Source organism: Ochotona princeps, chromosome 11 (genome assembly GCF_030435755.1).
Source record: "Ochotona princeps isolate mOchPri1 chromosome 11, mOchPri1.hap1, whole genome shotgun sequence".
In the NCBI taxonomy this organism is placed as follows: Eukaryota; Metazoa; Chordata; class Mammalia; order Lagomorpha; family Ochotonidae; genus Ochotona; species Ochotona princeps.
The window spans coordinates 5,216,034-5,328,442 of record NC_080842.1 but is presented as its reverse complement, the minus strand read 5'-3'; the positions used below and the strand labels follow the sequence as shown (position 1 = coordinate 5,328,442).

Here is a 112,409-nt window from a genome sequence, read left to right as displayed (position 1 = left end):
AAATTAAACAAGGAAAACAAAAACCTAGAAATGAAATCTTGAAAAAACACAAATGGGAGAGTAGTTCCATCTCTGTCAGCATGAACATAACGCAGAGTAACCTGACTATGGGCATGGTGGGGTGGTCCATTTCAGTCCTTCCTTCTGTAACATTTTCTGCTGTGACAGCACGTCGTGCAAGTGCCGTGCGTCAGGGAATAACTCACACTACATCTACCGCTGGAATGATGCTTCAGTCATTTCCCCCTGAGGAGACACAACCAGAGAGGGCCCTTGACTGTCTGCAGACTTTACACCTTCCTTAAGTGTCTACTCTGACAATGACGGGCTACTACGCTTGCAATGGGGGAATCGCAACTGAACTTGAGCTGTGGTTATGCAACAAGGTGGAGGAATCCACCATGGTGGGAGGGTTTGGGGAGGGGTGGCGAGAACCCAAGTACCTATGAAACTGTGTCACATAATACAATGTAATTAATGAATTAAAAATAATAAATAATAATAATAATAAAAAGAGTGTCTCAAGGGGTTATCAGATTACGTTTCTCTGTCTTCCCAAAAAACTGTTCAAATAACTTTACATCATTACTAGTCCAAAAAATCGTATATCATTTTGATAGATGACATAACAAATAAAGTGATACACTTTGTCAATGTGAATAAAGTGCTTACATTAATAAATAGGATATTTCATTGGGTCTTTTCACTGGATCTTTTTTTTTCCATGACAGAAATCTTTGCAATATTTCCTCAGCATCTCCATTTGTTGAAATTTTATTTTTGTCTGACCAGAGTCCCAGAGAGGACAGCATAATGGTTATTTTAAACTGAGAAAACATCTGGAATGCAGATAAGTGATACGCACATTTTGGTTGCCATAAACATAAACTAATATCCCCATAGCTGAGTGTTATACATTTAGTTCATTATTATTTGGAAATGAAGTAGCACTCAGAATTACATTTTAATACAAATTTAAATGCAATTTATGCAATCATTTCATTACATAAAACCATTTTAAACATTAATATGAAACATAAATACTTACAGAATTAACAAGAGCAAACATAAAAACAACTTTTTCAGCTGCCAGTTCTGCTTCAGATCCCATGAAATCATACTGGAAGACAAATATTTGTTTCTTACTCATTAGGTAACATGAATAACACACTTGAAATGGCCTTAAGTATATGGTAAAATATTGGCAAGACCAAAAATAGAATTAAAATTTAAAAAATGATTGTTTGACTTCAGGCATAATTCTAAGTTAATGGTTCTCTTTAAAATATTTAATATATAATACAATATAATGTATAATATATTCAATATTTAATATATTTAAGATTGTACATGTCAATATATGTATACATTTATAACTATATGCTTTAAAATAATAGTGGATAAAACAGAAATATTTATATTCATATAATGTAACCATAAAATTGATATTTAACTCATAAACTGTATTACACTGAGATGTAATGATCATTTTCTTCATTACAAATAAATATAAATAACTTAAGGCTTAATGCTCAAAGATTCTAAGAGGGCATAGTCCATAAAAATATGTACCAGGACTCAAGCCTTTGTGGCTATACCTTTCATCCTATTTTGTCTACTACAATATGCATAATTTGTCTCTGCCCTAATAAAGCCAAATGACTTTATATCCTCAAAAAATGAATATTGTAAGCAGAGAACATTAAGATTCATACTAGTGAAAACTTTCACAAGTGCATCCTCATTGTAGGATGCAAAAATCACGATGTTTTCTGTGTGATATGACCTCTCATCTTCTCTGCATACACACTTCTCAGTTTCCTAAACACCTTAAAAATTGGCAACATGATCTTCAACAGTATCCAGCAGAATGCACAGAGCTCCACTCTGATAGATGAAAAGGCCACTCTTCTGTTTGTAATTCTTCCTAATAGACTATGTTACGCCTGAGATGACTGAAGGTGATCTTGTGTAAGTCCAAGCATAGAAAAGGATGACAGTAAAAACTGATTACAAAGTCACAAAATGTCAACAGAGCAAATCCTAATTAAATTGCAAAGCAAGTTTAAAATCTGCGATATACACAACTCTGTGGGCAGAATCTGTGTGTGTGTGTGTGCGCACATGCCTGTGTGTGTGCCTTTGTTTCTCCTTTGCAAATATGCAGTTTTAAAAAGAAGAAAGGATAAATTTGTATCTTCTGTCATCAGGATAGCCCAACACTCTTTTATATCACTGTTTTATTGATTGATTTAAGCAGCAATCACTTCAGTAAAAATAATCTTGAAAGCAAAATAATGGACATGATTATCATAACAGGTACATAAAATACAGCTTATCAGAAAAATAACAAAAATCCCAACTTATTCCAACCTTACAATAGAGCAATCAAATGTAATAACAGAGTGACGCCAGAGCGTTGCACCAACAGGAAATTAATAAGGTGCTACTGACAGCCATGTGATCCACATAATTTACACAGCTGTTGCTTCTCCAATTCTTGGAGCTCCTGGAGCCATAAGCAGTAGAAAGGCTAAGCAGACAACAGTTTGTCCACAACATAGGGTCACAGGGGGAAAAGAGAGGAGATATAGTTGGTACTAGCTGTATAGGCTACAGCAAGACCCCGAGATGGAAATCCACTGGGGGGAGTGGCACTGGTGCCACAGATGGAGACTTGGGCACTGGATAGGTCCAGGAAAGTCGATCTGCACACCTGTGATGTCACAGCTTACAGACAGCATCAGTCCGAGGAGACGATTCTGTGCATTTGGATTATAAATCCAAGGGCAAAAGAAGAGGCACAAACACCATGAATCCACAACAATGGATTAAATCACTCTCAAAATTAGCTAATGGCAACATTGAGCAACTGCCAGATAAAGATTTTAAGAAAAGTTATAGAGCTTTTTAAAAGCAGCAAGAAGATACTGGACTTCAAGGTGCTTAAGGAACACATTAGGGTATAAAATCACTGAAACAAAATCAAACTGAAATATTAGAAATGAGCACTGTTTTATGAGTGAGTCAGAAGAAAAAATTTTAGAGCTAGAAAAAAATACATGTGAAAATGCTCAGTCAGAAATTTGTAAGAGCAACTGAGAAAAGATAAGAAAACCATCCAAGAATGAAGGGACCATCAAAAAGGCCCAACATGTGATACAGGAGTTCCTGAAAAAAAAAATGCTTTGAAAGATATATTCAATGAAATTATGAACAAGAATTTCCCAGACATGGAAAAAGAGGGGAGAATTCAAATACAGGATGGACAGAAAGCCCCAAACACCCTCTACCAGAGCCCATCCTTACCATGGCACATTGTAAGCAAGCTCTTTTTAGTTGAACATAAAGAAAATAGTTAGGCACACACACAAGAGACATCAGATAACTTATATGGGAGCTCCATTTAGACTCCTGCCTGGCTTCTCAGAGGAAACCCTATAGGTAAGGAGAGAATGAAGTGATGTATTCCAGATCCTCAAAGGAAAAAACAAACAAAAAATCCTACTCATCATTTACAATTTAATAATGCACATTAAATAATTAAATCTGAAATTCACACCTAGGGACACAAGTCTGAAATGAAGATGTATTAGAATAAATGAAAATTGTTGGGAATTTTGTGCAAGTGCAAAACATGTAACATGTGTTTCTTTTATTTAATTTCTTTAACAATTTCTTTTTGTAAAAAAATAATTATTTTTGTGCTGTATGACACTTGGCACATAAAATATCACAAATCACTGCTATTTGATTAGAGTTAAGTGGGATAAAATTTGAAAATTAGTTCTTACTTTTTGATCGCTCCTTTTCTCTACTAGTCTGTCTTCCCAAGAAAAATAAATGTCTTTAGAAGAAAAGAATAAAGCTGTTCTATTATTCCTATCACTTATCTGAAGAAATTACTTTCCAAAATTGTGTTCACTTAATTGATAATTGAATAAGTCTCATTAATTTGATAAAACTGGAAATTCAAATTCATTTTAGTTGATTCAGTTGGAATAAGACTTTCACATCGGTGTGTAAATGCAAGAGTGACTGATTAGTCCAGTGGGCAGAAAGGAGAATAGGGTATAGACTATGCAGGAGATCAAAGAACGCTAGCAGAAAAGTATTCCTTAGCCCAGGAACACAGTGTTTAATACTTTGATAAATAGAACTGTACTTAATCATAGTCCCAATGATTATTCACAATTTTGAAATACAGGACTTCCACTGAGAAGTGACTCTACAAAATTATCTTATAACGGAAAATGCTTAATATTTTCCAGCTTAGTATCTGATGCAGTGGTAGATGTTAAGATGGACCTAGATTAGACAGATTAGTGGGAAAGCAGGGACTGTAGCTAGGTACTGTGGGTGAGATTTTAGTGTTGTAGAACCCTCCTTTTCAATGTTATATGATTTCTAGAAATCTGTGCTCTTCTGCAAAACAAAATGTGAGTACTGATACTTTGTTCCATGTAAGGGTCAAGGACAACACTTCCTGAAGAAATAATATGCTAAGACATCTATTTTGAGAAGGATAATATGAGAATACTGATGATAACTTCTTTCTCCTAATTTCCCACACATTAAACACAATGTAAGTTCTAACAAAGCATAGTAATGTACCATACCATGGCTTTATCCATAAAAATGCGTATTTTCAGAGTTCTATTCCGTAGCACAATGTCTGGCATTTTCTGTGAAATACAGCACACACATTGAAGAAAACATTTTAAAATCTGTACCTTGCATTCATCTTGTGTGATGTCAGAGTAGACAGAGATCCACACATCCAGCCTCACACTGCCTCAGACACACTACACTGATCAATGATGCTGATACCCAAAACGGAGAAGGAAGTGCATGGACACCAGAGGGCGCACAAGCAGCCGAGAGTCCAAATAACATTGTTAAAATAGGAAGGATTTCACGTTCTGTTTTTAATCTTTGGCAACTTTAAAAGCTAGTGAAATTTAACAAGTTGGTGATTGTTTTTTCCTTTTAACATTTTGTTTTCCTGGTAGGACACCCTCTTGGCATCCTTCAGGCTAACCAAGTTTCTAGTAAGCTCTCCCCAGCTTCACTCACATACAATGTGTTTTAAAATGTATTGTTCAGAACCCTTGCCTTTATTACTGCTGAATTATGTTCTTGTTGGAACTTTTGATTAATAAACCTTTTTCATTAATTTTTTTATTGTAGTGTAACGTTTTAACAAATGCTCTATCAAAATTTTAAAAATGAACACAAAATTTCTCCCAAATGCGGACTATGTTTTCTCATTTGAAAAGATTTGCTGCATAAGCAGCATAGTGGCCTGTTGTGGGCAGGTGCCTCCTGCAGCACAGGCAGCACATGTAGGCACTGCCTGGCGGCCTCTTGCCACCCTTGCACTGCAGCTCTATGCTGGCGTGACTGGGAGGGCAGTGCAGGTTGGACCATATCGTTGGATCCTGGCAGCAACATGAGAGACCCAAAAGAAAGTCCTGGCTTTTGGTGTCAGCTCAGCTCAGACCTCCCCATTATGGCCATTTTTCAGGTCGAACCAGTAGATCAAAATCTTTTCTCTCTCTATCTCCCTCTGCATTATGGCTTTCAAATAAGAGAAGCTTTATATAACAGCCTTGTATATTAAAATGACATTTGTTTTCTTGATATCTTGATAGGCAAAGAGAGAGAGAAAGAGAGACAGAGAGAGTGAGACAGAGAGAGAGACTGGCTGGTTGATTTTGTTGAGTTTCCATCCAGTGGCCTATTCACCAAATGGGAACAACAAGCCAGGCTTGCCCCAGGCTGAGGACAGGAGCAAGACACCTCCTTCTGAGTGGCATGACCCCTTTACTTGGGCCATTTTCTGCTGCCTTCCCTGCTGCCTGAGCAGGGAGCTGGATCAGGAGTGGAGCAGCTAGCTCAAACCAGCACTCCCTAATGGATGCCAGCATTGCCAGCAGAGGCTTAATGTGCTGTGCCACAACGCCAGTACCATTCATTGTTTCAATGCTTTCACATTTTTAAGTGAAAGAAAAGACTGCTCCTCAACACTATAGACAAGAAGAAATAATCATATCTTAAAACTATCAATTTCATGCATATACATTTCTTTTTTTTAATATTAGTAAAATAAGCACGCCCCCAATCATATTTTCCTGACTTGTGGTAAACAATACGCTTTTACTTTGGATATTAACTTTTTTTTTAAAGATTTATTTTATTTTTATTACAAAGTCAGATATTCTGAGAGGAGGAGAGATAGAGAGGAAGTGGAGCTGCCGGGATTAGAACCAGCAGCCATATGGGATCAAGGCGAGGACCTTAGCCACTAGGCCACGCTGCCGAGCTCAGATATTAACTTTTTCAGATTCATTTTAAATTATTCTTTCCACATATACACATAGATAGTCATATGATGTATGATAGATGTACCCATGAAGCCACTGTCATGATTAAGATTCACAGCGGTTCCATAACTGGTTGTTAGAGCTCAGTAGCCCTCAAGGCTCAGGACAACTGGAACTATTTTCACCAGTGATTAAAATAATATGACCTAGAAATTTCACACAGATACATTTATACAGTACCTCTCTCTTTCATTGCTAACTTCTTTTCATTAGTCATTCACTGAAGCTATTAGAATTATTTGTAGTTTGTCATAAATATTGTTATCATTTAAATACAGGTCACACTTTATGTAAATAATTAATCTGTGAGTGGATATTAGATTTTTTAAAGTATTGTAGCAATTGTAAATGAACTTTGAATATTAATATGCACATCTTTGTGCAGTTATCTAAGTTTTTATATTTGTTGGGAAATATTACAAATAGGATACATAAGTTGTATGGTAATTATGAGTCTGTAAAGTAGTATGAAAAACCCTAATCACCTTCTAAGTGTACTGACCAATATGAATCCTCATTCACAGTTAATATGCATTGTTACTTTTCAATATCCTTGTCCCTATTTGATATTATACACTCCAATTTTATCACTTCTTGCTGGCCTGCATTCTCTCATTTAGTACTTTGAAAGTCCTTGCATAAATGTTGACATATATCTTTACGTGTGTGTGTATGTGTGTGTGCAAACATGCAAACAACCACAAATTTCATTTATTTAACAGGCAAAACGGTATATATATAGACAGAGGTAGAGGTAGACAATCTCTTAGATCTTAATATGCTTTGTTCCCCAAATGCAAGCCCAACACTGGGCTTGTCTAGATTGATGTTAGGTTCCAGGAAACCAGAAACATCACCTGGGACTTTCACAAACTTGGCATGGACTAAAGTGCCTCAACCATCACCTGCTACTTTCCACAGTACACAGTACACACAGTGAGCAGCTGAGGCAGAAGCAATTCCCAGGTTCTCTGGTATGGGCTGCAAGGTGTCCCAAGCTCCAGAGTAACTCAATGTGCCATGTTCAATACTCACCTCTCACTGAGGGTTCATTTGCATTTCTTTGCCGATTACTTATGTGGGTCACCAGCATTTCAGCAAACCTTTGTTCATTAACTTGGGTATTACTGTGATTCCTAAAACAATTTTTTCAATTGGACAACTATCTTTTTTTGCAATTCTTTTTTATTATTGTTTTATGATACGGTTCCATAGGCTTTAGGATTTCCCATTTTCTTTCCCCAAGTCCCCTTCCCTCTATTGATTTCCCCTCTATTGATTTTCCCATGGGTGCTCCTTCATGAACAGCCATAAATTCATCATGTGGCTATTAAAGTGTTTCCCGACATTGTAGGCATGGACAATGTCAGAGAGTCCAGCATCCTACGTCAGGAGATTTTCAACTGTTTCACTGGGAGTCCATCTTTGGTCTGGATGCAGAGAGACATACTGCACTATGTCGGCACATCTGGACATGTCAGTCTCCATTACACTTCTATCATACATCTCCCTTAAATACAGAACCAGAACGCAGTCTACAATAGGAAGAAAAACCAAAACTTTTCATCAATGTGAAGCTAAAGGTTGCTAAAGAATTACCAATGTGTTGCTAAAGTGATGAAAAGGAAAATAAAAAACTTTATTGTAGAAACTGACGCTCATTCATGACCCAACTGGCACTGAAGAAATGACAATTAAAAACAAGAACATAATTATCCATGAGATGTAGCAAAACCGATGTTGGAAGGGACATTTACAATCTCGGGTACTAACAAACAATCAAAAAGTTTCATATATGATCAATTAATGAATCACAGGACTTATTGAAAGGAATAAAAATGCCTAGAGAGTGCAAAAAGGTAAAATTCACAGCAAAAATAATTAGATTGCACACCAAAAAACTACATATTGAAGTAAGAAGGAGCCATTCCCTAAGAAGATGAGCAAAACAACCCCTAGCCATATTGGCAATGAGCATCACAAGGGGACGAACATGTAAAATTAGAGACAGAAGAGCATTGGTTCCAACTCTTGGCTCTTCACATGGGTCATGACACTGTTGGCATGGGCAACAGTAAGGATTGTAATGTTTTTGCTGTCTAGATATGTTTAGAAGCTTCATTGGGTGTCTACCTTCATTCCTCAGCAGATATACCTTCTGTTTATTTTCTTTGATTCATGGTAGTCTGGTATCCATTACATCCTTCATTTGTGGAGTTGCACGTGGTTGTTAATTCTCACTTTTTTGTTGTTTTGCGTTTTTGATGGAAGTTGTCTTACATGACTAACATTTGGTCATGTAAGGGACTGGCTCATTTTACTTAGTATAACAGTCTCCAGTTGGGCCCATTTGTATGCACATGATAGAATCTCATTCCTAGCTGAGTGTTCTTCCACAGACTAGAGGTACCCAAGTTTCTTTATCCAGTCCTCTTTCAGTGGACATCTAAGTTGTTTTGAAGTTGATTGTGCTGCAGTAAAATATAGGGGTGAAAGTTGATTTCTCATGTATCAGATCCTTTGGATATATTTCCAAGAGTGGGATTGCTGGATCATATGGTAGGTGAATTTTCAGTTGTTTGAGTATTCTCCATACCAACTTCCATAGTGACTACACTAGCCTGCAGTCCCACCAGCAGTGGAGTAGGGTTCCTTTTCCCTTACATATTCACCAGTAGGTGTTGGTGGTAGTTTTCTGTATGTGAGCCATTTTCACCAGTTAAATGGATCCTCAGTGTTGTTTTTATTGTATTTCTCTTATTGCTAGGGAGCCTGAGCATCTTTCATATGTCTGTTAGTCATTTGGATTTGTTCCTTTGAAAAGTTACTGCACATTTCCTTCACCCATTTCTTGACTGGTTTGTTTTGTTGTTATGGTTATTTTGAAATTCTTTGTATACTCTGGATATTAGCCCCCTGTCTGTTGTATAGCATATTATGATTTTTTCCCACTCTGTTGATTGTGTTTTAACTTTGTTGATTGTTTCCTTTGCTGTGCTGAAGCATCTTAGTTTGATGTAGTCACATATGTTTATTTTGGTATTCACTGCCTTTGCATTTGATGTTAGTAAGAAGTCCTTGCATGAACCTTTATCTTGTAGAGTATTTCCTAGGTTTTCTTCCACGTTTGGTGGTTTCTGGGTGAAACTTTATATCCTTTATCCATTTATTTGATGTTTGTGTATGTTGAGAGGTGGGGATCTTGTTTCTTGCTTCTGCAGGCTGCTATCAAATTATCCCAACAGCATTTGTTGAACAGATCTTTCTTCCGTGGGTTGTTTTCTGTTCTCTTGTCCAAAATTAGATGGATGTGCATGTGTGGGTTCCCTTCTGATGTTTCTGTTCTGTTCTATTGGTCTTCTCCTCTGTTTCTGTGCCAGTTCCAGGCTGTCTTGGTTACTAAAATATGACCTAAGGTCTGGGATTGTGATTCCTCCAGCTAAGTTCTTATTCTTCAGAATAGTTCTGGCTATTCGTGATCTCTTGTGTTTACAGATGAACTTTTGCAGTGTTTTCTAGCTCAATGAAGAATGTTCTTGGTATTTTGATTGGAAACGTGTTGAATTCACATATTGCTTTTGGTAATCCAGGTACATGGAATTTTTCTACACTTTCTATAGTCTTCTTCTTAGTTAGGTTTACTCCCAGGTATTTCCACATCTTTTCTGTTATTTTGATAGGTACCAAACTAATTAGTTCTTTTTCAGCCTTGAAGTTTTTTGCATACACTAGAGCTGTTGATTTGTGTTCATTTATTTTGTACCCTACCATTTTATCAAACTCGCACACAAGTTCTAGCACTCTCTTTATTGAGTATTTCGGTTCTTGTATGTATACAATCATGTCATCTGCAAACAGAGATAGCTTGACTTCCTCTTTGCAAATTTGAATTTAATTTATTTTTCTTGTCGAATAGCTCTTGCGAGTATTTCCAGTACTGCATTAAATGGCAGTGGCAATAGTGGACATCCTTGTATAGTTCCAGATCTTAGTGGGAAAGTTTCCAAACTTTACCCATGTAATAAGATATTGGCATTGGGTTTTGCATAAATTGCTTTGGCTAATTGTGGAATGTTCCTTTTATGCTTATCTTGCTCAGAGATTTTAGCATAAAGTGGTGTTTGATTTTATCAAATGCTTTCTGTGGATCTATTGAGACAATCATAGAACCAATGCTTTGATTCATTAATTTTCTGCATTGTTCTCTCGCTCTCTATTTGGCTTATTTCTTATTTTCATCATTTTTTCCTGTTGTCCTTGGGGTTAATTTGGTTGTTGTTTTGCTCCTTCAGGTGTATACTTAGGTCATTTATTTACGTGGTGCCTTTCTTGTTTCCTAATGTAGGCACCGACTGCAATAAAGTTACCTCTTAACACTGCCTGGGAGTGTCTCACAGGTTTTGGTATGTTGTGTTTGAGTTTCCATCGGTTTTAACAATTTTTTAAAATTTCTTCTCTAACCCATTGTTTGTTCCTTAGCACTTTGTTCATCTTCCAAGTGTCCACAAATTCAAATTTCCTTGGGTGTTTTGACTTATTGATCTCTAATTTCACTCTCTTGGTAGTCTAATTTCACTGCTTGATATGATTTCAATTTTTTAAACTTGGCATTAAGTCCATTGCTGAGTTTTGTCTCTTCAGTATGTCTATTGAGGTCAATGAGGCATTGAGGTACCCCCTATTATTGTATTGACATCCATCTCTTCTTTTAGGTTCATTAGTAATTGTTTCATGTATCTAGATGCTCTGTTATTTGGCATGTTTATTATTGTTATTTCTTCTTGGTGGATGGTTTCCATTATAATGTCTTTTGATTAATAAGTTCATGCCATTTGTGTTCAGAGTAATGTGGAGAGGTTGTGAATGTGAATTGGTCCTGGTGTGTGTGTGTGTGTGTGTGTGTGTGTGTGTTGAGATCTCTGTTTAACTTTGGTTTATTTTGTGGGTTAATGGAAAGATCTTCCACTTTGCCATCATTGATTATAATTACCTTCCTTTCTCATTTCCACATGTTTCTGAGCAGCGTTTCTAGAACTGGCTTAGCATTGACATTTTCTTCTCACTTCTGTTTGCTGTGGAAATATTTTATTTCATTGTCAAACACAAATGAGAGTCTTGCTTGATATTTTATCCTGGGTTGCCATTTTTTCTGTTTTAGGATTCGTAAAACTCATTCTGTTCTTACCTGAAGGGTCTCTTCTGAAAAATCAGTGGCTCTGATTAGTTTTCCCCTACATGTTGTCTGATCCTTTTTTTCATGCTTTCTTCATGTTGAGTTGAGGGGAACTTGACAACGATATGTCTTGGTGAGAGTCTTTTTGGGTCAAATCTGCTTAGTGTTCTTTGCTTTCCTGTATTTGGTTTCCCCTTATGCTCACAGTGTTTCGGAAGTTCTCTTTTACAATTTCATTGAGCACTTCCTGCAATCCTACCTCTCTTTCCACACCTTCTGGAGTTCCTATAAACCTGACATTTGACTTTTTTTTTTTTTTGATGGTGTCATTCATTTGTTGGATCAATTTCTTCGTTCAGATTCTCTTCAATATGTCTAATTAATTGTGTTCTTGAATTGGTTAGCTTACAAGTCTGATAGTTTCTTCTGTAGCATCCATTCTGCTGTTGAATCCTTCTGTTGTGTACTTTAGCTCAAGTAGTTCAGTTTGGACTTGTTTTACAGATTTTATCTCTGTGGTGATACATTCTTTATATGCGTTGAATTCTTGGCATCTTTTCTCATTGTCTCTGAAGCGTTTTATGATGGGGTTTTTTGTTTGCTTGTATTTCCTGTCTGTTAGATCCTCAATGTGTCAACACTACAGCTCTAAGATTGGTGTGATCAATCTAAGATTGATGTGATCCTTTGTTCATTTTTAAAGAAATTACTAGCTTCCTCATTTATGTTAATTCCTGTTTTTCTGTTTTCTTTCCTTGTGGCCTTTTGGATATGTGGGCTTTCTTGTTCCTTCATATTGGCCTTCAGTCTCTGGTTTTGACTTTTCTGGGGCAGCTCTTGCAGTTCATAGAGACTACTCAGGCATAGGAACACTCGCTGTGTACCTGCTCGGGGAGGGTTCCTCTCTGACCTGCCTTTTTCAGATGGCAGATTGGGCATGCAGATCAGAACTGATTGGGTAAGTGCCCACAGCTGTGGCTTTTGCTACCTGCTTTGTGAGCCACAGATTTCTGTGACTGGGGAACCCCATTCTCCTGCTATTTATGTCTGGGTCCAGACTCTGCCCCCAGGGATCCTGTGTCTCAGGTGGTTCTGGTATCTCTCTAGGGGTTCAGGACACAAACCCTTCAGGCTTGGGCAGATTCAGTTCTCATTTTGCATGCTCCTGTCTCAAATTCTCCACTCCCCAGCTGCTCCCTCCCCAAGGGCATGCCCTCCTTGACCAAGGGAGCGCCTGATTTGGTGTCTGTTGGTTATTCCTCAGGTTTGCCTTCCTTCACCAGTTGTTTGTCCTATGAGTTTCTCTACCTCCCACTGTCTCCTTGGGCAGGCTGCTGCTGGGGATTTCCCTATACTGGTTCAAAACTCACCAGACTTTTGTCTGTGGCCTGGAGTGCCCTCTGTGTTCACCATCCTGGGCTCCCTGCTGCAATTCGGAATGTTTTCAGCAGCTCTTCCTTGCCTGTGTAGCACCCACCTCCCTCAGGTGGACTCCAGCGAGCCTTGGTTACCTCAAGCAGTTATTTTGCTCCTCCAGCTCTCTGCTCCACTGTATCCTGTCCCAAAGTTTTTTGCTCTCTTAGCTACACCTGGCTTCCACGATTGGCCATCTTGTCGAACCTTCAACAACTTTCAAGTATTAATTTACTTATATTTTGCATTAGCAGCATAAATTGCTTGATTCCACATGGATAACAAATTCTGCTTACATTTCTGTTGAACAGGAAAACATTCATTATGCCTTGATATCCTCAGCAGCCTTGTGAAAAGGTAACTGACCAGTAACCGATGATTCAACTTCTGATGTCTCTTTTCTGTTCTGTTCTTCTATATTCCTATGCTTATAAAAAAGCAGGAATGTGCAACCATGACAGAAGTCACCAAACCAGGCCTCTTTTGTTGTAAAAAAAAAAGATTTCATTAGACACAAGAACACACATTTGCTTTCCTTTTGTCTACATGGCTTTCATGCTGTTAAAGTGGAATGCAAAAGTGGAATGGAACATATACCAACCACTCTAAAGATTTATCCTTTGCTTTTGTTGTTTCTTTTTTTTAAGAAAATGACAGGTATCCACCAGAGCAGTTGCGAAGCTAACCAAGACATTCACATCCAGTATCCAAGTACCTGGAGTCAATCTCTGTCTTGGTTCTCACTTCCAGTACACCCCAGGAAGCAGCAATTGGTGGTGCTAATGGATCCTTACACTCACATTGAAAAAATACATTGAATTTCTGGCGCTGGGTTTAACCTGATCTAGACCCAAAGTGTATAGGCTTTTAGGGGGGTTAAACAAGAAATTAGAGGGCTGTCTGTTACTCTGTCTCTTTGCCATACAAAATAATAACATCAAAAGAAACGATGAAGTATTCCTTCTTACTCTGTTGGCTTTTGGAGGTTGTGTTTGTTAGTTACATAGATTTTTTTTTCATTCTCTTAGGATCTTTCTATTTAGCAACTTAAGTTTGTTCCTGGAAAAAATAATTTCTACTAGTTTTAATGTCTGCAAATCAAATTTTAAAAACATGGTCATATTCACAAGGAGTTTTCTTTTGCTTCCTGTGGTATTACTAATCCCTCTTATTGATCATGATAGCTTTGCATGAGATTCTTTAGAGTTTGCTATGTGCAGAGGTAAGTAATCTAAACATGAAGATGGTTCTTTCCTCCCTAGGATAATGCGTGTCTATAATAATAACAGCAATGATGAAAACTAAAATAACAGCAATAATAATAATAAGACAATTTTTCTGGTTGCACTGTTAAATGGAGAAGAAGAAGGCATGCATCCTTCATGGGTGTCCCTTTTATTTTAAAGATTTATTTATTTTAGTTGAAACTGTTAGACAGAGACAGGAGAGAGGAAAAGAGAAAGAGAGATAATCTTCAACCAGCTGATTCACTTTCCAAAGGACCGAAATCTTCAGAGTTAGGCCAGTCTGAAACTAGGAGCCTACAATTTTTTCCAGGTCTCTCAAGTGGGCACAGGAGTTGAAGATCTTGGACCATGATTCGTTGTTTTTCCAAGGTCATTAACAGGGAGTTGAATTGAAGCATAACAACCAGACTAGAAAATCGCTTGTGTGGGATTTTGTCACTTCAGGCAGAAGACTTATCTGTTATGCCACTGCACCACTAGTTTCCATAAATATAGATCTTTTCTCAAAAATGACATAAACAAAGACATTGTAAAAAACTCACTCACCTCTGATTTGTCCAGAACCTTGTAGAAATTGCTTGCATATTGTGTCAAATGTTGATTTTGTTGTAAAGGCAAATAATCAGTTTTACTAGTATTTGCTTGAAATATGATATGTTCATTATCAGATGAAGTTGCCAATGGTTCAATTATGTAAGTGACATTCTCAAACATCAATATTCCTCTAAATATCAAAAGACAGGAAAGAAATACGACTTTAATAAGGATTTATTTTTTCCTATGACACAGATTTATATGTATGGGGGAATCATCCTCCCTCTTTCTGTTCCCCCCTTCTAGTATTCATACTTGTTATGCGTGTGTGTGTGTGTGTGTGTGTGTATTAGTTGTCGAATATCAGAAAGAACATGTGCTATTAATCATTTTGGGACTGACTTGTTTCACTAAGCATAATGGTGTCCGACTGGATTCTTTTTGTTGCAAACGATAAGAATTCATTCTTTCTTATGACTGAGTAGTTTTCCATGGAGCAAATACAGTATTTTTAATGCATTCATCTGTTGATAGGCATCTGGGTTATCTTGATAAAATATTCTGAACTGTGCTGCTATAAACAGAGGTTGCAGTTACCTCTCTTATGTGCAGATTTTAATTTGTTTGCCTGTATTCATGAGAGTGGGATGTCTGGATCATATGGTAGATTTATTTCTAGTTGTCTGAAAAATGTTCATACTTACTTCTACAACAGTTGCACTAGTTTGCATTACTGCCAACGATGGGTTAGGATATTTCCCCTACATTTTTGCCATCAATTATTATTTGTTTTCTGCATGCCATCTTCATTGAAGTTGGGTGGAACTTTATTTGTATTTCCTAGTGAACCTGAGAATTCCTTAGCCCATTTCCTCACTAGGGTATTTGTTCTGTGGTTGAGTTTCTGGATCTCTTGGTAAATCCTGGGTACTAGTCCTGTATTTGTTGCACAGATTGAGAATGTTATGTCCAGCATGCCCAACTGGAGTGACACCCTGGGCCTCAAACTAGAGTACTGACCTGAGTACCCATCAAGTAGCACACATTGGCAGACTCTCACTAAAGGATTAATTAAATGGTTAAAGTTACAATGACACAGCCCAAAGATAAAATTTGTTGGAGGAGAAGGTGACTAATTCATATTGCAATGTCCAAAGCTAAAAGAAGATGTAGAAGCAGCAAAAATAAAACTACATGTTGCCCTCCTAAAGCAGCATAAAATTATTCCAGTCTTAAACTGGATGATAAAGACAACAAGGAACTATGAAATAAAGGACTAAAAATTAATGTATTATAACAATATTCTGAAACAATGAGTAGCAAATACAGAAATTAAGAAATGCCTTGTAAGAAATGAAGGAGGGCCTAGAGCGATAGCATCGTGCTTAAGGCCCTCACCTTGCACGCCCAGGGACCCATATGGGCACCGGTTCTAATCCCAGCAGCCCTTGTTCCCATCCTGCTCCCTGCTTGTGTCATAGGACGGCCCAAAGCCTTGGAAGCCTGCACCCATGTGGGAGACCCAGAAGAAGCTGCTGGCTCCTTGCTGCAGATTGGCTCAGCTCCGGCCATTGTGGCTGCTTGGGGGGTGGTGGTGAATGATTGGACAGAAGATATTCCTCTCTGTCTCTGCTCCTCTCTGTATATCTGACTTTGCAATAAAAGTAAATAAATTTTTAAAAAAAAGAAATGAAGGAATCTTTCTAAAACCAGATATGAACACTGCTATGAAATCACAGTGAATGATCAGAAATGAAGAATTCAGCAGCACAAACTGAAAAAAATGCAATAAAAATCCTTAAAACAGGTTGAAAGAAGCTTTTAGAAGTCTCTATGGGCTAGAAGACACATTTTTATTGTATAAATTTTACTTTTGATGCTTTTTACATACTTGATCAGAGCGCAAAAGGTCAAGGGCGTTAGGAAGGTGGGTATTGCCATTGTTTTGACATTCTCTTTGTTCCTTCCTGTATCTGGGGGGAGAGGAAAGTTAAAGTGAGAAGTCACACCCAGTCTCCCAACCATCCCAGGGTCCCGATGTGGGACATGCTCAGAGGGTCCTGCTCAAGTGGTTTTCATAGTTCAGCAAGTCTGTATTGCTGCCAATGTTGCCACTCCAATCACAATGGAATCTCTTCAGACTTCATCAGCTGACATAGACACCTTAGAGTCTCCGTTTGTCCAGGTATTCACTCCCAACACTTGGCTGGGGTAGGTGTCCTCCATCCTCTGTTATCATACTAGGTGTCCTCTGCAGGCTCCAGTGTATGGCCACATCCTCCATGTGCATCTGGATATGCTGTCCACTGCTCCATCTAAGCCACTGAGGAGGCCGAGCTCTGACTCATGCATTCCATGGTTAGACAAAGGAGCCTGTAATTTCCTCCATGGCTGAAGTTCTGATTTTAGCAGTTCAGTTAGGGGGAGTCCCACAGAAACTTCATCTGAAGTGATCCCAGACCTGATTTTTTTGTGTGCATGCCAATACAGGATTTAGTACAGTTTGCCGCCCAAATGAGCCTATGCACACACTGTTAGTTGCAAGTGCTGGATCAGTTCTGTCTCCAGCCCTGCCAAAGACAAGTCTTGAGGAAAAATACAGTCTGAGGAAAAAAAAAAAAAAACAGAAAGAACTGAGTAAAAGCAAAAAAACTGTACAAGAATTATGTGATGTCATCAGGCAACCAAACATGATTCAAAGCAGGCAAAGAGAGAATGCATTGAAAGGTATATTCAATGAATTATCTGAAAATTATCCCAATGGAAAAATATAGGGGTATCCAATTGCAGTAGTTGCATAGAATCCCAAACAGACACGATTAGAAATTATCATCACTTGACACATCAGTCAGTCTTTCCACAGTTAAACATAAGGAAGGGCCTGGCACAGAAGCCTAGTGGCTAAAATCCTCGCCCTGCATGTGCGGGGATCCCATATGGACACTGGTTTATATTCACCTGCTACACTTCCCATCCAGCTCCCTGCTAGTAGTGTGGGAAAGCAGAAAGATGGCCCAAAGCCTTGGGACCCAACACCCATGTAGGAGACCGGAAGAAGCTCTGGCTTCAGATCGGCTCAGCTCTGGCAATTGTGACCTTTGGGGTGTGAATCAGTGGATGGAAGATCTTCCCCTCTGTTTCTTCTTCTCTCTGAAAATCCGCCTTTCCAATAAAATAAAATCTTTTTAAAAAGCATAATGAAAACACATGTAAAAGCATACATGAGAAACAACTGATGACCTATAGAAGAGTTTCTGCCATTTAACACAAACCCGACCTCTCATCAGAAACCCTGCAAGCTTGTAGAGAATGGAAAAGCATTTTCCAGACCCTAAAAACAAAATACCTTATACAGCAGATCTTTCATTTGTATAAGAGGATCAAACACATAATTTCAAAAGAAAACAGAAATTGAAAGAATTTGCTTCTATCTGACCAACCCTGCAAATGATATTTAAAGATATGCCACACATAAAATTTGAAAATGATACTCACCACAATCAAAGAACACAAGTAGAGAACATCCCACTAAAACCACAAAAACCCTAAAACAAACAATTAAAACACTTAGATTGATAGAACCAAGTTTCTTCTTTTCAATAATACCCATAAATACGCATGGATTTAACTTTCAAATCAAAATACTTAGACTGACAAACTGGATCAAAATCAAGACATCTATCTACTTCCTACAAAACGCACTACTCACCCACAACAATGCAAATGAACTGACAGTGAAAGTATAAAAAAGATGCCATGCCAACAGGAAGGAAAAAATAAGCTGATGTAACCATTCTAACATTAGAGAAAATGGATTTTATCATAAAAATCATTCAAAGAGATCCAGTAAGTTACTATATAATGATTAAAGGATGCCTTCAAAAAGATGAGCTGGCTATGGTAAGTGTATTGAGCCCAATGACAGGGCACTTGCTATGTTAAAGAAGTTTGAATAGATTTAAAGCAAAACACAGACTCCTTTTTTTATTTTACTTCTTTTTATTAATATCATTTTATGATACAGTTTCATAGGCCCAGGAATTTCACTTATCAAATCCCCAATTACACCTCCTCACTCAGTTCCCCCATATCATTACTTTGTATAGTTTTTCTTTTTTTTTTAGATTTATTTGTTTTTATTACAAAGTCAGATACACAGAGAAGGAGAGACAGAGAGGAAGATATTCCGTCTGATGATTCACTCCCCAAGTGAGCGCAACGGCTGGTGTTGTGCTGATCCGATGCCGGGAACCTGGAACCTCTTCCGGGTCTCCCACGTGGGTGCAGGGTCCCAAATCTTTGGGCCACCCTCAACTGCTTTCCCCAGGCCACAAGCAGAGAGCTGGATGGGAAGTGGAACTTCCAGGACTAGAACTGGCGCCCATATGGGATCCCGGGGTGTTCAAGGTGAGGACTTTAGCCACTAGGCCACGCCGCCGGGCCCAATTGTAGAGTTTTTCATACATAATCATATATTTGTCATTGCAGGCATGGACAATGACAGAGAGTCCAGCATCCTATTGTCCTGACATAGTAAACAGTTGCAATGGGAGCCCATCTTTGTCTGGAAGTAGAGATGCATACTACATTGTATCCTCACATCTGGATATGATAGCTTTCATTACATAGTTACAATACATCCACTTCAATGAAAAGCCACAATACAAAATCAACAACAGGAAGAAAAATAGAAATTTACAGTGCCATAAAGTTAAATTACATGCTACTAGATATGAGAGGCTCCATTAAAATGTTACTACACTTCCCTTAAATGAAAAGCCACAAAACAAAATCAACAACAGGAAGGAAAAAAAAAGAATTAACAGCACCATGAAGTTCAATAACATGGTAGTGAATGACTAATGTGTTGCTGAAGAAATGAAAGAGAAAATCAAGAACCTTCTTGAAGAAAATGTTGCTACTGTAGGATCTATGAGTCATTGAAGAATTTAATCAGAAGAAAGTGTTTCCAAGAGATAAAACTAACAAAAAAGATAAAAAAAATCCATGAAATAAAGTTTCCACTGGTCTTTGTTGGTAAAATGTGTCTCCTGCAGGCAACAAATAGATGGGTTTTGCTTTTTAATCCAGTCCACTAATCTATGACGCTTGATTGATGAGTTTAAGCTGTTTACACTCAGGGTTAATATGAATGGGTGGTAATTTGGTTTTGTCATTTTAGGAATGGGTTGTTCATTGATTTTGTCTTCTGTTGTTATTTTATTAGGATCTTCTTCGCATTTGCCTTTGGTTTTGGTGGGCATTATTCCTTTTCTCTGTCAAGAGAGCATCTTTATGTATCATTTGTAGGGCAGGTTTGGAAGAGGCATATTCTTATAACTTTTATTGACTGTGGAAGAATATTATTTCATTTTCAAAGACAAAGGAAAGCTTTGCTGGGTACGTTATCCTGGCCAGACAATTTTTTGATTGTAGAATCTGGAATATGTCACTCCATTCTCTTCCGGACTGTGGAGTTTCCTGTGAGAGGTCTCCTGTGAGTTTAATTGGCATTCCTTTAGATATCAATTGATATTTTTCGTGTGCACATTTAAGGATCTTTTGCTTATGTTTGACTGAAGAGAGCTTGATTATCATATGTCATGGTGAAGATCGCTTTTGGTCAAGCCTGTTGGGAGTTCTGTGCCCCTCCTGGATGATTTTTCCAATTTTTCTCTAGATTAGGGAAATTTTCCCTTATTATTTCATTAAATACAATTTTAAACCCAGCTTCTCTTTCTGCACCTTCTGGGACTCCCATAACTCTTATATTTGGCCTTTTAATATTGTCTTTCAATTCTTAAATATTTTTGTGGCCTGACCCAGCTCAGCTTGTAGCTTTTTGTTTGTTTCTCCCAGGTGACAGGAAGTATCTTCTAATTTTGAGATTCTTTCTTCTGCTTGCTTCATTCTATTTTGGAGACTCTCCACTGTACTTTTAGTTTGCTCCACTGCATTCTTCATTTTTGATATATCAACTTTCATTTGATTCATTTCTAGTGTGATATATTCCTCGAATTCCTTAAATGCCTGCTTTACGTGCTTCTTGTTCATAAGAAGTTTTATAATTGTTTTCAATTCTATATCCCCCATTTTTTTATGTCTTCCTCAGTTAACTCTGTGGTTGGCATAGGGTTTTGCTCCTTTACAGGGGAGTCTTCAGTAATATACATTGTTCCTTTGTCTCTTGCTCTTGTCATCATACTTCTGGATAACAGTCTTCTCCTTGGGGCAGGTTTCTAAGCTGTGTCACCCACAGGTCTACAGTTGATTTTACTTATTGCATTTGGCACACAGCACTTTGCTTGCAGTCACTTGTGCCACTCCTTCCAGTGAGTTCCAAGTCTGGGTTCTTATGTTAGATTTCTACCATGGTCTCCGTAGCCCCAACTCCTGGCTCACCACTCTCTACCTCCTGTGATACCATGCTGAGGCTGCACCATTGTCTGCACAACCTTTGTCCCACTTCGAGTTGGAGTAGGTCCCTGGATTAGGGAGACACCAGGTATTCTATATAGCCAGGTTGTTGTGGGTTCTGATCTTGGCAGAACCTTTTGGCCATTAGGTCTGAGAACCACATGGATCTACTTTGACATGTACAGGGCCATTGTTGGTATTATTTTCTTGTGTGACCAGTGCAATGCTTTGAGCTCAGTGTATGCGTAGCTCACTATTGTCCCTGCAGTTTTAAATTCTTTGCCACACCTTAAGAAATTGTGCCTAATATTCCACTACTACAGTTCTTGAACTGTTTGCGGTCAGGTCTGAGGGCTACTCAGAACTGTCTTGGGTAGAACCTGTAGGATGCTATATTGTTGCAGTTCACTGAGTCAGAAATGAGTTCACTTCCAGCTCAGTGCATTCTCAGTCTTGTCCCATATCCCTTGCTTGTTTAAGCAAAACAGTGCCCAATACAGCTCTACGGGCCGGATTGGGCTATAAAATCCATCCTGTTCCCACACAGCCTGTCTGGGATCTGCTGCTCTTTCTCTGATTCTGGTCAAATCAAACATACCAACAGGATGGGTAGTTCTTTGTCTGGGTTCACCTCCTGGGATCCCAGCGAAATTCCCTTCCCACCTAGTTGCTGGTGTAGTTATGAATGCCGCTAGCGTATCAGTCACTGCAACACCACACCGTTATGTCTGGTCCTTTCCTGTGTTTGTCAGTCCCCAGAGACCCATCCGGTATTGTTCTGTCCTCTTCTATTTCCTGGAATGTGCCCTCTGTGGTTCACACTGTGTAACGTTTCTCCATCTGTTGAATCATGTCCTTACCCTTTTCCACCATCTTCATTCTCAAAACATAGGCTTCTTTTTTTTTTTAAGATTTATTTTATTTTTATTACAAAGTCAGATATACTGAGAGGAGGAGAGACAGAGAGGAAGTGGAGCCGCCAGGATTAGAACCAGTGGCCATATGGGATCAAGGCGAGGACCTTAGCCACTAGGCCACGCTGCCGAGCCCAACAGAGACTTCTATGCAACAATAGTGAGGGGAACCTCAACACTTCACTATCATCAATGGACGTATCCATCAGACAGAAAGGCTAGAAAGAAACAACAGAGCTAACTTGTAGCACAAACTTCATAACTAGAGAGCATTTACAGGCTCAGGTTGCTCATTCTTTTCATCAGTGCATGAAACATTTTCTAGAATATATCACACAACAGACCATAAAACAGTCTCAGCAAATTCAAAAGCAGGCATTTCAGACTGCCAGGAAATGAAGCTGGCAACTGGCAAATCAAGAAACTCCAGAAGGTGAACTGAGTAGGGTTGGCTCAAGGACCCCCTGGTATACGCAAAATCTGGCATTGGGAGGGGTTCTGATGGAGGAGCCTGGGCAACTCCTCTGGCAGGACACAGTCCCTGCAGGTTAGTGCATGAAGCATGATAGGAAACAGCCCAGAATAGGCCATGGAAAGTTTACCACTGGCACACATTTGGCATGGGTCAGGGGCAGACCAGGCTGAATCAGTTCATGTCATCCACTGGCAAATCCGATCACCAGAACAGAGTGTGGGTTGAGCCGGGTTTGGTCACGACAAAACCAGTACACATTATGGAATGCCAGGGTGTGGTTGCCTGTACTGGATTTGACAGCAGCACCCAAACAGCACACGTGAGATCCAGGAAGGGAGGGGCAGAGCTGGCAAGGGGATTAAGGGGCTGGTCCCCTCACCAGACAGCTATTCCCACTGGAGAGCGTGGGCTGGGATGGGGACAGACCAGACTAAGCAAGGCTACAACACCTGTGCGCTGCATGTGGACTAGATCAGGGAAAAGCCAGGCTGGGCTGATTATTCCTGCTGGTGCAAGCATAAATTAGAGTGGGTGAAGGATGTTTGGGCTTAGCCGCAGCATCAGCTGGCAATGGGGACTAATTCTGTCAAGTCAAACCACAGAACCACCTAAAGAGTGCATAAACCGGGACTGAGAGAGACCTGGGAGGGAAAAAGTGGGTTTCCCCTTCTTGGGTCACTACTCCCGCGGCAGGGCATGAAAACTAGGATGGGGGCTGGGGTGGCTAGACAGAGAGGCACTCAACAACATCCGTGAGGGCTGGATGGTTGAATTGGTTAGATGGAACTAAGCTTTAATACCCACTGACAAGTACAAGAGCCCAATGGGATGGGGGACAGACTGGTCTACTGCTACACATACTGGCAAACCAGGATAGGGGGTGGGCCTGGAGGGGGTTATTGTGGGTTGCCCCGACTAGGCTGCAGCTCCCACTGGTTGATGTAAGGGCTGAGTATGTTCTGGACAGAACCAGACTGGACTGCAACACCCATTGGTTCCAGTGCAACTCGGGACTGAAAACAGAACCAACCCAGCAATTGCAACCACCAGCTGATCAGGGTGATGGACTGTGCCAGACCCTGTGCTTGCTAGAACATACAAGAATCTAGTCTGGGAATACCTCAAAGTTTCTTAGGAGATCTCCCCAATCGAACTGCTGGACTCAGAACTCTAACCAAGAAAAGACAGAGACAGAACAGGTCAATCATGCATCTCAGCTGTATGTTGTTGGCAGCGAAATATGGGGCGAACGGAGACTTTATGATGGACCATATCAATCAGTGGACGACCTCATTGAGCGAAACTGGCAGCGATTCATAACTGGAGAACTATTAAAACCACTTGAGTAAATATCTCAGAGCATGCCCCACATCCGGAACTTCAGGTGGGTGGGAAACTGGGTGGGGCTTCTCCGTCAATATTCCCCCTTACCTTGGATACATGATGGAAACAATATGGACATAATAGTATTACCCACTTCCCTATACCCCTTGAACCTTTTTTTTTAAATTTTAACCGTAATTAACTATGTAACCATTGTCAACAACAATACAATAAAAGAAATTAAAAAAAAAGATAAAAAAAATCTTGAATAGATTTCAATAATTAACAACTGTATCATGTATGTTTGTGTCCATGTATGTTTTCCTCCCAAATTAAGGAGTAAAACAGAAAATAAACATTCTAAAAAAAAAAAAAGAAACCCCAGAAAATTTGCAAGTACTGGGGACTCAGTATCACACTTTACAGCAAACAGTGGGTTATAGAGAAAGAGGGAAGTAAAAAAAAAAATCCTGGGAATGAATAAAGATGACAATGCAGCATATTAAAACTCATCCAATGAAACAAAACCAGAAATAGAGGAAAGTTCGTTGTAGTCTCTTGATATAAGACAGTAGAAAAGGCATAAAATAAGTGATTTATCAATGTATCAGAAGGATGTACGAAAACAACAGCAAACCAAACCCCAAATAAATGGAAATAAATAAATAATTAAAATAAAATAATACATAAAATTGAAAAAATAATATCTAGGATTAATGATCAAAGAGCAGGTTATTTTAAAAAATTAACAAAGCTTCTATGTCATTTGCCCAACGAACTGAAAAAAAAAAAAGAAGATGAAGATCCAAGCCAATACAGAGACAAAATGAAAATGAAACAACAGATACCTTGGATTTGCAAAGAAACATTAGGAAGTACTATCAATAACTACATGCCGATGCATTGGAAAATCTACAAGAAATCAAAACATTTCTGGGTACTTACAATTTGACAAAACCGAACCATGAGAAGATTAAAGATCTAAAGTGAACAATGAATAGTAAACAGAATAAAGATCCTCCCAACACAGAAAAGTCAAGAACTGGATGGCTTCACTGCTGAAGTCTACAAAACATTTTAAGAACAATCATCAATTCTTCACAAAGTATTCATAATGAAATGAGGGATGTGCGTAGGCTGATTTGGGTGACAGACTGTGCTGGGCCCTGTGCTGGCAAACACACACAAGAATCAGGACTGGGATGGCCTCAGATGAGGTTTCTCGGGCGATTCTCTACCAACTGAACTGCTGGACTCAGAACCCTAACCAAGGAGAGAAGTTCAGGTTCCATGGGCTGATTGTGAGGGTGGATGTGTCAGAGCTGGGCCTCCTCAGTGGCTCAGACGGAGCAGCGAAAGGCATATACAAATGCACAGGGAGAACTTGACACTACATCGGAGCCTCCAGAGGAACCTGGACCCATGGCAGAGGATGGAGGACAGAAGATCTGGGCAGTGAGAGACACTAAGGTGGACTATAGCAGCCTGCAGACTCAGGAGAGATTTCATCATGATTATAGTAATGGGTTCACCAGCAATTCAGGACTGTTGAACTATCAAAACCTCTGAAGAAATTCATGGTGTTGTAAATTTCTATTTTTCTTTCTGTTGTTGATTTTGTATTGTGGCTTTTCACTTAAGAGGCTATCATGTCCAGACGTGAGGATGCAGTGCAGTATGCGTCTCTACTTACAAATCAGAGATGGACTACTAACGAAACTATTAGCTGTATTTTGACAATGGGAAGCTGGACTCTGCCATTGTCCATGCCCGCAATGATGAACATGTGACTGTTTATGAAGAGCTATGCTATAGTAATAATATAGGGGAATTTGGTGGAGGCAAGAGATATAAATAAATTAATTCATTAATTTAAAAAAATGATATGAGTGGAGGCAGTCATCCCAGATTTCTTCTGTGAGGCCAACATCACCTACTTCTTAAGTCAGAAAAAGATAAAACAGAGAAATACACCTGTAGACCAATATCTCTGTGAGGAATATAGATGCAAAAATCCTCAATAAAATAGTAGTCAGTTGATTCCAATAGCACAGTGGAAAGCTCATTCACCAGAACAAGTGGGATTTAACTGTGCTATGCAGGGATGGTTCAACGTACACAAATCAGTAAACGTGGTAGACTACATTAGCAAGCTGCAGAATAAAAGCTATATGATTTTCATTAGATGCAGAGAAGACATTTAATAAATTTCAGCATTCTTTCATGTGAAAGATCTTAGAAAAATTAGGCATAGAAGACTCATTCTTCACCACAATCCAGACAAGATATGAAAAACCCAATGCCAGATTCGTATTGAATGGGGGAAACCTGAGGGAGGGCATTTACACTATGATCTGGAACTAGACAAGGTGGCTAACTCTTACCACTGCTATTCAAGATAGTACTGGAATAGCCAGAGATATTTGACAAAAAAAATCAAAGCAATAAATATTACACAGGAGAAAGTCAAATTATTTGTTTGCAGATGACATAATTGTCTCTAAATAGAGAGCCAAAAATTCTCAATTAAGAGAACATATGTGATTCCAACCCAGTTTTCAGGCATGCTTATCAGAGCCAGAAAAAAAATGATTCTAAAATTCATATGGAAACACAAGAGACTCTGAATAGCTAAAGCAATCTAAAACAACAGAAATAAAGCTGAAGTTAATGATTTTAAAATGTACTACAGGGCAGTGGTCACCAAAACAGCCTGAAACTGATACAAACTCAGACTTGAAGATCAATGGAACAGAACATAACTTCTAGAAATGATCCAAACATCTATGACTGACTGTTTTTCCCCAAGCAAACCGAAATCAGCCCACAGAGAAAGGATTGCTTCTTTAACAAATGGTGCTGGAAACATTGGTTATAGGTTTGCAGAAGAAATAAGAGCCCTGCTATTGGACTTACACATAAACCAATTCTAAATGGATCAATAATCTAAACCTATGATCTAACACCATTAAATTACTAAAGAAAAACATTGTGAATGAAGCATTCACTACTATTAGTGTAAACACAGTCTCCCCTCAGCTCTTTCAAAGTGGTTTACAACCAAGGTGATGCCAAAGTGGCTGTGCCCCCCTACCCACACTGCTACCAGTAATACATGACTGTGTGCCCTGGGATACAGCTATTCACTAATAAATGTGGAGACAGACCCACATCCACAAGATACTGAAGTGCAACTCATTTACACGAAGTTTCCCCAACCTTACAGAAGACACCTTGTCCCTGAACCAGGTATCTATGAGTTCACTGTTTTACTTTCTTGCTTTATACGCCGTTCTATTCCCATTTGGTGTCTGGTTCCTTATTTGTTCTCCAAAATAGACTCTAGTTCAGTGAGCATCACGGATCTATTTCTTGCCTGTCTTTTGATGGAACCCACAGGATGTTAAGTTGATGTTAACCTGTGGGATTGCATGCTACTGATGGAACTACCAAAATCTATCATCGTACCAGATTATGTGGAAGTCACATGGAGAGCCAGCTGTGTATTTGCCCAGATCACTGTTTGCAATGCTCATATGGGAACCCTGCTGTTGGACCCAGCCTCTGTCCCAGTGGATGGCATTTGATTTAGCTACTCTGTAGGGATACCCACTTCTGTGCCTACCCACAGGGGCTTTATTGCTCTGCTTAGGCTTGAGTTCAGTCACAAGATCAGCCAATCTTGTGATTCTATCACACGAACTGTGTGGCTTCCCTTTCCCACAGAGCTATCTTTCTGTCTCCCATTGAACTCCAGTCCCAGGCGGAAAATCCAGCTAGTGCTATGGCTCTTCGCTGTCTCTGCTGCTTTCCGATGTCCTTGCAATCATCTCCGCTGGCACTGTGTCCACATCTGTTACTCAGCATTGAGCCTCATCTGTCTCTGCCCTTCTAATCTTTTCCTTCCAGAATTGTCATCTCTTTACCATATCCAATCACCTTGGATTACCAAGAAATACAATTTTAATTAAAATAAATTTTCCACAGTGAAATAAAAACCAGCAGTATAAGACTATAAAATTCCACCAGTCATCTTTGCATTCCAATGCCCGATTTAACCATTCCAATTAAACCATTACATAATGCTTAAATTAACTTTCAAGCCAAATTTTATTTGCTCTGTCTCTCTTAGATTGTAGGCACAGAGTGTTTTGAATGTGAAAGTTCTTCATGCTAGAATTTTTTTTTCTTCCTAAGTACTGTGCCTGAAAGGCTGTATACAGACAATGAAAAGAGAAAGAATAAGGAACAAAGGAAAAGTGTTAATTTGGATCTATAATTCTTCACTGGGCCCTTCAGAAACACTCTGAAATGTTGAGGCTCACCCCCCTGTCTCTGGACAATTCTCCAGAACACGTGGTTACCTGAGTCCAGAGCAGATGTTTAGTGTCACTGATGATCTGGGAAACTCTTTACTATGCCCTTGGTAAAAGCAGTGATCCTAAAAAGAGACATGAGACACATTCATAAATACCTTACAAATTAAGTAGTTAGCTTTTCCCTTATTCCTTATTAGATGCCATCAAGCTTTCAAATTTGGCTATTATGATAACATTCTTCATCAGCATATTTGTTATTATACTACATTATCTTTATCTTACCCTCTCCTGCCTATGGATAATTGCAGTTATCCATCCACATATTTGTTGTTGAAATTTTATTTTTGGTGCACTATTTTCTTTTTGACATTCAACTTTCTCAGGATTTATTCCCTAAATGTATAATCCACATCTTGTTAATTTTCATGAAGAGGACTCTGCTTGTCAGCTCTCGATACCTATATACTAGTCACATAAGGTGTTGTGAGATACCAAGGAGAAGCAAAGTATGAAGCAAAACTCACAAACCACAGTGTTGCAGGTCTTGAGAAATTAGGACAACTAACATCAACACACCTAACTTAAACTTGGGACCTGGGGCTAGCACTGCAGAGTACAAGATTGCCTGCAATTCCAGTATCTGATATAAATGGGAAGTTATCCATGTGCTTGGGTCCCCACATGCACATGGAATACCCACAAGGAGCTCCTGGTCCTGGCCTCGGCCTGGTACTGCCATGGAAATAATTTGAGAGGAGTCATTGCAGAATCAAACTAAAAATTAATAGGGTGAAAGAACTAGTTAAAATTAGAAAAGGAATACACACATTTGAAGCAAAAAAAAGTCACAAAAATGAAAGGAATGAAGAGCTGGTGTTTGGAAAAAATAAACAGCTGATTCACCATTGGCGCAATGAAAACAAAGAGAGAAGATCTCTATCAATAAAATCAGAAATGAAAAAGCGAATATTACCTGAATAAAAAGAATCATTAGGAATTACTACAAACACTTATAGTCCAAAAATTGGAAAGTTTAGAAGTAATAGATAGATTTCTGCATTGCAAGTTATTGTAACTGAACATAAAGGCGGAAATTCTAAATAGACCAATGCCAAGATGAACAAAGCAATAATAAAGTGTGTCCCAACAAAACAAAGAAAAGCATAGGACCAGATGGCTACACTGCTAAGCTTTTACCAGCCTATTCAAGAAGAGCTAATTTCAATTCTTCTCAAGAGATTCAATACAAGTGCAAGGGAGGAATCCTCCTAATTTCTTTCAGGTCAGATTCATCTTAATTTTAAGCCTGAAAGGAAGATAAAACAAAGATAGTGATGATCATAGTATAATAGTCCTCGGCAAAATACTAGTCAACTGTGTCCAGCAGCACATCAGAAAAACATTCATCTGGATTGAGTGGGGCTTCACCCTGCTATGTAAGAACTGTTCAAAGTGTGCAAATCTAACAATATGATAGGTAATGTGATCGAGTTGAACACAAAACAAAAAATATGATTACCTCAGGATATACAGAGAAAGTGTTTGAAAAAAATGCAGGATCCTCTCACAATAAAAAAAAATCAGATATATTTTAGTTTTGTTGGAAAGTCAGATATACAGAGAGGAGGAGAGACAGAGAGGAAGCTCTTTCTTCCATTGGTCCACTTCCCAAACATTCGCAATAGCCGGAGCTGAGCCAATCTGAACCAGAAGCCAGGAGCCTCCTAAGGGTCTCGTACATGTGTGCAGGGTCCCCAGGTCTTGGGCCGTCCTCGACTGTTTTCCCAGGACACAAGCAGGGAGCTGGATAGGAAGCGGGGCCGCTGGGACATGAACTGGCACCTACATAAGATTCCGGAGCACGCAAGGGGAGGACGCTAGCTTCTAGGCTACTGCACTGGGCCCCCACAATAAAAATCTTAAGCAAACTGCTTATAGAAAAAATATCCCCAACATAAGCAGGGTAATTTATGACAACACTATTGTCACAAAAGGCTGGAGGCACATTCACTAAAATTGGAACAAAACAAAGGTGCTCACTTTCTGTTTTGCTATTTAACATAGTTTAGGATGACTTATTCAAGTCCATCAGGCAAGAAAAAGAAATCGAAGGGACACATGTGGTTTCAAAGGACACCGTTCTACATAGAGGAGACCCAAAAGACTCTGCAAAGAGATTTGAAGTCATTAAGAGTGTTCGGTAAAGTTGCAGGGCATAAAATCAACATATAAAAAATAATAGCATTTATATACATTAACATTTTTATGGCTGAGAAAGAAGTTATAAGACCAGTTCCAATCATAAAAGCTACAAAAATTCAAAGGTTTTTGGAATAAATTTAACCAAGACCTCTATAGAGAACATTGCAACACCTAAAAAAAAAAAAAAAAAAAAACTTAAAGAAGACACCAAATACTAAAAATTCTTCCACGATGATGGATGGAAAAATATCATCAAACTGTCCATACTATTTAAATGATGTACATATTCAGTGGGGTTCCAAGAAAAAATCCATTACATTATTTTCAGAACCACAATAAACAATGTTAAAATTCATTTGTAAACACAAGACACTCTGAAAAGCTAAAGTGATCTTAAATAGCAGTCTGGGGCATCACAATAGCAGGCTTGAAGACATAGCACGGAACAGTTACAATCAAAACATAGATTTATACACCACTGGAAGAGAACAGAAACTCCAGAAATTAATCCACACATCCTCCACCAATAGATACTCAACAAATCTGCTAGAATCGTTCCCTGGAGAAAAGACAATCTCTTTCAAAAAATGACGTAGGAAAATTGAATCTTCAGATCCAAGACCTCTGCCTTACATTCTACACAAAAATAAACTCAAAGGATATTAAGGATCTGAATCTTTTACATGATACCGTAGAAGCACAAGTGGAAAACAGGGGAACTGTGCAAGACACTGAAATAGGCAAAGGCTTCTAAGAAAAGACCCTATTAAAAAAAACTAAAAAAAAACAAACCGGCTAATAAAAGCAAAAATAGACAAAAGGGATTACATCAAGCTAACAGGTTTCTGCACTACAAAAGAAACATTCAATAAAATGAGAAGGCAACTGACTTAATGGGATAAAATATTTGCAAGTTATTCCACTGATAATGGATTAATATCTAGGATCTTTTAGGAACTTAAGGAACTCAACAATCTGGCAAATAATTTAGTTACGAAATTGGCAAAGGACATGAACATACATTTTTCTTATCCAAAAAATTATTTTTATTTTTTATTGGGAAGACAGATTTACAGAAAGAAGGAGATACACAGAGAAAGATCTTCCATCCACTAGTTCACTCCCCAAGTGGCCTCAACGGCTGGAGCTGAGCAATCCGAAGCCAGGAGTCACGAGCTTCTTCTAAATCTTTCCCATGGCTGATGGTCCCAAGGCTTTAGGCCATGCTCAGCTGCTTTCCCAGACTACAGGCAGGGAGCTGGAGGGAAGCAGAGCAGCTGGGACGTGAACTGGCATGCATATGCGACCCCGGTGCGTGCAAGGTGAGGATTTAACCACTAGGCTCCCAAACATACATTTTTCAAAGGATAAAATGAAAATGAACAAAAGGCATACAAAAAATGTTCAGCCATTAGGGAAATACATGTGAAAACCACATTGAGATTACAGCTGACTTCATCTTAGGCGAAGGATTGGCCTACTACGCCATGGCCCCATGCCAGATTTTCTTTACCCAGTCATCTTTTCATGAATTATTCAGTTGATTCCACATCCGATGACATGTGCATTTAATTGCAAAAAACATGGAGATACAAATAACTCATACACTAACATTTCTTTTTGATAATTGCAACAGTGGGGTTATTTGGCCATATGGTAGATCTATTTTCAGATCTCTCAGGAATCTCCATATTGACTTCCATAATGATAGATTATATCTCCATCAGCAGTTTAAAATTCTACCCCACCACCAGCTTGTCGGAATTTATTCTTCTCACCTTTCATAACAGCAAAGTTTTTTCAGAATTACCATTTAACATGACTTTGTGATCTCTTTGCCTAAAAATTCTGCCGACAAAAAAACTTGTCTTCTTCCCAGCCATGGTTCCTTAAGGCATAACTTGTCCATCAACTCAGTGGATTGTAAAACTTACCAGCTTTTTTGAAGAAAGTATATTCTGTGTCCCAAATTCGCTGTATGAATACATCATGAAATTAGGTGATAAAAATGACCTAGTTCAACCAGAAGAATAGTATATATGTTATATCATCAATTAAAAATAATTAAAATTAAATTATATTTCTGAGCACTTTATGAACTCATACAAAGAGAAAATGAACATATACTCTCATTTTCTAGATAATCTTTTATGATCAAATGGCAATTACAAGAGAGATAAAACGCAACAAGATATAACAAGAAGCTGGTATAGATTCTTTAATGGATTCAATGAGCTCAACCAGAAACAGTTGTGTCTATAAAATAATACTTATGGGTTCTAAATTTCAAAAACAGTTCTCAGGTTAAGATAGAAATAGATTACATGAGATAAAATGTTAGTTAACTTTTATTAGTTGGTCATGATGGGTTGATTACTCCACACACACATGATTTATTTCAGAGGTTGGAAAATATAATTTATGTCAGTGCAAAAAATTGGAAGTGTAAGCATTTTTTCATATATGTAATTCCACCAATTTTGGAAAACCAGTTTATATATTTGTTATGTAATTATTTACAATATTATACTCTGTTAAACAAAAAACAAACCTGTCAATGACTTAGTAGAACACTGAGAATTTGGTGCTATGTAGGAAACAAAGCCATTATCTGGGATGCTGACATTACATAATAAAAACAAATAATATTCCTGTTGCTTCACTTCTCTTTTGCTCTCCCATTCTCTCCCTCTCTTACTTTCTTCATCTCTCACTTTATCAGTGTAACTCCTTAAAATATGTCTTTTTGATTAAAATTGTGTTGAATCTTTCATTTCTTTGGACAATACGCACATTTTTTAATACTAATTATTCCATTCCATGAAAAAGGAAGATTTTTGGCATGTATCTTTCTTTCCTTGATGTTTTACAAATTTTATTGAAAATATCCTTCACATTCTTGGTTAAATTTATTCCAACATACTTATTCTTTTAAGCTTTATGGACCACACTGGTCTTACAACTTCTTTCTCAGCCATAATACTATGAATGTAAAAAACAAAGCTATGGATGTTGAATTTGTGCCCTGCAATTTTATAAAACTGAGTAGCTATTTCCAGTAGATTGTTGGAGTAATCTTAGGGCTCCCATATAGAGAGAATCATGTCATCTACAACAACCATAAATTATTTTCTCCTCCTAAAGATAAATCCCTATGATTTCTTTTACTTAGCTGACCTCTGACTAATTCTTTCAGAACTTTATGAACTAACAATAGAGAAAGTGGACATCATTCTTGGATTCCCGATCTTGGGAGCAATGATTCTCCATTCTTATTCATACGGTTAGCTATGATCTATTCATAATGTGAGCTATGATATTGTCACAAATGCCAGGGTGGTGCTGGGGGATGTTCCCTGAATACCCAGTATATTAAGGTGTTCTAACACAAAACGATGTTGCATTTTACAAAATGTTTCCTGCATTACTGAAGTTGTTCCATTGTTTTCTCTCTTCCTTTGTCAATGTGATGTATTATATCCCTGTATCCCTAGAAAATTTCACTTGTCTTCTAAGATGATATTTTAATGTGTTGTTGGATTAAAAAGGTAGTATTTTATTGAGAATTTTTGCGTATATATTAAACAGGGGAATTAGTCTATTATTCACTTCATGTTCTACATTTTTTAAAATTTATTCATTAATTACATTGTATTATGTGACACAGTTTCATAGGTACTGGGATTCCCCCTACCCTCCCCACACCCTCCCCCATGATGGATTCCTCCACCTTGTTGCATAACCACAGTTCAAGCTCAGTTGAGATTCCCTCTTTGCAAGCATATAACAAATATAGAGTCCAGCATCTTATAGTCCAATCAAGTTCAACGACTTCTTAACATTTTTTTAAAATTCTGCTTATCCTTCTCAAATTTAGAAAAAAATGCTTTTGCAATTCATATGGCATCATAAGGAGCTATGAATAGCTAAAATCATCTTAACAAAAGCAAAGTTGGATGCATCCCTATCTGATTTCAAAGTTACTGCAGTGCTATTATAACCAAAACAGCATGGTAATGATACAAAAATAGATGTGTACATTAATGGGCTCAAACACAAACCTAAAGTTAATCAAGCAATCACACACAGTTAATTGTGATAAATGAGCTAACATCTCTCTGGATAAAGGCAATCTCTGGAACAAATGGTAATGGGAAAACTGAATCTGCGCATGCAGTACTATGAAGCAAAACTCTTATCTAACACCCGGAACAAACAGCAATTTTCAATGCATCAATGAACTTAACTCAAGACTTCAAACCATCAAACTGCTAGAGGAAGACAGGGGAAAGGTTGCAGAACTTGGGCATAGGCAAAGAATTCACGGATAAAACATCAGAAAGAAAGGTACAACAATAGAATTGGATACATGAGATTGCATATACGCTTCTACACAACAAAGCAAACACTTCACAGTGAAGAGACAACTGGCCCAACGGTAAAATATTTGTAAATTGGGCGTATGATGAATAATTAAGTCCTAGGACATATAAGAGCTAAAAAAGTCATCTATAACAGAACAATCAGATAAGTAATGGACAAGGACATGAACGATTGTTGTACAAAGGCTGAAACATGAACAAGACAAACTACAGATTTATTTCAACAGGATCACTGGCAATGAGGGAAATGAAAATAAACCAATGCAGTTTCACTTAGTCCGAGTCAGAATACCCATCATCCAAAAATTCATAGCAAGTGCTGGCAGGTATGTGGGGGAAAGGGGATGACCCATTCAGCCATGGGAAACAGTGACATCCTGCCTTGTGCAACGAAGTGGATGTGATTTCAGACCATTAGCCTTATTGTAAGAAAACAGAGAATCACAGAATATCACATCTTTTCATGATCTGTGCTAGTTTGTATGTAGAATCTCAAAAGAACCAGAGCTCATAAGTGATGCTTGTTCTTGAAGTTGGATGACAAACACTTGAGTCAATGTACTGGCTGCCAACTTTTATTTTGTGCACTCTATTTTCAAGCATTAATCCTGTGATTATCAAGTAAATTCAAAGTAGGATATCAGAAAAATGTAAAAGGAAGAAGGATGAAGGGAGTGATGGAGGGACAGAAGTTTTCAGTATGTTCCTATAAATGAATCGAGAACCTATCTTCTAGGACCACACTGTAATACACAGTTTTTAGCCCTCGCTATACTCTTGCACAATGGTGCTCCATCTGTTTTGTATTTGTTGAAAACCATGCTTCTTGGCGAATTAAGCTTGTGAATGCACTAACGATTCAAATCATGCATTTGCAAAACCTGATGAAGAGGAAGAGAATTGAGGAACATTGGTATGACGGAAAGGAAGGGCACAGAAGTGTCTTTGAAAATACACCTGTGCAATATGTACCTTCAGTTCTGTAAGCTAACTTTTTAAAAAGATTTATCTATTTTTTATTACAAAGTCAGATATACAGAGAGGAGAAGAGACAGAGAGGAAGATCTTCCGTCCGATGATTCACTCCCCAAGTGACAACAGCGTGTGTTTGTCATTTGCACGGCCAGTTCTGGTGCACTGTATACATTTCTGCGTCACCAGTCGTTCTGAAGCATGTTTTGTGTAAAGATGGACTTAAGAAGACCAAGTTCCAGAAAACTGCACATGAGCTCAGTTGGTTTCCACACAGATGGGAGGTAGAAAGGAGAATAATCAGAAGATTAACAGTGAGGCGAGTTTTGCTTGTGTGTGCTGTTTAAACAAGGCTGATGACATCGTCACGGTGTGGCTCATTTTGTTGGCTCTGGAGTTTTTCTGGCCTGGTCTGCACAGTAATTTTGCATTTACACCTGCAACATGCACGCCAGTGCTGAGAGCCACAGAGCTGTGTCACATGTGCATGTTGAAGAGAGGGAACATTAAAAGTCTGCCTTCACCTTAAGCTGTCCCTCTATTTTAAGGATTTCTAGGAATTAATTCCAATCTATTAAACATTTCTTAATATTTCTACCCTTCATCTAACATACATCGCAAAGAACATAAGAAAAAATAAACACACTGTTAATTCTTGTATAAGATGGTGGCCATAACAGGTGGAGGAAACAAGACAGGAAAACGGATACTCACTGTTTTTCAAGAAGAAGGGTGTGGGATTTGTCCCCAATCTTGAGCTTGTAGGTGACCTGAGGCAGAGTGTCCACAGAGAGAAGGAAATGTTAGAAACTACACAAATATCTGAAAGGGCACGCACCCTTTCAAGGAGCCTGTCTTCTATCCTGTAGTTTTCAAGATGGATTCGTGTAAGCAAATTACTTCTGACATCTACGCCTGTGGCTTTTCCTTAACCTACTCCAGGTGGGTTAAGCTGCAGTCTGCAGAATGGGCATTCCTTATGGGTGCAGACTCAAGTCACAGCTGCACCACTCCCCATCCAGCTCCTTGCTAATGTACCCGAGAAAGCAGAGAAAAATGGGGCTCAAGTGCTTGGGCTCCTGTACTCTCATGGAAGACCCAGAAGAAGCTCTTGGCTCCTGGATTCAGCTTGCCACTGCCATTTTGCCATTATAGCCATTTTGCAAGTGAACTATGGATAGATGTTTCTTTCTCTGTAACTCTGACTTTCAAGCTAATAAATGTGTTTTCATGTTAAGAAAATTCATCACAATTAAATCTAAGTAAGATTAAGGATTCAAATCTCCTTCAAACCTAACAGCTGCTGTTCATAGCATTTCTTGTTGTGATGAGATTTGAAGTTAATGTGCAGATCGCCTAGAGAGCCATGCCTGGGAACACTTCAATTTCCTTCTTTTCTCTACAGTTCCAAGCATGAGCCTACTAAAAACCAAATAAGACAACAGATCCTCCTTGAGAAAACTGAGGACTTGCTTCCTCCCAGAGGCTAACTCCACTGCCTGTCCTCTGTTCACTGAGAACCATGTCATCTGAAGAGTGCCACATCACACCGACATGAAGTTCCAGGACAGGCTGTCTTTGTCAGAATGCTCATTAGAAGGAGCTTAGCTGTCACTGACAGATTTAACATGGGATTATCTTCATGATAAATAGGTTTATAAATAGCTAATAAGGACTCTTCATTTGCTGTCAATTTATGTTTATCTATTAATTGTGTTGTTTGTGTTAACTGTTGCATATTCTTAACACTCCATGAAAAGTTGATTTACCAAATGAAACACAGAAAATAACAGGAATTCAAAGGCCATAAATATAAACAAATCAGTCTAAATATTTATTTGGCAAATACCAAATGTTTGTATTTTAGCAATGCAATGTAGTATTATAATGCATATATACAAATCGTAATTATTAGATCAAGGTAATGGCCTGTCTCTCATCTTAAATAGTCAACCTTTTTCCCTTTTTGCAACATTCAAGTGTTTGTACAAGCCATTTTGAGATATGAAGGTAATTCTTATTATACCTAGTTTTCATTCTGTTCTAAAGAGCATCACAAATTTTTGCAGTCACCTAACTACCTTCTAGCTTTAATAGCGAATCTCTCTTTCATGGTTCTCATAAAAATATTTTATTGCTTATGATATGATCAGTTTTTAGACTCTTCCACTCTAAATGAAATGTCTGATGTTATGTGGACAACTTAATTAAATTTATGTGTTCTGGTCCCTGAGCGTGCAATGCATGCCTGGACTCTCTGCAAAAGGGCTGGTAATCTCCTCCATTGCGGGGAGACCCCTCAGTGGCAGCATGATGGACTTGTGAAAATTCATGAAAGACACCCCTTAGACTGGAGGGGAAAAGAGCAGGGAGGGGAAGCATCCTGCGGAGGGGGTATCTTCATCTAATATGGCAGTCACTGGCTTTATTTGTATGTTACAGTTATGTTTATGGAATTATGCCATGAAATAATCCAATATCCTTGTTGCTGGTTGTTGGTGTGTTGCTTCTGAGCTCTTCCTATCTTTTTTTTAAATGATTTCTCCTCTAGTTTTGGATTGGGATTGGATACTGCAATAGAAAGTTTTAAATGAAGCATACACATGTGTATGTGTGCACATCCTCACACACGGGCTTACACATACATTTTTGTTTGTTTTGTTTTGGCTTTGGCTACCCAACAATGGTAGTATCAGTGCCATCAGTTAGGATGAACACACCTAACTGCATAGGCTAGCTTCATAAATACAAGGTCTATCCTCTTTTAAAGGAAATAGACTAAAACACAATTAACGAGGGTGATAGGAAACGTGAAAAAAAAAACATGGAAAGCAGTGTAAAAAGTAATGAGACGAAAAGGTGTATGTAGATAATAGTTACTCAGTGGTTAGACACCAAACAAAAATTTGAAAAACCATCACAGGGAAAGAATGGGAAATCTAGAAAATAACACATTGCAACTCATTTTCTTAAAACGAGACACCTATCTGAGTGAGTGGACAAGAAAGCAGAGTATTTTACATCAGTGGAAGGAGTTTGCCATTGCCACTCATGCAACAGCCATAACATGACCCTGGCCTGCCACCTCCCATCATAAGAAGGATCAAACTGTAAATATGAAAACTAGAATTACAAAGTTCTAGATAGAAAATCTGTAAAACTATTTGTAAGTTCTAATATTATAACTATGTTCTTAAGATGAATCAATGAACTACATAGGGGATTAAATGCATGTCACCATGAAAATCTTTGTTCATTGACTCTCTGAAACAATCAAGACCTTTAACAGGTTAAACCCAGACTGAATCGATGGGTTCTAACTGGCCTATAAATAACAAAGTCACTCATTCTTACAATTTATCACAAATGCAAAAATGAAAGCGAAGTGGATTGTAATTAGCACACTGGGAGCAGCAAAAAGAACAAATGTTTATGAATGTCAAGTACTAACAGGCTATTTGCCAGCTGAGATCCTCACGGACTGCTAGCACGGAGGAATACTAGTATAAACACAGAGCAGCCTAATCAGATTTGTGTGAATATGAAGATGAATTCAATCTATAAAATAGTACTTTATGAGTAAAAGTGTGAAACTTCTGCAGTGACAAATTCATTTCTTTCTATCAGGATTGTTCATGGTAGTTATAGCAAGATACTAGACACAAATAAGTTTGTTATTAAGTTTTGGACTACTACTATCAAATGAAAATGTATAAACTACTTTTTACGTTAAGCACAATGGAGCACATCAAATATTATATCGAATGAAAAAGTCAAGACACAAAATATCCTGCTACAAGGTCACATTCCTGTGAAGTTCAGGACAGCAATATAATGAAATTGGTTATTACACGTCAGGAACAAACAGTTAAACACTCTGAGGGACTACTGTGAGTGTACACAAGAATTTAGACGCATAATAAATTGTCAAGATTGGCACAGCGGTGTGCAGCGTGTGGCATCGACAGTTTGGGAGCTAGGAATTTTGCAGAGTGGATCGTTTTCCTTAGCTCTTGCTGAGTGTGTGGCACTGGTGACTCACTTCAGCACTGAAGAATCTGTAGGAGAGCTTGCTTCGTACTACAAAATGACTCCAACATCATACAATGTTCATTCTGTGTAAATGATCGTAATGCCATATTGTTTAGGGAATACGTATAAGGAAAAAAATGAGAATGTAGGACTGGCTAAGTAAGGGGGGGGTTTTGTTTGTTTTTCTCAGTGGTTGAGTCACTTGGGGAATTTCAGCTTTTGTCGGAAAGGTTCAAATGTCTCTCTCAACTACACGTTTTAACTGCTTTGACTAAGAGCGACTGCAATATCAGTGTTCTTCTCAAATCTCTCTTTTGATGTTAGATCAACCCACATTTGGAAACAAAGTGTCATAGGAAGAACTGCTCATAACTATAGAAAATTAAGCGGAAATCAATAAGAAGTTAACAAAACTTTGGTCTCAGTAGTTAAACCAATGCTAAAAATACCAGTTAAAAGTGAATCATTTATGGTGATCCTACATCAACAGATGAGAAGACTGAAATAAGGTTGGTAAGGGCTTAACAGTACAGGCATCAATATTTGTTGATAATGATAGTAAAAGCAATGTAATCTTTCTAGACCAGAAAAATGAGATTACATCTCATTTTAGAGAACACATCTCTAAAGTACTTATTATTAAGTTTTGAAGAAGATTTATTTTTATCTGAAAGACAGATTTACAAAGAGAAGAAATACAGAGGAAAGATCTTCCAACTGCTGGTTCACTAAAAGGCCACAAAGGCTGGAGCTGAGCTGATCTAAAGCCAGAACCCAGTATCTTCTTCTGGGTCTCCCATGTGGGTGCAGGGTCTCAAGGCTCTGGGCCATCTTCTACTGCTTTCCCAGGCCACAAGCAGGGAGCTGGATGGGAAGTGGAGCAGCCGGGACATGAACTGGCACCCATATGGGATCCTGGTGCTTGCAAGGGCAAGATTAGCCAATTGAATAAAATGGTTTATTCACATCTGTCAGAGGAGCTTTATACAATTCCCTTCACATCAAAAGTTTGATAACACAATTTTTAAAAAAAGATTTATTTATGTTTATTGCAAAGCCAGATATAAACAGAGAGGAGCAGAGACAGAGAGAAATATCTTCTTTCCGATATTTCACTCCCCAAGTGACTGCACAGCCCGTGCTGCACCGATCCGAAGCCAGGAGCCAGGAGCTTCTTCCCTGTCTGCTACGCGGGTGCAGAGTCCCAAGGTTTTGGGTGGTCCTCACACCCTCGACTGCTTTCCCAGGCCACAAGCAGGGAGCTGGATGGGAAAAGGGGCTGCCAGGATTAGAACCGGCGCCCATAAGGGAGCCCGGCACGTTCAAGGTGAGGACTTTAGCCACTAGGCCATGGCACCGGGCCCAATAACACAATCTTTTTAAATCCACATAAGCTAAAAAGCCATTCCTACTAACATGATGATTGAAATGGATGTTAGCATGTCAAGATGTTATAATTTCACACTATCTTTAGAAACTAGATTTTCTTTTATTTACAACCTTCTGTACTAGTATGATTTAAAATGCACAGACTAACTTTTTAATTCATTAAAATCCAGTTATTTATTTAGAATAAAGTATACCTATATGGAACTATAAGGATGTTATTTTAATATTGTTAGTAAAACCATCATGCAACGCATTGGCATGACCTCAGCTATAAAAAATATGCATTTTACTGCCTGTTTTGTCAGCGACTTATCACATCGTCCCGCAGGAATTTCAGGCATTTTTGCCAGAGAAGGTCTCCCTAGGAAACTGTAGAATTTATCTGGACAATAAGATGCTGGATTCTATGCTTGGTATATGTTTGCAAGGAAGAAACCTCGATTGAATCTGAACTGTAATACTGCAACGAGGTGGAGGAATCCACCAAGTGGGGAGGGCACGGGGAGGGGTTGGGGAAATCCCAGAGCCTATGAATCTGTGTCACATAATGCAACATAATTAATAAAACAAACCAAAAGCATGCTTTTGAATTTTATATATTTTCTTGTATTTCTTGAGACACAGGAAACATTTGCTCTCATTCAACTCATTAGAAACAAAGATCAAAATACAGCAGGCAAAATTTTGAAAAGGGATATGTCTGAGTTAATCAGGGTCGTTTAGTCTGCTAGCAATAAATATACCCAACTGAAAGAGAAGAATTTAAAAACAAGTCTGTATTACTTGTGTTTCTGAAAATCGGCCTTGGTGAGTGCTTGCTCCAATCTTCTCCGGCACTATTACGTTTGGAAACAACATTTCATATCCTGCAGTAAAAGGAAACAAGTTAGCGATCTCCCAGGTTTTAGCAGCTCCCTGCTTCTCTCCTTGTCCTCAGACTTCTCCTCATTTCGTGAACTCTCCAAGCCTTGACACACACACACACACACACACACACACACACACACACACACACACACACACACACACACACACAGAGTGTCTCATTCCAGGAGGAGGCTACCTGAGGAAAGAAAGTGATCCTACCACTGTCCACAGCAGCTTTGGGGGCTTGTTCAGGCCTGGAGGGGGAAAGCGTGGGCTGTCTGGCTCCAACCTCACCCAGGCTGCCTTCTTTTGAGAGACCTAGGTGTGCACTGAGCCCCCAACCACAGGCTGAGCAAGAGCCCACCGGGCTCCGGAGCCCTGAAAGCCGGCTCTGACCAGCTTGCCCCACTCTTGAGAGCTGCTGGAGCTGGGAGGGCGTGGCCTGCATGATCAGGTGGTAGAGGCAAGCAGTGGGCGATTCTCAGCAGGTGTCTCCACTTACTTAGGGCCACAGATGTCAGTGGGCCCAGCCCTGAGAGGATCACCAAGAGATGTAACATTGTATTATTCTGGATGACCTGGCCACATTGCTGTCCGTTGAGCGTGGAACTTCACCAGCTCGTGACTACTGACTGCTGGACCAGCGGGAGGGGCTGGAACAGCAGGGAGGAGGCGATGGAACTGAAGAAGGACTCCGCTGTTGAGACCCATGGGACCCCAGCTCTGTGTATGCCTAAGGCCAGCAGCTTGGCTGCCATACCACAAGCCTGTCATTGAGACATTCCCCGGGAGCTACCGCTGTGGTGCGCATTCGTGTGAAATTGCAAATTGAGCTCGTGTGTTAAATTCAATCAGACGTCGTATGAATGGGCATGAAGCATTATTATTTGTCTCCTCTAGGTCACCTGTTCAGACAGTGCTTACTTCACATGGTTCTGGGATCGTGGAGGAAGACAGTAGTAAAGAAAAACAGAGTTTAAAAAAGGCACTAAGTTAAGCAGTGCTGATTACCTAACTTAATTATTTCTATTCTTGGGTTTCAATTTTTACATCTAGGTTAGAACACACACAAACACCATGAAAGCAAAATTCAGTATTCTGCTATAAAAAATATGATTTCTTAACTTCATCCAGATAGAAGGCCAAGTATAAATGTATGTCTGCATTTTATACTGTTTGTTATCTCAGATCAGGCGCATGAAATTACAGCTAGGAAATGACTGCATAATTCAAAGTCAATTTCTTTACTTGGCTTGTATAGTTTTGTTTCTTAAGAAATGTGTGCTAGTGAGACTCAGGGGGAAGTTTTCACAATTAATGTGGAGTTTCCAAAACAAAAGACTATTGCCTATTGTTATTGGCTAATGTTAAGCTGAGAAATTTCCATTTCATTATTTAATATTGATCCAACGACTTTGTGTAGTCTATTTTTAAAACAACGTTTTAAAAGAACAATGTAAAGAGAGAAGTTGCATATATTTTACAGGTACAGATCTTTCTCCCTCAATCTCCTACTTCCTTCCTTATTTGGGGGGTTTTACTTTTTGCAAAAACAATTTGAATACACTGTATAATCATACGCTTAATGTACCACTAACTATAATATTCAACAATAAAATGTAGAAAGACCACAGTTATACAGGAGTACATATCAGGGTTGAAAATAATAATGAAAACATCAATACCGTTTCATATTTATTATTAATATAGAGGAATAGCATGTATTACATAGGTACAATATTACAATGATAACCATTGTTCCTTATCTCACTCCATCCCTCCATACCCCAATATCCAGTCTTCATTTCTTTTCTGATGTTTAAACTTTTTACATAAACATACTGTTAATCCATTCTGCAAACACAGGCTTAATACATCCCTCTCCATCATATCCAACAAGTAATATGTAAGAAGAATACAGGTTCACAGATATATAAAGATGTAAAAACAGCAATTGAATCCAAACAGTTCTATTTTTCCTGTGCATTTTTTTACTCTATATTAAAGTACCACATATTCGAAAAACTGACATTTGTCTTCTTGGGTTTAGCTTAATTCACTAACAGGATTGCTTCTAGTTGCATCTATTCTGTTAGACAAGATTTCACTCATTGTGTGTGTGGCTGACTACTATTCGTATGCCCGTACATATCATACTTTCTATATCCAGTCATCAGCTGATGGATATCTAGGTTTATTCTAAACTTAGCAATCATGTGCACTGAGTTACAATTAATACAGCGTTATGGATAACTTTATTATATGCTGATTTCATTTTGTGTATTCCAAATGTGCGGAGCTCGACCACGTGATAGATCTGCTTTAAGACTTCTGAGGTGTCTCCATGCTGTCTTCCTGAATGGTTGTATTATTTTACCTTCCCCCATCAGTGCATTATAACATTTTTTGCCCCACATCCTTTCCAGCAATTATTACTTTTTAAATTTTTGGATGGTATGCATCCTTACTGGTCATCGGTGAAATCCCAGTTTGTTTTTAATTTCCATTTCCCTGATGGCTGGTGATTCCAACATTTTTTCAAGTGGCTGTTGGACATTTGTAGTTTCTCCTTTAAAAATATATCTGCTCATATGTGCTGACCATTTCTCTTTAAAAACATGTGTTTATGTACACCCATTTTTCACAAGCTTACCAGGCCATTAGGTTACAATGTCAACATATGACAAGTAAAAAATCATAATAAAAAAAGAACAAAAGCAAAAGCAAACTTCTGTTCCTCTGGTTTATAAACAAAGGCTATACACGATAGTCACATCCCACAGTGTTACTCTCACATCCACACATCACATTTTTGTATTTTGTGTATCAGTTATTACAAATTAGAGGAAAATATGATATTCATGTTTTGGGTGCTGGCTTGTTTAGCTAAGCGTAATGATTTCTATGACTTCACAACTCGATTTTGCAAGATTGTATGTACCCAGATATTCACCCTTTCCCTTCCAGATTTTCAGATTCAATTTCAGATTTCATATATAGCTATTAATGGTAATTTCTGATGATTCTTTGCATATCTGTGGTATCCATTGCAATGGAACCTATCCCTCTGCTTTTCTGATTAGTCGAGCTGAAGCATATCACTTATTTTTCTTTTCCCAAAAAATTTCTTCTTCATTTCACTGATCTTTTCTATCATTCTTGGGTTTCCATTTTGCATATTTCTTTAATTCTTCTTCAATTTCTTTCTTCCTATTTATTTTGGGTTTGACTTGTTCCTGTTTTTCGATGTCTTTGGGATGCCTTGTTAGATAGCTAGCACACTTGAGAGAAGTTTTGAGATTTTGGGGACTGGGTGATTTCATTAATTATAGTGGCTTTCAGCTGCATCTGTCTACTTCAAAAGTCAGGATTTCATTTCTGTTTAACAGCTGTTTATTATTGATTTTTCTTTGTTTTAAAAAGTTGTAGTTACAACACTATTTTATTGTAAAATCAACAAGAAGCATTGACTTTAAATTTACTGATATCAGAGAAATTAAATCCATTTGAATTATTTTTCTACCGCCAGTCATGAGACATCTTGTCATCTTGTAACATGAGTCTGTCCACCCATGGAGCAATTCCTCTCCATTCCTCTCTCCCCAGATGCCTGGAAACCACAATTCCTTCAGTTTCTGTGAATGTGATGCCCAAAATAAATTTATTCAATGTATGACTTTTTGAGACTGGCTAATTTCACTTAGCATGTTTCCAAAGAGTCTCCGTATCATATCCTTTATCCGAATCCCTTCTACGTAAGGCCAAATAGTTTCATGAAATACATTAGTGCATTTGTAAATCATTCATTAGCACTTTGTTTTATATAAAATCCAGTTGACTACAAACAAGGAAGCCTATCTACTTCCTGCCACATAGGTGGAGCTGTTGCCTCCAAACTTGCAACCTCCAATTGGATTTAATCTTTATCTGGTGAGCAAAAGACTGTCCCATCATTTTATAATTTCACTAAAGGAATTTTCAATGTCTAAAGCTGCTTTAAGAGATCCAGTAATTTTTTTTAAAAGATTTATTTATTTTTATTATAAAGTCATATATACAGAGAAGAGGAGAGACAGAGAGGAAGATCTTCCGTCCAATGATTCGCTCCCCAAGTGAGCCGCAACTGCCGGTGCTGTGCCAATCTGGAGCCAGGAGCCAGGAACTTCCAGGTCTCCCACACGGGTTCAGGGGCCCAAGGCTTTGGGCCGTCCTCGACTGCTTTCCCAGGGCACAAGCAGGGAGCTGGATGGGAAGTAGAGCTGCCAGGATTAGAACCGGCACCCATATGGGATTCCGGCACGTTCAAGGTGAGGACTTTAGCCGCTAGGCCATGGCACTGGGCCCAAGATCCGGCATTTGAGTTACAATTCTAGCATTTTGTTTCAGCCATGTCTATTTTTGTTTTGCTTTTCTTTGGTTCATGAGCTTAACTTCTGACATGAGTTTATGCCCCTCCAGCAGGTGTGGCAACAGCCTCTAAGCGCATTTGGGCAGCTATGGACATTCTCACAGATCAGACATGTTTACCTCTGGGTGGAGCGGCAATTCCAGGACGACAGTACTGTCCCTGGTAGTCAGCAAGTCCCAGATATGGTGGGTTTTAACAGATATATGGAGCATTATTACAAAGACATGAAGCATAGGCAATGCCCTCCATTTTTCTCCTTTTAATTTTTCTAATTATGTTTTATTGGAAAGGCAAGTCATATCTATTGAGAGAAGGAGAGACAGAGAGCCTCTTTCCACTGGTTTATTCCCCAAATGGCCACAATGGTTGGAACTTAGTTGACCCAAAATTAGTACATTAAAGTTTGAAAAAAAATTCTGTAAAATAAAAATTTAGAGTTCCAACATTATTTATTTTAAATCATTTTCATTTTCAAAGTGGAAAAAAAAATGAATGTTTCCATATGCCCATCGGGCATACAAGAAAATCACTGTATTTTGAATCCTGTGAGAAAAAAACACTGTTCACCATGCAGCAGTGATGGGCTTAGTGCACGGAGGCAATAAGCACACATGTGGCCTTCAACTGATGGTCAATATTCAAAGTTTATCTACATCATCAGACTTTTAAAGACGGAGGGTCACATAGGCATAAGGGTGAAAATCACGATGTAATTTACATAGAACAGCAAGAGGGGGCTGACTTGAGGCTGCAGGAGTTTTAGCGCCCCGCCTCCCTGGAAGCAGCTCTCTGTTTTATAATCTAGGTCTGAGAATTAGGGAATTCCTGTCCTGTGCATGTCCATATCAACGGCTCTATGGCTCTGCTCTTAACCAGTTGTCTTCGCACAATCTGTTGTATATCCCACAGTAGTTATATGCTTTTTCATCTTTATCAGCAACTCACAATGTACAAAGTTTCTGTCATAGGAATCCTAGTGGGTCTGAAGTGCTATCTCACTATAGTTTTGATTTATATTCCCTAATGACCAACTATCTTCTCAATTTACTTGTATCATTGTTTTGTGCATGTTTGTGTTGTACACATCATGTCTTCTTTGGAGGAAAATATCTTAAAGCGATTTGTCAACTTTTTTTAGCTAATATTCAATTTCTTTCTTTTTTCTTTTTCAGGTAGTCCATGTTTACCATGTCTTTATTTCCCCCTCCATTTTATTTTTAATTTTATGGTACAATTACGTAGCTCTGGAATTTGCCTTACCTCCTCCCCAAATTTCCTTCCTCCAACTTATTTTCTCATATTATTGCAATAGTATAATCCTTCATAAGCAGTCATAAGTCCATCATTTTTCTATTTGAATGTGTCCTGATATTGCCAATACAGAAAAATGACAGACAACCCAGCATTCTATTTTCAAGACACATCCAACAGTCTCATTGTAAATTCATCTTCGATTTTGAATCAGAGATGCATACTGCACCATATAACATCTGTATATGACAATCTCTATTATGTGGTTACTATACATTCCCTTAAATGAGAAGATAAAAACAAAATAAAATACAGGAGTGAAGTTAAAAATTTTACAGCACCATGGAGTAAAGTGACGTAACCAATATGTAGATGAAGAAATAAAAAAGAATACACAAAAGCTTCCTGGAGAAAACGATGCTGCTGTGTGATCTATGAGTCAGTGAAGAATTTAATAATAGAAAATAAATTATTTTGAGGAAATAAAAATAACAGCAAATATATCAAAACCCATAGGTTGTAGCAAAAACAGCATTGAAAGTGCTATTGATCTTATAATTTGCATTAAGTTCGCCTTATGTAAAAAAGAAAACATGTGTTCTTTGGGATTAGCTTATTTCACTGAGCATAATGGTCTCAGTTGGGACCATTTGGTAACAAATCATAGAATTTCATTCTTTTTAAAGGCAGAGTAGATATACAGCAGTTTCTTTAACCACTCCTCTTTGGATGGGCATTTGAGTTTTTCCATGTCTTTGCTTTTGTAGATTGTGCTGCTGCAAACATCGGATTGCAGATCCCCTTCTCATATGCAGTTTTCATTTCCTTTGGATATATTCCCAGGAACTGGATGGTTGGGTCCTCAGGCAGGTTTATTTGGAGTTCTCTAACCACTCTCCATACTGATTTCCATAGTGGTTGCACTAGCCTATACTTCCATCAAAAGTGAAGGAAAATATCTTTTCCTGCAGGGATTGTTACTTGAGTTCTGAATGTAGGCCAACCTCACTGGAGTTATGAGGAAATTCAGTGTGGTTTTGGCTAGGGAACCTGAGCATGTTTTCACATGTCTGTTAGCCATGTGAATTTGCTCTTTAAAAAAAAAAGTCTGTTCATGTCCTTTGACCATTTCTTCACAGGGTTTGTTTGTTTGTTTGTTTATTGTCACTGGGTTGCTGAAGCTTTTTGTGGTTCCTGGATATTAGTTATGTAATGTGCAACGATTTTCTCTCATTCAGTAGGTTACTTCTTCACTTTGTTGATCATTTCTTTGCCGTACAGAAGCTTCTCAGTTTGATGTACTTCCATTTGTTTCTTTTGGCTTTCACTGCCTGTGCTTTTGGTGTCTTTTCCAAGAAGTCTTTCCCCATTCAAACATCTTGGAGAGTGTTTCTTACATTTTCTTCTAACAGTTTGATGGTTTCTGGGTACATATTTAGCTCCCTGATCAATTTACACCTGATTCTTGTTTAAGGTGACAGGTGGCAGCTGAGAAGTCTGAGTCATGACACTGAGAAGTCAGAGCCATGACACTTGGCTACTGGTGAGAGCCACAGGTGGCTTGAACTCATGGAAGAAAGCAGAAGAGCAAATAAACGTTTACTGAGGGACACAGCATGAGAGATTACCTTACTTTATGGAAATTTGCTCTTCTGGTAATCAACCCAATCCTGTGAAACAAGGGCTATCTAATCATTTTTGAGGCCTTTTCCACCATGACTCAAACATCTCCCCAACAGGCATCACACCTGACACAGTTCCAGCTAGAGAACTTTTGGTACACACTCAAGCCATATCAAATAATTGAAAGGAAGGACTTTAGTTTTTGTACTTTTACTATGAAAGAAAGAAAAGATGGCTATTTTGAGACAACAGATAATTTATTTTACTTGATTTCATGAGGTATGTACTCATAAGAAAACATCGTTTTGGATTTCTTAGATGCAAGCAACACAATTAACATGCAATTTGTTTAATACTGAAGGATTACAGAGAAATGAAAGATAGATAGATAGATAGATAGATAGATAGATAGATAGATAGACAATGGAATCTTATTCAGCCTTTTGAAAAAGGAAATAACATCTCTCATTTGTGAAATATGTTAAGTGAAATAAGCCAGAAACGGAAAACAAATATGCTCTGAACTTACAGAATTCAGCTGCATAATGATCAGAAACTTTGAACAAATTATCAAGTACAAAATGGATAAGTTCAGGGAGTAATGTGAAGCATAGTCACTCAACTTTTCAAATATCCTCATCACATCCAGTACAATGCAGTGATGTGAGTTGATGGGTATATAAGTTAATTTGATCATTTAAGTCATTCCACGCTGAAGGATATTCAGAATATATGTGATTTTTTTTAAAAAAACTCAGTCTCAGCAATTTTAAAAAATGCCATTAATCTCATATGTACTACTTTTTATTTGCTCAGAAATACATTTGTCCTTCAACCATAAATTATATGTTGGGGTCTATGCCATGGCTACATGGGATTACCTCTACCTGCAAGAACCAAATTCATAAGGGTGCAAATTTGCTCCCGGCGGCTCCAATTTCTATCCAACTGCCCGTTGATGGTCGGTGAGAGCATCAGAGAATGGCACACAGTCTTAGGACCATGTAACCACAAGGGAGACCCAGGAGAAGCTCCTGATTCCAGGCTTTGGATTGGCTCAGCTCCAGTCCTTGCAGCCATTTGGAGTATGACCAAAGGATAGAATTCCAATAAAAAATTAGTTATCTCTGACAGCTAATTCACAAGTAGGAAATATGTACTTGTATTAGCGTGACACTTTGAAGTGCAATTTTGTGCACAGTTTTTGTTTATACATGAGAACAATAGTATATTTTTGCGTTTTTTGCTTATCTACATTTATGGTCATTGAAATCATAGCTATTTTCAACATGCCATGTGTTTATATCAATACTTCATGGACTGTGGAAAAAGAATAAATAAATGCATACCTACTGTGAAAAGAAACCTTATGAACAATTAGCAGGTGTATTTATCATGAAGATAATCCCATGTTAAATCTGTCAGTGACAGCTAAGCTCCTTCTAATGAGCATTCTGACAGACAGCCTGTCCTGGAACTTCGTGTCGGTGTGATGTGGCACTCTTCAGATGACATGGTTCTCAGTGAACAGAGGACAGGCAGTGGAGTGAGCCTCTGGGAGGAAGCAAGTCCTCAGTTTTCTCAAGGAGGATCTGTTGTCTTATTTGGTTTTCAGTAGGCTCATGCTTGGAACTGCAGAGAAAAGAAGGAAATTGAAGTGTTCCCAGGCATGGCTCTCTAGGCGATCTGCACATTAACTTCAAATTTCATCACAACAAGAAATGCTGTGAATAGCAGCTGTTAGGTTTGAAGGAGATTTGAGTCCTTAATCTTACTTAAATTTAACTGTGATGAATTTTCTTAACATGAAAACACATTTATTAGCTTGAAAGTCAGAGTTACAGAGAAAGAAACATCTATCCATAGTTCACTTGCAAAACGGCTATAATGACCAGGCAGTGGCAAGCTGAATCCAGGAGCCAAGAACTTCTTCTGGGTCTTCCATGAGAGTACAGGAGCCCAAGCATTTGAGCCCCATTTTTCTCTGCTTTCTCGGGTACATTAGCAAGGAGCTGGATGGGGAGTGGTGCAGCTGTGACTTGAGTCTGCACCCATAAGGAATGCCCATTCTGCAGACTGCAGCTTAACCCACCTGGAGTAGGTTAAGGAAAAGCCACAGGCGTAGATGCCAGAAGTAATTTGCTTACACGAATCCATCTTGAAAACTACAGGATAGAAGACAGGCTTCTTGAAAGGGTGCGTGCCCTTTCAGATATTTGTGTAGTTTCTAACATTTCCTTCTCTCTGTGGACACTCTGCCTCAGGTCACCTACAAGCTCAAGATTGGGGACAAATTCCACACCCTTCTTCTTGAAAAACAGTGAGTATCCGTTTTCCTGTCTTGTTTCCTCCACCTGTTATGGCCACCATCTTATACAAGAATTAACAGTGTGTTTATTATTTCATACATTCTTTGCGATGTATGTTAGATTGAAGCTGAAGTCTGTATCCTGAGGTTCTAAAATTTACACTATAGCCGATTTGATGAAGGGTAGAAATACTAGGAAATGTTTAATAGATTGGAATTAATTCCTAGAAATCCTTAAAATAGAGGGACAGCTTAAGGTGAAGGCAGACTTTTAATGTTCCCTCTCTTCAACATGCACATGTGACACAGCTCTGTGGCTCTCAGCACTGGCGTGCATGTTGCAGGTGTAAATGCAAAATTACTGTGCAGACCAGGCCAGAAAAACTCCAGAGCCAACAAAATGAGCCACACCGTGACGATGTCATCAGCCTTGTTTAAACAGCACACACAAGCAAAACTCGCCTCACTGTTAATCTTCTGATTATTCTCCTTTCTACCTCCCATCTGTGTGGAAACCAACTGAGCTCATGTGCAGTTTTCTGGAACTTGGTCTTCTCAAGTCCATCTTTACACAAAACATGCTTCAGAACGACTGGTGACGCAGAAATGTATACAGTGCACCAGAACTGGCCGTGCAAATGACAAACACACGCTGTTGTCTCTCAGGAGACAATCTTCCATGGCCTGTAGTGCAGATGACAGGGCCATTTTCAGAAACCATCACTGGCAGCTCGCAACACACAGACTGGCATATAGGTTCTTATTTGATATCAAGAAGTGGGTTTCATGTTCAAGAAGGAGTGGGACTAGCAGCTGAAGAGAGCCATTCAAGTGACATTTATTGAACTCCTAGTGTTTACAATCACTGAATAGCAGTTCACATGCTTTCAATGATTTAGTGGGTACAATGTCTGCTATTCGCATTTCACCGTGTAATAAGAATACTTTAACTGATTTTATTCCTGTCTGAGAAGAGAGTACACATTTGGACATTGAATCTGTGTACTTCAACTTCACCTTGTTTCTGCCTGAATGGCTTTCCTAAGTGCTGGCTAAGATTTGGGTTTTGGGTGTGAAGCATGTCCATTTTATATTCTTTTCCTAATGTCTTAGAATTAAGTATTTTCTCTATGGGAAACGTTTAAAAGTTTACTGGGAAAATAATGAGAATACTATAAATACTTTGTTTTCAAAATGAAGACATGGAAGCATTTTGCATGAACATTTAAATCGATGCAGATACACGTCAAACGTTAGTGAACCAGCACTGTCTTCGCGGCCATCCTCACTCACGTCGCACAGTGAATTGCACCAAAGAACGAGTTTAGAATTCTTGTGACTCTGCCATTTCCTTTTTCCTCCTACTTCAGGAAAAGCAAATTCTCTGATGAGGCTTTGAGACTCTTTTTAAGGTAGCATGACCCAGGAAGTCCTCAACTCTTATTTAGTATTTAATTCTGCTTTTAATTTCTTGAACAGTCATCTGTTTCCAGCATGATTTAAGAACTGCTCCAAAAAGCTAACTGCAGCCAATCTCTCTATTTTCACTAAGTTTATGAAACAACAATGTGTTTTCATGCTTTTATGTATATTTTCTCCTGTTAAAATTAGCTTACAGAACTGAATGTACATATTGCACAGGTACAGTTTCAAGAAGACACTTCACTCTCCTTCCTTTCCATGGAAGTAACACAGGGTAAAGACTTTTCCAGAGCTCCCAGGGGGTTCTTGCTATCAATTCCATCTTGCAGGAATTGCTCCAAGTGTGTTCTTGGTCAAGGACATGTCCTGTATTGAGGAGGTGCATCCTCTGTCCAATGCAAACTGAGGGCTGAGGCTCTTGTGTGTCCTTTGGGCAACCCACACTTGGTGCTCCATCTCCACCAAAGCTGGGCTTTTCTGGGTAGGCTTTCCTTACTGTAATGCTTCATCTCCCACCCCTCTTGTTGAGGTGGCTACACCTCTGCATACTTCACAGCATTGTACCTGGAGTCTGGCCAGGTCCCTCAGAGTCTCCATCAAAAAGGTGAGAAACTCCTGGGGCAGAGGTGGGAGGACCTCATTGCTACAGCCCATTTCTAAGAATGAGCCTTGGAAACATCCTAAGTGAAATAAGTCAGTAACCAAATATCTAAAAATAGAAGTAAAAATAAATAGGTCAGACACAGTCTGATTCCCCTTTATGTAAAGTTCCTACCCTAATTACATCACAGAGATAGAAGGAATAGAAAAGTTTGCAACATTAAATTAAACAACATGCTATTAAATGACTGATGTGTCACTGAATAAATGAAAAATAAAATTAAAAACCTTCTTGAAACAAATGATGCTACTGTGTAACCTATGTGTCCGTGAGATTAATAAAAAATTTTTTTTGAAGAAATGAAAATTAAAACAAAAATATCAAAAACCATGAGATGTAGCAAAAACAGTATTAAAATGGCTATTGTTCTTCCATTTTTCATGAAGGTTAACTTATATTAAGGAGAGAACATATATTAAGATTCACTTATTCTCTAGTTGGGACCACTTGCTTGCCAATGGTTATCTTTTTAATGGCTAAGTAATATTCCGTGGAGTAGCTGTACCGCTCTGCTTTGGATGAGCATCTCTATCGTTTCCATGTCTTTCTTAGAGTCAGAAACTTAATAGCACAACAAACAACCACGTGAAGAAATGGGAAAAGAAAATGAACAGACATTTTTCAAAAGAACAAATTCAAATGGTTAATAAGCATATGAAAAAATGCTTAGGCTTCCTAGCCATCAAAAAGACAAATGAAAACCACATTTGGGTCCACCTATATGCATTGAGATTGGCCTACATTCAGAACTCCACATCTGCTGGCCTGATTGTGGGAAGAAAACTACTCTCCTTCACTCTCAGTGGGAACGTAGGCTAGTGCAACTGTTGAGGAGGTCAGTATGGAGAGTGCTAAGAAAACTGAAAACTGATCTACCATATAAACCAGCTATCCCACTTCTGGGAACATTTCCACAGGAAATGAAATCTGCATATGAGAAAGTGTTCTGTGATCCTGTGTTTAGAGCAGTACAATCTACAGTAGCAAAAATTCTTATATTTTTATATTGACAAACCCATACAAAATAAAACATCTATATACATTTATATTTAGCTTTCTCCTTGGATTGATACAAGTAAAAAATAGCATTTTTGATAGTAGATGAATGTTTTTTGCTTGGTGATTTTGGTTTGCTAAACCTAGATACAAAAGCAGAAAGCCTAGATACAAAAGTAGAAATGATGAAACTGGATAACTGGAGCTGCTAACTTTCTGCGCTGTTTTCTTTCTTCCTTTCACTACTGTGATTCATCCATTGTCCTAGAAATGTCTGGAGTAAGGAAACAAGTGTCGTGTAAAGTTAGTGGGCTTTATGTCTTATGTGACTCTGGAATGCAATTAATGTAGATGATCGCACTTCGCAAAATCAAGCACCCGTGAGCTACAGCGAATTCCTGCATGTTTCCCCGATAGCAGAGAGTCGGGGTATGTGCTGCTTGGAGCTGCTGGCCTCAGGCAACCCCAGAGCTTCAGATCACCTGGGCACAGCAGTGGGACCCTCCTTTTTGCTCTGCTCTGCACCCCCACTCTTTCTGTTTTTGCTTTTTTTTTTTTTTTTAAAGATTTATTCATTTTATTACAAAGTCAGATATACAGAGAGGAGGAGAGACAGAGAGGAAGATCCTCCGTCCGATGATTCACTCCCCAAGTGAGCTGCAACGGGCGGGTGCACGCCGATCCGAAGCCGGGAACCAGGAACCCCCCCCCCCCCCCCCGGGCCTCCCACACGGGCGCAGGGTCCCAATGCATTGGGCCGTCCTCGACTGCCCCCCCAGGCCACAAGCAGGGAGCTGGATGGGAAGTGGAGCTGCCGGGATCAGAACCGGCGCCCACATGGGATCCCGGGGCGTTCAAGGCGAGGACCTCAGCCGCTAGGCCACGCTTTCTGTTAACAGACCTCGCGCGAGCCCAGAGACCAGCGGGCTGTGCAGGAGCTGATTCCATTCCTAACGGCCAGAGATGTGCTCTTGCCAGTCTGCCGCACAATGCTGAATCTCTTGTTCATCCTCGCAGGCCTGAGCCTTCTGACTTCCTTGGCCCAAAGTAAGTGGAGAAACTTGCAGGCAATGTTCCCTGCCTTCCTGCCTCCTGGCTCCTCAAGCGCAGGACAGATGTGGGAGTCTTGTCAGAGCTGGCTTTCAGGGCCTCAGAGCCGGGTGGGCTCTTGCTGAGTTTGGTGGTTGGAGGGCTGTGTTTGGTGATTGATTACGTAGAGGTCAGATGTCCCTCCCTTTCCTGACCCACACTAAAAAGTGAGCATTGTATGGGAGTAGGAAAGAGGAGGGAGCATGGTTGAGGTTGGAGCCAAACATCCCACACTCTCCCCCATTTAGGATTGAGATCAACAAGCCCCAAAATTTCTGCGGACAGTGGAAGAATCATTCTCTTTCTCTTTAGGGAGCCTTTGCCTGCAATCAGACAATCTGTGTGTGTGTGTGTGTGTGTGTGTGTGTGTGTGTGTGTGTAGAGGCTTGGGCTAGGGTGTTCACAGAATGAAAAATAATGAGAGGAAAAGCAAACAAAGAGGAAGCTGCTTCAGCCTGGGGGATGCTAACGGGCTTTCCTTTACTGCAGGTTCTGAAATGCCATTTCTACACCTAACAGTGCCAGAGAAGATTGGAGCAAACACCAACGGTGGTCATGTTTCAGAAAGACATGTAAATTTAAGTTTTTGTGGTATTTTAATTTTACTGAACTGTGCAGCAGTAATCAATTGTACAAATCCCTTATGAAATCTCGCTTAAACTTTAAGTTATGGTGCTATGCAGTTGGTCTTAGGAAGAGCAAAGTTTGATTCTTTTTCTTTCTCTGTAATTGCAAACACAATGTGACTGCTTTAAATGAACAGAGAAAAATATGCCCAAGTTTCTATAACACTAAGTACCATAAGTATCTCACAAGTCAGTGTTCTATAAAACATGTATATTTGCATATGCATTCTCAAATAAGTGAGCTCATGAACTCATGCTAAAACAAACCTTCAGTTGTAGTTTTAAAAGGCATTACGAAAGAGCATATGTTCATGTATCCATGTGTACTTTATAAATGGTAGTGCCCTGTTCAATCAGATTGAAGCAGGAAAGGTTGTAGATTGTCAAAGAAGGTAACATAGATATTGTGAATAAAGTAAATAAGCACTGTGTATTCTAAATGTGACAAATTGAAATTAAGTGAATATGTAGAGATACATATTTAGTGACCATGTACTAGTATTTACGGTTTTTTGTTTGATACAGCATCATATATGTTAAGAATATTTGACAGGTAGGTAGAGTTTCATGAGCCTTTTTCATCTACATATGTAGAATGAATGGCAAATTCATTAAAAAATGAATGGTCAGAAACTGAAAAAAATCTCTTGTATTTTATTTTCACTGACAAATTATAATGCTGCCTATCCTGTAAGATTTCATCTGCCTGGTTCAGTCTTCCCATCTATGCCAATGTGTCAACAGAAATGTCTTACTTCTTTCAGTTTAGTGTCATGATAATGTGATCATCTGAGATTTTTTTCCTGGTTACTTTCTTAATGTGTTTGACATTTCTTTTATAAGATGTAGCAGTTCTGATTAGAACACTAGGTTTCCTAGAAAGGAGAGGTCTAAATTCAACAACAGACAAAAGTCTAAGAGGACTGTTGTGATGTCAATGAAAAACAAGACATGAAAATGAGATTGATATTCTGTGTGATCTGTTTACAGCCCCACTTTCTGACACTGAACCAAAAATTCAGAGTATGTGTTTAAAATAAGCTGCTATACCAAAAAAATCGGTATCCGTGAAGATTAAAATACTAAGACAGCAACAAGTACATATTGTTGAATATCTATCTGTTGATTCAACTCGTCATGGATCCAAACTATTGATCAATAACACAGGGGCCAGTTTTGTAGAGGCTGGCTAATGCACCACTCAGGATGTTGACACAACAGGTACAAGTCCTGGTTACTCTGCTTCAGATCTAGGTCCCTGATAAGGCAGAATGTAGTGTCCCAGGTGCTTGGTCCCTGCTACCTGTGTACTGGGCCACAGTGCTATTCCAGGCTCCTGGCTCTGGTCTAAACCAAACTGACTGTGAACAGCTATTTTGGGAATAAATTAGTGGATGAAAGATGTATGACTCCCTCATTGTTATCAGCTTGATCTTACTAATGAATAAGCAAAAACATCATTTAAAAAGTAGTATAACTTTTTGAAGCTACGATTTAAAGTATAAATAATGTTCCTCAATACTCTGGTGAAAAAAATACAGCATTATTGTCAGTAAATGTCAGACATTACAGAAAGTAAGCCCAACCTTAGAAATTCTCAGGATCCTATTAAAATAGATGGAAATGTGTCAAAGGGAAAATGAAGTTAAGGATTCCACAGTAAGAACATCCAAGTTGATTAATAAATGCAAAACAAACATTTTTGCTGCAATATGTAAAGAGTAATGGAAAGGGAAGATGATATGTGAGATCACAACTTTAAATTTTAAGAAAATGCTTACTAATAACAAGGCTGACATGTAATGAGCTAAGCAATATTAATGCTCAACTCCGTAGTGAGAGAGTGAGAAATCAAAATGTCTATAGTTAAATATTGAGACTTTTATGGGAAAACTTACATAGTTCATCAGAAACCATCAGAAACTATAAGCCAATCCAGTGAACTTTCAGGGTATACATTCAATAACATTTTTCAGCTAGTTTGTCTTTATTTTTGTTTTGAGTGAAGAGGTAACGATGGTTTTTCATCTGCTGACTCTTTTCCCAAATGTCTGCAATGGGCACAGCTGAGCTGATCTGAAGCCAAGAGCCAGGAGCCTCCTCCTCTGGGTCTCCTAAACGGGTCAGGATTCCATAGACTTGGGCCATCCTCTGCTGGTTTCCCAGGTCATTGTAGGGAACTTGGATCAGAAGTGGAACAGCCAATACAATTGTTGCCAATATGGGCTCCTGGTACCACAGGATGGAGAATTAGCCTATTATGCCTCAGCACCAGCCCCCAGCAACATTTTTATACATGAATAGTTATCTCTGTGAAAAAAATTAAGAAAAAACCACATTTATATACTTACAAAACAAAAATATTTCGGGATGAATGTGATGGATGAATTGAACAATTTATATAATAAAAACTATAAAGCATGGATGAAAGAGCTAATCCAGGATCTTAATGGAACTGTATTTTTTACTTAGGGATTGCAAGAACTAATATCAGTAAGATTTCCATACAATATACAGCAATCCAAAGATTCAATGCATGCTCCACTAAATGTCAGTGCCAATTTACACATATTTAAGAGGAACTATCCTAAAATTCACATGAAATTATAAAAGACCAGGAAGAAAAAAAAACAATGTTTAGTATAAAGATGATAGTATAAGAGAAATCAAACTAGATGCATTTCACTGAGTTCAGCATTTTACCCAAGATGGTCATTAAATCAGCTTGTTAAGAACAAAATCTGACAAATAGTTCAGTGGATCAGAATAATGAGCCAAAGAATTGGCCCATATGTCTACAACCCACTGGTAGATCCCTACCTCTCAACATCTATGAAAAAGTCAAATCTGTATGAATCAGAGACAGGAACGCAAGATCTGTACCAATTAAAATTCTAGAAGAAAGCATCAGGTCACATTTCATGACATTGCTGTAAGTGAAGATTTCAACTATAAAATTCCAAAAGTTCAGAATTAGGCTACTTACATGAAAAACTATTAATATTCAGAGAAATTATTCAGAATAGATCAGTGATTCATTAAACTCAAGAAAGCAAAAAAATCATTCCAGCTAGGAAGTCCAGAAAGGATCTTCCCAACCATCAGAAAATGCAAGTCAAAAACACAACATTAGTGTCAAGATATATAAAGGAAGTGGAGAGAACAAAAACAACATACAAAAAATAAGTAGAGAGAGAATCACAAAAGATACTTCAAGACACTCTTGCGATAGTAATATTCAAAACAACTTGATAGTGGCCAAAAATAAGTACACAAGCAAATGGAACAGACTAGAAACTTGAGAAATCAATCCACTCATCAAATCTCTTACACATGTGATAACGTTGATCCCTGGGATAGAGAATAGTCTCTTCAACAAATGTTCTGGAAAAATTGGGTCACAACATGCAAAAGTCTGAAACACCTTACATAAAAATCAACATGTATCAAGCATATAATCTATGTCTTAATGCAACTAGTTACTAGAGGAAAACATCAGACAATCTGTGTTGGCACTGGAATAGGAAACATCTTCATGGAAAAGATCCCAGAAGTGCAGACTTTGAAAGCAGAAAGATAGTTATGGGAAACAAAATTCTGCTTTTCAAAGGAAATATTTAACAAGTGAAGATGCAGCTTACAGGATGGGAGAATATACTCATCAGTTAGGCAACTAATACATGTTTAATATCTAGGACTTACACAGGGGCCTATAAGCTCTGTAACAACACAACTAACAATCCAATAAAGAAATGGATAACAGAAATAAAGAGGAATTTACCAGTGGGTGAGCTGACAGACAATAGCCAACAGAGGCATGGAAATATGCTCAGGGTTAGTATCACAGAAAAGACAAATAAATGATGGAATGGTTATCATCACAATGTCAATAAATAATAAATACCGGTGTAGATGAGGAGAAGAGTTATCACAATCCATTGCTGCTGGGGACATAAACTAGCACAGTGGGAGACAGTATGAAGATGCCTCAGAAGTAAGATGATGGATCTACCACTTGAGCAATGCATTCCACTCCCAGGAATTTAAATCACATAAAAGAACTTTTCGCAATAGGTAAGTCATTAACTTTTGGAATTGACTCAGATTTTCATCATTGATTACTTGGATAAATAAAACACACATATACAATATGAAATTGACATAAAACAAGAATGAAATCTAGTTTACAGGAAATAGATGCAACTGGAAAGCATTATGCTTAGTGAAATAAGCCAGTGCCCAAAAGATAAACATGTCTTCCTTGCTTTGTTGTAACTAATAGAGTATAAAAAAAAATTAGTGGAGGTCCCAGCACAGTGGCCTAGCGGCTAAAGTCCTCAGCTTGAACGTGCTGGGATCCCATATGGGTGCCGGTTCTAATCCCAGCAGCTCCACTTCCCATCCAGCTCCCTGCTTGTGGCCTGGGAAAGCAGGAGAGGACGGCCCAAAGCTTTGGGACCCTGCACCCACGTGGGAGACCTGGAGGAAGTTCCTGGTTCGCGGCTTCGGATCAACACAACACCAGCCGTTGCGCTCACTTAGGGGATGAATCATTGGATGGAAGATTCTCCTCTCTGTTTCTCCTCTCTGTGTATCTGACTTTGCAATAAAAATAAATAAATCTTTAAAAAAATTAGTGCAATTGATGTTTGAGATTTGCTGTACTCTTGAGGAACAGAGTACTGCTTAATATTTGCTGAATTACTTAGCTAGTGGATGGTTAAGCCTATTATAAAATACACTATATGCCTGTCATTGTATAAACTAAGATAACAACCATTCAAAGTAAGGAAAAAGGAAGGTGAGAGTGTTGGTGGGAGGTAGTGCAATATAGAGATTTATTTACCTTTCAGAAATAATTCATAAGATAAAATACGTGAAGTAATGCTACAGGGAGGGAGATTGGAACATACAGATCCAAGGATATGTAGTTGAAGCAATATAGCATGGGCACAACAGGTGTGGGTCACGGCACGGAACCATCATGCAGTGAAGGCTGGGCATGTTCAGGGAGAATGCAGGCCCTCCTCTTTCCACTACCCTCCCATACTTCTACAACAGGTTCTGGCAAGGCTGGTCCTCTGCACAACTGTAAAGCAGAAAATTTTCAGGCATACCCATCTGGTTTTATTGCACATCATCCGCTCCTTCTTCAGATCTTTGTTCCTCTCTTGCCTCTTTTCATCTCCCCTTCCTTGCTCACCTCCTCAAACCCCAATGCACATGAGTACATGCAAATACAGTGGGAAAGATGCAAACCATAGCATCTCCTGACTTAAAGGTCATTTGTCCCCATACTCCCATGGTTGCTTAAATAATCTACATAACACAGTGCATTGAAGTCACAGCTGGGACTGAATAAACTCAAGGACAGATTGTGTAGACTTGATTCCCAAAAAGCTGCTGGCTTCTCTCCTTTGCTCAAAATTCCCTGAAGATGTCCCATTTTTAGGACATAGCACTGTTCTAATGCTACATTTAAACAAGCAAACAACATCTGACTCACCAATATTCAAAACAGTACTAAGAACAGCAGAAAACAGTTTCAAAAAAGTTATATATTGGGAAAGGGTGGTGGCATAGGATGAGGACATATTAAATTGGACACTGACAGATTAGCAGAGGAGAAGCAAAGAGGACGCAATTCCAGGTAGAAGGAGTGGGAGGACTGAAAGCAGAGACACCAGCAGGCCGTGGACACTTCCGGTGGCAAACAGATGCCTCAGTGGCAATCAGATCTCCACTGGTGGACAGGTAGGAAGGGGAGAACACCTAGAGTGCAGGAGGTAAATCAACCCATAGGATGTGGGTAATGCTGAATTATTAATCTAATTATGAGCCACAGTAGAGCAGTGGAGCTGTTGTGGAGGGTGTTGAAACAGGGTAGAGTGAGCCACCCAGCACCCATGAGCATCAGGAGAGGTACGTCAAGTGCCATGTTGAGAACGGCTGCAATGTCCCTGGAAAGCAACTGTAAACTGCATGTGAGTTACGCCCAGAGAGAACTGCACATCCAGCTGTCCAGAAGTCTTCTACATAATGTTCATACCAGGAAAACATTTCACTGCTCCCACCAGGAAAATACTACAAGCTTGGTATTCCACAGATGCTATCCAAAATAAGTTCAGGCTAACCAGATCTGGTGGGTAGCAGATTCCACAAAAAAAAAAAAAAAAAAAAAGAAAAGAAAGAGGAAAAATTCTCTATGCATCTCACAGAGCAAGTCCAAATCATAGTGCCCAGAGCGACTGTGGCACCACTCAGAGTCCTGTGGACCAGTTTAAAGACACAGCTTGTGTATCCTTAATCCTGGGGCTGCTGGAACTATGAGCAGGAGAAACGCCAAGCACAAACTGGTGTGGCAAGAACACAGGACCTAGGGGAAGTGAGGTGGCCCAGGTGGTCCTGAGGGCAGAGGCATTCCTAAGAAGAACATTCAATGTAATCAGTGCTTACATCAAAAATTCATTGGGTATTAGGCGAATAAGTTAAGTATGCATCTGAAGGAGCTGTAAAAACAAGAGCAAAATAATCCCAACATTAATAAGAAAAGTAATAATTGATATTAGGCAGGAAAAAATAGAGTCTTAAGAACAATAAGTAAGATCAATACACAAAAGAGCTGGTTCTTTGGGAAAATCTACAAAATAGACACCATACCAGCCCAACTAACCAAGTAAAGATGGATGAGAGAAAACGTTCTCTTGACAGAGAAAAGGAATAGCGCCCAAAAAACCCAAAGGCAAATGTGAAGAACACCTAGTAAAAGAACAACAGAAGACTAAATCAATGAACAACCCATTGCAAAAATGCCAGGACAAAACTACCACCTATTCATATTAACCCTGAATGTAAATGGCTTAAACTTAATCAATCAAATGTCATGGATTAGTAGACCGGATTAAAAAACAAAACGCATCTATTTGTTGCCTACAAAGGAGACACATTTCACCAACCAAGCTCAGTGGAAACTAGATATCTCATGGGTTTTGACTTTTTGCTAGTTTCATCTCTTCAAAACTTTCTTCTGATTAGATTATTCAAAGACTCATAGATCATACAGCAGCATCATTTTCTTCAAGAAGGTTCTTGATTTTTATTTCTTCAGTGAGATATTAATTATTCAGTAGCATGGTATTTAACTTCATGGTGTTGTTAATTTTTTTCTTCCTGTTGTTGGTTTTGTTTTGTGGCTTTTCATTTAAGGCAATGTACAGTAACTGTGTAATGGAGACTATCATATCTAACAGCATGCTATTCAACTTCATGGCATTGTAAATTTCTATTTTTCTTCCTGTTGTTGATTTTGTATTGTGGCTTTTCATTTAAGGGGATGTATAGTAACTGTGTAATGGAGACTATCCTATCCAGATGTGAGGATACAATGCAGTAAGCATCTCTACTTCCAAACAAAGATGGGCTCCCAATGAAACTGTTTACTATATCTTGACAATAGGATGCTGCACTCTCTGCCATTGTCCATGCCCGCAATGATGGACATATGACTGCTTATGAAGAACTATACTATAGTAAGGATATGGGGAACTCAGTGAGGGGGGAAGGGAATTGTGGAGGGATAAGGGACGTCCCAGGGCCTATCATAAAGTGATAATAATAAAAAGAAGTTTAAAAAATTAAATAGAGCTGTCACCAGGAGGGAAATTGAATCAGAAATTGATTTCATTCCAGCAAAGTCCAGGGTCAGAAGGTTTCTTCACTGAATTCTACCAAAAATTTCCAGAAGAACTTAAACCAATCCTTCACAATATATTCAAAACAACAGAAAAGGAAGCAATCCTTTCAAATTGCTCTATGAAGGTAACATCATGTTTATTCCAAAACCAGATAGAAATGCAATAGGTGAAGAGAGCTAGAGACCAATATTGTTGATAACCACAGGTGCAAAATTGCTCAACAAAAATGCTAGCCAACAGCATCCAACATCATTCACTCATCCCAGGCGGGATTTATCTGAAGTAAAGGGATATTTTAACATATGCAAATGAAAAAATTGTGGTATACCCCATCAACCAAATGAGAGAATAAATTGTATTGGATGATTTCAATAGATGCAAAGAAGGCATTAGTTAAAACCTAACACCACCTTAGGATGGCAAAAAAAAAAAAAAAAAAAGCAAGGTAGGCATAGAAAGAACATCCCACAACACTCAAAGCAGCATATGAAAACACCACAAGTTATATAGATAACAGGGAAAGTCTGAACATTCTCTAAGACCTGGAACTAGACAAAGTCGTCCACTTTTGAAACTGCTGTTCAACATAGTTTTGCAATTACTACCTAGAGACATCAACTAAGAAAGAGAAATTAAGAGAATTGAAATTAGAAAGGAGGAATTAAAATTACCCCTGTTCACTGAAGACATTATTTTATACACAGGAGAGCCAAAATACTCAACAAAGAGACTAATGGAACTCATAAGAGAGTTTTGCAAGGTAGCAGTGTATAAAGCCAATAAACATAAATTGATAGTCTTAATAAACATAAATTGATGGTCTTCAGTATTGTAGCTGGTATCCCAGGAGCATGAGCACAGGAAAACTATGGGAAGCCACCCCAAGCCACAGACAAAAGCCTGGTGAGTTTTGAACAACTACAGAAGGAACAGGAATGGGGAGAATCCCAGTAGGAGCCTCCCCAAAAAGACAGTGGGAAGCAAAAAAACCAAAACAAAACAAAACTCGTAGGACAAGCAAGGTGAAAGAAGGTGAACCTGAGGAGAAACCCACGGGTGTCTGATCAAATGATCCCTTGGCCGAAGATGTCACACCACTGGTGAATAAGCTATTTGGGAGATAGCTTCTAGTGAGAGACCCATCTGAGAGGGACACATGGAATGAGAACGGAGTCTACCCACATCTAAGGCTCTGTGCTCTAAACCCCAGAGAGCTACAAGGACCGAGAGAGAGAGAGGGTTCCTGGGGGACAGAGTTGGGATTGGGAGCAAATGTGTGCACACCAGTGTGAAATGTGTATCTGCCAGCTGCAAGCAGCCACAGCTGTTGGTGTTTGCCCTATCCATTCCAACCAACCACTTGCACTAATCCATCACTCGCCTGATCCAATTCTTGAAGCAGGCAGGTCAGAGAGGAACCTTCCTCAAGCTGGTGCACAGTGGGTGTCCCTGAATCTCAGCAGCCTCCCCAATCCCAGACACTTCAGAAAACCCCAGGAAAACACTAGAGACTGAAGGCACACAGGAGCATGCACATTACCAACAGGAACTAGAAAGCCTGCAGATCTAAAAGACCATGGGAAAGGGCAACAGAAAAACAAGAAGTAACATAAATGAGGAAGCTAGCATGTCCCTCAAAAATGAACAAAAGACCATACAGGGAGTACAAAAAATCATCACAAAACTCTTCAGAGACAATGAGAAAAGATGACAAGAATTGGAGGAATTTAAAGAATATATCACCACAGAGATAAAATCTATAAACAAGGCCCGAAGTGAAGACCTTGAGAACACGATAGAAACCCTCAGCAACGGAATGGATGCTGCAGAAGAAAGAATATCAGATTTGGAGGATAACCAATTTGAGAAAACACAATTAGACATCGGGAACAGAGTCTGAATGAAGGTAAGAAATTGAGCTAAGAAATGAATGACAGCATCAAAAACTGTATCAGAACTTATATGTACTCCTGAAGGCATGGAAAGAGAGGCAGGATTGCAGGAAGTGTTCAATGAGATTATAAAAGAGAACTTCCCAATTATAGAGAACATAATGGGAACCCAAATACTGGAAGGGCAGAGAATCCTGAACATTTTTGATTAAAAAAAACCACTTATCCTGACACATCATTGTCAATTCCCCTCAACTGAACATAAAGAAAGAATATAGCATAGATCTCCTTTATGTTGACAATGAAATAAAATATTTCCATCATATAGATAAGTTAGAATATGCAAACACTAAGCCAGCCCTAGAATTGCTGCTGAGAAATGTGCTGAAGACAGAATGAAATGAAATTCATCATAATCAATGATGGCAAAGGGGAAGATCTTCCCATGAAAGCACACAAAATAAACCAAAGTTAAACAGAGACCTCAACAACAACAACAACAACAACACACACACACACACACACAATTCACAACCTATGAACATTAACTCTGAACACAAATGGCTTAACTTAATCAAAAGATATAAATTGGCCCTGGCACAATGGCCTAGCAGCTAAAGTCCTCGCCTTGAATGAACCCGGATCCCATATGAGCACTAGTTCTAATCCTGGCAGCCCACTTCCCATCCAACTCCCTGCTTGTGGCCTGGGAAGGCAGTCAAGGATGGCCCAAAGCCTTGGGACCCTGCACCTGCGTGGGAGACCTGGAAGAGCTCCCGGCTCCTGGCTTCGCATTGGTGCTGCACTGGCTGTTGCAGTCACTTGGGGTGTGAATCAGCAGACAGAACTTCCTCTCTGTCTCTCCTCCTGTCTGTATAGCTAACTTTCCAGTAAAAAAAGAAATTTCTTTTTAAAAAGACATAGGTTAATAATGGATCAAAAGGCAGGACTCATTTATGTATTGCCTACAAGAGACAATGTAATAAACAAAGATACATGAAAACCAAGAGTGAAAGGATGGAAAACAACAGTTCATGTCAATGGAAAAATAAAGAGCCAGTGTAGCCACTCTATGATCAGATGATACAGACTTCACTATGAGAAACATTAAAGGAGATAAGGAGGAACACTATATAATGATAAAGGAATCCATCCGCTCAGGAGAATAAATGTATACACACCAAGTACGAGAGCATCTGGCTACATGGAACAATTATTGCTGGACCTAAGGAGAAATAGATGCCACTACAATAATACCGGGGACTTCAACACCCTATTAACATCAATAGACAGACTGATGAGACAGAAACATAGCAAAGAAGCAACAGGTCTCACACAGACAACCAAGAGACTTAATATCAATTTTTTTAAAAAATTGAAATCATACCAGGAATCTTCTCAGACCACCATGGAGTGAAACTAGAGATCAATAAATCAAAATTTGTAAAATCATGGAAAATGAGCAATATGTTACTGATGAATAATGGGTCAGATAAGAAATTTTGAAAAAATATTGAAACTAATGAAAACTCAAACGCAACATGCCAGAACCTGTGGGACACTCCCAGGCAGTGTTAAGAGGTAACTTTATTGCAGTTGGTGCCTACGTTAGGAAACAAGAAAAGCACCAGGTAAATGAGCTAAGTACATACCTGAAGGTGCTAGAGAAATAAAAGCAAATTAATCCCAAGAACAACAGAACAAAAATAATCAAAATAAGAGAAGAAATAAACTAAACAGAGATAAAAAACAATATGCAAAATCAATGAATCAAAGAGTTGGTTCTTCAAGAAAATACACAGAACAGTCACCCCATCAGCATAACTGATAAAAAGTAGATGACAAGCATTAATAGTATCAAAGATGATAAAGAGAACATATCAACAGATACCTCAACCATACAGAGAATAAGCAGAAATTACTGCAAGCAACTATAGGCCAACAAATCAGAAGACTTCCAAGAAATGGAGAGATTCTTGAACTCATACCATCTATCAAAACTCAGTCATGAGACAAAAGAAAATCTAAATAAACGTATAACATAAACTTATAACTGAGGCAGAGATCGAATCAGTGATTAAAGTGATTAAAGATCTTCTAACAAAGAAAAGCCCAGATAGCTTCACTGCTAAATTCTACAAAGCATTCCAAGTGAACTGACCCCAGTTTTTCATAAGATATCCAAAAGCATAGACAGGGAGGCAATCCTTCCAAATTGTTCCTACTTGGCCAACATCATCTTAATACCAAAACCAGACACAACAGAGAAAATGACAGAGAAAGACAGCTATAGACCAATATCCCTGATGAACACTGACGCCAAAATCTTAAGCAAAATACTAGCCAAAAGAATACAGTACATCAGACAGATCATGCAACTGTACCCAGTGGTATTTAGTCCTGCATGCAGGAATGGTTTAACATTTGCAAATCTATAATGTGAAACACCACATCAAGAAACTGAAGAACAAAAATCATATGATAATCTCAATGGACGCAGGGAAAGCATTTGGTAAAATCTAACACCACTTCATGCTAAAAACTCTAAGTAAGGTAGACATAGAAGGGATGTTCTACAACATGATCAAAGCGATTTATGAAAAACCCAATGTCAGTGTCATACTGAATGCGGAAGTTTGGAGGCCTTCTTGTTAACATCTCACTAACATCTGGAACTAGACAAGGATGCCCTCTGTTGCCACTGCTGTGTAATACAGTACTGGAAGTACTCACAAGAGCTATCATACAAGACAAATAAATCAAAGGAATTCAAATTGGAAAAGAGGTAGTCAATCTATCTCTGTTTGCTGATGTCATGCTTGCACACATAGGAGAACCGAAAGACTCAATAAAGAGCCTGCTAGAACTTATGTGAGAGCTTGGAAAAGTGGCATGATACAAAATAAATTAACACAAATCAACAGCCCTCGTGTATGCAAAAAACTCCAAAGCTGAAAAAACTATCATATGTTCTCTGCAATATAAGACATCTGCCATCAAAAATACAAAACCAAAATAAAGAATAAACACACACGTGTAACCCCACAAATGAAGGATTTAACAGATATCAGAATACCAAGAATCAAGGAAACTCAACAGAGTGAATGTCTGCTAAGGAATGGAGGTAGACTCCCAGTGAAACTTCTAAATATACATAGGTGGGCCCGGCGGCGTGGCCTAGAGGCTAGGGTCCTCGCCTTGAAAGCCCCGGGATCCCATATGGGCGCCGGTTCTAATCCCGGCAGCTCCACTTCCCATCCAGCTCCCTGCTTGTGGCCTGGGAAAGCAGTCGAGGACGGCCCAATGCATTGGGACCCTGCACCCGCGTGGGAGACCCGGAAGAGGTTCCTGGTTCCCGGCTTCGGATCGGCGCAGCACCGGCCCGTTGCAGCTCACTTGGGCAGTGAATCATCGGACTGAAGATCTTCCTCTCTGTCTCTCCTCCTCTCTGTATATCTGGCTTTGTAATAAAATAAATAAATCTTTTTAAAAAAAATAAATCAATATGCATAGGCAATAGAAAGTTAAAATTCTTACTATTGCCTATGCCAACAGTGTCATGACCCACATAAAGAGCAAAATTTGAAACCATGTATCTTTCATCTCTTCAAGTGGTTGTCTTTCAGTGATTGCCATTGTTAATATGGCTGAGGGGTTGTTTTTCTCATCCTTTTAGGAAACAGCTCTTTCTTGGTTCAGTTTTCAGGGGCTTTTTGGTTTCAAATCAAATTATTTTTTTTGCTGTGAATTTCTTGTTTGGATGTCCGATTAATTTGTGTCTTTTTCAATAGGTTCTTGTGATTCATTAATAGATCATCTGTAAGAGACATCTTGATTGACTGTTAACACCTGAGGTTGTAAAAGTCTCTTTGAACACGGTTTTTGCTACATCCCATGGGCATTGATATTCTTGTTTTTATTGTCATTTCTTCGGTGTCACATGTGGCATCCAGTAGCATCAATTCCTACAAGAAGGTTTTGATTTCCATCACTCTAGTGATACATTGCTCATTCTGTAGTATATTGGTGACAATTTTGTTTTTCTCCCTGTTGCAGACTGTGTTTTCTGGCTCTGTATATAAGGGGATGTATAATAGAAGGGCAGCATAGACTGACAGGTCCAATTTTGAGACATAGTGCAGTATGTCTCTGCATTCAGTCCAAAGATGGACTCCCAGGGAAAATGTTGAATAGATTCTGATATTAGGCGGCTGATCTCTCTGACATTGCTCATGCCTACAATGTAAGGAAACACTTCAATAGCAGAATAAACTTATGATTGTTCATGAAGGAAAAATCGGTATTGGGAAGAGGAGATAGGGAGGGGAGATGGGAAATCCTGGAGCCTATGAACTATATCATAAAATAATAATAATATTCCAGTAAATAACAGGACCCCTTGTTCAGTACCCAGGGATGTGGACTTGGTCACTCAATGTCATTTCATGATTCCTGATGTGGAGCATGCTCTGAGGGTTCTGCTGAGGTGGTTTGGATGGCTCTGAAATGCTGCGTATCTCACCAATCCAAGGAAGCAGAAATCCTTCCAAGGTCCTTTGGCTACATAGTTCAAATTAGTGTCTCCGTTCATCCAGATATATGCTGTTAAAGCTTGGCTGGAGTAGTTGTCTTATTTGTTCTGCCCTCCTCCCTCTGCTATGATGTCCTCTGCAGGCTCCAGTGGATTGCCATACCTTCCATGTGCTTCTGGGTATGCCATCCACTGCACCATCTAAGCCACTGAGGCACAGTTCTAACACATGCAGTCCATGGTAAGTCCACACATACTGAAATCCTCCCCATTGTTGGAGTTCTGAGTCCAGCTGTTCAGTTTGGAAGATCCTAAAAGAAACCTCATCTGAGGTGATCTCAGATCTGATTCCATAGTCAACATGGATAAATAGATCTAACTGTTCTCAGCACATGAAATAAAATAACAACTATTTGTCATTAGTGTTATATTAATCCATTTGATTATAGTGATCATTTCACAAGCTTTCTATGTCAAATAATATCTTCTATATGACTGGAATATATACACGTTATGTCACCAGAATAATTCCATCAGAATGAATTCCCTTCATAATATAAAAGAGTATTTGTTGATTTGTAGATCAATTGGTTGCGGAAATGTCATTATATTAAACCTGTTTTTTCAATGAGAGTAAATATCCATTTATAAGGATGGTTTCTGAAAAATATGGGCTTTCCTGGAAATTTATGTCATTTCAAGTGACCTTCTTCAGCTATAGCAACTGTCAAAGAGAAAAAGATTTGGGAATGACGAGGAGTGGAACTAAGGCCTCAGTCTTGATGAGGAAATACTGCTGTCTGGTTCTTAAGAGACTGACTTGGGAACAGAAAAGGAGAAAATACATCAGGAATTGTTTTTTTACAGTTACTCAGCATCCCTAAACACAATCTTCATTTTAAATGCAAATCTGTTCATGACATATAATAAGTGCTAATCAGCAGTACCCTTTGGTATAGACACACAGACAATGTGGTTTCATTTAAATTTAATAATTAGTGATTTTTTTTAACACATCCCAAATCTGAAGCAGGCAGAATACAGTCAATGTTACACGGAAGTCTACATACAATGCAAAATAGTGTGTAATTTCTAACAGCTACTTCTCTCTATGAACTTTTATGCAGGTCACTTACTCAATCAAAATTGGAAAAGAAAAATTCACGCTTCTTCTTGAAAGACAGTAAGTGGTCTGCTTTATCTTCAGCTAATTGCTATTAGTGTCTTAATTTCTACAATCAGTATCTTAAATTGCTTTTGAGGGAATATCAATTTTAGAGTTAAATCTCATTACGTAGCCAAAATCTTACTTATGAATGAAAATATCAATTTCTGATGAAACTATAACTCTGTAAACCTTCAAAATATGCCGTAAGCATGACAACCAATGATATGATTTTTGTGTGCCCATGTTTAATAGTTTTCATTATGCCTGTCATGTTATACAGCTGTCTGATTGCCACCATTATACTGGATAGTGCAGATGTAAGTGTAAAACTGCTGTAGAGGTAACAAATGAACAACCCCTGTGCCAATAAAATCAGTCAGACTTTGAAGATGATTTCAATGTTAATTTAAACTTCACCGTTCTTGATAAATTCTCATGTGAAAAAAAATGAAACATTAAATGCTTATAAAAGATGCTCATTAAAAGCAGTCAACTGTCACATAAATAGTAAACTCCAGAACTTCCCTTCTCACAGAAGTGGGGTGTGAGGAGTTTGGCATTGTGGTATACCAGCTAAAGCCACTGCCTGGGGTGTTGGCATTGCATATGGGCACCAGTTGGAGTCTGGTCTTCATATCCAAATCCTTTTCATGCACCTACAAAGGTAGTGGAGAGTACTGAAGTTCTTGGTCCCATACCCATGTGTGAGATTAAGAGGAAGCTCCTAGCTCCTACAATATTACATTTATTTATAACACTAATATATATAGTTATGTCTAATATAGTATTAATATTATATATATCATTGTATTGAATATTAAGAACAGAAGATACCTGCGATATACCTAGAATTTTCAGAACTATTACAAGCAATTATATGCTCACCAATCAGAAGACCTAGAGAAATGGATAGATTTGGGGGTGATACAATCTACCAACATTGAATAATATGGAAATTAATAATATAAATAGGGCTATAACCTGGTCTGAGATTGAATTAGTAATTAAAAACATCCCAACCAAGAAAAACCCTAGACTAGATGGTTTGAAGGCTGAGTTCTACCAAATACTTCAAGAATTTACCTCATACAATAGTTGTATGCATATGGCACACTGTGTCCCAGGGAACCACCTGACAATGGTTTTAGCTGAGATGTCAGCCTGTCCTGTTCACTGGCTTGCAGAAGAGCGGTGGGCTGCACACCAATCTTTCTCCTCTGTCCTTCCTTGGATGAGCAACATTTGCTGAAGAGACCAAACTTTGTACAATTTACCTCATACAATTCCATACAATAGAATTGGAGCCAATCCTTCCAAACTCTTTCTTTGAAGCCAACATCATCTTAATAATAAATACAGAGACACAATAATAAGAGAACTCTAAGCTGATATCCAGGATGAACATAGATGAAAAGATCCTTAATAAATTACTAGCAAACAAGACCCAACAGTACCTTAAGTAAATTATTTACCAGACCAGGTGAGATTTATCCCGGCATGGTTTAAACCTGGATGGTTTAACATATGCAGATCAGGGCCTGGCACGGTGGCCTAGAGGCTAAAGTCCTCACCTTGAATGTGCCAGAATCCCATATAGGTGCCAGTTCTAATCCTGGCTGCTCCACTTCCCATCCAGCTCCCTGCTTGTAGCCTGGGAAAGCAGTCGAGGATGGCCCAAAGCCTTGGGTGCCTGCACCCACATGGGAGACCTGGAGGAAGTTCCAGGCTCCTGGCTTCAGATGGGTACAGCACCGTCCATTGCGGCTCACTTGGGGAGTGAATCATCAGATGGAAGATCTTCCTCTCTGTCTCTCCTCCTCTCTGTATATCTAACTTTGCAATAAAAATAAACAAATCTTTTCAAAAAACACGCAAACCAATAAGTGTGATACAAAACATCAACAAATTGAAAAACAATAACCTATGACCATCTCAATAGATGGAAGGAGGCCATTTGATAAATACCACTTCAATTTAAAAACCCTAATCAAAATAGGCATAGAAAGAATATTCTACAACACAAAGCAATACATGAAAAATCTAATGTCAGCATCAAACTAAAAGGGAAAAGACTAGAAGCTTTTCCACTAAGATGTGAAACTAAACAAGATTGTCCATATTCACCACTGCTATTCAATATAATTATATTTCAAGTCCTTGCTTGGGCTATTAGGAAAGAAAAATAAATGAAAGGAATTCAAATCAGAAATGAAGAATTAAAATCAACCCTAATTATGGATGACATGATTCTCTACATAGGAGAACCAAAAAATTCAACCAAGCAACTAGGAAATCTTAAGAAAATTTTGCAGGATATCAGGACACAAAATTAATGAACATAAATGAATGGTGCCAGTATTCACAAATAAACCCATGGATTAGAACTTCTATTAAGCTAATCAAAAATGCAGAAGCCTTCTATAATGAAAATTATGGAAAAGCAAGAAAAAACAGAAGACATTAAAAGATGGAGAAACCAACCATGTTCTTGAATTGGCAGGAAAAACATCATCAAAAAGTACACACTACCAAAAGTAATATGCAAAGTTGGTGTTATTCCAATCAAAATATCAACATTCTTCTCAGAAATAGAAAAGATGATACAAAAGTTCACCTGGAAACACAAGTGACCATGATAAGTCAAAGCTGTCCTGAAGAATAAAAATAAAGCCCAAGGAATCATAACTCCAGACCTCAAGACAATGATCACACTGTGGGACACTGGTCACCAAAACAGTCTAGTACTGTTACAAAAATAGAAAAGAAGATCAATGGAACAGAATAGAAATTCCAGCAGGGAACTAACAGATGTATAACCAACCAATCTTTGCCAAGAAAACTGAAGAGAAAAAACGAGGGGGGGTGGGCAGGGGAGGGGAGCTTGGTCTCTTCAGCAAACGTTGCTCATCCAAAGAAGGACAGGGGAGAAAGACTGGTGTGCAGCCCACCACCCTTGTTGCATGCCAGTGAACAGGACAGTTAGACATCTCAGACAAAACCGTTGTCAGGTGGTTCCCTGGGACACAGTGTGCCATATGCTTACGACTTCCCACATAGGCTAAGCATGCAGAGGTCCAGGGGTGATCTCTCACATTGCTTTCCTTGGCTGCACGGAGTCCTAAAACCATTATGTTTGGCCTTCTGATGGTGTCATATAATTCCTGGATGGTTTTCCAGCTTTACTCAGTTTCTCTTTCATATTTCTCACCAGACATTTTCTCCTGAAGTGCCTTCTACTTCTGATATTTGTTCTTATGCCTCATTAATTCTATCGTTGAGAGTTTCCATTGTATTTTTAATTGGCTCACTGAATTTTTTCATTTATGATATTTGTTTGATTTTGTTCCAATGCTGCTATCTCCTGCTTAACAGATTCCTTGGACTCTTTTTCTGATTTGTGGAGAACTTCATGGTAATGATGTTTAAATATTCTTTAGCTGACTGTTTTTCAGCTAATTCTGAAACTGAAATGATTTTTTTCTCCTTTGTGAGGGAAGAGTCAGTTTTCAGGTTGCGTATATTTTCCCTTGAGCCATCTACCTAACAATTAGTATTTTTCCCTTGGCAGATGTTGTTATTTTTATGTGTGTCATCCACAGGTCTGCAAACTGACTTTACCAGTCCATTTCAGGGCCCGGAACTCCATGGTGGCACTCACACCAGTCCCTGAAGTGATTTTCAGCCACAGGCTGGGATCATACACTGCTCTCCTGCCACAGCCTCCACAACCAGTGCCACTGTGTTACCTTCTCCTGTCTCCAGCACTGCCTGTTGAGCCTTTTTCTGAAGGTGTGAGCAGCACCAGAGCTGAGGAGGCACAGCCGGTCCTCTAAGCGGTGTCTGTCACATGTCTGTCAGTGTTGCCTGACTTGTTTTCGCTTTTTGCTCTGGATTTGGTCAGTTCCAATATGTTAATTAAAAACATACTGTAAAACTATTATAATTAAGGTAGCATGTCATAACAATACATACATCGTTTAAACAAAATAGAAAGTCTTTCACCATATACAAAGATCAACTCTAGATGCTATCACATGGCAGAGTGACAGAACGGAACAGCTGGAGGCAGAGGCAAGCAGAGATAAGCCTTCAAACTTCTGACTTACTGCCGAAACACTCATGGTGTTCAATGCTGTCCAGGCTGAAGTCAGCAGCCCACAGGCTCCTCGAGGTATCCCACGTGGGGAACAGGGTCCCAAGCACATATTGTCCTCTATTGCTTTCCCAAGCCATCTGCAGGAGTTAGACCAGAAGCTTCAACTCAAGATTGATACCTGAACTTTTTTTCCATGAACTATTTGAAATAATGTGTGTGTGTGTTTGTTGGCATAGGTGTCTGTATGTGTGAAATAACCCATCACTATTGTTTAGAATATGCTAAATAAAGCAGTTAACATCTGCATTGTGTTGATGCTTTAATCAAACCTAAGACTGTTATTGACATTTAGGAAACCTAGCGATTACTTTACATAAATCTGTCTTTGCCAGTTCAGCATTTTGAACCCATTAAGTCTAATAATAATTTCCAGCTTTCCTTGCTTCTCATGTTTTTCTTTTAATTTAATACAGTAGTAAAAAAAAGTAAGCTAGATATTGTACCGATATGCTGACCTACTTTTGAATGTTTGCATTTGAAAACTGCAAATAAGCTTGATTTGCTTTTATTATTTTAAAAATTATTTTAACTGATATTATTCAATAATGTATTACTTTTTCATTTAACTAGATCATTTTTGCATCCAAATTTCCTGATTTATTCATACAACAAATCAAGAACGGTATACTTAGATACTTCATTCTTAAAGGTAAGGTATATTATCTGCTGAATTAATTTTCATTTTCTATGTGGTAAAGTTGTCATTGTTGAGACGATAATAAATGCCTTAGTGTCTATAAAATTATGTAGCAAACAGATCATAAACTCATTTAAAATGAAAATTCCAATGAATTCCAATTCCAGTGCTGGATGATCAAGAAGCAACAACATGACCCAAGTACCAAGTCAGTATGTGACTGTCTCAAGGATATCCTAAAACACACAGCCATGTGGCCTTGACCTATTGCTCAAATACTCATCCTTGTCCGCAGGCCTCCGTCTTGGCCTCAGACTTGTGCTCACTCTCAGACCACTGCCTGCAGTTTGATCCCGGTCTCTGACACAAGCAGTAAGCGAACTCCAGATTTCACACACAGTCTGTGCTGCTCCTTATCCAGTCAGGCTGTTATTTTTTTTACAAACTATCTGACACAGTTTATAATGGGAAGTGAAGATACATCATGGTGTGGGTCTATACTCCTGAATGAAAAGTGATGTCCAGTGAAACCTATCTTGAGAATCTGGTAACTGTTTTTTTTTTTTTTTTATCTTGCCTATACATGCAATGCTATGATGCACTTAGAAGAGTGTTAAGCTTGTGGTGTTGCTAAAGGACTATATTATTGTAATAATATGGGAGAAACTCAAGGGGGAAAGAGGGAGAGGGAATCCATATACTTATAAAATTGTATCATGGAAAATAATAGTAATAAAATATAAAATAATTAAATAAATAAGTACTTATTTACATGTTTTCTTTTTAGAACTTTGAATAAATTACTCCATGCCTTTCTGTCTTGTAATGTTTTATACTGAAAGAAAGGAAAGCAAAACAATAGCTTTCGGCAATCTTTTAGAGTTTTCCTGTGTATGACAAGTCATTGTTGGCTTGGTCCTTTTCATATTGTCTCTGATTTTGATCTGACAGTTTTATTGAAGTGTATCATTGTGTGCAATGTATTTGGACACCGAGGCATTTTAATCTTAATATAAGTAGTCTTCCTCACTTGACAAATGTATACTGAATATCTATTCATTATTTCAACTTTTATTAACTCATTTTACATGTTATCATATAATGGTTCTATTATCACATAAAAGCTTAATTGTAGCTAAAAATTCTATTGCAAATATAAAAGTAGCTTGAAGAGAGGATTTTGAAGGTTCTCACAATCAGTCAGTTACAAATGTTTAAAGTGATTCCTAAACATCCTAGATATTAACTTCCCAAATTATAGAGTACCATTATTTACTGGAATATCGTGTTCTGTTCTTGGACTTTCCATCTTCTGAAATTCTTACCATCTCTATTGGTTCAAACATTTTTAGTGGTTAAATATTCACTCTTTTTGCCTTTGGATTCTCTTTACAAAGAACTACCAGCTTTCTGTCTTTGTGTTGTATTATTTTTTTCTTCCAAGATTTATTTGTTTATTTGAGAAGTGGAGATTAGAGACAAAGGAAGAGACAGAGAAAGATGTTGAGGGAGATTTTTTTTATCCACTGTTTTTCATTCCTGCAATGGCTGCAAAGGTGTGAGCCATCGGAAACCAGCAGTCAGGAGCTTTCTGGTATCCCAGATGGAAATCACCTTTGCAGGTGGCTTGTTCTACTGACTAAGCCACAATGCTCATCCCACTACTAAATCATCTTCCCGCCTGTCATTGAAGCCCATCTTCCTCTGTGAATCTCCTAGTTGCCTACTGTGTTACCTAGTCTTATTATTTCTTTTGTATGATGACATTCTCTTTTTGTTCGTGCATTTTTTCTCATGATCTCATTGAACATGTTCCTGATAACTTAATACTATTTCAGCTATATAATGTAACTCCATTACTTTAGGACCAATAATTTGAGTTTATCATGTTCTTTGGTATATCTTGTCTATGTCTTTATTTCCCTTGGCTCTCTGTGCTGACACCTGTGCCTGAGATCAAGCACCTTCTGTGCTTCTGAATGATAGTTTACCCTCAGGAAAAGTCTCTGCTCTTATCTGCACCAGGCATTCGGACTGTCCCTGGGAACTGTTTCACTCACTGGGAAGAAGGGAGCAGTGAGCAGTTGAGATACTTGTTACTCTTCTCTTCGAGAAAAAATGAGGAGGGCCCATGCTACGTACAAGTTCAAGAACCACTTTGGTTCTAGCCCATGTGTGGTTAGATGGTGCCCAATGCTATTCACAATGGGTAAGAAAAATACAAACACTTTGGTTAGTCCATATAAAAGTGTTGTAATGGTGGAGGCCCAGCATGGTAGCCCAGTGGCTGAAGTTCTTACTTGCACGCAATGGGATCCCATATGGGCTATAGTCCCAATCCCGGTGGTCCTGCTTCTCATCCAGTTCCCTGCTTGTGGCCTGGGAAAACAGTTGAGAATGGCCCAAGGCCTTAGGACCCTGCACTGCGTGGGAGACCCTAAAGAGACTCCTGGCTCCTGGCTTCAGATTGGTTCAGCTCCAGTCATTAAGGCCACTTGGTGAGTGAATCATCGAATGCAAGATCTTCCTCTCTGTCTCTCCTCCTCCCTGTATATCTGACTTTCCAATAAAAGTAAATGAATCATTGTAAAAAGTTGTGCAATGTTGAACACTCACTTGCTAGCAAAGCCAGGCTCTAGCAAGTATGTTTGCCATCCTCTAGTGGAAGGTCTTGGCTGAATGAGTGATGATTTCACAGGGCACAGGAACTCACATATTTTGTGTGACTTTTTTTATCTAAAGCAACAGAGCATGGCTTAGGTTCTTCGACCCTTTCCCATGTAGGGCACCCTGAAAACCCTTCTGACTCCCATCTTCAGACCCGCCCAACTTGGGCCTCTGCAACTATGTGGAGGGTATACCAGGGAATGGAAGATTCTTTCTCTCCTACTCTGTATAAATCTGCCTTTAAAATATCCAAAGTAAATATTTTGAGAAAGTCTTTGTTTAATGGTTTTAGCCATCTTGACATGAAGTATCAGTGAATTTTCTCCTCTCATTTTGTAAAAATGTTCGTCTTCCATCCAATGAGTGTTTGTGCCTTTGAAATTTAGTGAGGCTGATACCTGAGGTAAATAATAATAATAATAATAATAATAACCTGTTTTGCAAGCAGGCACCCAGCGTTAAGTTTAGGTTTCATGCTTTATATTGCCGAGCTTTCTCGTAACAATGTGGACTGTGCTCCTTTTATTTATTTATTTATTTATTTGGCTTGCTAGAAATCCTGCTGAAAATAATGTTTGCTGGTCAAATATAGGTGTAGATTTTTTAAATCAGCTGAATGCCTTTCATTATATATGCGTGCCATGTATGCACTACACCTTAAGGCAAACAGCTGGAAAAGCATAGAGGTCAGTAAGCTCTGTGCCTAACAATAAAATCGCAGCATGGGATATTTGTGTGAAGACGGTAGCTAAGATTACTACAGATGCATGAGGCTAAGAGAAAGAGGTTGAAGACAAACAATACTAAATATGAAACTCTGATAAACGGTTTCGTACAAGCAATGCTTTACTGTTTGATACTATCTTTGGAGAAAGGATGAAACTGAGGACACACTTAACTACTGATTTATTAACATGCATCTCTTATCTTTTTAGATGCATTGCTTTTACCAGGGACATGTTGCTGAGATTAGAAAATCAGCTGTGATTGTCAACACCTGCTTTGGACTCAGGTAATTGCATGTTAGCAAGATGTGCACAGCGAGTGAAGCAAAGAGACATGGATTCAGTTTGGTTTTTGTTTTTCCTATAATATTTTAAACTCATCTTTCCTCCTGTTTTCTCTGTAAGTTAAGCCAGAGTTTCCATCGTAATATTTACGCAGTGGTATATGAAGTCATATATGACGAATGTGTGCATCTCCAAACAACACTAAAATACAAACTGTGGCGATGTTCCATAAAAGATCTAAAATTTAGTTTGCAAGTTAATTCTGTTCATGAGAAATGTGTTTTAATTGCAATTCCAGTTCTCTTGTGTTTGCATATTTAGAGGATTATTGCAGTTGGATAACGTCACCTATGGAATAGAACCATTGGAATCTTTGGTAACAAATGAGCACATGATTTATCAAATAAGGACGAATGAAGTTGGTTATTCCTCCCTACAAGAAATGTACTCCTTAACCAAGAATGCACCACACTTTTACAACATTATAGTCAAGTCACATGTAAGTAAATCCTTTCATTCAATCTTTTTTTACTTTAATCTTGATGAAAATAGTCACATTGAAACCTGTGAAGGACATTCAGTTGATGTTGATTCCACTACTGTTTCTGAAAGAGAAAGCATTTGTTTTAACTTTTTTGATGCTTATTCAGATAGCAGCTAAAACAATGCAACATCTACTGGAGACAGGGGAACCCATTGTGTTGCATTCAGGTAACCTCTCACTTAGGGTACCTGCTTCCCATATGGTAATGCCTGGATTCAAGTCCAATTTTACTTCCTATCCAGTGGCCTGCTGGTGGCCCAAGTGTTTTGCATCCTGCACCACAAGTAGGAGACCTGGAAGAAATTTGTGAAACTGAAACCAGGTGTCCCGGCCTTGATTCTGAGGCCATTTTGGGTGTGAATCAGCAGATGGATGATCTCTTTCTATCTGTCTCATTATATTTCTCTCTCTCATCTCTCTCTTACTCTACTTTTCCACATTAAAAAAATAAACTGTAGCCATATAAATGCACTTAATTTGTAAATCATCAGTGATCTCCCAATATGTTTTTTATGCACAGTTTTTTTCTGAGTTCACATATTATTAAATTGATGACTTACAGATTTTACCAATATTTATTCTTTTGGGGAAAAAAAACATCATTTTGATGTAAAGCTTAAAAGCAGAAAGGAACAACCTAGGAAATTTCCCAAATTTTGTCAATGTAATGCTTATAGAATTTGAGATTATTTTTTCTATTGTTTTTATATGTCTGATTATATAGAGATCTAATGCATGAAATTTTAATAAAAAATGCTCTATCTGCATATATGTGGATTGGATCATATTTTAAATATTGATTTCACTTACATTAAATATGAACCATATGTGTATAAAAGGAAAGATAAAACAGAATAGAGTGTAAAACCCATTTTTGCAGTCTAAACTCTCCTGTGGAACACTTTGCTATCTTGTCAGGTATATATTAGCATACAATTTCCTATGTAAACAAATGCACTTCTAAAAGTTCATTGAAATGGAATTAAATGATAAAAATAAAAATTGTAAACTTCATTTCTTCATGTAATCTCCAGCAGAAACTTTTCTAAATTAAGTTCACTTAGCTAATTTTACATCAGTAGAGAATTGAGAGTCCTGGAATTTTAGCCATAGCAATGTAATCAGACATAGAGAAGGAGAGAGGAGAGAGAGCTTCCATCTGCTAATTAACTCTCCAAAAGGCCACAATCCAGAGTGAAACCAATCCAAAACCAGGAACCAGACTGCCTCTGCCCAGTCTCCTAGGTGTGTGCAGGGGCCCAAGGCCTTGATCCATCCTCCACTGCTTTCCCAGGCATCAACAGGGTGCTGCATAGAAAGTGAAGCATCTGGGACTAGAATAGGCACCCATATGGGATCCTGGTGCTTGCAGGTGAGAGATTAGCCTGTTGAGCCACAGTGTTATACCTGTGGCTAACTTTCTTAAAGCCCTACCCTGATAAGCAAGTGCTATAATTTCTTGACCTACCAAAAGTCAGCAATGTTCCATGAGCATTCAATGCATTCAAAATATACCAGCACAACCATTGCTTTTGACGCATTTGGTTTTGGTTGCGAGGACTACTCCACTTTAAGATAGCTATTGCTTAGATTGTACTTTTTCTTAAAACCACATTGCATATCCATGTTCCTCCCATGTTATGTTCTTAGTAGAACTTCTTCAGGAACTTGATCTCATTTGATTCATCAATTGAAATCCCTGTCTGTAGCTGATCTAGGTTCAAGCATTCTGGTACTCAGTAAGCAAAAGTTTGCTCCATTTTTTCCTTTTTAGCCATGATAATTCTGGAAACTAAACCAATTGCAATAAGAGTCATGAAGTATAATGTTTCTACTATGATCCAATTAGTGGTGTGAGTGGCTTGCCACTATAGAGTTTATATTCAATATTCTCTATTCCCTTCCAAACACTGATTTGTCATGTTAGTATTATTATAGACATTTTGGACTACATCCATCATCTTAATACTGTTACAGTTCATCTTCACCTTCAATTCTGTGTATTTTCTTGCTGTGATCTTCACAGATTATGTAGGTGATGTTTGGTCTTATGTTTTACCTACTTTGTGTCTCAAACTAGATACTTTTCAACTATTATGGCAAGTATTGTTAGTTTTTTCTGGAACAAAAATTGGAATCCATGCATATACAGTTTTTATAATGAAGATAAATGTTCTGTGAGTATTTTCAGGATAAGAATTCACTTTGCTGAGCCCAGCACAGCGACTCAGTAGCTAAACCCTTGCTGCCTACTACACACCGGGATCCCATAAGGGCACCAATTCAAGTCCTGGCTGCTCCACTTCCCATTCAGCATCCTGCTTGTAACCTGGGAAACAGTAGAGAATTACCCGAAGCCTTGGAAACCTGCACCTGCAGAGGAGGCCCAGAAGAGGATTCTGGTTCTTGGCTTCAGATTGGCTCAGCTCTAGCATTTGTGGCTTTTGGAATAGTGAACCAGAAGATGAAAAATCTTTCCCTCTGTCTCTTCTCTCTGGAAATCTGTCTTTCCAATAAAATGAATAAATCACCTAAAAATGAGGAATACACTTACCTTTTAAATTTGTTTTTGCATGGATGTGTTGAAGTTTCCTCACTTACACAAGTATGCGTTTTGTGTTTCTGAATAGGTATGGTCTCAATGGCTATAAGAGCCGGTAGTAGAAAGTTTAAGATGTTAAGATTTGTAATCAAGAAGGAAATCATCAAATGCATTACAATTTAGAAAAACAGCAGAAAACAAACCAGCTTTGATGAGCCAATGATGAAGCTGAAAATTTCCCAGGAAACTTTTAAAATCAACAATACAAAAAGTAAAGAATAATACACTCGAATGTTGTTTCTTCAAAGGGTAGAGAAACCAGTCATAATGACTGAAATCCTTTCAAAACAGTTAAACATTTCCTATTTCTTCATGGTGAAACATGAAAAATTGCAAAAATCTTTTATCTAATCAAGTTACCTTTAAAATAAAATGACAGTCTTGATTTTTTAATCTGTGTAATGTTGCAAAAACTTTGTGTCAATGTTACTTAAAATCCTAAATTAAATGTGAACTTCAGATATGCTATTCACACATCTATACAGGGTATAACAATATTTTCAGAAAAGGCAACATCACTTTCCAACAGTTTGCACTTTCGTAAGAGAAAATAAGAATGGAAAACTCCCTTGGTCAGATTTAAAACATGTGTGACAGGTTCCATAGCTGAAGGAATGAATGAGAGTTTGTGAAGATTTTGTGCCTGCTGTGAACTGCAGTTTTCATTCTCCATCAGTTACATGTTGAAGCCCTGGCCACTGCCCCTCCCAGGGAATGTATTTGGAAGTTAAACTTTGGAATGTAATGTAGTGACACAGCTGTTGAAGAAAGCAATCTTCCTGATGGCATTCGTGCCTTCAAACAAGAGAAGAGATAGAAGCATAGTCTGCCGAACTCTGTCAAATGACAGCACAGTGTCGCCATAGACATACAGAGCAGTCAAGCAGAGTGGAGGCATCAGTGTGCGAACCTCCAGCCACCATTCAAGGCTGCCGATTCAGTAAATACCATGAATGATCACAGATGACCACTCTGGTTTTTGGATCCCTGTCACTTCCATGGGAGATACAGATGGGAGCTCCTCCCCCTTCATTTTTTTTTTTTCAACAAACAGCTTAAGAGGTATTGCGTATCCGTATGAAATAAAACGAGTTATGATCTTTATGCAAAGAAATTGGGAATCAAAGTTGTGGAAATTTCTCTTAGGGATATTTCAAACAAACTTGACTGAGTAATGTGCATTCTAGATAGTAGGTTAAGTTGTCATTGCAGTGCCCGCAATTTGTGTTAGAATGCTAGGATTACCTACTGCTGCGGCTTCTGATCCAGCTTCCTGTTAGGGAATACCATGAATGACCACATGTGACTACTCTGGTTCTTGGAGCCCTGTCACTTCTATGGCAGATACAGATGGGAGTCCCTTCAGCCTGGCAACATCCTTTCCCAGAACATCCCAGCCTCATCTGTTGCAGTCTTTTGGAGGAATGAATCATTTATTGGAAAAAATTTGATCTTCCAATCTGTCTATCCCACCATCACTTTCTCCATCAAATTAATTAAAACAATTAGACGTGTAAGAACTCGATAAGATAGCCATACAAATCAATATCAGACAAAAATTTGGGTTTATAAAGCTGCTTTATATGCTTACAAACACCACAAGAATGAGATATTCTACTTCTAAACTTTTGTCAAGAAAAAGAAACCATGTATATAGATGAAACTACACAGTTTAAAATTAATATGTAGAGAAACAGTACTAATAATTGTTAAAACATCTAAATAATCCAAATGGCCATTAGTAAGTTAATGTATAATAAAGTTGAAATGTGTCTCTAATAGAGTACTAATAAATCCAACAATTTCATGGGAGACTGAATGAAAGTAGCTGGATAAAAAAGAGATCACTTAGTACATGTTTCCACTGAGCTGAAATTCTAGATCAAATTATTTTAACCTGTGGTGGAAGGCTGAAGATTATCAGTGTTTTTTTTTAAGATTTTATTATTATTATTGGGAAGCCGGATATACAGAGAGGAGGAGAGACAGAGAGGAAGATCTTCCATCCGATGTTTCACTCCCCAACTGAGCCGCAATGGGCCGGTGCGCGCCGATCCGATGCCGGGAACCAGGAAATTCCTCCGGGTCTCCCACGCGGGTGCAGTGTCCCAAAGCTTTGGGCCGTCCTCGACTGTTTTCCAAGGCCACAAGCAGGGAGCTGGATGGGAAGTGGCGTTGCCGGGATCAGAACCGGCGCCCATATGGGACCCCGGGCGTTCAAGGCGAGGACTTTAGCCGCTAGGCCACGCCGCCAGGCCCAAGATTATCAGTGATTTTGTGCCATGTGGACTACCCACACGGGAGAAAGTGATTGAAATATTGTATAGTGACAGTGGATTCATTCATGTATGTACTCTGCCACACATCATATGCTTCAAACTGGTATGTCTTGTTTAATACAAACCTCACACATTTAATATAAATGTTAAAATACAAAAACAATGAGGAAGGAAATGGACACGCTCATATAGAAGAATGCAGCACTGCTTGTGACACTGGCCTTGTGTCCCCAAGCAATCCCGTGCGGAAGAGGAGCAGCACAGGCTGACGGGATCTCAAAGTCCTCGATCGCTGGCAGTGAAGAGTGGACTGATGCACCAGAGCTTTCTCGATGCTACACTGCAGAACAGCAGAGTTCATGAAAGCAAAATCGCAAACCAGGAGATATTCCAGGAGCATCAGATATTATTAGCTAATATGAGCCTACTTTAAGCATAAAAAGAAAATTACACCAGTTCAAGCTCATTTTCTCCTAGTCATGCTTGAACAGCCTAGTCAGGGATCTGAGCAGAATGTGGCTCTCTCTGCTTGGCCACAGCCTCATGGGTCCCCACAAATGTAGCCCCTCACTCCAGGACTGGTATTTCAACATATCAGAGTTCCAGTTTCAATCCTGGCTGCTCTGATCCTGATTCACATTTGTGCTAAAATATTCAAGAAGACAACTGAAGATGGATGGTTTAAGGCCCTTCCACCCGCTTGGGCTCTTCAGATTTGTACCTTGTTTGAGTTTTGCTTTTCCCAACCTTAGCGTTTGGAGATGTTTAAGGAGTGAGCCATTTTCACTGTCTCCCTCTCTGCCCTTCTACTCCCTGCACAACAACCCCAAATACACACAATTTTGAGAGAATGTTGACAGAAACATGTTGAAGGATGACAGGCTATGGATGTTCCATCAGCAACACAAAAATGCTGTAAGATAAAGACAATATGGTCTTTTCTTTATTTCCTGGACATTTTGGAGATTCATATTTCCAGGAATAGAAATTAAAATACTTCTGCCAAGTTACAAACACGTTTGGAATCTTACCCACTTATTTACAGCGTGTGCATCAATTGTCTTATTTTTCCATTGTTGCTATCAGTCTCCTACTGTATGTATCTATCTATCTGTAGCCTGTTCTATGTGGATGAGTGAGTCTGTCCCCTCTCCGCCTCTGTTTCCTGTGCATGTCTGTATTTGGTGTATAATTATGACAATGCAAGAATTTTAAAAATGTTAATTATGTCCTGTGTTCCGCAGAAAGATTTAGATGTCCTTCCAAAAAGGATTTTGAAAACGCACATTGTTATGGATAAATCCATGGTATGCATTATTGATATATTTTATTCTGTATTCATATTAAACTTAAGTTATGGGGAATATAAACAGTAAACTTCCATTGTTCCTGATATTAAAAGATACGTTATTTTCCTATTAGGTTTCTTAGTACACCAGAAGTTAAGGAAATACCTTTTGCCTTTACACAGAGATGGGTTGTCAATATTCAAATACTGATTTCTAATCCTGTATTGAATCCTAGGAATCGTATGTGGTAGGGTTCTACTACATTAAACTTTAATCAACAATAACTATCTGAAGACACTTCTGTGCCTTCGACAGTTCTCCAAGAATCTCTTGCTTGGATGCATGTCCATTCTAAAGTAATCTTTTTCATTAGTTGCTGAAGTGAAAAAAAAAAAAAAACATTTTCCTAAATATTATTCTTTTCCTAAATATTATTCTTTTTAAATTATTTAATGTTTTATAATTTCTCCACTTCTCAGGTTGAAGTCTGTGTTTTACAAGTGGGAAAAGTCATTGATAATAATAAGGTTGTTGCTTTCTGCAGAACAGGGTTTTCATTGAGGCCCAGCATGACAGTCTCAGCATACTACACTGGAGCTCAGGTTGGAACCCCGATGCTCCACTTCTGATTCAGCCCCTTGCAAGACTTGTTAGTATCTAGTGAGGGTGTAGTTTATGACCTGATGCCTGGGCTCGACCACCCTAGTCAGAAACCAGAATGGAGTTTATAGCTCCAACATCTTAGCTTTAAGTGTAAGCAGCCTGAGTAATAAACCATCAAGTGAAATACCTGTTTCTCTTTCTCTCCCTCATCCTCTGGCTGTCAAATCAACCAGTCCTCAAATGGAACCAAAAAAGCATTACTGAAATTTACATGTGTGGGTTCAAGTACTACTTTTCTGTTAAAATTATTAAACCTCACTTGTTACTTCTTTGCTACCATTGGAGTAGTGGATTAATTTTAGCCTCTGTTTGAATCATTTTTATGATAATTACTGTTTTTGTTTAAACTTTATTTTCATAATTGCATTAACTGTATTCATTAATACATAACACATCACACAATATATTCCTTTTAAATTTTCCTGTTAACAGATAGTATGTTTTTTATTTTTGAATGTTTTTACCAAAAGTTTACACATACAATCCCAAACCATAAGTTTTTTTCCCCCTTGGAAAAAATGATGCCATCGTATAATTCATGAGCCCATGATGAATTCGACTAGAGAAAAGAGATTATTTGGAATGAACCAAACTGAAATAAAAGACATCAAAACACATGGGATACAGCCAAAAAAGCAAACAAACAATCAAAAAGCAATATGGATTGGACTATTGGAATTACACTTTCCATGTTGTTTCCTTATGTAAGAGAGAACATATGGTATTTGTTCTTATGTGATTGACGCATTTCACTGAGCATAATGGTCTCTAGCTGGGACCACCTGGTTTTAAATAGAATAATTTCATTCTTCGTAATAGCTGAATTATATTCCATAGAGTAGATGTACCAGTTTCTTTAAGCACTCTTCTTTGGACGCACATCTGGATTGTTTCCATGTCTTTGCTATTGTAGATTGTGCTGCTGCAAATATAGGATTACAGATCCCCTTCTCACATGCAGATTTCACTTCTTTTGGGTATATTCCTAGGAGCGGGATAGCTGAGTCATATGGCAGATTTATTTGCAATTTTCCAAGCACTTTTCATACTGATTTCCACAGTGGTTGTACTAGCCTACACTCCCACCGGCACTGAATGAGGGTGCCTTTCTCCCCACATCCATGCCAGCAGGTGTTGTTAGTTGAGTTTTGAATGTTTGCATATAGTACACTGTTCCAATACACAATGTGTTTTACGGTCCTCTATATAGACCCTGAGCTCTATCAAATAGGAGATCCATGCATCACATTCTATTATGACAGTAAATTACAGTAGACAAAATAAGCTTAGAAGTTTAGTTAGAAAGCTTTGAGCTTTGATTATGCCTTCTTTGAATCCTCAAACTTTAAACCTCATTTTCTGCACCTGTAAAGAAGAATATAATATGGCTAATTTCAGTAACATGCTTTATGTCCATAATTATGTATCAACGTAAATAGTATAAATATAAATGTATATATAAAGGTATCATGTCATATATAATGTTTAAGTAATAAAGATTTAAATTTAATAAGTTACAGTAGTAACTTTTAGATTATGCTTAAAATGACATAGTTGTTTCAAAAATCTTATATTTTTGTCTCCTCATTTAAGCACTGCATTTTTTGCACTTTTATATTTAAAAACCTCTTAAGTAAATGTTTGTCTTTTAGTGTGACTTTATGGGCGCTGAAGTGGCACTTTCAGCTGAAAAAATTGTCTACATGTTTGGTCTTATTAATGCTGTAAGTATCTATGTTTTGTGTTTGTATAAGACATATTTTGTTAGCAGTCATATTGTTTGTATAAATTGCATTTCCATTTCATAGAAGGTAAAATCCTATGGGCTAGTCCTACTACCAATAAGCACTAATTAAAGGCATACTTTACATCTGGCTACAGGGATGGAACATTCTTTCTTTGTAGTTAACCAAGCCTATATTTTTTATCTTCTGTTTTCAGATGTTTTCCAAGGTCAACATCACCATTATGCTGTCCTCTCTGGAACTCTGGTCGGATGGAAATAAGATTTCAACACATGGGGATGCTGAGGAAATACTACAGAATTTTCTGTCATGGAAACAAAAACCCCATGGGATGTCTTACTTATTAATGTAAGCACTTGCTATATTGGCTGGGACTTTCCCAAAATATTTCTACTGAAATTATTTCCTGAGTTGTTATTGACAATGAGATGTTTAAAAAGAAAATTATAGAAATATTGCTTAAGCGAAATGAAAAATATAAAAGCTGATAGCCACAGAAGCCGACATTGAAATCACACTAAGCCTTCATTCTCAGAGTAGACTTTCTGTTGAAGGGAAATGGACGAAAAAATAAGAAGCCTCAGGAAAATCAAGGGTTGATCATCTTAAAAGGAAATGATCGAATCATCATTTTAGGATTTGATAAAACTGTACATTACTTTCACAGAACACAGTGAATGCCTAAAGTGTTTGTTATAGCAGAAAACATTTTAATAGTAAGTATTTGGAAAGGACCACTTTACTACCCTTCTGGTTAGGTTACTCACTGGTATATGTAAATTGAGTGAAGATGAATTTTTTGATCTATTTGGATCGTGCAAGATTCTTTCTACAGAAGTGTGCACTTCTTAATTTTTCTTAATTTTAATATCAGGAAACACAATACAATGCCAGAAATCTGAAGCAGTATGAAATGAATTCTTAAATCTTCTCATGTTTGAAGTAGAATTAAAGGAGCTTCTTGAATTCTAGAGTAAATACACAAAAGCATTAAGACGAATGTGGACACTTGCTACATACTGTCTCTACTTCATCCGTTGCATGTTTTCTCTCTCTCTCTCTCTCTCTCTCTCTCTCTCTCTCCTCCAAGTCAACACTGCTAACATGTAGTTACAACTTGCTCACTAAGTCTATGTTATTACAATTGACAATCATGATTTTTTTCTTAAGATTATAATCCTGTCTGGGAGGATGATGGTCATACACCAATGAATAGGCAAAAAGGATACTGCCAGGTTTGGGGTGTTGCAACAGAGTGATCACTAGCCTTTAGAAACATCCCTTTATGTGACTTGTGCCAGACAACTCAAATAGGGAATGACTGAAACTGTTCGATGTGATATTGTCTCTACCATTGTCTATACCTGCAATGTCATGACACACTTAAACAGAACAATGGATTGATGACTTTTCCTGAAGGACCGTATTATTGTAACAACATAGGTAAAAGCAGTAGTGGGGGTGCTAATCTGTAGGGCAGAGCGGAAATCCTCAACCTATGGAACTTAAAAAAATGAACCTTTTTTGTGACATAACTTCTAAACACAGCATGACATGAAACAACTTCTAAACACATCGTTAATTACCAATACATTAAAATGCAAGTTTTCACAAAAAAATTGTATTTTCAGTTATAGGGAACATGCTGCTTTTGTGGGAACAACATATCATGGAACGGCTTGTGATCCAAAGTTTGCCACAGGAGTTGCTCTGGTATGCATTTATCCTCATCTCTATACTTGGTAAATGCTTGCAATGAAAGAATCTCAACTGAATTTGAACTGTGGTAATGCAACAAGATGGAGGAATCCACCATGGGAGGAGGGTTTGGGGAATCCCAGTGCCTGTAAAACTGTGTCACATAATGCAATGTAACCAATAAAAAATAATTATATCAAATTTAGAAAGTTATTATTCACATCAGTAAACAAATATAAAGCACACCTATCCAGTGCTTTCTTTGTCAACCCTTTATAGAAATGACGATGGTTTTCATTAGTTGGGATAATCAAACAATAGAAAGGGGTATGTATGCTATTGTGGATGAAGAACAAACCTCAAACTTCACCTCTTAGCATTTTTATTGTTCAGAAAAGCAGTAACTATCTTCAGATAGTAACAAAACAGAATTCCAGAGCCTTACATGCTGCGAAACTGAAAGCATCCTAAGGAAATAGCACCATTTTTCCCTAGTAACCACCATTCTACTGTTTGTTCTCATCAGTTTGACGGCTTAGATTTGCGTGTAAGTGGTGCTATGCAGTACTTGTGTTCTTGTGACTGCCTTACACAATGTACTCAATGTGTATCCACATCGTGGCACTTGACACAATTTCTTTGCTTTTTATGCCCGTAAATTATTCCACTACAGGTGCCATATTTTTTATTCACTTATCTTACACTGCAGATTTAGATATTTCCTATATAATGCCTATTTCACATACCCTTGCAATAAGCATGTGAGTGCATGAAACTCTTTGAGACATTTGTTTAACTATTTATGGATATGTTTCCAGAAGCGGGATTTGCTCAAGCATGTGGTAGATGCAATATATAGTATGGGTGGCATGATTTCTAAAGTGATTGCACTGTTTTACAGTGTCACCACCATTTCACATACTGCTGCTTTGTTTGTTTAGTGGCAGCCATTCTAGTAGAGCAAGGTGATATCTCATTATATTGGACTTTGGTATCTATGATTATGAGTGGTGTTGAAAATCTCTCCATGGGGTTCTTGAACTTTTGAATGTATACCTGCAGGAATGTATTTCCTGGGATAGCCTGCTCCTTCTACTGGGTCACTGACTGGTTTTGCTGGGAAACTATGTTGAATCTTGCAAAATTCATCTTCTGCCACAATTGAGATTATCTCTTTTTTTGGCCTCTCATATTTTTAAAGTAACATATTTTGTACCTATCTTGTATTCCAGGTATAATTCCTTAAAATCTTATTTAAACCAGTTTATCAGATTTTATCCATGTATTCGTGTCAAGCAACTTTTGAAAGAATCAAGTTTTTGTTATTTTTCTTATTGCATCATCTTCTCTATCACAGTTTTATCCATTATTTATATTCTTCTGATTGTGTGGGTTTAGTTTCTTCATCTGTTGTTTAGTTCCTGCAGGGATAAGTTAGGAGACTAATTTGAAATCACCATCCCTTTCAATGTGAGCATTTACAGATATAAACTTATTCTTCCTCAGTCTCCACAGGTTTTGTGTATTTTATTTTCATTTTTGTTTTTCTCTGGATTGTTTTTAAGTTTCCATCTTGTATTCATTACTTCACTGAAATTGTTCACTCTTTTTTCTTTTAAAGATTCAGTTTATTTATATGAAAGATGGTTACAGAAAGAGAGAGAGAGAGAGAGGGAGATAAAGTGAGAGATCTTCCACACGATAGTTCACTCCCTGAGTGGAACCAGGGTCTTCTTAAAGATCTGTACTATAGATGCAGGATCCCAAGTGCATGGGCCATTATCCTCCACTTTCCCAGGTGCATAGCAGGAAACTGGGTTGGAAATGGAGCAGCTAAAAATTGAACCAGCACTCATATTGGATGATAGAGTTGTGGGACACAATTTACGTATTACACCAAAACACTGGTTCCCATTCTCTATAGATGAATATTTTTCTTTAAAGAAACAAAGCAAAATCATGAGAGATTTAACAAAAAATTCTATACACTTTTGAGTATTCAGGGTTTTCTTCCTGGTTGATTTCTCATTTTATTCCATTTGTATTGGAATACTTTGTGCCAGAATACCTACATTTTTCTTCCATTTTCTGTTAACTTGAAATAACCTTCCTTTCACTTTTAGATAATTTTATATCTTCCATTCATGTGCTCACTCACAAATGCTTGCAGTAACCAGGGGGTAAGTCCCACCTAAAGCGGGAGTCAGGATTCTCCCATAATGGTTTCCATGCCAGGTGCATTACCAGACAACTTTAACAGAAGAGAGAACATTGCCAATATCTTCCCAGACACTTAAGTATGGGATGTAGCTGTCCAGACATCACCCTCATCTGCTGTGTGCCCCAATGCTCCCACACAAGGAGTCACAATTTGCTTGTAGTTCAGTGTTAGTGTCTAATGTGCATCCTATTCAACTTGAAGAGTTTCTTGAGCATTTATTGCGGATCGGGTTTAGAGGTTACAAACTCCCTAAGCTTTTCTTAGTATCCTCAACATTTTTTAATGACTGTTTTGTCCTAAACAACATTCTTGGTTGAATTTCTTTCCATATTTTGACTGCCTTGCTACAATCATGTTGGGGCTTAAAAATAGCTGAGATATCCAGTAGTTACATGGAAGCTCACTTATGTCACTAAGATTCTCTCGTGGTTTTGTTTCTTAACAGTTTGATTACAAAACACTTTCTTGGTGATTTTCGGGGTTCACCTTAGCTGGATTTCATCAAGCTTCTTGACCCCAGTCACCATTTTAATACTTGCTCCCCAAAACGTCAGCATTGTTTCCCTAAACAAGTTCTATCCTATCCCCTCTGCTCATTCATGCCCTTCTTGGACTCCAAAACACAGATATTTAGCCCCTGGATGATGAGCCGTAAGACTGTAAGACCATAATCTCTTACTTCATCATGTCTTTTCTTCTGCTCTCTGACATGATGATCTAAAATAATTTTTAAGATTTATTTATTTATTTTTGTAAAGACAGATACAAAGAGAGAAGGAGAGATAAAGATCTTCCATCCATGGGTTTAGTCCCCAAGTGGCCACAAAGTTGGGGTTGATCTGATTCAAAGCAGGAGCCAGGAGCTTCTTCCTGGTCTCCAATATGAGTGCAGGGTCCCAAGGTTTTTGGCCGTCCTCGACTGCTTTCCCAGGCCACAAGCAGGGAGCTGGATGGGAAGTGGACAGGAACCAGCACTATCATGGGATTCTGATGTGTGCTAGAGGATGATTAAGCACTTAAGCCATTGAGCCAGGCCTGGTTTAAAATAATTCTGATCAAGTTAAGTTTGATTGCATCTAGTAAATTCTCTTATTTCTTGGGCTGAGTATTTCTAGAAATTACACTGTTTTTTTTTTTCAATTTTTGTTTCACTTGGTTATTTCTATGCATAGATTTCATTACATATGTGTATCTTATTATTCCATAAGTATTTGTTATGGAATTAATAGTAACTCATCTAAACTGCAGTAATTTATCTAATCATTCAATGATGAATGGAAACAAATTCAATTGACTAATGAGGAGAGATAATACAATGCTATTGTTTGATTCAGGACAAAAAAAAAATTGACCAAAGGAAGAAAATTCACAGTAAATCCCTCAGCGAACTAGGACTCAAAGATCAGTTGCAGCAGGGCATTGTTAACAAGCAGCAGTTTTAACTCCATACCTATTTTGAGAAGACAGTACTCTAGAGCTATGCTAAGGAGCAAGTCAACATCAAAGACTTTCACTCCTTTTCCACTCTGTAGAGGACCACTCTAAAGCTCCGAATGTTGTAAGACTGTAGAGTCAAAGGTGCACGCAGTCACTTAACTTTATGAAGTCACAGAAAGGAACAGTCACTTTAGGAGGCAGTTTGCATTACTGAATGAACTACCAGCAGATGATCTTGAAATGGTCATAATTGGAATTTACCCAATGAAATGAAAACATTGATATATGCAAAAAATACACAGGCATACTTTTAGCAGCTTGATATGTAATTATTGTAGATTGCAAGACAGCCTTGAGTAACTGAATGCATAAACATATGTCCATAAACATAATATCCACAAAACGGAATATTAGCCATTGATTAGAAAACTTGACCATTAACAATCAAGCATTTAATAATGCTGTTCATAGAATAAGCTAATATGATAAGGATTTATAATGCATTATGAAAAGCACATATACTATTTTATTTTAACTTTACAATATTGAAAATCATCATACACAGTAATACCAAAAAGCTCATTAATACGTAAAAATTTTGGAGAGAGGCAATTTGCCATGTGCTATATATTATGCTTTGAGAAAAATTATTTCAACTTTTCATTTTTAATATTTAATATTGTTTGAAATGTAGCAACTTTAACATACTGTGATATACACTACATAACTGATTTGCAATTAAACACTTCAAAATACGCGTATCCTTTCCAACGTCTTCTCTTGAGAAACAACACATTAGTGAAGTCATGTTGGGAAATATCTAAATGATCAATGGTACTTGTTGGAATTCAATCTAATAATCATGCAAAATTGTACTGATAATATTTTATTATCAGTGAGTTATCAGTAAATGCATATTATCTATATGCAATATGACAATCGCATGTAGATGAAAAATATAACTCAAAAAGGAAAATAAAATATACCTACCTATTTTGTCTTTTAGATCCTTAAAAATATATATATATATCTTTGATATAGTAATTTCTTAAATCTGCAATTGAACGTGTGTGTTAGAGCCTGAATTGACTACATTAAAATAGTGTAGAAATTTGATGCTGTTTTTCTTTTTAAAATTATTTTTAATTCATTTATTTTACTATTTTATGATACAGATCTACATGCTCTGAGAATTCACTTCTCCCTTTCCTCAAATCCCCTCCCCTCAACCTGATTTTCCCTAAATTATTATAATAGTACAGCCCTTTATTAACAGTCATAAGTCCATCATTCTGCTATTTCAGTGTATCCTGATGCTGTAGGTATGGTCAATGGCAGAGAGTCCAGCATCCTATAGTAAAGATACATTTTAATAGTTCCATTGGGACTCCATCTCTGATTTGAAAGCAGAGATGCATATCACGTTGCTTCTTCACATCTGGATATGACAGTCTATATTACACAGTAACTATACCACATGTTCTCTCTGATAGAAGGCAATCTTCATGCAAAACACAAGATCAATAGCCTTTCAATACAATTTCTGCTGTATTTCATGGGTTTTGCTATTTTTGTTTTTATTTTCATTTTTTCAAAAAAATTTTTTCTTATTACTTTCTTCACTGACTCATAGGTCATACAGTAGCACCATTTACTTCAGGAAGGATTTTGGAATCATTAGCATGTTACTTAATTTCATGTTGTTGTAAATTTTCTATTTTTCTTCCTGTTGTGGATTTTGTTTTATGTCATTTCATTTAAGGGGATGTATAGTAACAGTATTTTTCTTTTTAGTATCCAAAGATGTTAACTTTAGAGGCATTTTCAGTTGTTATGGTACAATTGATTGGAATTAATCTGGGATTATCATATGATAAAATCCATAGTTGTGTCTGTCCAGGAACTACATGTGTAATGAACCCTGCAGCAATGTAAGTATTTTATGTCACTTCTACAGTTTTATGTATACATATATATATATATATACACATAATATTCTAAGTTATATCTGTATAACATGTAAATACTAATACATATATATAATACTAATATATACATGATATAATGTATATATTTTGTTATATATAATATGACATACAAATGCATCCATAGGTATATATATGTATATGGATAATGCTTTCTCTTTTAGAATAATCATATTTCTCGGTGTGTACCCTCTTACAACACTTGTTAGCATGAATATATTTAATAACATATATAGTATTTAAGAGCAATTATATAAAGAATGAGTTTAGGATATTGTAGAAACTGTGTTAACTTAGCTTGATATTCAACACTGTTTTATAGACAGAATGTTGAACAAAAGTTTTTGGGGGGTTGCTGGAGGTAATGAAAATATTTTGGTGTAAGCACTAAAAAGATACTGGGATTCCATTAATTCTAAGAACTCAGCAAGGCTTGGAATGTGATTTGTGGTTGAGGAAGTGAAAAAATTAGCAATTATTAAGCTTGAAAACAGTAGCACTTTAGCTTAGGAAAATGAAGTGGCATGTTGTGAGCCAAGCATCATTTGGAGAAAGACGCTCAGGAAGTGACCTATGGTATGCTCCTGTATGGATGGTGCAGTTCCTAACAAAAAGGAAACATGTCACTAACATAAACTGAGGGAAATTCTTTTTTTTAAAGATTTATTTATTTATTTTTTTACAAAGTCAGATATACAAAGAGGAGGAGAGACAGAGAGGAAGATCTTCTGCCTGATGATTCACTCCCCAAGTGACTGCAACAACCGGTGTTGTGCCAATCCAGAGCCAGGAGTCAGGAGCCAGGAGCCAGGAAATTCCTCCAGTTCTCCCACACAGGTGCAGGGTCCCAAGGCTTTGGATCGTCCTCAACTGCTTTCCGAGGCCACAAGCAGGGAGCTGGATGGGAAGTGGAGCTGCTGGGATTAGAACCGGCGCCCATATGGGATCCTGGTGCATTCAAGGCGAGGACTTTAGGCGCTAGGCCACAGCTCCGGGCCCAACTGAAGGAAATTCTATGAACAATTGCCCAAGAATTATAAAACGTTTCACATTTGCAAAGTCGGAACCAAGTACTCGGGCTAGTAGACTAAGGACTCCTAAGAACTAAGTGCAATAGACTTGTTCGCAACGGACCCCAATTCCATGAAATTACAGTATTTTGATGTTTGGGTGAATTTGAATGGGATCTGATGCTTAGATACTAGAAATCTATTGCTATTGCCAGAGCTTGAGGGAAAATCCATTTCTATACCAGAAGCATATGTTAAAATACATAGAATTATTATCTGTTGTGCTGATATGCAATTCAGTGATTTTGGAACAAATTTTTGACAAATCTGTGGTAAGATCATTGTTAATCAAAAACTCACTAAACATTACACTTGGTAGTTCGAAGAGTAAAACGTTCAAAACAGTACATTGACTCGAGAGTTTGTACCTTTTGTTCTTTCCTACTGAAATATTTTATTTCATTACTTTATTACTCAAAGACAAATAATCTGAATTATACATGGGGATAATTAGCCATCATGTATACCTTATACTTTTCCAATTAAATTTCTCAGTATGTTTCATTTTCTTAATCATCATTTTGATTTTATATAATGTAATGTTATTGCTAAGGAGAGTTTATTGTGAGCCAAGGTTAATATTTAACATCCTTTAAACTTCCATATGGTTCTTATAGCATATCACATTATGTAACAGAAAAACCAAACGTATTACATTTGTTTGAGGTTTGTATTAAAAGGACTTTTTCCCATTTTATTTGGCTTTTTTTCCAACCAAAATAACTCAGAATTAACCCTTTATTACTCTGATACTGTTTTTCTAAGGAATATACTTTAATTTTAGATGGTCCAGTGGTGTAAAGTTATTTAGCAGTTGCAACATAGAAGATTTCAAACATTCCGTGTCACAGCCTACATTTGCATGTCTGCAGAAAGAGAATGTTGCAAAAGTTGTTTACCAAGGAAAAAATTCAGTTTGTGGTAATGGAATTTTGGAAACAAATGAGCAATGTGATTGTGGTGTTCTGACGGTGAGTCATACAAAATTATTTTAAAATATATTTTTAAATTTATTGCTCCCCAAGATGTTGTTTCTTCTTCCTCTTTCTCTTCTCCCCTCCCCATGTCTATCCTCATGTTATCACAATAGAATAGTCCCTTAGTACAAAGTAAAGGTTTAATTTTCTGATATTCAAATACATCATGAAATGGTAATTATAAGCAAAGGTAGAAAACTTGGTATCTTCATGCAAAGGTATGTTTACATGTTTCATTGAGAGTTCTACAATTATTCAGAAGAGTATCACAATGTTCATGACATGGTATATAGCTAACTTTGTCATTTTTGTTACTTCTAAAGACTATTAGCTAGCAATGGGTTTAATTGGAATTTCCCTGATGAATAGGACTCCATTTAATAGAAATAAATTAATTATGGTTACATGATAACTAGCCACATACATTTTCATAAATTTTACCACATATAAGGTGTCATGAAAATTTGTAAGATACATTAACACAAACAAGGGTACATCAAAAAGTTCATGGGAAATGTATACTACTTTGTCATTTTTGCATGTTTTTTTTAAATCAACCTCATACAAGTTAAGGGCCAATACTCTTACTATGAAATTGCTAGAGGAAAATGTCATGAGGAGAGGAACACCATAACAAGAATGTTAGCACATAGAAAAAGTAGAGTGAGTGGATGAGTAAAAAATTAATACAACAATAAACAGAGAAAGTTACAAAATTACATCATTACAAGACTTGAAAATATGGAAAAATATTTGCGATATAATAAGTAAAAACTTGTAAACATTCACAGTGCAGATGTTTGTACAAAAAAAGTTTTAAAGGGACTGCAGGATTCTACAGCATGACATTATTGGTAACTCCATAAAAACTTTCTCTCTAAATGAATGACATGTTATGAGTGAAGTGGTGGTTATCAATAAATACAGAAGTCAAGGTGCCAGGGTTGGGGCACATCATGCTAAGCTGCCACTTGCAACATCTGCTTCTGATAGTGAAGTGCCAATGGGAGTCCCAGCTGCTGCACTTCCAATCCAGCGTCCTGCAGTTGCTGCTGGGAAGGCAGCACAAGAAAGCCCAAGAACTTGAGCACCTCCCATTTATATGGGAGAGCAGTTTGGAGGTTAATAAGGCTCCTTTCCAAGGTCTAAAATGAAGCTAGATATAAACAGGTACACATACATATGTTTCCTTTCTCTAGAGCCTTATAAACTTTTTTGTTTCTGATTATTTGCTTTGCCTTCAGAATTTTATGATGGAAACTAAGAGGAGGCATCCATATTCATTAGGCCCACAGCACATCAGCCTCTCTGTTTCACCATTTTCTTTCTTTTTTTTTTTTTTAAAGATTTATTGATTTTATTACAGCCAGATATACACAGAGAAGGAGAGATAGAGAGGAAGATCTTCCGTCCGATGATTCACTGCCCAAGTGAACCGCAACGGGCCAATGCGCGCCGATCCGAAGCCGGGAACCTGGAACCTCTTTCGGGTCTCCCATGTGGGTGCAGTGTCCCAATGCATTGGGCCATCCTCGACTGCTTTCCCAGGCCACAAGCAGGGAGATGGATGGGAAGTGGAGCTGCCAGGATTAGAACCGGCGCCCATATGGGATCCCGAGGCTTTCAAGGCGAGGACTTTAGCCGCTAGGCCACGCCGCCGGGCCCATCACCATTTTCCACCTCCACATTCTTGTCTCAGTGGCAAGTCGTCTGGGCCAATGATATGCATGGAGCTTGAATTTCCTGTAACACCAATGTTTCCATGTTTTCACCTCCTATGAGACACACCTTCTGAGACTGCTTTACAGTTCACTTCTCTCTTACGAGTAGAAGGAGGACACTCCAAAAACCATGACAGAAGCACAAATGAGTGAATATATTTATCTGATGACCTAGCTGACTACCACTGTTATCCAGTATTATGCATTGCACTCAAAGGTATGTGACATATTTTACATAACTGATGGTATGAGTTGCTAGTTTACACCAGCACTTGCTCAGTCACTTGAGTAACATACTATACTGCACAAGATAAACCTCATCCCTGGGGGATAAGGATTTTTCAGTTCCTCCAGTCTATTATCAGACTGCCATTGGTAATGTATTCCGTCCTTGACCAAAACTCGTGACACATGGCTGTATTATCAAACTAAATGTGATCATTTATGTGGACGAACATTTTGTCTTAACTTGACTGTATTTGATTTTAGCATTGTACTCACCCAAAATGCTGTGATGCTGCAGAATGTACTCTGATTGGATTTGCTGAGTGTGGCTCTGGCCAATGCTGTGATAAAGCAACCTGCCTGGTAAGCTATCAAAGTATCACATTGTTCAGTATCATGATCGTTTTATCCTCTTACATTCTTTGCACAACTGTTTAGACTTTTCTTCAAATATTTTAACCTGCTTTGTCTCTGACAAGCTTTGCTTGACCTAGTTCTTCATGGCATGTGGGTAGTCTTTTCATGTCCGTAAGTATGTCATGGATCATGTTATTTGAGTATCTGTGTTACTTTTTTCTGGAGTTAGACATTAATCATATGGTTACTATATATTTTCTTTGTAAGCTGTTAGTTCCATCTGCTGGTAAATGGCCTTTCACAGACAACTGATTTTATAATCCAGAAGTTGCGTTTGATACAATCAGTTGTCCCTTTCTCTGAGTTTTCATCAGATGTTTAATCTCCACTGAAGACTCATTCAGTTCTTTCACATGATACCAATTCTAGATTATTTTCTTGTTATGAACCGCCTCTTGTTTATGCCTCTCTTCATGATCAAACAACTTACAGCAAACGCCTAACTGACTCACCCTATGCACATCTTATTTGAAATGTTTTGATAAGCAGAAAACAAAATAACAATTCTCCCAGTTTTGGAAATGGTAGAAAAGCAAAGTGAAACAGTAAATGTTTGCCTGTAGTACATAAGCACTGAAGTGTAACTTTGGTGAGCATTATCTAAAAAGAAAAAGGAAGGGAGGATGTAAGCGAGGGAGGGAGGGAGGGAGGAGGGAGGAGGGAGGGAGGAGGGAGGGAGGAGGGAGGGAGGGAGAAGGGAGGGAGGGAGGGAGGGAGGAGGAAGGGAGGGAGGGAAGAGGGAGGGAGGGAGGAGGGAGGGAGGGAGGGAGGGAGGGAGGAAGGAAATTACAAAAAGAAAAACAGTGCCTTCTTAAAAACAAGCTCTTGCTAACAGATTTATAACACTACACGGATTTTAGCGTACAATGAGACCCACAGTTTGCCATTTCAAAAATGCGTGAGTTCAGAGCTCTTCTGCCTTCTTGTGTCTGCTTCTCTCTCGAATTTCTAGCCTTCCTGGCCTGTGCTCTTTAGCGGCTTCTTGAAATGAGCATGTTGACATGTTTTGGGTATGACACACTGTTGGTAACAATGCAGGTAGAGGTGGCAGTGACGTATTTCAGGTCACTTCTCTGCAGGGAGACTCGTCTGACGAAAATATTTCCATTCAGAAGCAGCAAGTCATCCCTCAGCTTCCTCTGGAAAACCAGGACAATCGAAACAGACCTGGGGGATAGGGGAATGGACCTGGGAGTGATGATGACTTGTAGTGTTCACAGCTGCTAAATGGACGATTTGCCACTGTAAGCCAACAGTCTTCAAGCAACATTCTAGAAGGGCAGTGCCAAGGCTTTTGCAGAGTTTCGCCACCCTGGTGGCTTCACCACCACTCTACTCATTACCAGTTCATTCTGTGTCAATCAGAAGAATCGTTCTTTCTAATATTCATGGAATGACCTAACTTCTCAAAATTTTCTTGGGATTTTTTTTTCTGGCAACCCTAATACATTCTATGTGATCATCCCTTTGTAGCTTTATACTTTTCTAACCCATAGTGTACCAATACCCGAAGGGAAAAAAAAAACAGAGCATCTCATCACCCCAATGTTCATTTATACATTTTTTTAATATGTGATGATGGAAGAACCCTAAACCTACACACTCACTCACACTTACATGTTCTTTGGCTCACAGATTGCCACAAGGGGAACGCTATGTAGGGAAAGTGAAGACCCATGCGATTTTCCAGAATATTGCAATGGAACGTCTGAATTTTGTGTACCTGATGTGAGAGCTGCGAACTATCAACCATGTGCTAATAAAACTGCATTTTGTTTCAAAGGAAAATGCAGAGACCGAGACACTCAGTGCGCAGAAGTATTTGGAATATGTAAGAATTGCATCTTTTTTCCTGGGTTCATTTTTAAACTTTAGTTACTATAAAGAGAGTCATGCAATGGTAAACCACTCTAAAAAAATGCTGTTATTTTGGGCCTGACTCTGTGGCCTAGCGGCTAACGGTCCTCACCTTGAGTGCACCGGGATACTAAATGGGCGCCGGTTCCAATCCCGGCAACCCCACTTCCCATCCAGCTTCCTGCCTGTGGCCTGGGAAAGCAGTCGAGGACATCCAAGAGTCTTTGGACCCTGCAGCTGTGTGGAAGACCTGGAAGAGGATCCAGGTTTCTGGCTTTGGGTTGGCCCAGCTCCAGCCATTGCGGCCACTTAGGGAGTGAATCAGCAGATGGAAGATCTTCCTCTCTATCTCTCCTCCTCTCTGTATATCTATCTTAATCTTTTAAAACATGCTGTGATTTTCCATCCAAATTTGATAACAAGATTGCAAATTTAAGCGAAGTTCACTTGTGTTAATAGGCAAAATGCATCTTTTAGTGGCAGTGTGAACACAGTACAACATTAATCAAATTTCAGTTGTACTGATGGGAAAGGACAAGACCAGGAGAGTAACATGTAAAAGATCAAATGACACATTATTTTATCATTTCTGCACTGTAATGCTAATTTGTCTATTTGGACTTGTCCTTCCAAAGTGCTGCTCCTTTTCTATAGCTAGTAAATGGGAAGAAAATCTATAGGACTAGCATTACCAGGACACTTTTTTCTGGTGTTGTTACATGCCTCTATGTTGACTTGCCACACTTTTATCTTGTAATGATTTGTTTTAAATATGAGTGGTTATGACTTTATACTGACTTTCAGATGCTTCCGGTTCACATTACCTGTGTGGACAAGAAGTGAATTCATTGAATGACCGATTTGGTGTATGTGACGGTGGTAGGTGTTCACAAAGGTATGTACTCAGAAAATTTCAAGTTATCTATCTTTCCAAAGCTATTGCATATGCTATGCATACTCTGTGGACTTAAGAAAAGACAAGAAATAGACACACATACATATATATCTTATATATTAGTTATATATATGTATATATATATATGTGTGTGTGTATAAAAGATTTATACCCTGGGCTTCATAAAACAGTGCAAGTGTAAAACACTTTAGCATTAGTTTCAAAAAATTTTGAGTTAAAATTTTAGAAGTTACCATTGACCTAATAAATTGCACACTGACTATGTTGACTAAAAAATTACTTTTTTTTTACCTCATACCTGTAGGAACTCGCTTTGTGGAAACCTAGTTTGTTCATGGAGAAGTACAGATTTAATACGATCAAAAACCTATGACTATCAATATACTTTTTATAGAGATCAATTATGTGTGTCTGCAGCAGCAAAAGATAATTCCAGAACAGGACGAAACATTGTGCAAGATGGAACCATGTGCAATCAGAACAGTGCAAGTAAAAATTTTACTGTATATTATACACAGTGAGTTTCTCTGTCTCTTTCTCTCCCTCTCTCTCCTCTCTCTCTCTGTTTCAAGGGAGATCTTAACATTTCAATTATTGGGGCTGACATGGGGGCTCAACTGGCTAATCCTCCACCCCTGAGCCCAAAGCACCAATATGGGTGTCAGTTCATGTCCCAGTTGCTCTGTTTCCCATCTTCTTCTTATGGCCTGGGAACGTGGCAAAGGATGGACCAAAGCCTTTGAACCCTGCACCCATATGAGACGCCTGAGGGAAGCTCCTGGCTCCTAGCTTCAGATCAGCTCAGCTCTGGACACTGCAGCAATTTGGAGGGTGAACAAGCAAATGAAAGACGTTTCTCTGTCTCTCCTTCTCTCTATAAACCAGCCTTTCCGATAAAAATTAAATATACCTTTACAAATATTTATCATTAGTGATAACTAGATCCATTATGCTGTACTTTTTAAAAAGTCTGTAAATGTATTTTTATATTACTGGAAAGATGGGGAGACAAACACTCAAGGATAAATGTTATCTGCTAGTTCATTCCCCCAAACACCTGACTCTGCTAGGGCTTAGCAGAGTTAAAGCAAGAAACCAAATGTATGAAACATCACCAGCTGGTCTTCCAGCATGTCTGCTAGCAGAATGCTACAAGTGAATCCAGAGCAGTAACTTGAACCCTTACATATGAGGCTGGGCATCCCACTGTGTCAAATGTCCCATACATCAGGGTCTTAAATACAAAGATCAAAATTAAGTTATCAAAAATACTCTTCCTAGACCATCATCCTTAATTGGATATTTAGTTTATTTGCACATTACCCTACTCCTCCAAAGAGAATAATGCTCTAATACAAATTTGGTTTGTAATAGAACCTGATAATAATATACAGAATTTAAATATTGAGAATTCTAGTAGGGTATTTTCAAAGTAGTGATGTATCCACATCTATATCTAATCTATATCTATATATCTATATCTATATCCATATCTATATCTATATCTGTATCTATAAAGAGCTGATTAATGAAAAAGTAGACATTTAGCAAGCATTTTATTAAAACAATGGTAATATCTCTGTACTATCTTAAGAACTGAGCAAAAGGAATAAATTTCAGTAAAACCACAAACATGTCAGAATGAGTAGATATTGTACCAGGAAAATGATAATCATAAAAAGAATATATGAACTGACTTAAAACATGTCAGTGTCAAAAAAAGAATATTTAAACTGAACAATACTAACTGTAAATATGGCAATGTAAACATGGAACTTATCAATTAATTTTATAGTGAATGCTTTAGAGAAAAATAGACTGTAATAGAGTATATATGTGGTATAGCATACAGGTATATCCAGTTTTGTCCTTGTTTCCTGTCACAGAGTTCTTGGTAAAAACCTATAAAGCATTGTGAGTTATAGCAGTGTCTTTTGTTATTCTTAATAAGCCGCTTGTGTCACAACTAAGTTCTGTCTCACTTTCCTCACACCTTAGTTTATGCTAAGGAAATGACTTAGAATCAAGCAGGCTATTACCCACCGATGAAGGGATTAGAACTTTCACCCTAGCTCCCTGACTTCCCAGGAGAAAGGAGATGAGCTGAATCCAAACAGTCTTGAAGTTCTGTGTGGTGAATATACAGCTTACAAGGAAATTGTGCACTAACATGGAAATCGTAGAAACCTTTTCCCCCGTCTCCCCATCCCCTTTTATTTCTTCTCCCAGGCATTGGGTCCATTTTGGCTGTTTGTCTTCTCCTTTATAGTACACTGCTAAACATCAGCCAAGTATGCTTGCTGAGTTCAGGGAGACTTCCTAATGCATAGTTTACCCCAAAGAGGGAGTTTGTGATTTGCTAATAAAGTTGGGACAGTCTTGTGGGGTCTGATGCTAATACTTCCAGGTAAGTAATGTGAGAATTGATTTGTTGGATATGTAGATTATGTCAGAAAATTAGTTTCAAAGAACTGATGCTGTTTCTAACTATAGAGATAGGGCAAAATTATTGATTCAAATACACGAGGAATCATCCATATAGAGTTACTTTCTTGCTTACCTGACAACAAGTAAAGAATTTACTGAGTTAATTGAACAAGGATGGAAATAGCATAATGCTGAATGCCAGGATTACTGAGGAAAAAGAGTTGCAGTTTTCATAGTGTACACAGGGAAGTCACACATACTTATTACGTTCGAGGGACACTCCACCAGGATCCTGCATATTTGAAAGAGGGGTGGGTAGTTGTGCCCAGTAGTTTATTAGCTAGGCTAGATGTGTTCCATATTTAGTTGGCAGTGGGAATTTAACATTCCAGTTTAGCCTTAGACTTACTACATGAGAATGGTGAAGTTGAAGTCACAACAGATGCACAGAATCCTTAGTTCTGGATTCAGTCTTGTTATGGCTAGAGATTTCTTAGCAAAGAGAAAACACATTCATCTGATTAGTTGTGACTTGCAAAGACACCTGGTTTTAATATATACATATTTATGTTCACACGCACATATGTATTTATTATATATATATCTCAATTAAATCAAATTCTTGTAAAGCAGCACAAATGACTGTGCTTCAATCAATGCGACATATGATTAAGGGATATAGAAACTCTCCATGTAATTTGATCAAACAATATAAACAAATATTGAGATATTGGCTTTACACATAAAGGCATATGAATACATCAAAAAGCAATATTCAAAGGAAAGCTTATAGCAAGTCCCACCTACATCAAGAAGTTGAAAGAATACCAAATAAATGACCAAAAATGTCTCTCAAAGACCTCGAATAACAAGAACAAACCAAATCCCCAAAGTAGCAGAATGAAAGGAATAATAATTTTTTTCTTTTTTTCTTTTTTTTTCTTTTTTTTTATTAATTACATTACATTATGTGGCACATTTTTATATGCACTGGGATTCCCCCCACCCCTCCCCAAAGCCTCCCCCCACGGTGGATTGCTCCACCTTGTTGCATTTCCATAGTTCAAATTCAGTTGAGATTCTTTCATTGGAGGTATTTACCAAGCATACAGTCCGGCATCTTATTGTCCTGGTAAGTTCAATAGTTTCTTGGTGAGACCATCTCTGGTCTGAAGGTAGAAGCCACAGAGTATCAGCCCAATCAATTAAAAACCCCAACATAATATTGACAACCAATTACAACATTATGGCATTAATTGACATGGTATTGATTAACCAATATGTTAATAGGAAAATGCAGGTTCTCAACCACAACCTGTGACTTCCTCTTAGACATTTCCATTTTGGTTTATATTCAACCGTGTTCTATACACCTTAAAATGGCTATAGATTGCCATTCAGGTGTCTCATGTCTTTTTTAGTTTTAGTATTTAGCAGTTTATAGCATTGAAGCATGGTTTCTCTGAACCTGGCTGTTTTTTGGGTAGTCTAACTCTATAACAAGACATATGTCAACAGTTTAGGTGAACAGTTATAGGAGGGGTGTGCAGAGAAATCTTCAATACCCCAGTGAGGAGTAACTAATCTTTGTGTCCCACCCAGTGAGTGATAAGTGCATCCCCGCTGACCATTTCCTGTCTGTTTCTCAACTTTCCTTGTTATTCTCTGTCTATCTATTCTAGTTTGTTTGTTTGTTTGTTTGTTTGTTTGTTTGTTTGTTTGTTTTGAGGGGTTTCTGGAGCGATCCTGATGGTCATTACGAGAGAGGGTGGGGACCCAAAGTTGGAAGCAGGCAAGGACCAGAGAAAGTTCCTCTCCCTAGTCCTGAAGGAGGTTTACTGTTCTTCTGTTTCTGTAGAAAAGAACAGAGAAATGAAGTTACCTTTTAAACATGTGAATTTATTTAGAAATGCAAAGCAGCAAAGAAATAGAGAAGGTCTTCTATTAACTGGTTCATTCCTCAAATGGCTGCAAATGCTGGGGCTGAGCTGATCCAAAGCTGGTAGCCAGGAGCCCTCTTCAGGCCTCTCACGTGGGTGGCAGGTTTCTAAGAATCTGGGTTGTCCTCTGCTGTTTCCCCAGGCTGTAAGCCAAGAGCTGGAGTGGAAGTGGCAAAGCTGGGATATGAATAGTCTCCATATGGGATGCTGTCACATCAGGGTGGAAGATTAGTCACAACACTGGCCTCTGGTTAGTCTTTTGAAAAAAAAAAAAGATAAACGATTAGTCCGATTAACCGAAAATTAGGGAAGAGAAGACTCAGATTCATATTAGAGATGAAAATGGAGATGTTAGAACTGATAAAACAAAGGTCATTTTCTCTTCCTCCATCTTTCATTGCTTCTCTGTCTTTAAAATTAACAAATAAATCTTCAAAAAGGGAAGATTTAAGTAGAAAGTTAGTTGATTAAGATTCCAGGGATCCTAAATTAGTTGTTAACACTCTGTAATAAGGGTAAAATTTCTTTTTTTTTTTTTTTGGTATAATTTTTTTAAGGGTAAAATTTCTAGGAGATGTTATAATTTGTCAGTAAGGGATGGAAGGTACTAAAAATTGATGTAATTTTTATCTGAAAATAAAATTGGCTAAAAATAAGCCAATGGCATTTAAAAAACTTATCTTTGATGATGTTTACATAGCTGAATAAAGTGGAAAGAGTCAAGATTAGGGGAAAGTGGGCAAGACCATTGTGTCCAAATTTTCTATTTCTTCTTCCTGTATCTGAGGGAAGAGAGAGATAATGGGAGAAGCTGCGGCAAGCCTCACAAAAGTCTCAGTACCTGGGGATGGGATACAGCCACCCAATATCACTCCAGGGTCCCTGATGTGAGCATGCACCAAGGGTTCTGCGTAAGTGGCTTTGGCAGTTCTCACATGCTGCTGATCTCGCCAGTCCAAGGATCAGAAAAACCCAAGGACCATTGGCTGACATAGAGTCTCCATTCATCCAGAAATTTGCTGTCAACATTTGGCTGGGGTAGTTGACCAATTCTGTCATTCCTCCACTATGGTTCCAGATGTCCTTTGCAAGGTCATATCCCTCCATGTGCATTTGGAGATGCCATCCACTGCTCTGTCTAAGCCACGTAGGAGGCCTAGTTCTGACACATGCACACTATGGTAAGACCATAGTTCCTGCGACTTCCCCCATGGTTGGAGTTCTGAATCCAACAGTTTGTTTGAGGGGGATGGATCCCCAAAGAAATCTTGTCTGAAGTGATCCTAAACCTGATTTGTGTCTGCTTGCCAGGACGTGGTCCTACTCATGCTATCACCCCCATGTACACTTGGGTACTTGTAATTGTTGGGTCAGTTCTGCCACCAGTCCTATCTCTTACGTAAATCAATGAATGTTGCGGCCCAGCCCAATCCTGCCCACCACACACTTGGCCCTCATGTATACCAATGGGAAGAGCAACCTAGTTGGAGCGACTCCCAATAACCACATTAGACCCACCCCAAATTCTGGTTCCTGCACATGTCAGAAGGCGCAACAGACTGGTCCTCTCTGTCCCACATGCCATGCAGCTCTCCTATATGTTAATTGGCATTGAGCCCTAGTTCAACACAATTGCCCTCAATATCCAGTGCACATTGATGAAAGTTGCGCCACAGCCTGTCTAGCCAGTTCTGCTCCCAGCCCTAATTCTTATGCTCACCAGTGGAAGCTGCTGCCTATAAGAGAAATGCCCACATGTCTGGACCAAATCCCAGTTCTCATGCTCATCATTGGGAGCAATGACCCAGCAGGGGAGCCCCCAACAGCTTCACTACCGGCTCAACACCCACCCCCCTCATCAGGTCTTGTGTGTGCTGATGGATGCTGTGGCCCAGCCTGACATGGTCTGTCTCACTTTGGCATTGGTTGGTGGGTGTTGTGTCCTGGTCTAGCCAGGACTGTTCCCAGTTCCAGCTCATGCTGGTGTGTAACACAACATATCCCTGCCCAGCCAATCTCTCAGTCCTACGCCTAATATGAATTGGCTGGTGATGCAGCCTCACCCAACTTGTCCAGCACCCAGACCTGGTTCTCAGATCTGTCAGTGGGTTTCATGAACTGACCTCGCCTGAAATGTTCCCAGACATGACCCACACATATGCCAGCAGGTACTACCTGGCCTGGTCTGGGCTGCTCCCAGCCTTGGTTCTTTATTCACCTGCAGGGACTGCATCCTAACAGAGGAGGATGCAGGATTCCATGGACATACCTAGTTCAGCCCTTAACTACCACCAAGTCTTAAACCAGTGGAAATTTCAGTTCCACAAGAGTGGACCCACATATACCCCACAGAATTTGCCCTTAGACCTGATTCTTTTCACATGCTAGTTAGTATCATGGCCAAGCCTAATGTGGCCTGTCCCTGCACCTGCAACATACTTTTTCAGTCGTCCTCAATCCCACACACCCCTTTATCTGGTGAACCCACAGCCCATGTGCCTGGGAACATATGGGATCCTCAGCCCAGCCTCTGAAACCCAATCTTCTGCTCAAATGTTGTGCTGGACTGGTGCTCTGCCCACCCACTAGGGTTCCAAGCTCTTGGTATACAACTCTTAACACACACAACATCCAGCCCATTCAAAGTTCTACAAGCCTGGTCCACCAGCACACCAGGCCTGCATGCTAATCTATGACTCTCTGCCTCCAGTCTACCTGGGACCATGCACGTGGAAAATCCCCAGTGTCCCTCCGCTTGCCTGGACATGAGTCCCCAGGTTCCCACACACTCCCACCAGCACCATCCCCAACTCTTCCCTGCAACCCTGCATTCCAAAGCCCACAAGAGCAGGCTGCTGTATGCACCCTGGAGCAAAAGGAGGCAACCACTGAGACCACCCCGGCGCAAAATGCGTGGTAATGTCATTTCAAAAAAGGAAACGAAATCAGGAGATTTTTTTCTGCCAAATTTGAGTTATCTAAAAATCTAAATAATGAATGTGCAAAGATTTTCTCCCATTTAGCTGGTTGCCTGCTCACTTTGTTGATCATTTCCTTTGATTTTCAGAAGCTTCTGTGTTTGATGTGTTCCCATTAGCTTATTTTGGATTTGACTGCATATGCTGGCAGTCTGTTTTCTAAGAAGTTGTTTTCCTGTTCCTATTTCTTGTGTTTTCCCCTAGTTATTTGGCGGTTTCTGGATGCAGATTTAGGTCCTTGATGCTTTCAAAGCTGCTTTTTATATACAGTGAAAGATGGAGTTCTTATTTTTACTTCCGCAAGCAGATATCCAATTTTCCCTACATCATTTCTTGAAGAGACCAACCATTTCCCTGGCATCATTTTCAGTTTTGTTATCAAAGAATAGTTTACTAGTGCAGAAATGAGCAAAGGAAATGAGTAGATCTTTTTTAAAAGAACAAATTCAAAAATGTTCATGGGCCTGGTGCATTGGCTCAGTGGCTAAATCCTTACATTGAAAATGCCAGGATCCCGTAGGGTTACCAGTTCATGTCCCAGCTCTCCCATTTCCCATCCAGATCTGTACTTATGCCCTGGGAAAATAGTGGAGGATAGCCTAAGCTTTGCTTTGTGACCCTGCACCTGTATGGGAGTCCCAGAAGAAGCTCCTGGCTTCAGGCTTCACATCGCTCAGCTCTGGCCTTTGCAGTCATTTGTGGAGTGAAACAGTGAATGGAAGATGTTTCTCTCTGTATCTTCCAGTGTCCATAATATGATCTGCCTTTCCAATAAAAATAAATGAATCTTTAAAAAAAAAAAAAGAAAAAATGCTCAGACTTCCTGAGTATCAGGGGAATGCAAATAAAGACCTCATCAAAGTTCTAGCTAACACCAGTAAGAATGGCTTGCATCCAGATATCCTATAACAAAAACTGCTCGCAAGGATATGGGAAGAATGGTACCTACTTCAGCTGTTGACTGGAGTGTAGACTTGTGGCTGCTCTGGAAATCAGAATGGAGGTAACTCAGATAACTAAATCTACCATAATTCAACTATCCCAACTCCTCCCAATATATCCAAAGGAAGAATAGTCTGCATACAAGAAAGCTACCTGCAGCTCTCTGTTTTAAAAAGCATAACCCACTATAAAGAAGGCATGGGAACCCCAGATGGCAGTCAAAAGAAGACTGAATAAAGAAATGTGGTATATCTACTCAATGGAATACTTTGGGGTCATGAAAGAGAATAAA

The 112,409-nt window shown here is 38.5% G+C and overlaps 2 protein-coding genes across 2 annotated transcripts; one reads left to right on the top strand and one right to left on the bottom strand.

Moving 5' to 3' along the window:
- Nucleotides 1-13,316: 13,316 nt before the first annotated feature.
- Nucleotides 13,317-42,681, bottom strand: LOC131481352 (A disintegrin and metallopeptidase domain 3-like). The gene is made up of 7 exons (XM_058669793.1): nucleotides 42,548-42,681; nucleotides 41,962-42,044; nucleotides 36,472-36,527; nucleotides 32,338-32,416; nucleotides 28,247-28,323; nucleotides 14,766-14,943; nucleotides 13,317-13,452 (listed from the first exon to the last, which is right to left on the bottom strand). Exons 1-7 carry the CDS (start codon nucleotides 42,603-42,605, stop codon nucleotides 13,387-13,389), a joined length of 597 nt encoding a protein of 198 aa, XP_058525776.1. The 5' UTR covers nucleotides 42,606-42,681; the 3' UTR covers nucleotides 13,317-13,386.
- Nucleotides 42,682-55,640: 12,959 nt separating this feature from the next.
- LOC131481477 (A disintegrin and metallopeptidase domain 3-like) lies at nucleotides 55,641-111,417 on the top strand. The gene is made up of 16 exons (XM_058670469.1): nucleotides 55,641-55,761; nucleotides 56,293-56,375; nucleotides 71,674-71,729; nucleotides 76,441-76,519; nucleotides 80,110-80,186; nucleotides 80,506-80,683; nucleotides 89,214-89,285; nucleotides 89,503-89,654; nucleotides 90,938-91,019; nucleotides 96,457-96,593; nucleotides 98,502-98,688; nucleotides 100,905-101,003; nucleotides 102,693-102,888; nucleotides 103,719-103,809; nucleotides 104,135-104,319; nucleotides 111,380-111,417. The coding sequence occupies exons 1-16, from the start codon at nucleotides 55,704-55,706 to the stop codon at nucleotides 111,415-111,417; spliced, it is 1,770 nt and encodes a 589-aa protein (XP_058526452.1). The 5' UTR covers nucleotides 55,641-55,703.
- The last annotated feature ends 992 nt before the right edge of the window (nucleotides 111,418-112,409 follow it).

Excerpts from the sequence above, each read along its gene's own strand:
- LOC131481352 (XM_058669793.1), bottom strand. The coding sequence starts at position 42,605 with ATGTTACATCTCTTGGTGATCCTCTCAGGGCTGGGCCCACTGACATCT. Across the intron at positions 28,324-32,337 it reads TACTTTCTTCAAAAAAGCTG|GATCACTGCTTTTACCAAGG; the intron begins GTAAGTTTTACA and ends GTCTCTTTTTAG. Across the intron at positions 13,453-14,765 it reads AGGTTCTGGACAAATCAGAG|AGGCCTGGTTTGGTGACTTC; the intron begins GTGAGTGAGTTT and ends TTACAACAAAAG.
- LOC131481477 (XM_058670469.1), top strand. The coding sequence starts at position 55,704 with ATGCTGAATCTCTTGTTCATCCTCGCAGGCCTGAGCCTTCTGACTTCC. Across the intron at positions 56,376-71,673 it reads GTCATGTTTCAGAAAGACAT|GTCACTTACTCAATCAAAAT; the intron begins GTAAATTTAAGT and ends ACTTTTATGCAG. Across the intron at positions 102,889-103,718 it reads CGCAGAAGTATTTGGAATAT|ATGCTTCCGGTTCACATTAC; the intron begins GTAAGAATTGCA and ends ACTGACTTTCAG.